Source organism: Macaca mulatta, chromosome 4 (assembly GCF_049350105.2).
Source record: "Macaca mulatta isolate MMU2019108-1 chromosome 4, T2T-MMU8v2.0, whole genome shotgun sequence".
In the NCBI taxonomy this organism is placed as follows: domain Eukaryota; kingdom Metazoa; phylum Chordata; class Mammalia; order Primates; family Cercopithecidae; genus Macaca; species Macaca mulatta.
Genome location: NC_133409.1, coordinates 42,883,467 through 43,027,645, shown reverse-complemented (window position 1 = coordinate 43,027,645; position 144,179 = coordinate 42,883,467). Strand labels below are relative to the sequence as shown.

At 41.0% G+C, this 144,179-nt stretch overlaps 1 protein-coding gene and 2 long non-coding RNA genes across 7 annotated transcripts; 1 reads left to right on the top strand and 2 right to left on the bottom strand.

The window, feature by feature from the left end:
• Window positions 1–50,601: 50,601 nt before the first annotated feature.
• Window positions 50,602–66,642, bottom strand: TNFAIP3 (TNF alpha induced protein 3). 5 transcript variants are annotated; one of them, XM_077998604.1, is made up of 9 exons: window positions 65,620–66,642; window positions 62,395–62,704; window positions 58,904–59,094; window positions 58,093–58,240; window positions 57,762–57,932; window positions 56,687–56,867; window positions 54,572–55,491; window positions 53,671–53,852; window positions 50,602–52,890 (listed from the first exon to the last, which is right to left on the bottom strand). In XM_077998604.1, exons 2-9 carry the CDS (start codon window positions 62,687–62,689, stop codon window positions 52,606–52,608), a joined length of 2,373 nt encoding a protein of 790 aa, XP_077854730.1. In that variant the 5' UTR covers window positions 62,690–62,704; window positions 65,620–66,642; the 3' UTR covers window positions 50,602–52,605.
• LOC114677502 (uncharacterized) lies at window positions 65,625–109,209 on the top strand. Its single transcript, XR_003728821.2, has 2 exons — window positions 65,625–66,223; window positions 106,747–109,209. It is a non-coding gene; the product is annotated as an uncharacterized LOC114677502 (long non-coding RNA).
• Window positions 109,210–114,312: 5,103 nt separating this feature from the next.
• LOC144340650 (uncharacterized) lies at window positions 114,313–117,130 on the bottom strand. The gene is made up of 3 exons (XR_013416894.1): window positions 116,595–117,130; window positions 115,500–115,710; window positions 114,313–115,424 (listed from the first exon to the last, which is right to left on the bottom strand). It is a non-coding gene; the product is annotated as an uncharacterized LOC144340650 (long non-coding RNA).
• Between the last annotated feature and the right edge of the window lie 27,049 nt (window positions 117,131–144,179).

The window sequence follows — 144,179 nt, the reverse complement described above, 5'->3', positions numbered from 1 at the left end:
GACCAATTGGGTTTTTTGTTTTACTAAAAACAAAGAAAAAGAAAAATAAACTTTGTTACTTATCATTGACTTATAAAGAATTCTGCTATAAGTCAAATTATTTAAACCTAGCCTAGCAATTATCTTTCTTTTTCCTTGTTCCTGAAAGGTAAGATTTTGTACACAACTTGCTACTAAGTACTGCTGCAATTTGATTAGGAGGCTTAACCCTTGAGCATCACAAAGAAACATCTTTTATGTCTTCTGAATAATAAAAGGGAAAATTCATATTCTTACATATCTTTGAACAGAAACATGTCTAAATGCTTCCAGTCAAATGTTTAAAAGACAGTGGAATAAAATATTTAGACTACATCTGATAGACAAAGTGTTGGCAGTTTATTAAAGAGCCCCTCAAGATAAACAAAAGACAATCCAAAATAAAAATGGCCAAATGACATAAACAGGCAATTCCTAGAAGTGAATGTGCAAATGATTAATAAACATATGAAATTTAAAAACCAATGAGGTATATTTGCACCCAACAAATAGTGTGCAATGAAAAAGACTGATAATATGTGATGCTAATGAGAATACGGGAAAATAAGCAGGCTTATATATTGGCAGTTGGTAGTACAAATTATTGCCATCTTTTTGGAAAGACTGTGTGGATCAAGTAATTCTAAATATTAGTGCCAGAAAGGATGGTTGACTACCATCTTCATTCACTTATTCATGAAACAAATATTTACTGCACGCCTACCTTGTGCCAGGGATACAGGCTTACGTCTGTAAAATAAATCTCTGCCCCTGTGGAGTTCACAGTTTACTGTGGGAGAGACAGACAATAGCCATAATAAGTAAGTACAGTGCATAGAGTGTAAGGAAGTGATATGTACAATGGAAAAAATACAGCAGGCCAGGGAACACCTGTAATATTGATATGAGAGTGTGGGCAGCAACTTCAGATGGGGAGTCTATATGGGTCTGGACTGAGAAAGTGAAATCTGAGCTAAGACTTGAAGGAAATAGGGAGTGCATCTGAGGATGTACAGGGGAATAAGGTTCCAGGTAGAGGAAACAGCCGGTATAAGCATAAATAAGTAAATATAACAAAGTGGTTGAATATAAATAGAAAGATGTCAATGAAAGAAGAGTGGATGGAGACTTCCCTTCCAAGGTTAACAGTTTTCTTTCTGCGTATTTTCTTCATTTATTTATTCAGTTAATGGGATCTGTGTCTGTAACATCTAGGAGGGTGTGTTGATCTGTCAGTTATCAAAGAGTCTTACTTTTGGTCAATCAGGCATGCTCATAGAGTCCAGAGCCTTTTGGCAAACTACTTCCTTATTTTTTTTCCATGAAATTGGTCATCAATCCATACAGAGTCCACCTGCAACAAGAGCAGCTTGAGTGGAATCACTGAATCTCCTTATCTGGTCCCCTCTCTTGTCTCCTTGGAGCCTTTTTTTTTTTTTTTTTTTTTTTTTTTTTTTACTTTTCTGCCTCAGAATCTGCTGGCAGCTTCAGAGCCTAAAGATTTTGCCAACTCCTTTAGGTCCTTCATATTGTTCAGTGAGGAACCCTTATGAGGGCAACAGACTTATCTCTTGTTAGTGTGAACTTCTGTTATTGCATTAATATTGTGACATTAATTTTGCTAACAAAAATGCTATTACATTACTCTGTCGAATCAGAGACCTCTATAATCATATAGTGGTAATCATTATACTTGACAACATTACGATAGATTTTCCTGTACTCCTTTATCATCTCTTCTGACGATTTCTCATACTTCACAAGTTTTCTAAATTTCTTTTGAGGTATAACGTACTTTTTAGTATAGAGTTTGGTGGATTTCAAAATAAACATGCCCTATATACCACCCAGATTAACACTGCCAGCACTCCAGAAGCCTCTCTCTCATGCCTCCTTTCAGTCAATAACCACCCCAAGGTAGCCAATATTCTAATTTGGATTACCATATGTTAATTTTTGACTGTTCTTTAGACTTTATATAAATAGAATCATTTTGTAGGTACTCTTTGTACAACATTATGTTTGTGAAATGTATCACTTTTGTAGATAGCAATAGTTTGGCTGGGCACAGTGGCTCACACCTGTAATCCCAGCACTTTGGGAGGCTGAGGCAGCTGAATCACAAGGTCAGGAGTTCGAGACCAGCCTGGCCAACATGGTGAAACCATGTCTCTACTAAAAATATAAAAAATTAGATGGGTGTAGTGGTGGGTGCCTGTAATCCCAGCTACTCAGGAGGCTGAGGCAGGAGAATCGCTTGAACCCAGGAGGCGGAGGTTGCAGTGAGCCAAGATTGTGCCACTGCATTCCAGCCTGGGTAACAGAGTGAGACTCCTTCTCAAAAAAAAAAAAAAAAAAAAAAAAGAAGCTGGGCACAGTGGCTCACACCTATAATCACAGCACTTTGGGATCACTGCTTTGTGAATATATGCATTTGTCCTCCCAGGCAGACAGAGTGGCACACTTCCGCTGTAAAAGGCCAAATAGTAAATCCTTTAGGATTTGCAGGTCATATGGTTTCTGTCTGTCGCAATTATGCCATTGTAGTGCCAAAGTAGCTCTAGAGAAAACATAAACAAATGGATATAGCTGTGTTTCAATAAAGTGCTATTTACAAAGACCAGATTTGACCTGTACACCATGGTTTGTTGAACCTTGCTCTGTTCTTAGGTCTATACCAAGGACTGGAAATATTGTGTGTTAGGTAATGCTGTGTGTTATACACCAAGGAATGGTAAATCTGTGTGTTAAGATGTTCATTATGCTTTACCAGTTTTCTAAAGTGGTTGTATCAATTTACACTCCCACCAGCAACGAATGGAAATTTCATATATTCACCAACATTTCCCAAATATTTTTAAATTCCTGAAAACATTGTATTTTCTCTCATTTGTAAATCAGTGCCATTATTGCTATAATAGTAAAATGTTATTTCTTTCTTCTCTAAGGAGCCACTATGTCAATGACCTGTCACTAATGCCTCTTATTCTTGCAAAGGAATATTGAGGACCCCTACATTGTGCTTTTCTGCCCCTTTAATTTGATGCAAAGAGCACTTTATTGGCAGTTGGGAGACTTAAGCTTAATCACACTATGACTTTAGTATAGGCACTTCTGTGTCTCATTTCCCTTTTCTTCCCTTTTTTTTTTTTTTTTTTTTTTTTGAGACGGAGTCATGGTCTGTCACCAGGCTGGAGTGCAGTGGCGCAACCTCGGGTCACTGCAACCTCTGCATCCTGGGTTCAAGCAATTCTCCTGTCACAGCCTCCCGAGTAGCTGGGACTATAGGCATGCGTCACCACGCCTAGCTGATTTTTGTATTTTTGGTAGAGATGGGGTTTCACCATGTTGGTCAGGATAATCTCCATCTCTTGACCTCGTGATCTGCCTGCCTTGGCCTCCCAAAGTGCTGAGATTACAGGTGTGATCATTTTCTTAATCTGTGAAATGGGGCTAAAAACATGTGCTCTGGCTATTACTCTGGGTTTTTATAATAACAAATGAAAAAAGATGGATAAAATTAAATGACAAAAAACTAATTACACTACACAAACTGAAAAAAGCCATGTTATAGAACAGTATGTCTAGCATGATCCCAAATGGAGGAGTCAGGCGGGGAGCTGGGGGGTGATGATGAATATTTAAAGGTATAGAAAAAAATGCTAGAAGAATATTTCCCAAAATATTGAAGTGCAATTTTGGGTAGATGATCTAAAGCAATAATTTTTTCTTCTTAATGTTCTGCAAATTTCCACAAAATTTCTGATGCAAACGTGAATTACCTATATAATCAGAAAAAAAAAATGAATGTTTAGAAGTACACTGTAGATTGAGAGACTGCGCCTTCTCCCCCTCGCTGGGTGGCCTCACTTGCACACTATTGCTTGATTCTTGGCTGAACAAATCAGCAACACAAACTAACAACAACAACAACAAAAATACACAGACTATGACAAAGTAAGGAATTATCATGATGGGCATTAATAAGCAGTGGGAGGCCTCTGTCTTTGGTTTTGTAAAACGTGATTTTGAGTATTCTCTCGGCACTTAGGGGCTTTTGAAATATTATATTGTGTCAGGACTTAGCAGTGGAAATAAGTCAAGGAAAGATGTCTCAAAATTGCCTGAAAGCAGATGACAGAAGCAGTTTGCTTTGCTGGGAATCCTCAGCCTCTGTCACTTTGGGGTTGCACAGTGGAGGGAGGTGGGAGGAGCTTTGCTGTGGGTGGCAGAGGCCTGTCCTGATGCCAGTTTCTGCTGTGAATGCTGCAAACATCAAGAATGCAGAAGTGGCCCAGGCAGGCTCATTGGCACTCTAAACACAGCCTGACCCAAATTCAATGTGGAAATGAACTTTGAGGAAGAGTGTAAGGATGTGGACAAGTCTGGCTTTCTTTATAAAGTGACCATTATCTTTCCTATATATAAAATTTACAGAAAGAAACGGCTACATTTTCCCTTCAGGCCATGGTAAAGGTTAGAGACATGTATGAAGTGTATTTTCCAAAATGCAAACCTTTTTTGTTTTTCAAAGCAAATACAAGTTGTTTTATCAAGAAGTGCTGGCAAAAGTCCAGAAACTAGCACAAAACTGAGATGAAGGTTGAAAAGGAACGATTCAAAGGAAAACATCTATTTAAGTGGGAACCACACCAGCACGTGGGATTTGGCTCCCACCGGAGGCAGCCCGCAGACACCAGGTGTCACGTTTAACTGATAGTGCTTGTTGCTGACCCTGTGGGTGGCAGGAAGGAAGAGGAGTGACTGTGGCATTCGGCAGAGGATGAGCTTTGTCCTATCGCTGGCACAGAAGTTGAATTCTTAGATGGCTCGACCACGGGGTTGTGTGGTGAAAAGGGGGATTTCCACTTTCAAAAATAGTATGACTTCAGTTAGGTTTGAGATTGCCTTTTTGGGAAGTTTATTATATTTAGAAACCCCCATTCCCCCCACCCCCCAATGACTTTTAAAGTCCATCTGCAGCATGGCACAAGTTTTCAAAAGTTTAGTGACTTAATTTACGCCGGGGTCCAATTTGGAGTCAATATGTTTTCTTAAAATGTCTGAAACAACCATTGCATTGACAAAAATACATTTTAATTAAAATGCTGAAAGTAGTAAAATGGCAAGGGACCCTTTTTCCTCTCCGGGTTTCTCTCTACTTTTCAAATTGCCTATTTTGTGGTCTTCACAAAGGGTATTGATATCCCAGCTCTGGGCAGTGTGCTCTGCTCGCTAGCTTCTGGGAGCCACTGCCTGGAGCCAGGCAGCCACAGGAATCTCCATATCACCTAGAGTATCAATTACACAAACTGCAAAAATAGAATCAACTAAAAGAATTCAATAATGAACATTTTTGTTTAAAAAGTAAAAATCAATGTATTGCATTTAGAAGAAAAAAATCCTTTTAAAAATGTAGTAGTCCCATAAGGAAAGATGAGTTTTCAAAGATGTGCTTTTCACGGAGGCTAAGATGGCGGCCCACTTCCACTTCAGCAGGACCCCCTTGGTATGTTTGGCCACCCAGCGCAGTGTAATGTGAGAAGGCAGGCAGATTATACATCGTGGATTTAATTTTGGATTTAGGGAGGCACATGGTCTGCCCAATTCGGTTTCCATTTTTTTCTATTCTCCTTGAAAACAACTTTTTCTGTGGAACGTCAATGAGCCGTTCCTCTCAGTAACTCCAGCCTGTAGCTAATTTGGACCAGGACAAGGAGAAAAGCTCTTTCTTGCTGTGAATTGCTAAAGGATTCCTAGAAGCTAATTCTTCGCCTCCATTTGAAAAGTGGAAGGAAGGTAAAGAATTCCTACTGATCTCCTGTTTGCTGCCTTGGAGCAGTGATGTCAAACTCTGTAATCAGCGGTAGCAGCTTTTTATCACATATTTCAAAATATCTCCTTTACCTGATTACCATTAACTTGAAATCACTGATTTTTTTGGGTGCAGTCTCTGCCCCAAGTTTCTACAGAATGTTTTATAACAAATCTTTTGGGGTTTTTTTTCTTCCCAACTTATTAATCATTTGCCAGAATAAGCAGTAACATGACCAGCAGACAGTCTTTTTGGGTAACCCTGTGACTACCTTTCTCTGTTGGTGGAATTTAGGAACCATGTGTAGCAATGCAACAACTGAGCCTGCCAATCTCTAATGAGAGCTTGGGCCATTTCAGGCTACTCTTTCGCCCTAAATTCCTCTCCTCTCATGGAAACTTTCCTTTCATCTATCCTATCCTTTTGCAAGACACATTCCAAGATGTTGACCAACTGATCTATTAATGAGCTTCTGGGAGTAAGTGAAAGGGAATTTAGGTGCCTATAAATGAAGTCTTACAAGTCCAACCCCTTTGTTTACTCAGAGGGCTGTAACTACAGCTGGCACGGGGGAGGGGAACCGGTCCTGACCGGTCAGGATAAAGAGGTGTTTGGAATATTACCGCTTCCCTTAAGAGGTGGGCTTGGTTTAGTGATGGTGATTGGCACCCAAAACTGTACTTGGAAGCCACCCAGCAGTCTAAAGTTTGGAGGTAATTTTCTCTCCGAAGCTGGACCCCATCCCCCTTTTCCCTCCAGCTTAACCACTTTATTCCGGGCCAGGGCCAGTTTTGTTGATGTTTTTCAGAGTGCGACCTACAGGTATCAGCAAAACCCCTAGCACAAAAGAAGAGATCAGTGCCAGTGTCTGGGGAGTAGGGAGGAAGTAGGCTCGAAGGGGTGGAAATTGGAGCAGTTTTGGGAACAAAGCACACAGCCGGAGGCCTGAGAGGAAGACTTCCAGTGGGCAGGACAGTTTGGAGGTCCCACTACCATAGGGAGAGGAACTGGAATCTGGTGGAAAGGGAAGGGAAAGGCAGAGTGGCAGAGCAGGTGCTCCTGCCATGTCACCAACAGGGAAGGCTGGCAAATCATATCGCCCTTCCAGGACTCCGTTTCCTACTTGGCAAAGTGAGGGAATTAATTTCTTTGGAGCAATGCTTTCTCTTTGAGGTTCCTTCATCTAGCTTTGCCTTTGAGCAAGATGAGTGTCAGTGGAGCTTCTAATCCAACAGAAAGCTCTTAAAGAGAAACGTCGACAGTTCCTGGAAAGGGAATACTGACGGGATTTGTGAATGGCGAGGAGAAAGAAAAGACTGAGAACTGAAATTGTGAGGAGCAATACAGAGGGATGGGTGAGGGTGGCTCTGCTGCGCACTAGCTGTGCCTCCCGTGGCTGTGATAGCATCGCTCTGAAGCTTTCTCAGCTATAAAACATAAAACCAGGATAATACCAGGACCTGTTGAATTGGTGCCTGTGCAAATTGTGAGGTTACCTGATGATGAATGCGAAGATCTCAGCTCAGAGCCTGGCATGTGGGCGAGAAATGTTGGTTGCTGCTGTTAGGCACATGAGGATGGAGTATGGAGTACAGGTAAAGGAAGGAGAAGAGCACATTGAAGACTTTCGAGGGTGCTGTGGCTTAGGGAAACTCCCACTGGAGGTACGTGATCCACACAGACAATGAAGCAGTCTGGGTAAATCAGAAAAGACCCTGATGAAGGAAACCTATCAGAAATAGATAGATATCCCAGGCCAGTGCTATGCCAGGTTACATTGCAGCCTGCAGCAAAAGGAAAACTCAATATTATTGACCTCAGGTTTATTTAAAATTATCATATTTTGCTCATCATGGATTTTTTTTTTTTTGCATTAGTGTCTATTTTTAAAAGACACATTAAAATACTATTTATCTTAGTTACTGAGTTTTTGGCCATCTCCTTAAATATTGTGCTCATGGCAAGTGCTTCACTAACCTCATCCTAGTCACAGCCTTGTCTAAAACAAGGTTGAAGACTTGATCAGTCATCAAAGTCGATTCTATAACAAAACTGTAGTAACTTGGTATAGAAGGCCCAGAGCCATCTAAATGATGACAGCAGCAAGGACAGAAGGAAATGTCTTTTTTTCTACTGACAATGGAAGGAAGTCTGAAAATACGAAATACCCCATCCTAGCACCCACTCCATAAAGAAAGAATCTGGGCCTCTTTAGACCCAGATTCTGGGAAAATTACTACAGCATCATTAACATAGCTTTGCTCCAGAATGCCAGGCATGAGAAAACTCTAAGGAAGCTTTCTAACTTAGGGAAGGAACATGAAATGCTTTACAGGATTTGAGTAGGAGGGGGTAGGTCAAAATTCAGCTAGCTCCAAAGCTAGGTGGTCCAGGAAAGGTTCTCTGAAGAAGGAAGAGCTGTTCTTACACGGTAGCAGCGATTGGGCAATTTGGATTTTATCATGATGAATGAAGAGAAACAGAGGCTACAGTCTTGTGCAAAAGTGGGTGTGGAGAAATAGTTGCAAAGGATAGGACAGGCAAAGGCCACTGTGGATGATGCACAACCCTTCAGGGCCCCTCTCAGATCTGTCCTGGGCATTCACAGGCGGGAGTATTCTAGCAGATGTCCAGCAGGAAAATCAACATTTTCAAGGAACCTCTGATTATTACCTTACAGCTGGTGGATGACAGTATCTTGGAAAGTTCTTGTTTCCCTTAGGCTCTTATCTGATTTCAAGAGAGACAAAAGCACCATTTACAGCTAAAATGACAGGCAGCATAAGCAGCAAACCCACTCAACAATGCTCACTTCCGCTCTATGCTAGACCTGGGGGCTGCTCACAAGGGCCCTGCCCAAAAAGCTGATGCAGCAAACTCCAGGACACCTAAGTGACCAGAACACGACGGGAACAGTGCTTTGCTATCTATATTACTTCACAGAGCATGGAAAGGGTTTTACTGTGAAGAGATTTTACATGTATTACCTGGTTTTTGATTTGCACTATGGCACTGTGATTAGAGCAACAACTTTTAGTCATTTCTTTTATGGACGAAAAGACTAAACCCTTGAGTGGTTAAGTGGCTTGCCCAGTGTCACTCAGCTGGTTAAGAAAAAGGCTGAGGACTGAGTTTTTAAATTCCCATACTGCAGTTATTTCTAGGAGGCCACATAGTGGAAAAGTTTGCAGCTATGTACCCCTCTGACCCGGTAAGACCTCTCCTTCTTTCAAAAGTCATCACGGTGCTTTTGTTCCCTGACCTCCCTGAAGCAGGTTGGGAAAAGGGCGATAACCTGAGCCCATCAGCCAGTCTTCATGGGCCAGAGTCCCCCAAGCTTCCTTTCGACCCTTCCTTCTTGCCTTCATCCCAGGGAAATATCAGTATCTAAGTGACCCCACCACCAGCCACCAAGGACATTTCTGATTGGACTCTGTGGTCTAATCCTGGTTCTTTCTCTATTGGAAGGGAAATACAGCAGAGGAAAATCCCCAGTGTGTCCCAGACAGTATTCAAATGTATTCATTAAGTGATAAAATATTGGTTCAAAGCCAGGGACTCATCATCATTATCACTGTCATTATCAATAAGTGCTGGAATTAGAAGGAACATAGAAGACTCTCTGTCTTCAGGGAATTTCTTGTAAACAGGGGCATCGTAGGGAGATTTTTAAACAGAAAATCTCCACACTCTGTGATTGCTGAGGGGCAAAACCGAGTCAAGGTGCAATGGGAACCGAGAGGAAAAGGGGCCATGATATCCCTGGGGGTCTAATGAATAAATTCCCTGAATGCAGACCCCTTGTGAGGTTGAGGCCACGTGTATGTACATGTGTGGAACATTCTGAAGGAGGTTCATTATATATAAATGGATCTTACTTAATCTTTTAGAATTATGCTTGGGGCTACAGGGTCACCCACATTTCTATGGCCAGGATTGACCAAAGAATTAAGTAGTTGAATAAGACATTCAGTGACAATTTTGACTTTATCATGTCCTTGGGGCATGGTGCTCTGATCTGCTTTATAATCAGAGTTGAATGCAAACACAATTTGTTGAATGCTTACGCTATGTCAGCTAGTCTGGGCACTCAGGTAATTTCTGTGAACAAAACAGAAAAACGAGGCTTATATTCCAGTGGTGTAAGTTGGAGATCATCTCAAATGACATATGCTTCCCTTGAGCAGTGGTTCCCAAGCTGCCCATCAGAATCACTGGGGACCTTTCAAAAAATTCCCAAACCTGGCCAACCCAGGCCAAATTCAGAATCTCATGGGTGGCTTATAATTTTTTAAGTTCCCCAGGTGATTCTCATGTGCAAGGTGGGTTGAAAACCACTGCCCTCAAAATTCTGGTGGACTTCCCTAAGGAGGCATGTCTTCCCCGCCCCACTTCCAACCACCCTTCGAAAATCATTTATATAATTCACAGATGAAGAAACCCAGACCTAAAGGCTCAGAGTGACATGTCCAAAAAAAAGGGGGCACATCGAGAAGGTCACCAGGCCAGAATTTGAACCTAGGTCTTCTGATTTTAAGCCTAGTGTGTTTTTTATCATGTTGAAAGAGTTAAGAAAACTGAATATTGTTATTGCCTATAGCAAAAATCTGAGGGGCTCCCCAGGGGAGAGAGGAGATTGTCTGCAAGCCTCCTTGTCTCTTCCTGTCACTCATTAAAAACTTTAGCACCTGGACCAGTCTTCATTCTTCTAAGAAATATGAATATCCAGGGGCACATTCAGCAAAGAGCCCACTGAATGGGCTCTTTCCTGGGACCCCCTCACTGCCAATATATGTTTTCTGCACTCCATCTCCGCCATCCACTCCCGCGGCCACCCGCTGGACATCACCGCTACTGCTACTTCAAATAAGAACTTCTCCATTGAGAAAGCCTCTCCTTCAGTGCACAGGCTTGAGGTCCCTCGCTGAAACCGTTCTCCAATCTCAGCAGCCTTGGTCAGATCACCAATATACTCACTTGCTTTTTTCTTTTTCAGTACCTCCCTCTTTCATTTCCCTTCATGCCTGGTTTGCATCCCTTGGGCCATCATTTTCATCATTATGGGGCAAGTACCATATTTGTAACTCCCATGCCCACTTCTCTAAACACTCTTTCCCTCGAACACTAGCTGACACTCTTGCTGTTATGAACGTCTGAAGCCCTCTTCCCCCACCATTTTGTCCAATTCCTAATCATCCTTTAAGTTTCAGTTTAATTACTTCAAGAGGTCCTCCCTGACCCTTCAGTCTAAAGGAGGGACCCCCGTGTTACACCATTCCTTCTCAATTCTTATCATAAGTTGTATTTGTACATGTATTTCGGTGCTTTGTTTAACATCTCTTTCCCTGCCAGGCATGGGCATGGGGCTGTATGTTTTGATTACTGCTATATCCCCAGTGATTGACACACTTCTGGCACATAACAGTTACTTTATAAGTACATGAATGAATGAATGAATGAATGAATTTATTCATTCAAAGTCACCCAGAGTTATTTAGTGGCAGAGCCACAACTTACCCATTTGACTACGGTTTGACCTTTGAGATGATTTTTGCGACTAATTTTTGCAATCGAGCCCCCTCAGATGCTCATTTGCATGGGCCCTATTGACTGGACTCTGCCAGAGGTAGAGTTTGCCCAGTAGTGAATCCTAGAACCCCATGTGTTCTACATGATAGTATCAACCAATTGTCCATGGGGATGAGTTATGAACCCAAGAGGCCAGAGTGCATTGCAGCAGGGTTGAGGGTTACACATTTTAAGAAGCTACGCCTCTGGCTCTGCTGTCAGCCCTAGAGATGGCACCTTTAATTCTTTCCTAGACTAGGCCAAGGGTGCCTTGCTTAATGTGTCATTTCTCTAATCCAGTAGTAAGTGGGTCTTTTACATGCAATTTTAAACCTTTCTTCACATAAAATGTTTTTTTACATAGAAGGACCTTATAATTCCTGAATGTCCTCAACTGCTCTTGAAAAGGTCACCTTCAGACTGGCCCCCAGCTTTCATATGAGTCATTATGCTAACATTTTTCCCTATAGGTTACTTGAGATCCCTCAGAAATCTCAAACATGTGTTACTACTTTGAATATTTATTTAGTTTCTGAAGGAGAAGGCTGAGCTAGAGACTTGGAGAATGAAATAAGGTATTAGTATCTACTGCCTTAATTGGTTAATTGATTGAGCACAAATGGGAGGCTGACTGTGCTCAGAGTTTTATAGAGAGTAACAAGATGAATGAGTTGGAAAGTTTGGGCAATTGGCCATCCGAAGAGAACTAGGGAAGAAAGGTCCCGTTTGTTGTCTGCGTGGTGTCCCACCAAGGACAGCACATGACAAGTACTTCTGTCACTCACAGGTGTCCAAATGGAACACACAGTTGGGTAGCCTTCTGTAACTACCACTTTCAAGTAGCCTGTGTAACAATGGCTTCCAATCTCACACTGATTTTGAGGCTTGAGCCCTTACCCTCTAGAGATCTAAAGAAGAGTAACTGGAGAAGTTGGATGTCTGTAGCATCAAAAGGCTCTCCAGGTGAATCTGAAGCTCTGCCGGCATTGGGCGTTTGCCACCTTCATAGACATCTCTGAGCAGCAGGCCTTTGGTGATTTAGGTAACTGATGGTATATATATTTTTTAGTGTCAGAATCATCTAGTCCCTGCACTTTAGAGTCCAGTGTTTCACAAACACACAAAGAATATAAATCTATTGACAAACACACGGTTGCCTTTGTTGCTTGGAATTTGCTGCCCAGTGCTGGCCTAATATATAACCCATAAACTTAGACATCCACTCAACAAGCAGTGCTCTTTAAGCCCCAGGGAAGCTCTGTAGTGTCAGGGGCGGGCCTGCATGACAGCACAGAAATCCAGGTCTTTTCTGAGGATAAGTCTCTAGGCCCCACATCACACATGTTCCTTTTTACCCTTAGCTTATCCTCTTTTTCTGCCTCACAAACCAGCTAGGCTATCTTTTAGCTCTGCTAAGATGTTTTGATAACAAAAGGAATGATCCACTGGAAGTTCATTTTCAGAAGATCTGTTGTCTTTTGATAAAGAACCCAGGGAGAAACCAACTAGTGAAAGCTGTAGCTTTGTTGGGGCTGTTAGTCTTTATTGAACCATGAATTCCCCTGGACGGAGGCCTAAGCAGAAATCCCTCATTCTTTACATAAATAAACAAATAAATAAAATATTTTGGCTGGTACCTAATAAAAACACACACAGGCAAATCAAGTTTAGCACATATTCTGGAAACTCCCAGCTTTCAAACTTCAATAGGATAGTCAGTTGTAGGGTATCCAGCCCAATTAAGGCATATACACAAAATCCCCTTTTAGCTTAAAAAATAACGAATAACAGGGTCTTTTTCTTTATTCTAGACCCTTTGATTGTGGTTTAGTGGCTAAGACTGAGATTAGTGAAGAGAAATATTACTAATCTGAAAACTTTTTTCTTGGGAGGAAAATGCCATGAAGTATCAAAATGTCCTAAGCAATTATTCAAACAACACAAAACAAAACAACCAGGCTAAAGATGATCTTCTAGCAAAGGATTTTGCCATGCTTGACTTCTGTGCTTATATTGAAAGGAATGAGGGAAAATAGATGGGCATCATACCCCCACTCTGGCCATATGGTTTTAGTTTTATTTGGATCAGTTTGAACAGAAACTTTGAAAAGCAGAGACGACAGACACAAAGAAAGAGAAAGAAAAAGGAAGAAAGAAAGAGAAAAGAAAAGAAAACAAAGAAAAGAAAAGGGAAGAAAAGCAGCGATTGTTCAGATTTCCGGCTTTCAAATAATGCCAAACCAGGATATATGCCCAGGCTATTTTGGTCTCAAGGCCCAAGGACAAAATCACATAATGAAGAATCCCCAGCAGACATAACTTACTTTTAGTGGCATGCATTTCCCATTTTGAGTTTAGAAACTCTGGTCTAATGTGACAGAGGTACAGATTTTAAGATCTTTGGGGCCCTTTTGCTTTTCTTCAAAAGCACATCATGCTGTGATTCTCATGGGGGGTAGTTTTGCTCCTCCTAGGTGCATTCGACAATGTCTGGAGACGTTTTTGGTTGTCACAGATTGGAGATGGGAGTGGGTGGGGATGTGGAGTGGGCATTTTCTAGTCTGGAGAAATCAGAGATACAGCTAAACATCCTACAATGCTCAGAACAACCAAAAAATATCTGGCCCAAAATGTCAATAATGCCAAGAATGAGAAACCCTGATGTAATGGGCCCCCTTAGCTGACTACAGAAGTTACTGTGTGATGGACACACTCCCCGGGAAGACAGAGATTAAATAATTACAGCTATTATTCATTGATGGTTACTTGTGTACCAGATGCTTCATGCACATTAACATTTTAAATTAATAGACTTTAATTTTCAGTGCAGTTTTAGGTTTACAGAAAAATTGCATAGCAAGTTCTCATATGACACCACATCCACCCCTCAGTTTTTCTATCACTGACATCTTGCATTACTGCGGTATATATACTACAATTGATGAACCAATACTGATATATTATTATTAACTGAAGTCCATAGTTTACATTAGGGTTCACTGTTTGTGTCGTAGATTCTATGGGTTGTGACAAATGTATAATGTCACGTGTCCACCATTATAGTATCAAAAAAAGTAGTTTCTTATCCCTAAAATCCTTTGAGCTTCTCACATTCTTGCCTCCCTTCCTCCCCTCAAATCCTTGGCAACTACTAATCTTTTTACTGTCTCCATAGTTCTGCCTTTTCTAGAATGTCATTTAATTGGAATCACATAGCATGTAGTCTTTTCAAATTGGCTTCTTTCACTTAGTAATATGCACTTGAGCTTCTTCCAAGTCTTTGTGAGTTGGTAGTTCATTTAGTCTTAGCATTAATAATATTCCATTATATGGATATACCACATTTTGTTTATCCATTCACTATTAAAGGGCATCTTGGTTGCCTCAAAATTTTGGCAGTTATGATGAATACAACTTCTATAAACATTTGTGTGCAGGTTTTGTGTGGAAATAAAATTTCAGCTTATTTGGGTAAGTATCAAGAAGTGCAATTGCTAGACTGTATGATAAGACTATGTTTAGTTTTCTGAGAAACTGCATACTCTCTTCCAAAGGAGCTTTGCCATTCTGCATTCTCATTAGCAATGAATGAGGGTTCTGTTGCTCCACATCATTGCCAGCATTTGATATTGTCAGTGTTCTGGATTTTGGCCATTCTAATAGGTGTGTAGTAGTATCTCAGTGTGGTTTTAATTTGCAATTCCTTGATGACATAAGATATTGAGCATCTTTTTATATGTTTCTTTTTTGTCTTCTGTATATCTTCTTTGGTGACGTGTCCAGACATTTTGCCCATTTAGAAATTTGGATTGTTTATTTTCTTATTGTAGTTTTAAGAATTCTTTGTATATTTTGGACACTGATCTTTTATCAGATATGTGTTTTACAAAGATTTTCTCTCAATCTGTGGATTTTGTTTTCCTTTTCTTAATAGTATCTTTCACAGAGCAGGAGTTTTTAATTTTTATAACATCTAACTTATCAATGTTTTCTTTTAAAGGTCATGCTGTTGGTGTTGTGTCTGAAAAGTAATTGCCCACTTGAAGGTCACTTAGATTTCCTCTTATGTTTTCTTCTAGGAGTTTTATAGTTTTGTGTTTCGCATTTAGGTTGATGATCCATTTTGAGTTAATTTTTGTGAAAAATGTAAGATCTGTGTCTACATTGATTTATTGAATGTTCCTTGTGTACCAGAACATTTCATGTCTCTATATATTATTTATTTATTTATTTATTTATTTTAGATGGAGTCTTGCTCTGTTGCCAAGACTGGAGTGCAGTGGTATGACCTCGGCTCACTGCAACCTCCACCTCCCAGGTTCAAGGGATTCTCCTGCCTCAGCCTCCTAAGTAGCTGGGATTATAGGTGTATGCCACCATGCCTGGCTAATTTTTGTATTTTTAGTAGAGACAGGGTTTCGTTATGTTGGCCAGCCTGGTCTTGAACTCCTGACCTCAAGTAATTCATCTGGCTTGGCCTCCCAAAGTGCTGGGATTATAGCGTAAGCCATTGCGCCCAGCCAATGTACATTATTTTTAATCCTCATACTTCTTTTCAAGATTGGTACTTTCATCATTTTAAACTTGAGGAAGTAGAGGCTTAGAGGATTAAATATCATACCTAATTTAATTATGTACTAAGTGACAGAGGTGAGATTGCAGTTAGGTGTGTCTTGAGTCTGACTCCCAAAACCATAATCTTTCTACAACACTATGCTCTCTTTCAAACTGAAACAAAGATCCTTTTTGGAATGGGTTTGTAAAGTCTAATCTTTCACTCTAAAAATCCATATCCATTTCCGGGCAAAATTAATTTTGAAATTAAATAGCTATTTTAAGCTATACTAGAATACTGAGACCCACACTGTATAACAGAAATTCAGGGCTTGACTTATCCAATAAGCTACAATGTATGCAATTAAGTAATTCAAGAAGAGACCACAAAACACTAGTGTGGACCCTCAAAATGTTGTGAATGAGACGTTTCAATAACAAAGATGCATTAAAGTACGTTACCTAACAAGTACCTGGAGGTAGGGAATCCAGTCCAACAACATCATCAGAGACACTTGCTTTCTCTCACGTTGAGTTCTATAATTCTTAGTGGGCTACACTTCTGTCCTCGTGCTTGTTGGTTCATGATGGAAAAAATGGTTGGTCCATTCATCACAGCTATACTCTACACGGAAAGAAGGGGAAGAGAATGGCACCTGCCTCCTTCTATTTATTTTATCTGGAAAGAGAGACCCACTGATATGGTTTGGCTGTGTCTCCACCCAAATCTCATCTTGAATTGTAGTTCCCATAATCCCCACATGTCATGGGAGGGACCCAGTGGGAGGTGATTGAATCATGGGGGCAATTACCCTCATGCTGTTCTTGTGATAGTGAGTGAGTTCTCACAAGATTTGATGATTTTATAAGCGATTTTTCCCCCTTTTGCTCAGCACTTCTTCCTGCCACCATGTGAAGAGGGACATGTTTGCCTTCTACCATGATTATAAGTTTTCTGAGGCCCCTCCAGCCATGTTGAACTGTGAGTCAATTAAACCTCTTTCCTTTATAAATTACCCAGTCTTGGATATGTGTTTATTAGCAGTGTGAAAATGGACTAATACACCCTCTCACAAACTTTCCTTTACATCTCACTGTGTTACACGGCTGCTTTTAGGTATTCTAGACTCTATAATAGAGGCTGGCAAGAAACTAGGGGGCTGAAAAAAGGTGTTGAATGTATCCACTTAAAAATATCTGTGGCTGGGCATGATGGCTCATGCCTGTAATCCAGTCACTTTGGGAGGCCGAGGTGTGTGGATCACTTTAGGCCAGGAGTTCGAGACCAGCCTGGTCAACATGGTGAAACCCTGTGTCTACTAAAAAACACCAAAATTTCCTGGACATGATGGCACATACCTGCAATCCCAGCTACAGAGGAGGCTGAGGCATGAGAATTCCTTGAACCTTGGAGGCGGAGGTTGTAGTGAGCCGAGATCATGACACTGCACTCCAGCCTGTGTGACAGAGTTAAACTCTGTCTCAAAAAAAAAAAAAAAAAATTGCCTTGGGAACCTCTTATCATAAAAGAGTCCTTCTCTTTCATCCTATCTCTTGCCCAACCTGTTCCTGTGTATAAAACCCCCAGCACAATGACTGCTTAAACTTCCCGTCCAATTCTGGCTTCTCTAATCATTAAGTACAGTTTTCTCGGACTATATATATTTACTTAGAGAACCACTGGAACTGCCCACAGAACCTCAGTAAAGAAGCTAGATTGGTGAAATGGGAACTGCTACTTTAGAGAAAGAGGACCACCATTGGCTGTCGCATCGTCACGTAGAAGTCATTCAGTTCAATGAATTCATAAGCACCACGTTAGTGCCAGGGAACACATCAAGAACAAAGAAGAGAAATATATACCAAGGGAAAAGGGATCAAATTGTTACACTAAATCTCAAAAAAGCTTTCCTTTTCTCTATGGTCATCTCCAATACCCAGTAGAGTACACACTCAGATGCATTTTGGAAGTCCTACCCAGAGTAAGCAGAGAAGAGAAAGAAAAGAAAAGGCATCCAAATAAAAAAAGAGGAAGTTAAATTATCTCTCTTCACTGACAATAAGTTTCCATACCTTGAAAACCCTGAATATTCTGCCAAAGGACTTTTAGACATGATAAATGACTTCAGCAAAGTCTCAGGATACAAAATCAACATACAAAAATCAGTAGCATTTCTCTATGCCAATAATGTTCAAACTGAGAATCGAATCAAGAATGCAGTCCCATTTACAATAGACACACACACACACACACACACACACACACACACACACACACACAGAGCTAAGAATACATGTAACCAAGGAGGTGAAACATCTCTACAAGGAGAACGCTGAAAGATTCCATCACTGCTGAAAGAAATCATAGATGACACAAACAAATAAAAAAGCATTCCATGCTCATGGTTTGTAAGAGTCAATATTGTTAAGATAAAGTAATCTACATATTCAATGTTATTTCCATCAAATTACCAACATCATTTTTCACAGAATCAGAAAAACTTATTCCTAAATTCATATGTAACCAAAAAAGAGCCCAAATAGCCAGGGTAATCCTAAGCAAAAAGAATGAAGCTGGAGGCATCACATTACCCAACTTTAAACTATGCTACGAGGCCACAGTAACCAAAACATTATGGTACTGGTACAAAAATAGACCTATAGACCAATGGAATAGAACAGAGACTCTTGAAATAAAGCTGCACAGCTAAAGAATACCCTATCCAATAAATGGTGGTTGGATAATTGGCTAACCATATGCAGAAGAATGAAACTGGACCCCTACCTCACACTATATACAAAAATTAACTCAAGATGGATTAAAGACTTAAATGCAAGACCTTACACTATAAAAATCCTAGAAGAAAACTTAGGTAATACTCTTCCAGACACTGGCCTAGGCAAAGGATTTGTGATGAAGACCCCAATACAACACAACAAAAAAATAGACAAATGGGACTTAATTAAACTAAAGAATTTCTGCACAGCAAAAGAAACTATGAACAGAGTAAACAGACAAACTACAGAATGAGATAAAATATTTGCACACTATGCATCTGATAAAGGGCTAATATCCAGAATCTAAGGAACATAAATAAATCAACAAGAAAAAAACAAAAAACCCCATTAAAAAGTGGGCAAAGGACATGAACAGACAATTCTTGAGTGAAGAAATACAAGTGACCAAGAAACATGAAAAAATGCTCAACATCACTAATAATCAGAAAGATGCAAATCAAAATCACATGAGATGCCATCTCATACCAGTCAGAATGGCTATTACTAAGAAGTCAAAAAATGACAGATGTTGATGAGGTTGCAGAGAAAAGGGAATGCTTATACAATGTTGTTGGGAAGGCAAATTAGTTCAGCCCCCATGGAAGGCAGTTTGGAGATTTCTCAGAGAACCAAAAATAGAATTACCATTTGACCCAACAATCCCATTACTGGCTATATACCCAAAGGAAAATAAACTGTTCTACCAAAGAGACAACTGCACTTGTATGTTTATCACAGCACTATTCACAACATCAAAGACATGGAATTAACACATGTGTTTATAAACAGTGGATTGGATGAAGAAAATGTGGTACATATACATCATGGAATGCTACACAGCCACAAAAAAAAGAATGAAATGTCCTTTGCAGCAACATGGATGCAGCTAGAGGCCATTATCCCAGGCAAATTAATGCAGAAACAGAAAATCAAATACCACATGTTCTCACCTAAAAGTGAGAGTTAAACATTGGGTACACATGGGTGCAAAGATGGGAACAACAGACACGGAGGACTCCAAAAGCAGGGAGAGTGGGAGGGGGCAAAGGTTTAAAAATTACCCATTGGGTACTATTTTGGCTACTTGGGTGACAGGATCATTAAAAGCCCAAATCTCAGCATCACACAATATATCCAATAACAAACCTCCACATGTACCTGCTGAATCTAAAATTTAAAAACAAGAAACTAATGTATTTCATCATCCAACCTGATATATACACATATCTTTTTATATTCTCACAGGCAGTTAGTACTTACAGCATGCGGACCATTATATGAGTTCAGCACTAAGACTACAAGCGACCTGATACTGAACCAAGAATGTCTTACTAGGTCTATGCCAGAGACATTTAAAATCCAGTGCAAGACCACTGCTTGGATATATCAGTGTAAGTGTGAGCACGTTAGTGGGGGCACAATATTGTGAAGCAGAATGATTTTTTATAAGTACAGAACACAGTACATTCCTTTTCTCAAGAAGCCTACCTTTTAATTGGGGAGGTCACTCACTCACACTGAAAAGTTGAAGGGGGGCAGTGGGAATATAAATGCTAAAGAGATACACAGAGGGGCGATCATAAACTTGGATGGGATTAATCAAGTCTTTTAGCAAGAGGTAAAATTTTCAATTATACTGATAAACGCAAGACTGCTTTTGTAGTTCAATTTGATTTCAAAGAGCTTAATTAAGAGAGTTAAACATGATGGAGGATATGGTAGACAGACAAAAAAGGAAGCAATCGTGCCTGTTGGATAAATTCATCAGTACACCCTCAGGGCCTGCCCAGGAAGAATCTCTAAACAGGAAATGAATTAAAATGAAAAGCATGGCCACCAGAGAAGAAGAGCTCAAGGGGCAGGATGAAGACAATTTGGCCCCGGGATCCTGTTGTTTCCCTAACACATTCCCTGACTGTCCTCCTGCCAATGGACCTGCTTTGTAGCATGAAGGTGTTTCCCCAGCACTAACAAATGGTGAAGATGCCAAAAAGGAATGAAGCTTTAGCCGTCAATCTTCACTATCATTCATTTCCTAAATCTGCTTGTTTTTCTGCTTGGCTTGAAGGGAGGAGGGTTTTGTTTTGTTTTGTTTTGTTTTTTTTCTGCAGAACAGCCTGGTGAGAGACTGTGGCTGTCTGAAGCGTAGAGGGGGGACTCGCACTGCAGATGGCACCTGGTCTGAGTGTTTCAGCTGCAGCCAGCTGAAAGTCATATGGCCAGACAGGGCATTTCACATCCTTTAACTTCATTTTGGTTCAATCAGCATTGTCCAGTGCCTACACAGAGGTTGCCCTCTAATGTGGAGGCTGTGCTGGGCATTGGGGATTAAGAGGTGAGTGCAGCATGCTTGCCCTGTGGGGTTCACAGTGGAGTCTCTAATATAAGTGTTTGAACAATGGAGGTAGGAAACCAGGAGAACACAGTGAGGGGCCCACAGCCCCCCATGAGGGTCATGGGAGACTTGTGAGTGGGCAATAAGCATTGAGTGCCTGTAAACAGCACTTTTTAAGAATGAAAACAACTAAGCCTTTGTTTACTTATAGGAAAATAAAATGGGAATAGAAAATATCCTGTTACTAAAAAGACGATTGGCCGGGTGTGGTAGCTCACATGTGTAATCCTAGCACTTTCCAAGGCTGAGATGGGAGGATTGCTTAAGGCCGGCAGTTCAAGAGCAGCCTGGGCAACACAGATCCTGTCTACAAAATAAGTAGGTAAAAATTAGCTGGGTGTGGTGATGCATGCCTATAGTCCCAGCTACTCAAGAGTGTGAGACAGGAGGATCCCCTGAGCCCAGAAGTTTGAGGCTGTAGTGAGCGATGATAGCTCTACTGCACTCCAGCCTAGGTGACAGAGCAAGACTTTGTCTCCAACAAAACAAAAGAATAAGATGACTGGGTTGGGGAGGAGACTTTGAAAAAGTTATGAATTTGAAGCTACATAGTTCAACTGGTGAAAGCAATGAATAATCCCCAAACAATTCATTTATAGGTGCCACAACAGCAGATATGGCTACATTATACTTGAAACTAGAAGTTTTAAAGTGATAGATGGTAAGGCAGAGACAAGGAACCTAGAAACCCTATTAGCTAAGTAATACCTCTGGAAAAACATAGTATGGTATTGTAAGAAAGAATAATATAAATATGTATGGATGTGTTGGCTTTATTTTAGATGATAGAAATTCCCTGGGTTTGTGTTTCTATAAATGGATTATACTTTGGAAATTGTGCTTGAAGTCATAAAGTGGAGAGGAGCACAGACGAGCACAGAAAGGGACCTCAGCCAAAACTGGGATGAGGGTTTGCAAGTCACTGTGGTTTGACTTCCCCCAAGCCATCCTCAGGCCCTTCCTCCTCTCCCTCCTCCCAGGAGGCAAGCAGAACAGTCATGCAGTCTCTTTCCCACCCTCCCTTGGAGCTGAGGATGGCCATTTCACCCATTTCTGCTAATTGAGGCATTAAGTAGATTTGCAGGAGGACTTTTGGGAAAGTTATTTTGCTTTCTGATTAAAAGGACAGAACCTTTCCCTTGCCTTTGATTCCAGCTTGAGATGCTGAATTGAGGACAAAATCTTACAACCATGAAGCAAAATCACAAGGACAAAAAACAACACTTAGAGGTTATGCAGCCCTCTAAAGGACCCGGGAAGGGACTACCTCAAGACTTCTTGTGAACATTACCACTGAAAACATGAATTTTTTGGTATATGCCAATAAAAACATTCTTAATTTCTATAGAAGGATTAAGAAAGATGCCAACTGGTAGAAGCAAGATTTTCTGATCTCAACCCCGCCCCTAATCATACGCCTTCCCCTTCACCATTTCAGTTAAGGTAGATGGATGTTCTACGACAGATACATAAAATATACGTGAATGTTGTCTGAAAGGAGATAAATAACTGATGTTTATTTTCTATTTAGGTATGCACAGCTTTTATTGACAAAGAAAAGAACCGAGGAAGGAACCGAATAGTAGATAAATAGATCACTGAGGAGAGTTATAGCATGTCCGCCTATGATGTCTTCAGTAGTTGCCGTCTTGTTGAGAGTTGGGATTGAATTACCCCATCTTTCAAGACCCACTTGCGCCGTCAGAGTAGGAGCATCTGAGCAAATGGGAAGGTTGTATTCTTGATTTCCTACACTTTGCTTCATTTTTCTGTTGGAGGTGAGCCCCGGATATTGGTGTTCTGTGTACCTCTTCTTCCTCTTCTGTCTGCCTTCCTCTGCTTTGACCTCTTTCTATCTCATCAATTCCTCACTCAACAAGTGTCCAACTGGCATCCCTACCTGCCCCTCACAGGGCACCTCTCTGCAATGGCACTGCTCTTCCTCCTTGTGTGCTTGCCTGTTCCCTCGCCTGGCTTCTCTCGCACTTTCTCTCCTTTCCCTCCTTTTTGTCCTTCTCATTTTGTTGTGTTGTCCCGCCCTCTCCTCTCCCCCTCTACTCCTTCCCTCTTTCTTTAAAGGAAAAGGACAGGTAATAAACCATGAAATTACACCTTCTATTGAAAATACTCATGATTGGTTAAGCAGATTACTGAGCAGAATTGGAAGTACCAAAGATGGTGATGAAATGATGAAATTCTCACACCCTCTACTTTTCATAAACTGACACGATTTAACCTTCTTCTACTTTAAAACCACAAAAGGAGAGAGACTTTCACTCCTGCTTCATGAGTCTCCTCTCTTCCACTCAGTTCCTGTCTTTATCCAGCCTCCTTCTTTGGAGGGTCATTTTGATCATCTGGAGTGGTAGACCGTGGAATCCACATTAAGACACCCATCAACGATCAGAGGTGATGACTTAGGCAAATTAAATCAGAGGTGATGACTTAGGCAAATTAAATCTCAGGGGCAAGGGCTCAGACATGGATTTTTTTTTTTTTTTAAATTCCCTAAGTAAATAAATTTGTAGCCAGATGTGAGAACCAATATTCTACCACATGCATTCTCAATATAACGCTGCCCATTACAATTGTGTAAGTTCAAGTTGGGCCAAGGATATAAGGAAACCCCACGTTGGTTTGAGAATGAAGCAGAAAAAAAACCTCCTCATGAGGGTATCAGGACTTCCCAAAAGGGTAAGAGGGGGCTGAGATGACAATGTGTAGGCGCTGCCCACGTTCAGGGGTATGCCCGAAGCTAAAATTATTTCCAAAAACCCCTACGTGACCACGGACAGCTCTGAACCTGTCATGCTTATATTTAGAAACAAAGCAGTACATACATGAAGGGATTCGATCAGACATAGTACAATTAAAAGAAATAGCTTATCTCTACCCTATAAAGAAAGGAAAATAAAGTATTATACACTAGTCATCTTGTTGAGAAGTACCCAGAAAATAAATAAACTTAAAAAAAAAAAAAAAAAAACCTCAGTGGGAGCTAGCACAGCCATTTCTAGGGTGGGTAATTTTGCAAAGTTTTCCTAGGTAGTTTTAGTGAAACTTTTAGGAAGTTTTTGGTTCCATTTAATGATTCAAGTTTAGAGTCCTGGGGTGTGTGTGTGTGTGTTTGTGTGAGAGAGAGACAGAGAGAAAAAGAGAAAATGACTACAGAATGGATCTGATACACAGTTGGTGAGAGTCTATATGGGAACAACATCTCTGGAAGAGAATTTGGCAATGCTATTTAAAAAATGTAAAATTTTGCATTTGACTTCCAGAAACTTATTCTGAGGGAATCATCATAGGATGATAGAAAGTCATTAACTATTTATAATAACAAAATATTGAATACTGTACATATGCAATAAAACTGATTAATTATAATACATACAATGAAATATACAATGCATTCATCAAAAATAATGTGGCAGAAGAATTTTCAGTAATGTCAAAAAATGGTTACATACATAGTTTGTGAAAAATATTAGGTTGCATAACTGCATGTACAATATGACCTGTTTGTGTTAAAAATATGTATTCACTTCTAGAAAAAAGCCCAAATGAGTATAATATCAAAATATTTATGGTAGTTATTCACCAGAAAGCAAAATCTTTGAAAATAGGAAATAAGTAGTGCATTTAGAGCACATGGTAAGTCATTTAAAACTATATTGTTGAATTCTAATTAATTGTGTGATAGGATTATGGGCATTGTGATTTTCTTCTTATGTCTATTCTCTAAGTTTTCTGAATGAATAAATATTACTTAACTGAGAAAACAGACTGAAATTTATATATATTGACAGAGAAATGAAATAAATATATAAAATAAAATTGATTTTTTTTAAAGTGGCAAAACAGCAGAATAATGAATACCTTTTGAGTCTTTAATGTATTTTTAAACACACACACACACACACACACACACACACATCTTCAAAGTCACCCTTCAGATGACACAATTGTGTTTATGAAGAACCCAAAAGAATCCGTAGATATTAAAATGCAAATATTTATGTAAAAGTCAATTGCATTTTTATATAACAGCAAACAAGTTGAAAAAAGAAACCAGCCTATAATCTCAGCTACTTGGGAGACTGAGGCAAAAGGATGGCTGGAGGTCAGAGATTTGACCTGATCAACATGGCGAGACTACCTCTTTAAAAAGAAAAGGAAAGGAAAAGAACCCCCTCCCCCATTTTTTTTTAAAGGCAGCAGTCACAAAAGCAAAAAAGTTAGAAAAGGAAACCAAATTGAAAAAAAAAAGACAATAGTCACAAAAGCAATTAGAAACATAAGATACATATATAAACCTTTTTCAAGAGAGGAGCAAGAATGTTATGGAGAAGATTGTAATATTTTAATTATAGAGCCCACATGGTGTGGTTTCAGACTGTGGCTCCCCTGAATTCATGGAAAAAATAAAATCAAATTCCTGCCTATTCTTACCATATCCCCAAATCAATTTCAGAGATATTAAACATTTAAATATGCAAACCACAAAAAACCATTTTAGATGAATAACACCTTTGGAAATGAAAAGATTTCGTAAATAAGGTTTTTACTCATAAAGGAAAGAAATTAAAATTTGACAATGTTAAACTTAAGACTTTCTCTGAAAAGTCAGCTGATAATTTGGAGAAGATATTTGCAACTGTATGTCTAACAAAAAAAGTAATAAAAGTATATAAAGGCAGCCTACAAATTAACAAGAAAATGAGTGGCAAACAGAACAGTAGAAAAACGATGGGAAATTTTTTTTTTCAAAATATAAAAAAGTAATTGACATGGTTATGTAAGACTGAACTGCACACACCCTTCAATCTGCCAATTTTACTCCTGGATATATATCCAAAATAAATTTTAGCATGTGTTTACCGGGAGACTTGGACAAGAATATCTATTTGATTTGTAACAGCAAAAACCTGAAGCAACACAGATTCAGGCAAATGGGATAATGGGTAAATGGAATTGAACAATGAGAACACTCGGACATAGGTAAATGACAAGTTAATGGGTACAGCACACCAACATGGCACATGTATACATATGTAACAAACCTGCACATTGTGCACATGTACCCTAGAACTTAAAGTATAATAAAAAAAAAGTGTGGTATATTCATACAGTTGAATACTGTATAGCAGTGAAGATTAAGAACTATACACTATACTCATCAACATAGGTGGTACTGAATGAAAAGAGCAAGTTACAAAAGAATAATCATATAAAGTTCAAAACCAAGCAAAATCAAATAGTACAGTGTTCAGGGATAAATGCCTATGTGGTAAAGCTAAAAAGAAAAATGAAGGCATGATAAACCCAGTTTTTTCCTCAAGAAGCCTACTTTCTAATTGGGGAGGTGGCTCACTCACACGCACTAAATCATGTCTCTGGATTGGGGAAGATGAATAGATTGGGGGAAAGGTACATGAGGCTTCAAAGGTGTTGCTAATGTCTGATTTCTTAAGCTCAAGGGTGGGTATGCAAGTATCCATTTTATTATTATTCTTAGACCTTATACTTAGGTTATAAATATGCTTTTTGTATTATTTATTTACAGTTTTTTGTTACAGAATAGAAACATTGAAAATGAGGGAAAACTTTATTAGAACCAGTTTGAGCAGTCTACACATTTCTCTTAGAGACAGCATACGATGGGTTTTTGAGATAGAGAATTAGGATTTTTAAACATGATTGTGCACATTTCTGAGACCCAGTTTCCTTGTTTGTCAAATGGGGGTAATACTTAACTCATAATGTATTGTTAGGATGAAATTTGATCATATATATTTTTTATAAACCCTAGCTTATGTACTGTCATATATTAAGTATGTAATGTATGTGGGTCATTATTATTATTAAAATATTATTACAATAGTGAAGAGTTCTTTAAAAATAAACAGAAATAGAAATTACAATTGGTCTTTTGAAATGAAATATACTGACATTATATTAAATGAATGCTGCATTATTTATAATATTGCTCTCAAATGTGAGGAGTATGCATGTGAGGAGTATGTTTTATTCTAAGGACTAAAAATAACTGCTGTACATCATCTAAACTTTCTTACATTTTGCATGGGACATTTACACATAGTGTGTATTTTGTCCATCACATCAGGTTTGATTACTAAGAATTACTGTGGGTCTTCAGAGAATCGGCATTGAAGATCATTCCTATGAATGTTCACCTCCCTTCTAAAGGAGATAAAGGAGGAAAGTAAGATAAAGTTTAAAGAGGAGATTTAAGGTGACAGGTCTGAGCAGACATGGCCAAGAAGTGACACTTCAAATTACCCAAGGACCTAGAGACAGGCAGAGACCTTTGAAGGTCAGGGTTTTGTATGGGCGCACCATCTGGATGACTTCATTTAATGAAATTATATAAAAGCGAGTGGGTTTTACAACCCCACAGAGGTGGGCTTGGGGTAGCTTCCACTGAAAAGTCAAATTGCTTCACAGAAAAACAAAACAAAACAAAAAAAGGTTATGTTGCTGAAACTTTTGAACCAAAAGGAGAAGACAGAATTTCCTCCAATCACAAGGAACCAAGAAAAATATCACATTTCCTGGCTGCCCACTCAATTTACCACCCCCCACCCAGTCCCCTTTAGTAACAGAGAAAGAAATCACAGTAGTGAATTAATAAAGCAGTGAGCCAGACTTTCCTTCCTCGTGTGATTCAGCCCCGCAGTTGGGGTGGCGGGGTGGCGGGGGGGCGGGTAGGGAGCGAGTTCTTTAACACTGAGCGCTCTGGACTGGCTTTCAATATTAGACATCCGGAGTTTTTGAAAATTAACACTGGAACAAAAGTGACTGTCATACTCCATGTCCCCTTCACCCGCCCTCAGTCAAAACTTTATTTTAAGGTTTCTTTGAGGCTGATTTAAAAAAAAAAAAAGAAAAAAAAACTTAATGGGAAACACTATCTAGAAATGGAGAAATCAAACCAGTACTAAAGCATGCTGTAGCAATTACCACCACCCATGATTGATTTTACTATAGGAAAAATGTGTTTTACCATAAATGACACTCCTTAAACTCCGTAACCAGCCTCCTTCCTCTCTCTTTCCAGCATATCTAGTTAATCATACATGACTGCAGCAAGGTGATGCAATAGTTTCAATGTAACTGCCTTATCTAGGCATGGGATGAGAAGACCTGTGTGATTGAGGAGCTGGAGACACTCACAGCGTGGCCCCTTGGGCATAAGAATAGTGGTGAGAGTTTTTCCACTGAGTCTTGCAGGGGTATCTGTGGTACCTGCACCTTCTGGGAGGTGCCACCCAGAAACCCGGAGACCAGACAGGACTCCAGAGCACTGTGCTGATTTTCTTGCTCTGGGCTTACATTTCTGAGATAAAGATCTAAGAATTAATTCAATTTCCAGTCCCCTCACTTGCTTTGTGCATTTTCAAAACCTGAAAAGACCTACCTAAAACAGCATGCACATCCAGAGGTACTCCTGTTAACCGCTAGTGGCACTGATGACTATGAGATCCCCACTGACAAGGAGATGCCCCTTCATTTTTGAGTCCCCCGCTGACATTCTCAGGATGATGTCTGCTGGAGACACGCTTCTAGTAGGTGAAATTCACACTACCAGGCAGGATGAACTCTTCTAGACCACCAGAGAAAAAGCAACACTTCATGCTAAAACTTGGACAATACAAGTGTAAAAAGTACTACCTGGGGCCAGGTGTGGTGCCTCATGCCAACACCTTGGGAGACTGAGGCGGGCCAATTTCTTGAACTCATGAGTTCAAGACCAGCCTGGGCTACATGGTGAAAATATCTATAGATAGATAGATAGATAGATAGATAGATAGATAGATGATTGATAGATAGATAGATAGATAGATAGATAGATAGATAGATAGATAGATAGACAGACAGATAAAAACAAATTTTAAAGCCAACTACTGGGGGGTGGTTGTCTCTCCCGGCAGAGAATGAGGGAATCCTCCAAGCACAAATCTCTGAGAAATTCACCATTATCATTCTCTAGCACATGATAAAGCATTCTAGAAAGTGCCCAAAAGCTGCTCTGTCACCCAGGAATAAGAAGCCTCAGATGTGAGCTGGGACTAAAGGTACCTGGACAGCTGCCCTCTGAGGAGGAGAGGTTGGGCCTTGGTGCCCAGAGCAGTGGTGAGAAGTCATCTTATCTCTTTCTACTTCCTCTGTGAAACCTCTGCACTGGATTTTGACATTATAAATCAATATGATCCTATCCACTATATGCAATTCACAGAAGCACTATGTAAAATACTTGAATAGAGATTCTGTCTTCTAGTTACAAGTTGTTCTTACTGTTAAAAAAGAAAATTGGCCTCAGTTGTTTCTTAAAAATGCTAACATTTACTTCAAGAAGAAAATTGTGGGCTTTAACTTTTGTGCATTTGATTCTTCCACATGGTCATTCAAGGAACTAGGGTAAATAGAAAAATAGTTCTTATAATTTAATGCTGCTTTTTAAAAATAGATACTGTACTGAATTTTTTGCTAATTAACAACTTCAAAGCCTTTTATGGAGGATGTTTGCTGGAAACAGAAAGTATTTTTATTTCACTGAAAAACGTGATGAGATTTGGGTTTAGGATTTTGGAGGGAGGACCTGGAGTATAGTGTAGTTGTTTAACAAATTTGTCAATATGTTCTTTTAGGATACCATATTTGGTCTTGTTAAAGGAATTCTTTTCTATCCTCAAGTCAGAAAAATATTCACCCATATATATTCCTCTCATAAAGTTTTGTTTTTGACATATAAATTCCTTACTCTGTCTATAATTGATTTTTAAGCATACTAGGAGCTAGAAATCCAAATTCAATTTTGTCTATATTTATAATCAGTTTTCCAACTGTACTTTTTAAAGATTCCTTCCTTTCTCTACTGTTCAGCTATGTCACCCCCATCATGTGACAAATTTCCATGTATTAGTGTGTCATATGAAGTGATAGTCTCACTGGTGAGCAAGGAAATCCAAGTCAAGACTGTTGAGATGTCATCTACACCCTGTTAACTGGCCTCTCCATTCTATTCCACTGAAAATTTGTCAGTTCTTTTGCCAGTACGAAACTATTATTTGTGATAAATTGTTCTTGTAGGATGAAGACAGCTAGCTCTTAGTGTATTATCTTTCTAAATACAGTTAGATTTGGTTTTCCAAGAGTCTGTTTCTTTTATGTTGGAAAAAAAAAAAAAAAACTGATGGCTGATTTGGGCCTGTATATATACATTGATGGCTGAGTTTGGCTTGTAATTTTCCTTTCTCATTCCATTCTTGTCTAATTTTGGTAGCGAGGTCATATTGAATTCATAGACTGAGCTGTGGAGTATTCATTCTTTCTCTATGAATTGTAGAGATACTGTAAGAGATAGGTTTTCAAAAAATCTTTTTAAAAAGATTACAAAAGTAATGTAAACTCATTGTCAGGAATTATAAAAACACCCAATATTACAAAGAACAAAACAGAAGTAATTTATAGGCATTACCATCCAGAAAGTATTGTTAAATATATTTTGATATATTTCCTTCTAGAACTTTTTGTTAGTCTCTGCAAGATATGTCCAATTTCCTCTTTATCTATATCTGTATACACGTAATATGCACACACAGAATTCTGACCATAATAGCATATACTATTTACCAACTCTTTGATTACTTCATTAGAACTTTCCATGCCTTAAATATTCTTTAAATACAGAAATTTTAGTACCTATTAAGCTGATTAATAAAACAAATTCAAATTAAGCTCCCTTTGCACCCCAAATAAAAAATTTAATTTTTTAGGTGAGTAGTTAATGTTTAAAAACTCAGTAAATAATATGTCAATACATATTTTCACTTCCTGTTAAGCTTTGGGCACCTGCCACCTTCACTCTTAGCTCCATCCTGGTCCTGACGCAACTAGCCTGACCAAGCCTTGAAGTACATCAGGTGCTGTAACCCTACTCATAGGTACAATCTTGAATTTGTGCTGGATCCAAGGCCATTGCGTCTGGGGTGAGCTCCAACATCTTTGAGCCCCTTGAGCTATATCCTTTCTCTTCCTCCTGGCCTTCACTGAGCTTGCTCTGTCCATGTCACTAGGCAGCTTGCCCTGATTAACACTGAAATCCCTATCTGGGCCTGGAGCCAGGTCACGAACTGCACTCAGCTTCTCTGGGTCTTGACAACATGATATCTTATTGCCAGATATGTGTTCATTTATTCTGTTTATCAGTAGGTCAAGTCAATAAAAATATATTGATTGCCTATGCCATGCCAAGCTACTATGTGGGGGATATTACTGTCTGGACTTTGATCTACTGTTGAGATGTCAATCCAAACAGCTAGATCTCAGTAAACCCTGCCAAATGCCTGATTCCGAAATTCACCATTGGCGGGACAGTCTGTTTTGCTCCAGATTGGACCTCTTAGATACTGATACCATGTCAAGCTTACTATATCCCTTTTGACACCATAACTTGAAAATCTAGCTATCCATCTCAGGTCCCAGTTCTACAGACAGGTTAGTCCCCAGTAATTCTGGCTTCTTTTCCTATCCTCATGTCTCCCTCACCAATATCCTGCAAACTTTCCAGGTAAGCCTTCTTGGGTTCTGACCTTTACTACATTTATGATTTATGAAAATATCTTTATATATATTTTCCCATTCTAGTTTTGAATCTTAAAATAACTCTTTGAGATAGGGGGGAGGCTTGTTAAATTTCTGTTTCACTAAAGAGGAAACTGTCTTTAAGAAGCCTAATGATGTATTTATGTTTAATAAATGGCCTCTTTAGGATGTGAACTCAGACCTTATCTCTCATTTTAGTGTTCTTCACCCTGGGGGGTGGGGTGGCTAACCTTCACTTTGAACAGACCTTATAATTCATTTCAGGAAGCAGCCAAGTCTTTGGTATGAAGGATTAATGTGTTAGGCCTCCTAGGATGACACTTTAACCCCCAAATAATTACTCCAAACACATAAATATTACATACTATGTAGTCAGAAGGATAAAAATCAGTAGATGTAGGGCCAAGCATGGTGGCTCATGCCTATAATCCCAGCACTTCGGGAGGCCAAGGCAGACAGATCACTTGAGGTCAGGAGTTCGAGACCACACTGGCCAACATGGTGAAACCCTGTCTGTACCCAAAATACAAAAAAAAAAAAAAATGAGCCAGCCAAGTGGCACATGCCTGTAATCTCAGCTACTTGGGAGGCTGAGGCAGAATTGCTTGAACCCAGGAGGCAGAGGTTGCAGTGAGCTGAGATCACGCCACCACACTCCAGCCTGGGCAACAGAGTGGGACTCTGTCTCAAAAAAAAAAAAAAAAAAAAAAAATCAGTAGATGTAAAGGACCTTTGAGCAATGTGAGAATATGTTTCTTAGCTAGGCATAGACCTATCAAAGGGAAAGCTTTGTGTGGGATCTCTTTTTTAAAAGAATTTAATTTTTATATTGAAACATAATTGTACATATATCTGTGCTACATGTGATATTTTGATACATGCATACAATGTGTAGTGATCCAGTCAGAATAATTAAGATATCTGTGACCTCATGTAGTTATCATTTATTTGTGCTAGGAGCATTTCAAATCTCTTCTAGCTATTTTGGAATACACATCCTATAGCCTTTCTGCAGACTGAAAGTCAGCTTGGCTACTTCAGAGTAGAGAAGTCACCCACCCCAATATACATAGTACATAGCAGTGTTAGGTGCCACCACCTTCAAGAGCACTTCTCAGCTTCCCTTTCTCTGTTGGGGCTGAAAACTTGGAAACAGCATTGCCTGACCTGTGTTTCTAGCAGAGTTCTTGTTTAGAGCTCACCCCCAAGAAAACATCACCTCCAAGAAAAAATCACCAGAGATTTGGAAAGCAAAGGAGAAGGAGAAACCATTATCTTCTGGTGACAGCTGTAGGTAGTGGATGTAGGCAGGAAGAAAATGTCGTCAAATGTAATTCCTGAATTTTCATACTTTTGAAAATCATCAGCAATTTATCCTGAGCTTCTCTTGCCCAGCAAGAGTCTATCAGTTATCTTAGCATCTCATTTCCTATGAAAAATCCTTTCCCGCTTAGAATTTCTAACATGCTATAGTTTTCCCCCAGTCTAGTTTCAACTGATTATCATATTTTCCCCATGATTTTGTCATTTTTACATTTATTTTATTATTTTTTTTTGAGACAGAGTCTGGCTGTGTTGCCCAGGCTGGAGTGCAGTGTCAACAATCTCAGCTCACCACAGCCTCCGCCTCTTGAGTTCAAGAGATTCTGGTGCCTCAGCTTCCTGAGTAGCTGGGATTACAGGCCTGCACCACCACACCTGGGTAATTTTTGTATTTTTAGTAGAGACTGGGTTTTATCATGTTGGTCAGGCTGGTCTCAAACTCCTAATTTCACGTGATCCTCCTGCCTTGGCCTCCCAAACTGTTAATATTACAGGCATGAGCCACTGCGCCCGGCTACATTTACTTTTGTTTCTCTGGATGGGAGCTCTTCAAGGCATGGATGTGTCCTATTTACTTTTGCATATTCAATGCTTGCAATATAAGAGGCACTCAGTAAATGTTGTTAAAAGGGAACATAAAAAATAAATTTGGGTGGGAGGAGGATGAGATATTTTGGAGCAAATGAAGAACCGAATATCCTGAGCGAGGGAAAAAAGGAAATCTTCAAAATGTCACTCTCTAATTCTAGAGTTGTTTTGTATGGATCAACTAGCTATTAGCAATTAAGGCACTACCTTGATGAAAAAATCCTATGCGAACACCTCCTCTTTATAACAAAGTTGGACTTCTAAAAAAATCACAAAAATATTTGTACATCATGCAAATTCAGACTGACATGCTTCATTAATGTTTTATTCAATGGTGACATGCCTTCTAATGAGGTATATTAGTGGTGATGACCACAAGAGAAACTACTCATATTTAAACTTTTTTTGATCCCATGGTTGGAGGTACAGAGGGCAGACACTGGGCAAAAGATGAAATTCTGATCCCTAAAAAACATCTTACATCTCAAACATTGTCTCAACATTCACTTTTAGAGAAAGTCCATACTGTGTCAGACGTATGGTTAAGCATTTGAGACACAGAAAAATCAAGTTCCTCTACTTTAAGAAATTCACATGTATGATAAACATTAACCAATAATTATAAAATCATGACAGAAAGTACACAGGTTTCAAGGAAGTACCTAGGAAAAGCAGTTAAATCAGATTGGAGAGTGTGAGACCACCTGCTTCTTGGATTAAAGGACTCTAGAGTTGAGTCATGAAGGATGCATAGGGCTTGGCTAAGGAATAAAGGTGGTGCAGTGGTGGGAATGGCAGAATCAGGCTCTGGATGGAGGACTCAGGGCATTCCTGGATTCTCTGTGGGTATGAATAGAGGCAGAGAGCCATTGGCTCACATATCACCAAAAGGCCTTGTGAGCCACATTAAGGAACTTGGACTTTGGAAATCTACTGAGGGCCATTAAAAATAAGTCTTACGGTCAGTGGAATTCTGCTCAGCGTTTAGAGACCTGGACTTCATTCAAGTCTTTGTCCCTGAAATCCTTCAGATCTAGGGTGTTCCATGGCCCCAGGAGGAGAACATGATTAGACGGATATTTAGAAAGATCCCACTGGCTGCATTTTGGCGGGTGGTTTGGAGGGCCTATGACTGAAAGTAAGAGGACTAGTTATGGAGCTTTTGGGGTGCACCAGGTGAGGAGTAATCTGGTGCATGGGCAATGGTGTACTAGACAGGTTCAAAAGGTTCCAAATGAATACTCTCTACCCTTCTCTTTTTTTGGTTAATTAAAATTTTTTCATTAAAATTTTCTCTGCACATTTCATTTCATTTTCATTTATATTAAATAATTAATCTAACTTTTACTGATGGCTTGGAATATATGCATGCTATATTATTATAACATCTGTTAACAAATTCTCTGACAATCAGGTATTTTCTTTCGTATACTTTTAGATTGGAAGAGACATTCGTGTGTTTTGTTCAGACGTGAAATATCAAGCTGTTCTTTTCTTAAAAATACAAAATCCTACATAGATAACAAAAGAAGCTTAAAGTTGGTTTAAGCAATATGTTTCTAAACTCGGTGGTTAAATAATTATAGTACAGTTTTCACAGACCCACAAATGATTTTGCTGCCTCTGAGGACATGTATAGCTTGTGCTGGGTCAATGGGGTTGAGCCTCTTGTGGAGTCAGAGGCCTCTGTGTCAACAATTTCCTCTCTATTCTTTGAAACTACTCCTGTTTTGTTTTTTTTGTTATTTTTTTTCACTGCCAAAAAAAAAAAAAAGACTGTTCCTTTTTAATACCTGTGTTAACTGTTCTTAAAGTATCTACTTTAAGAGTCACAAACTTGTTGATGTCTTTAAACCCCCAAGAATGGATAAAACTACCAGCAGACTTTTCAGTTTTCTAAACTTAAATTTAAGTCACTTAAAAGTTTATGTTTTCTAAAGATGATCATGAAAAGTGTTGAGTACTAGCTACTTCCTATTTTCTGACTCATTATTCTACTGGAAAATCTATAAAACTGGAATTCCCAGAGAAGCATATTCAGTAAGCTAGTTCAGTATTCAACCAATATGTTAATTAATCTCACCTTCATGAAACTGTTGGTGTGAAGAGGCATGGAACAGCCAGGGTCTGAAGGATTTCACCGGCAAGTCTTTGAATGAAGTCCAGGTCCCTAAAATCAGAGCAGAAGTTCACTGAATCATAGGACTGGGAAGATAATAGAACATTCATAAGATAAGTGTGTTTTTGTTGGGGTCCACGTGTTTCCTAAACAAAGGAATGAACACACAAGACAACACAAGACAAGACAAACATGGCGGCCGCCTCGAATGGCGCACTCTGCTTTATTTTATACAGTCGTTTGGGGAATGTTGCCAAGTCACAAGACACATTGTTGTTTTTCTGACCTTTCCCTGACTTTCTGGATTTTCAAGATGTTTACACATAAACAAGCCCCCAACGCCTTGCTTCGTTTGCAAGAGCAGGACTTATTGGGAACGCCCTGCTTCGTTTGCAAGAGCAGGACTTATCGGGAACGCCTCGTTTGCGAGCACGTAGTCCTCTACATCCTAATATTAAGAAACATGATGGCTGGGCACGGTGGCTCATTCCTGTAATCCCAGCACCAAGGCCAAGGTGGGCCGATCATTTGAGGTCAGGAGTTGGAGACCAACCTGGCCAACGTGGTGAAACCTCACCTCTACTAAAAATACAAAAATTAGCTTGGCATGGTGGCAGGTGCCTGTAATCTCAGCTACTAGGGAGGCTAAGGCAGGCAAAAAGCTTGAACCCAGGAGGTGGAGGTTGCAGTGAGTCATGATCAAGCGCCTGTACTCCAGCCTGGGCAACAAGAACAAGACCCTATCTCAAAAAATAAAAAAGCTTGTATTCCTAATATGAAACGACTAAAGAAAGAAGTAGAATAAATCTCTCTTGCACTGTCCCATCCACTCACCCTCTGCCTTTAAAACATGTTGGGGTCCACGTGTTTCCTAAACAAAGGAAGAGGGCGGCCGCCATGTTTGTCTTGTCTTGTGTTGTCTTGTGTGTTCATTCCTTTGTTTAGGAAACACGCGGACCCCAACATAGGAAATTCCTGCTTGTTTGCTGTGCTTCTTCAGGCTGTAAATCGTATCTCCTCTTGTTTTGATTCTTGTGTAGTCTGACAACAGCTGGATGTCCTTCTTACTATAATAAAGTATTCCAATAATAATTGAAACTCTACATGCCAAATCTTACTCCAACAAACTCTAAGGATTTCCCAGATTGCTGACTTCTAACTCAAGGTTTTGGATAGTAACTGGAAGTAATACCTTGGAAATAGATTTTTCTCTGGGAGTTAAATAATAAACCAGTTCAGATAGGTATGGAGTCGCCAGAAGAGACAGACTATGGCTTAAAATTGAAAGTGTTGACCAGGATTAGAAGAAAGTGGGCCAATCAGAAGGTGGGGGTGGTGACACAGAGAACAGGCAGAGTTTCAAAGGCAGAGACACTGGCGGGACTCATCAAGCCATGTATGTGGAGACAGTATCCTGAAGGACTGTTGCTGAGTAAGGAGAGAAGACTCACTCTATGGGGACATGGAGATGGATATAGCCCAATATGCAGAAGGATGCTTCAATCGCACAGACAGTCCCTAGCTCCCCTCAGTCTGACTCCAGGCTTATCAGGCACCCTGATAATAAGCATTGCTATGGAGTGTGCCTCTAAGGAGGGGTGTCACTGACTGGAGAATACAGTGTTTGTACCTTTTTGATAATCAGTGGATCTTATGAAAATAATCAGTATCGGGAGCAGCATATCTCTGATCTTGGCTAATATGATATTTTCTCTGGGACACTAAGTTTTTATGGCACTTCTATACTAAAATGGATTCACAATGGTAATAAATGCTGCCTAGTGCATGTGCACATGACAAGCTGGTCACCTGCAGAAGAAGGTGCCTGCCCTCTTGTAATGCCCCACGTACACACTGTAATTTTATTCGCTTTCCCTCAATTGCTCTTTGAAAACAGTACTCTTTTGGCTACTAGCAATTCCAAACCCTGGCTGCATGTTAGATTCACTGGAATTTTAAAAAAGGAAATATCCAAGACAGCCATCACAGGCCAATTAAAGCTGGGAATCTCTGTGCATTGGCATCACTTAAAAGCCTTCCTGGGTGATCCCCAGGATTGAGAACCCTTAGCTGGGTTATCGATAAAAAGAGCATTATCTGGTGGGGTAAGGGGGAAAATTCCCTGATATATGTTTGAAAGCGTTTAATGAGCATTTTACAGATGAGGAAACTGCGACTGAGAGACATGAGGCAACTTGCTCAAGGCTGAATAACTCATGGGTAACGGAGCTGGCATTTGAACCGAAATATTTCTTATACAAAATGTCATGTTCTTTCCATGATATCTGGGAGAATGCAGGGCAGAAGGCACAAACTTTACCAGGTTCTGATGAAGGGAGAGAAGAGAGGATGGCAAAAAGGGGATGGGGAGTATACAGTGGAGTTTTCCAGAGGCTCCATGTCATGTCGTGATGTCAACATTCTGGAAGCTAAGAGTGCTTGCTTGTGAATTCTGGCTGTGACATTTTTGTCAGTTTTAATTTCTAAAATGGTAAATATAAACAAATAAAAACACATATAAACAAAAGCTCTCTAGAGTCTTGAATAATTTTTAAGACTGTAAAGGAGTCCTAAGACCAGAAAGGTGTCCCATTCTAGAGAGACTAGGAAGCCATAATATGTATATGTGTGTGTGTGAAGGCGAGAATGAATACTTAACTCGGGTTATTCTAAAAAGCATTGCATATCGTATTGGGAATTGGACTCCAAATCCTTTTTTTGTTTGTTGTTTTGAGGTGGAGTCTTTGTCACCCAGAGTGCAGCAGTGGCATTTTGGCTCACTGCAGCCTCTGCCTTCTCCTGCCTCAGCCTCCTGAGTAGCTGGAATTACAGGTGCCCATCACCAAACCTGGCTAATTTTTGTATTTTTAGTAGAGACAGGGTTTCTTCATGATGGCCAGGCTGGTTTTTAACTCTTGGCCTCAAGTGATCTGCCCACCTCCGCCTCCCAAAGTGCTGGGATTATAGGCATGAACCACCACGCCCAGTCCCAAATCCTTTTGATCTCATACCATCTTTAAAAACATTTTTGAGCATAATTTTACAAAATATGAGTTATTTCAAATCAATTATAATGTACTATTATTTAAAACTTTAAAAATCACCAAATAGAGGAATTTTAAAACAATGAGATACAGATGAAGTAGGTAATATTTTAAAATAATTATTTTTATTAATGGTAAAAGTATATTTTAACCTCAATAAGAAATAGTAAAAGATTAGTTAATATGCTTTATCAAAAAAAAAATGTCTATCACTTTGTGAGAAAGCTATTCCAAGTTCTTTTTATTGTAATCCTTGATGATAATGACTGTCAGGGCTGAAAAAGACACCTCAAGAAAATATAAAAAATAGAAAAAAAATAGAAGATATGTAGAAAAAAAATCACTGGGTGTATCTGCTATTTCATGGTGAATCACATTTCATTGTCAGTTATCAAGTATGAAGAAGTTTTTGTTGAAACTCAGCTAGTAAATTCCTATCTTCTTTGATGTCGGTTAGTTGGGAAGTTATAAAGATAAGTTGAAATTCTCAACAAATGGGTTCAAAATCTCTTGAAACCCTTCATTTGGGTAATTTTTAAGCTGACTAGAAACTTTGGTTTGCAAGTTTAAGTGTGCAGATAATAGAGTTTGTAGGTGGCACATCTGCATCATTTGTGAATGAATGAATGAATGAATGAATGAATGAGTGAAGGTGCCTCTGGGACCCTTCTCTGAGCTAAGTAAAGCATACAGTGACAGTGACCCATAGACGCTGTCAACTTATATACCAAATATTAGCAACATGTGGTTTATATCATAATTTTTAAGATGAAAAAATAAACTCAGAGGTGTTCTATTTTGTTCCTGCACCTCCTGGCGGCATGCACCCTGCTTTGGGCTTTGGGAGCAATACAAAGCCAAGAAGTCTTAATTAGAGGAAAAGCATGTCCAGGCCCATGATTTACAGGCGTAGGTCACTAATAAAGATACAGCAAAAAGTGGGTTGGAAAAAGGGATGAAGGAGTTTCCAGCCCAAGATAGAGCAGCAGAATGGGAGGGAGAGGGATGGATTTGAGAGAGACATTTTGGTGATACACTTAAAAGTTTGGATGTGAGGCCGGGTACGGTGGCTAACGCCTGTAATCCCAGAACTTTGGGAGGCTGAGGAGGGTGGATCACTTGAGGTCAGGAGTTCAGACTAGCCTGACCAACATGGTGAAACCATTTCTCTATTAAAAATACAAAATTAGCTGGATGTGGTGGCACACGCCTGTAATCCCAGCTACATGGGAGGCAGAGGCAGGAGAATCACTTGAACCTGGGAGGCAGAGGTTGTAGTCAGCCAATATCGCACCATTGCACCCCAACCTGGGAAAATGATAATGCCCCTTCCTCCCTGAGCATGGGAAGAAGAGGGTGGGGCATGAAATGTAATGAGTTCAGTTTCGGATGATATGAGGTCCCCTTCCCTCCCCCCATGTGGTATATGGGAGGCTTCCTGCAGCATTGGGAGTGAATATCTGGGCAAGCTGAAGCAAAGCCAGTTCCTTCCAAGCTTTATTTTTCAGGCTTCTAATCCCTAGGCTCTTTGTCTTTTCGGAAAGTTATTTATTTCTTTGAGACTCTGAAGAAAGCCATGGGTTCCAGTTCAGAAGAAAGTGAATGTACACACCACAGCATAAATTTGTACTTGTGCTTTATAGGACACTCAGCCCCAGAGATCTGTCCATGTCCAGATGGGAGCCCTGCTCTAACTGGCTCCTTCAATGACCTCAAAACCTGCTCTGTTTCCCTCTGTGCCAATCTTCTGAGTCAGAGATAATTTGCTAATTATAAGTCACTTCCTATTTTAGAAATCCTCATGACTTATGGTCAAATGCTAATGTTCATCACGCTGATTGATGAATTGTAATTTCTAATGCCGGGTGTGAGATGGCAGATAAAATGGAGACAAGAGGAGGTTCACTCTGAGACTTTGATTCCTCTGGGCCAGCATTCATATGGCTCATCCAGGATGGAATGCAGTAGGAAACACACAGCACCACCTGCGAATAATTCTTGCCTCAAGGAACCAGAATCTAGTAAGAAGTACAAAAGAACAAGTTAAATGACACCACAAGAAAGCAACCAGCCAATCCAGAATGTGGGATACTGTATGAAACAGATGACCCCATTGCTCTAACAAATGAATGGCATGAAAAATTAAAAGAGAATATTCCAGAAAAAAAAAAAGAGCCTTGGCTGGGTATGTGGCTCATGCCTGTAATCCCAGCACTTTGGGAGGCTGAGGCAGGCAGATTACCTGAGGTCAGAAGTTCGAGACCAGCCTGGCCAACATGGTGAAACCCCATCTCTACTAAAAATACAAAAATTAGCCAGGCATGCTGGCACATGCCTGTAGTCCCAGCTACTTGGGAGGTTGAGGCATGAGAATTGCTTGAATCCAGGTGGCAGAGACCTCAGAGAGCCAAGATCGTGCTACTACACTCCAGTTTGGGTGATGGAGCAAGACTCTGTCTCAGTGGCTGGCAAGAAGCCAAATAGGAACAGCTCTGGTCTGCAGCTCCCAGCGAGATCAGCACAGAAGGTGGGTGATTTCTGCATTTCCAACTGAGGTAACCAACTCATCTCACTGGGACTGGTTAGACAGTGGGTGCAGCCCCATGGAGGGTGGGGTGTCACCTCACCCAGGAAGTGCAAGGGGTTGGGGAACTTCCTAGCCAAAGGAAGCCGTGAAGGACTGTGCCATGAGGAAGGGTGCACTCTGGCCCAGATACTACACTTTTCCATGGTCTTCGCAACCCACAGACCAGGAGATTCCCTTGGGTGCCTATACCACCGGGCCCTGGGCACAAAACTGGGCGGCCATTTGGGCAGACACTGAGCTGCTGCAGGAGTTTTTTTTTTTGTTTTTTTTAAATACTCCAGTGGTGCCTGGAATGCCAGTGAGACAGAACCATTTGCTCCCCTGGAAAGGGGGAAGAAGCCAAGGAATCAAGTGATCTAGCTCAGCGGATCCCAATACCATGGAGCTCAGCAAGCTAAGATCCACTGGCTTGAAATTTTCATTGCTAGCCCAGCAGTCTGAAGTCAACCTGGGATGCTCGAGCTTGGTGGGGGGAGAGATGTCTGCCATTACTGAGGCTTGAGTAGGCAGTTTTCCCCTCACGGTGTAAACAAAGCCACCAGGAAGTTCAAACTGGGTGGAACCCACTACAGCTCAGCAAAGCCACTATAGCCGGACTGCCTCTCTAGATTCCTCCTCTCTGGGCAAGGCATCTCTGAAAGAAAGGCAGCAGCCCCAGTCAGGGGCTTATAGATAAAACTCCCATTTCCCTGGGATAGAACACCTAGGGGAAGGGGCGGCTATGGGCACAGCTTCAGCAGACTTAAACATTCCTGCCTGCAGGCTCTGAAGACAGCAGCAGATCTCACAGCACAGCATTTGAGCTCTGCTAAGAGACAGACTGCCTCCTCAAGTGGGTCCCTGATCCCCATGCCTCCTGACTGGGAGACACCTCCCAGCAGGGGTTGACAGACACCCAATACAGAAGAACTTTGGCTGGCATCTGGTGGGTGCCTCTCTGGGATGAAGCTTCCAGAGGAAGGAACAGGTAGCAATCTTTGCTGTTCCACAGCCTTTGCTGGTGATGCCCAGGCAAACAGAGTTGGCAGTGGACCTCCAGCAACTCTACTCCAGCAGACCTGCAGCAGAGGGTCCTGACTGTTAGAAGGAAAACTAGCAAACTGAAGGAATAGCATCAATATCAACTAAAAGGACATCCAAACAAAAACCCCATCCAAAGGTCACCAACATCAAAGGGGAAAGATAGATAAATCCACAAAGATGAGGAAAAATCGCACAAAAAGTTTGAAAATTCCAAAAACCAGAACACCTCTTCTCCTCCAAAGGATCACAAGTCCTTGTCAGCAAGAGAACAAAACTGGATGGAGAATGAGTTTGATGAATTGACATAAGTAGGCTTCAGAAGGTGGGTAATAAACTGCTCCGAGCTAAAGGAACATGTTCTAACCCAAAGCAAGGAAGCTAAGATGCTTGAAACAAGGCTAGAGAAATTGCTAACTAGAATAACCAGTTTAGAAAGGAACCTAAATGATCTGATGGAGCTGAAAAACACAGCATGAGAACTTTGTGAAGCATACACAAGTATCAATAGCTGAATCAATCAAACAGAAGAAAGGATATCAGAGATTGAAGATTAACTTAAGGAAATAAAGCATGAAGATAAGATTAGAGAAAAAAGAATGAAATGGAGTGAACAAAGCCTCCAAGAAATATGGGACTATGTGAATAGACCAAACCAACGTTTGAATGGTGTACCTGAAAGTGATGGGGAGAATGGAACCAAGTTGGAAAACACCCTTCAGGATGTTATCCAGGAGAATTTCCCCAAGCTAGCAAGACAGGCCAACACTGAAATTTAGGAAATTCAGAGAACACCACAAAGATACTCCTCGAGAAGAGCAGCCACAAGACACGTAATCTTCAGATTCACCAAGTTGAAATGAAGGAAAAAATGTTAAGGGCAGCCAGAGAGAAAGGTCAGGTTACCTACAAAAAGAAGCCCATCAGACTAACAGTGGATCTCTCTGAAGAAACCCTACAAGCCAGAAGAGAGTGGGGGCCAATATTCAACATTCTTAAAGAAAAGTATTTTCAACCCAGAATTTCATATGCAGCCAAACTAAGCTTCATAAGCAAAGGAGAAATAAAACCCTTTACAGACAAGCAAATGCTGAGAGATTTTGTCACCACCAGGCCTGCCTTACAAGAGCTCCTGAAGGAAGCACTAAATATAGAAAGCAAAAACCAGGACCAGCCAATGCAAAAACATACCAAATTGTAAAGTCCATCAACACTATCAAGAAACTGCATCAACTAACAGGCACAATAACCAGCTAGGATCATAACGACAGGATCAAATTCACACATAACAATATTAACATTAAATGTAAATGGGCTAAATGCTCCAATTAAAAGACACAGACTGGCAAATTGGATAAAGGGTCAAGACCCATTGGTGTGCTGGATTCAGGAGACCCATCTCACATGCAAAGGCACACGTAGGCTCAAAATAAAGGGATGGAGGAAGATTTACCAAGCAAATGAAAGCAAAACAAAACACAAAACAAAACAAAACAAAAACAAAGAAGGGCATTACACGATGGTAAGGGGATTAATGAAACAAGAGCTTGCTACCCTAAATATATATGTACCCAATACAGGAGCACCCAGATTCATAAAGCAAGTTCTTAGAGACCTACAAAGAGACTTAGACTCCTCCACAATAATAGTGGGAGACTTTAACAGCCCACTGTCAATATTAGACAGATCAATGAGACAGAAAATTAACAAGGATATTCAAAACTTGAACTCAGCTCTACACCAAGCAGACCTAATAGACATCTACAGAACTCTCCACCCCAAATCAACAGAATATACATTCTTCTCAGAACCACATTGCACTTATTCTAAAATTGATCACATAATTTGAAGTAAAACACTCCTCAGCAAATGCAAAAGAACAGAAATCATAGCAAACAGTCTCTCAGACAACAGTGCAATCAAATTAGAACTTAGGATTAAGAAACTCACTCACAACCACACAACTATATGGAAATTGAACAACCTGCTACTGAGTGACTACTTGGTAAATAACAAAATTAAGGTAGAAACAAATAAGTTCTTTGAAACCCATGATAACAAAGACACAATGTACCAGAATCTCTAGGACACAGCTAAAGCAGTATTTAGAGGGAAATTTGCAGCACTAAATGCTCACAGGAGAAAGCAGGAAAGACCTAAAATTGACACCCTAACATCACAATTAAAAGAGCTAGAGAAGCAAGAGCAAACAAATTCAAAAGCTAGCAGAAGACAAGAAATAACTAAGATTAGAAGAGAACTGAAGGAAATAGAGACACGAGAAACCCTTCAAAAAATGGATAAATCCAGGAGCTAATTTTTGAAAAGATTAACAAAATAGATAGACTGCTAGCCAGACTGATAAAGAAGAAAAGAGAGAAGAATCAAATAGACACAATAAAACATGATAAAGGGGATATCACCACAGATCCCACAGAAATACAAACTACCATCAGAGAATACTATAAACACCTCTACCCAAATAAACTTGGAAATCTAGAATAAATGGGTAAATTCTTGGACACATACACCCACCCAAGACTAAACCAGGAAGAATTGGAATCCCTGAATAGACCAATAATAAGTTCTGAAATTGAGGCAGTAATTAATAGCCTACCAACCAAAAAAAGCCCAGGACCAGGCAGATGCACCGCCGAATTCTACCGAAGGTACAATGAGGAGCAGGTACCATTCCTTCTGAAACTATTCCAAACAATAGAAAAACAGGGACTTCTTCCTAGCTTATTTTAAGGCCAGCATCATCCTGATACCAAAACCTGGCAGAGACACAACGAAAAAAGAAAATTTCAGGCCAATATCCCTGATGAACATCGATGTGAAAACCCTCCAGAAAATACTGGCAAACTGAATCCAGCAGCACATCAAAAAGCTTATCCACCACGATCAAGTTGGCTTCATCCCTGGAATGCAAGGCTGGTTCAACATATGCAAATCAATAAATGTAATCCACCACATAAACAGAACCAAAGACAAAAACAACATGATTATCTCAATAGATGCAGAAAAGTCCTTCAACAAAATTCAAACATCCCTTCATGCTAAAAACTCTCAATAAACTAGGTATTGATGGAACATGTCTCAAAATAATAAGAGCTATTTATAACAAATCCACAGCCAATATCATACTGAATAGGCAAAAGCTGGAAGCATTTCCTTTGAAAACAGGAAGAAGACAAGGATGCCCTCTGTCACCACTCCTATTCACCATAGTATTGGAAGTTCTGGCCAGGGCAAACAAGCAAGAGAAAGAAATAAAGGGTATTCAAATGGGAAGAGAAGAAGTCAAATTGTCTCTGTTTGCAGATGACATGATTATATATTTAGAAAACCCCATCTTCTTAGCCCAAAATCTCCTTAAGCTGATAAGCAACTTCAGCAAAGTCTCAGGATACAAAATCAATGTGTAAAAATCACAAGCATTCCTATACACTAATAATAGACAAACAGAGAGCCAAATCATAAGTGAACTCCTATTCACAGTTGCTATAAAGAGAATAAAATACCTAGGAATACAACTTACAAGGGATGTGAAGGACCTCTTCAAGGAGAACTACAAACCACTGCTCAAGGAAATCAGAGAGGACACAAACAAATGGAAAAACATTTCATGCTCATGGATAGAAAGAATCAATATTGTGAAAATGGCCATACTGCCCAAAGTAATTTATAGATTCAGTGCTATCCCCATTAAACTACCATTGACTTTCTTCACAGAATTAGAAAAAACTACTTTAAATTTCACATGGAACCAAAAACTAGCCCATATAGCCAAGATAATCCTAAGCAAAAACAGAAAAGCTGGAGTCATCATGCTACCTGACTTCAAACTGTACTACAAGGCTGCAGTAACCAAAACAGCATGGTACTGGTACCAAAACAGATATATAGACCAATGGAGCAGAACAGAGGTCTCAGAAATAACACCGCACATCTACAACCATCTGATCTTTGACAAACCTGACAAAAACAAGCAATGGGGAAAGGATTCCCTATTTAATAAATGGTGCTGGTAAAACTGGCATCCATATGCTGAAGCTGAACCCCTTCCTTACACCTTATACAAAAATTAACTCAAGATGGATTAAAGACTTAACTGTAAGACCTAAAACCATAAAAACCCTAGAAGAAAACCTAGGCAATACCATTGAGGACATAGGCATGGGCAAAGACTTTGTGACTAAAACACCAAAAGCAATGGCAACAAAAGCCAAAATTCACAAGTGGGATCTAACTAAATTAAAGTTTCTGCACAGCAAAAGAAACTACCATCAGAGTGAACAGGCAACCTACAGAATGGGAGAAAATTTTTGCAATCTACTCATCTGACAAGGGGCTAATATCCAGAATCTACAAGGAACTTAAATTTACAAGAAAAAAACAACCCCATCAAAAAGTGGGCAAAGGATATGAACAGACATTTCTCCAAAGAAGACATTTATGCGGCCAACAAACATATGAGAAAGAGCTCATCATCACTGGTCACTAGAGAAATGCAAATCAAAACCACAATGAGATACCATCTCATGCCAGTTACAATGGCGATCATTAAAATGTCAGGAAACGCCGGGCATGGTGGTTCACGCTTGTATTCCCAGCACTTTGGGAGGCCCAGGCTGGTGGATCACAAGCTCAAGAGTTCAAGATCAGCCGGCCAATATGGTGAAACCCCGTCTCTACTAAAAATACAAAAGTTAGCCAGGCGTGGTGGCGGGTGCCTGTAGTGCCAGCTACTCGGGAGGCTGAAGCAGGAGAATTGCCTGAACCCTGGAAGGTGGAAGTTGCAGTGAGCTGAGATCACACCACTGCATTCCAGCCTGGGTGACAGAGTGAGACTCCGTCTCAAAAAAACCAAAAAACAAACAAAAAAACCAGGAAACAACACATGCTGGAGAGGATGTGGAGAAATAGGAACACTTTTACACTGTTGGTAGGAGTGTAAATTAGTTCAATCATTGTGGAAGACAGTGTGGTGATTCCTCAAGGATCTAGAACCAGAAATATGACTTGACCCAGTAATCCCATTACTGGGTATATACACAAAGGATTATAAATCATTCTACTATAAAGACACATGCACACGTATGATGTATGTTTATTGCAGCACTATTCACAATAGCAAAGGCTTGGAACCAACCCAAATGCCCATCAATGATAGACTGGATAAAGAAAATGTGGCACATACATACCATGGAATACTATGTAGCCATAAAAAAGATGAGTTCATGTCCTTTCCAAAGACATGGACGAAGCTGGAAACCATCATTCTCAGCAAACTAACACAGGAACAGAAAACCAAACACTGCATGTTCTTACTTATAAGTGGGAGTTGAACAATGAGAATACATGGACACAGGGAGGGGAACATCACACACTGGGGCCTATTGGGGCTTGAGAGGTAGAAGAGGGATAGCATTAGGAGAAATACCTAATGTAGATGACAGGCTGATGGATGCAGCAAACCACCATGGCACGTGTATACTTATGTAACAAACCTGCACGTTCTACACATGTATCCCAGAACTTAAAGTATAATAAAAAAAAATTTAAAAAAGACTCTGCCTCAAAAATAAATACATAAATAAATAAATAAAAAAGAGCCATATAACTCATTGCAGCCTTAAGCAGTCCTCCCACCTCAGCCTCCTGAGTAACTGGAACTAAGGTGCCTGTTCACTCTTACTGCTATCTAATAATCCATTGTATGAATATACATCACAATGTATTTCTCTTTTCTCCTGTTAATGAACATTTGGATCATTTGAAGTTTGGAGCTGTTATGAATATTGCTGAGATGAACATTTTACTACCATTTTTTGGTGAACATATGTATGTATTTCTGTTTTATGGGTGTATAGCTAGGAGTAGAGTGTATACCACTGAATGTATACCTAGGATTGGAATTTTTGGATCATAAGGTAGGTATATGTCCTAATAAATATTGCCAAACATTAAAAAAAGAAAAACAAAAAGAACCTTAATAAACGAAAGCAATAAGACTTTGTCTTGTATGGTAGATAAACTGAGAAATTAGAATACATACTTGGAATTTGGATATTAAAGAAGAAAATAATTTAGCTGGCTCTGATAATGGTGGTTATGTTAAAAGGACATATTCTGATGAATTGGAGATGCACACTGAAATATTTATGGGTATGAAGACACAATATCTGGGATTTGCTTTCAAGGAGTTCAGGAAAAACAAAAAAGAGGATGTGATAGATGAAACAAATTGGGCAGAATGTTGGTAATTATTGAAACTGGAGGATGGCTATAGAGTGGCTCTTTTTTTTAAATTTATTTTTTATTATTATTATACTTTAAGTTCTAGGGTACATGTGCATAATGTGCAGGTTTGTTACATATGTATACTTGTGCCATGTTGCTGTGCTGCACCCATCAACTCGTCAGCACCCATCAACTCGTCATTTACATCAGGTATAACTCCCAATGCAATCCCTCCCCCCTCCCCCCTCCCCATGATAGGCCCTGGTGTGTGATGTTCCCCTTCCCGAGTCCAAGTGATCTCATTGTTCAGTTCCCACCTATGAGTGAGAACATGCGGTGTTTGGTTTTCTGTTTTTGTGATAGTTTGCTAAGAATGATGGTTTCCAGCTGCATCCATGTCCCTACAAAGGACACAAACTCATCCTTTTTTATGGCTGCATAGTATTCCATGGTGTATATGTGCCACATTTTCTTAATCCAGTCTGTCACTGATGGACATTTGGGTTGATTCCAAGTCTTTGCTATTGTGAATAGTGCCGCAATAAACATACGTGTGCATGTGTCTTTATAGCAGCATGGTTTATAACCCTTCCTCTTTGCAGATGACATGATTGTATATTTAGAAAACCCCATTGTCTCAGCCCAAAATCTCCTTAAGCTGATAAGCAACTTCAGCAAAGTCTCAGGATACAAAATTAATGTGCAAAAATCACAAGCATTCTTATACACCAGTAACAGACAAACAGAGAGCCAAATCAGGAATGAACTTCCATTCACAATTGCTTCAAAGAGAATAAAATACCTAGGAATCCAACTTACAAGGGATGTAAAGGACCTCTTCAAGGAGAACTACAAACCACTGCTCAGTGAAATAAAAGAGGACACAAACAAATGGAAGAACATACCATGCTCATGGATAGGAAGAATCAATATCGTGAAAATGGCCATACTGGCCAAGGTAATTTATAGATTCAATGCCATCCCCATCAAGCTACCAATGAGTTTCTTCACAGAATTGGAAAAAACTGCTTTAAAGTTCATATGGAACCAAAAAAGAGCCCGCATCTCCAAGACAATCCTAAGTCAAAAGAACAAAGCTGGAGGCATCACGCTACCTGACTTCAAACTATACTACAAGGCTACAGTAACCAAAACAGCATGGTACTGGTACCAAAACAGAGATACAGACCAATGGAACAGAACCACGTCCTCAGAAATAATACCACACATCTAGAGTGGCTCTTTATAGTACTTGTCACTTTTTCATTAAAGTTTTCTACTTTAAAAGTTAAAATTTTAAAAAATGATTATAAATATATTTTTAAAGTGTGATTCTAAAATCTGACTGATCATCCGAATCACCTGAGGAGCTTAAAAAAATCTGGGAGCTGCACAGTCCTGCGGAATCAGTCGTCTGTGAGTCCATTTGTACTGGATGGGAGGTGGGGATGAAGGCTTGCACATGGAGGAATGTGTTATTTTTTAATTTCCTAGTTCTGGCAGCCAGCACAGCCATGCTGCCTCCTCTGCTTTGTCTGACCCAGGAGATCTTACATCAGTCTTCCTTCCTCCCTGCCTTCTTCTCTCTTTCCTGTCTTTCCTCCTCCTCCCTGTTGTTTTCTCTTTCTTCACTTTATGAAAGTTTAGGGCAGGAAATTTAGAAGGGCCACAGGGTCCTAGCATCCCTTTCCTCTTCCCATCAGAGGAAAAGTGTCCTCATTGTCAAGCGGGGCCTTGTGCTTGAGGACCGGGCCTGGACCTCATACAGTTATTATTTATGAAAAGCTGCCTTGCTACCATGGATGAGAGATGTGTGCATTGCTCAGGTGTGCCTCAAAAGAAAGCTGCTTAGGAAGCACAGTCTTAATATCCGAGCCTTTCTTTTTCTTTCAGCATTCATCAATGGAAAACATCACAATCTGTTCTTAAATAATTTATTTTTTAATGTTGACTCTTGTGAAAAGTTACATTTATTTAGAAATACTTGAAGAAATCCAACAAAGAATAGGTGGCTTTCTATTAGGGACAATTAAATGTGCAAATTTCAAATACTTTTTATAATAAGTATAAATAATTCAATTTTTTCACATTAAGAATGGAGATAATGATCAACACAAAATATTAAGGTATCAACTTTAAGAGAATTAGATGAAAACACTGAAGTTTATTTGATATCTTTGGAAAGAAATTATAAAGATTTGTCTGGGAAAAAACTTAGGGAGCTCTAAGGGGAAAGCATGTCTAATAATATGAGTAAAGGCTGTGTAGAGTTATAGAGCACATATATTTTCAGGTCATAAGCACAGACCTCCAAAATGACAGCCTTTATCTCAGGGGAAAATACATTTCCCCTCCTTTTTTTTTTTTTTTTTTTTTTTTCTAGAGCAAATATGACAGCAACCACAAAGCACACAGAGAAACTGTAAGCTAGCAACAGAAAGAGATTTCCTCATACTCATGGTTACTGGCTTTTGCTGTCCCAATACCAGGGTACCATGGGATGCAAGGGACTTCCCAGCCCCCCAGGACACAGTGTTAACACAGAAAATAAAACCATCACAAAAGGCCGTATCTTTCCCTGTGACCATCCCCAATCTCATCCCTGCTCCTTCCCTATCTCTATCTCATCTCCAAGGAGGTAGGACACTCAGAGGCATTAACAGAATACAGAGGATGGTTTTTTACTACGTAGCTGGAGTTTCATAAGGAGAAGCACGAAACTTTGATGAATATATATACCTTGGATGCAATTCCTTCTTTCCCGGGGAGGCAAGCAAAGTGTACCCAAGAGGCCAATTTACCCGCTGTGGTCAGGAACTTGCCCACAACCTGACTCAAAGCAAATATGTTCTCTCAAGAGGACACTGCAGCGTTTTCCCCAGAGCTGAAGAAATATCTTCACTTAAATAATCTCGAAGTTTGTAATAAAATAAATAAAGTGAATGACACAAACAGGACTAGAGCTCCCTTTAAAAAGGCAGCTGGTTGAGTTTATGCAAGCAGTGTATATACAAGCTCATGCCCCAACAACAACCAGAAAACAGGTTATTATTATTTAGCCTTCCTATTATACTTCTAGGGCAGCATTTCAATATAATTTAAAAAAAAAAAAATCCCTCATACATAATGTAAGGGTATACTATAAATGTACACACTTTTACTCCTCAGTTCAAGCTTACTTCTTTAGAAGTAAAGACAGTAATAACCCAAAGAGTTACACGTCTTCCCACTAAAATATTCTTTTAAAAGGTGCATATTGTAAAGAGCAGCTTGTTTTTCTGTCAACGTGAACATGTTCAGTCTCAGCAGCCTCAGAATCACAGTCCATGGATGGTTCTGCATTTCTGCCGGGTCCTCAGGAAAGCACCCGGGCAGGTAGGGAAAAAACCATGAACTACAAACAATCTCTGAATACGTCCATTTTCCCTGAGCTTCCTTGAGCTTCTTGCAGAGGGCCTCGCTGCCATGAGGATCTGGCTTCACATCTCTGAGAGATGCTAGGGGAGGGGAGGTAGACTGGCTCTGGCTTCTCCAACCCACCCAACTGCGTGTCTTTTCCCTTCTCAGCCAAGATGATGAAGCAGTCCTGACGGGCAGGGTGCAGGCGCCTCGGCCAGTCCCCGCACACCTTCCAGGTCCAAAGAAGTTCCTGGCCTCTTGCTTGGTAGGAGAGGAGGAACCTTGGGCTGAATCTGAGATCATCCCTTGCCAGTTACAAGCTTTGCTTTCTAAGGCCACCTGGGAACACTCCCTGGTTACCAAACCTGAGCATCGTGGGCACCACAAAGAGCTTATCTTTCCTCTCCTGCTCAGACACCCTTGAGCCCGCTGTTGCAGTGGCAGCTGAGGGTTCAGAGGATAGCACCATGATGACTGACAGCTCGAGGCCCCACTTCTTGCAGGAGGTGACCCGCCTGTTTCCGGTTAGCCATACATCTGCTTGAACTGAAAGCACTCGTTGCAGTAGCCGTTGCACTTGGCATTGCCAAAGTGATCACAGGCGGGGGCCCGGCAGCGCTGCTTGGGGGGATCTTCGGGGGCAGGCTCACCCCGGTGGGCCCCGGGGCCCATCCTCGGGTTGGGATGCTGGCACTCCATGCAGAGCTCCTCGCTGCGGCAGGCCAGGATGTTCTTGCAGGAGGCCCGGGCGCACTTGGGCCTTGAGGTGCTCTGTGTGGTTCGAGGCACATCTCTGCGCTGGCTCGATCTCTGAGTGGAAAGAACAGACGGATCATTAAAAAGTCAGGAAACTATTGCTCACATTTCTTAGGGACAGCACAGTGAAATCTCATTGGATAGTGTGGAGTCTACAAAGAGCTTTACCTGCCTGAGCAAGGGAACAGGAGAGCACCGCAGTCTATGAGCCAGAGCTCTTGAAGGATGTTTCCTTCCAATCTCAAGGAAAGCTGACTTGGCCCCCAGGGAGGCTGAGGAAAACCGTCAAGCCTAAGTTGGCCTGCAAACTTTCCCTGGCTCTCTTCTGTTGGGACCAATAACCACTGTTCTTAGATAGCTTCTCTACCATTATGTGAACAACAGGCGACACACCTGTATCTGTCAAAGCTGGCTTTTCTGATGTACCATTAAGCGCAGGCCCCCGGCAAGCTCTGTCTGTTCGCTCCTTGTGATAAACGATTATTTAAGAAGGGCTGCTTTTTAGATGTCTGTGCTTCTCTTACAAATCAAAGAAGCCTCTGATCACGGTCTGGCTTTCTGGGGGCTGGAAGAAGTTTTATGCAATGGCTGTGTTTCTTTGTTTTTAAAATGAATTCAAAAGTATTCTTGGAGCATGAAAATCGGTGGCAGCATTTCGGACCTGGGGAGCCACAGTGACATGGACATTCCCCTTCAGGTTCTGAACTAATCCTTTATCATGAGGGGACAGAACCTGGCAGAGACGAAAGCCTGCTTGTCACTGTTGGAAGCCAACGCTCCAGTAAAAAGCACCGGACACACGGGAGGGAGGGAAAACTCCTCAAAATGTCTCACCAGTTGCTCTTCTGTCCTTTTGGCCTCATGAAATCTCTGATTCTGAGCTTCAATGAAACACTTCTGGCAGTATCCTTCAAACATGGTGCTTCCAAGGGTGCCGCACTCCCTCCCCAGGCACGGAATGGTGTTCTGGAACCTGGAGGCTGTGGGACTGGCTTTCCCTGAGGCAGCGACCAAATCTACACGAGAGTGGATGCTAGTTAGTACCACATAGGGGTCACCCCACAGATACAGAGATGCTGACATTAGAGAAATAAATGGGTTCCAAATACAGATTAGGCCAGCCTTAAATATATAGAAATATATATATGTACATATTTAAGTATATAAATTCAGCAAAAGAAATAATAACAACACTATTATGGAAACATCTTTGGCTTTACCGATCTCTCATTTTGAACTTGAAGCACTGATTGGTCACAGGAACAGGGCAAAGAGCAGGCATTACCTGGTCACCCTTCTTTCAAACGAGAGATTTCCAAAACCACATCTGTTTCCTTACAGTGTCAAGAGAGACTTCCTTCTCTCCAGTTACTACTCTTCAGATTTTAAGATTGTTCTATTATATCTAAGTTGCAAAAGAAGTCTAGTTTAAGACTGTCTTAGATACGCCAGACCTGAACGGTCTAGTAAAAGCAAATCCCATGAGCTCTGTCTACAGGGCACTCTGGTTTTTGGAATGTGATATTAGGAGCTGCTATAACCACGCAGTGCCTTTTGCCTCCATGGGCAGCTGGCAGGGCCACCGTGGCTGTCCCATGCACAAGCCAGTAGAAAAGCACGGTAGGTCCTGACCACTCTGCCTGACTGCCCACACGGGATTTTTTCCTTAAAGGTCAGGAACAAAACCTCTTCTGGACAGTAGCTGCTATGTTAGGAAGTCAACCATTTCACTCACGTTTGTTTTCTCTGTACTCGATGAAACACAGTGTGCAAAAGCCCTTGTTTTCTGGAGTCCCAAAATACATGCAGCCAGCTTTTCTGCACTTGCTGGTCCCCGTCCTGTCCCCCGGAGTCCGTGCAGCTTGAGACAGGCAGCCAGCGGGGGCGTCATTTCCAGCTCTGTGGCAAGAATGCGGGGAGGGGCTCCGGACGAGCTGTGAGGGATCTGACTTGGAACGCTGGTGACAGGAGGGAGGGAGGCTGGTGCTGAGGCTGGAGGAGGCCTCTGCTGTAGTCCTTTTGAAGCAAGTACTGCAGATCCCATTAAATGTCCTGGTGACATCCTGGAGGCAGGCTTGGCACTTCCCGGGATCCAAGTGCCTTGTGTGGTCTGCGGCGTGGCTGGCGTGAAGTTGCCGGGCGTTGTGGCAACGTTCACAAAATCCGTTGTGCTGCACATTCAGTGTGAAGGGGCAGCCGGGGCTCCTGCACTTCATGGCAGTGGTCTCACTGAACAGAAAAGGGCTGGGTGCTGTCGGTGGAGCAGAATGAGGCCCCCCAGTGGGCTCCTCGGGGTTCCACGCCAAGGGCTCATAGGCTTCTCCCCGAGAGGCCCCGAGCGCCATGCCAGGGAGCCCCTCGGGGCCCGGCTTGGAGTTCAGCTTTGGGAGTTTGTTTTGATTCTTTTGCCGCCTCTCTGAGCACTCATGGCATAAAGGCTGGGTGTTCACAGACATGAAGAAGGGGCAGTTGGGCGTTTCACATTTTACATCCATGAGAGAAAGCTGGGGCAGGGAAGATTCCATGGGATTCTGGGCATGCATCTCGCTCCTCCCCTGCTCGCTGTTTTCCTGCCATTTCTTGTATTCATGCTGAACAAGCTCAAAGTAATCATCTACCAGATTGATTTCTTTTGGTAAGTTAGCTTCATCCAACCTGAAGACCAAAAAGAAAAAATATGTATGAGACTACACAAAATCACACACAAGATTTTACATCATTAGCCTACAGAACAAAGTTTTAGAATATGGATTATGGCAAGAATTGCAGAACCATTAACTGAAACGCAGGCCTGTGATGAAGAGCTCACACTTTTCACGTAACATGATCTGACACATTTCCCAACACGTTCTAGAGTCAAGAATGATGTCAGTTAGTTTGCTAAGACTTCCTTATTTTTAAAATCACAGTTTCATTTAATCAATCTTGGTCCATCCAAAAATTATAGATAGTTTTAAAACAAGGGCTAAAAAAAAAAAAAAAAAAAAAAATCAGCTGACTCTTTAATTTCTCAGAGATCAAGTTTTGAGTAAAACATCACTCAGGCCATTCGTTTGGGACTAGTCTACTTTATAGCACAAACTACTTTGGAACCTCAGGTTGGGTATTTTGCTATTACTAACTTTAAACTTGTGTCTGGTCTCCACCAGCATTAGCAGCCATGAGTAACTAAGATGCAGACACACTCAAAGGCACTTGCCTATTTACTGTTGACTCTGTAATTTGCTAATCTCCACGTTGAGAGACAGATTCTCTTACGGCCTCCTTGTCATCTCTTGTGCATCTCAAGTGCTCAGAAACAGGCATCTCTTTAACATAAAGCCAACGTTTAAAGACCAGATACCTGCACAATGGGCATTCTGGGGCTTTCCTCCCATTCCATGTGGCAGAATCATGAGCTGCAACAGGAACAATTCTACAGCCCCAGCTATGTCTGATGTGCCTGTTCTTACCAAGAAGCCAAGAGAGAAAGCTTTTTGTTTCCAAGTGTTTTCACTTGCTAGTCTTTTTAATACGTACCAGAGTAATTAAAATACAAAAACAAAAAACAACAACTATCCTTGATGTAAATGCACTTTGAAAACCCATAATTCTGCAATTCTGGCTTTTGGGATCCAGATATCTAGGAAACTCAATATGGATAAATGACTTATTTCGATTTGAAACCCAAGTTAGTACGGCCTTACAGAATCCTCTCTAACCATGCACAAGGCTCTGAATTTGTTTCCCACTGGCAGAAACTGGCCACAAATCACTCTACTGTTGAGCTTCAGGGTGGCAGCAACTCAGGTGGCTGAGGTTAAAGACAGTTACAGATGACACAGGAGAGAGCTGAACATAAACTGCTTACTTTGCGGCATTGATGAGATGAGTTGTGCCATGGTCCCAGCCTTGGACAGGGATTTCTATCACCATTAAGTACTCTTTTAAGAGCTTCTCCTTCATCTCATTTTCAGGATCTGTCAAAAAGTGAACTTTCAAGTCTTCAAATCTTCCTCGGTCTCTGTTAACAAGTGGAACAGCTCGGATTTCTGAGGGAAAAAAAATAACACATAAGTAAAATCGTATTCTACTAAACAAGGCCATAGGTAAGTAGATCGCATTTTGAAAGTGTGTAAAATATATAATTTACAGAATAGAAAACTATTCTCAGCCACAGTTAAACCCAAAAGGGAAAACAGAATGTGCTACAATCTAATATAAAAATGCACTGTTTCCAGGAAACTCACAGAATATTAACCAGCCTGGAGGGGGTGGATCTTATTGGTTGAAGTCCCAGGCTTTAGAATCAGACTGACCTGAGTTTGAATCCTGGCTTTTGTCAAGTTGTGTGGCATTAGGCAGGTCAGTTGACCTCTCTAAGCTTTAACTGTCTAATCTGTAAAATAAGGCTACCAAGCCCTACATCTGACAAGAATGCTAAGAGGATAAAAATGCAATAAAATAATATATCCAAAGCACAGTGCTTTTTCCACATGAAGCTATCAAAATAACAGCCAACAGGCCAGGCACGGTGGCTCATGCCTGTAACTTTGAGAGGCCAAAGCGGGAGACTGCTTGTCCCCAAGGGGTTGAGGCTGCAATGAGCCATGATTGTGCCACTGCACTCCAGCCTGAACAACAGAGGGAAACCCTGTTTCAAAAAGAAATAAAAAAGCTAACCTGACAGGCATTTACTTGTTCCATAACAGGCACTATGTGCCTTAATTTATCATGTATGAAAGTACTTTCCAAGTCATATTCAAAAAGATATGAGGGTATTATGAGTTATTGCTATTGCATTACTCTTACTAACCAAGCAAGTCACAGAACAATGCATTTAAATAAAAATAAGATACTTAAATAAGATTATTTCAATAAGAAGCAAAAAAACCCCTGATGTTTCAGTGTCTAGTTACAAATCTGAATTAATGCAGTTTTCTCACCAGGCCCACTGTCCTTCAGGGTCACCAAGGGTACAAAATGATGGCTGTCATAGCCGAGAACAATGGGGTATCTGTAGCATTCCTGGGCAGGCCAATGTAGAGGCAAGTAAATTCCACCCACTTTCAAAGGGGCGAAATTGGAACCTGATTCCAAACTTCTTAGCATTTTGTCTGTTCAAAGAAAGAGAAAGAAAAATGAGACCCTTAGGTGACTTTCATCAAATTCCATTTCACTCTGTTACCTGAACTTTGGCAGTGTGGTTTTCTCGACGAGCCAAGCCATAAAGCTGAAAGCATTTAAGTACAGATATGTGATCTATAGGCATCTCACCTGAAATGACAATGATTGGCCTTCTGAGGATGTTGCAAAGGACAAATATGTGTATTTCTTCCAGTGAGTTGTACTGAAGTCCACTTCGGGCCATGGGTGTGTCTGTGGAAGCCATTTTGATAAGGTTGTCCCATTCATCATTCCAGTTCTAAGGGGAGGGGGGTGAAAGAAAGGAAAAAAAAAGCTTGAATGTACCCTGTACTCCCTGTACTAAAAAGTCATTCTGACATCACTCTACAATTATTCATTTATATAACTCAGCTTATTTTTCCCCTTTCATGAAACTATCATTCAAATGATCACCCTTTTTTCCCCATTTCCATTTTCTTCCTTTACTTTTTTCCACTACAAGGCAAACTCAAAAGTTGGGGAGGACGGGACAGCACCTGCTTTAAAAAAAAAAATCCCTGATGAGGTATCACATTGCAGCCCCTTATCCAAATGTTCACAAAAATTCCAAACTTGTGACTGAGGATGGTGAGGCACGTGTCTTAATCTTATTGGCTGGCTCAGCAAAGCTAAGGGCAATCAAACCGAAAAACAACAAAACACCAGTGGAAAAGGCCATGATCAAAAGACTTGCTGCTACAGGGAACAGATGCACAGCTGGGAATCTGCTAACCAAAAACAGGGCAAGAGCCTTGGGTGAGTCCCACTGGAGGTTTCTGGTGTTTTCCATTGAGTATGCTTCGCTTAGACAAATTCATGTGACCTAGTCCATCAGATGCTACCAGAGGGCAGGGACTCGTCCAGGGGTACCCTATGCCCACCATGGAGCTCTGTCAGTAGATAATTACGGGGAAAAACATACCCGAGTATCATAGCAAAGCCCCGTTTCAACAAATTCCTGAGATTTGAGAGACTCCAGTTGCCAGCGGAATTTAAAGTTGCGTGTGTCTGTTTCCTTGAGCGTGCTGAACAGCGCCTTCCTCAGTACCAGGTCTGTGTCCTGAACGCCCCACATGTACTGAGAAGTGGCATGCATGAGGCAATTGCCATCACCTGAGGACAGAAAGGAAAAGAGAAGGAGTCAAGTTATCTGCATGGAAGGCCCAGCAAAGGTTTCAGAATAAACCAGCCCTACTGCTATTCTAGTGGACTGAATGGTTTAATTTGGTTTAATTTCCTAGTCAAGGGCAAACTGATATTTCATAAGATGATGACAGCTTTAAGGAAAAAACAGTTCTTTTTATTCTTCTTTTTAATGAATGACACCAACTGCAGAGGAGCCAGGGGACCTTGGTTCTAGCTTAACTCTGCTCCTACCTAGTTCAGGTGACCTGGGGGAAATTCCTTGAGCTCTCTGGGCATTTTTCCTGTTTGTGAAATGAGGGCAGTGAGTGACGGTCTCTAAAGCCCCATTCCTTCCTACCATCCCCTGATCTGCCGGTGAAGGCACTGGCATGGCTGCTCTCTAATTCTAAGGAAGCACACACAAGGCTGCACGCACAAACCAGGAAGCAGGCATGGCTTGCTAGACAGGGATGGTCTGGCTGTGACTCAATGGCAAATGACTTGACCATTCCACTTTAGCCTTTGGGCCCTGGGAGTTTCCTCTCCTGGTGTGTAAAGTGGCGTTGACAACACTGAATTACCTATGGCCTGCTAGTCCGGCTCTCAAAAATGCCTTATGCAAACCTGCTTGTTAGTAACTGTAAAGTACAAAAGTTAAAAAGCACCTGGGTGTCTAAATTTGAAAATAATTCAGTGTTTAAGGCTGACATTTTGAGAAAAAAAAAACAAAAAACAAGTTTAATTGTATGCCATTAATTTGTGACATTTCCAGTTTAAAACTCACAATTCAATGGGCTGCATTTTTTTTCAACCCCCAAACAATAAATCTTTTGGGGGAATGTTTAAAACAAAAAACGTTAACTCCTTAATCTCCTTTGGCAAGTGCAAAATAATTTTTATAAAGAAAAGTTAAACTGTTTCTTATATTACTCTATAAGTAGGGCAATAAAGTTATTTGAAATTTTATCAAATTGTAATTATAGTCAAACTGTAAAGAAACCAAAAAACCTCAAATATATATCCACAGCCAGTATTCCTTCAATTTATACATTTAGAAAAACTAGCTAAGTATTCAAACAAATGAACAAAAAAGATCACCCAAGCCTTGTGTCTTGGCAGACGTGTAGCAATGATTGCATTCTGTTGAAATTTCCCCTTTGCAAAATCTAGAGCAAAGATAAGGCTTTTTTTCTTCTTGTGCTTACTTTCAGTTCTTTATTGAGATGCACCAGTATAAAATTCCCTAAGTAACATCTGGAATTCCCCAGTGCTAAGTTATTTGACTAGCAATTGAGCAACAGCTATTGTACTTTTTGTTCTGGTGTGTAGACATTTAAACTGCGAAGTGCACCCTGGACTTTCCAAGTGGGTGTGGTCAGGGTGAGCTGGAATAGGGCTACTCATTATACAAGTGAAATCGCTGCAGCCAATAGACGCTGGAATTTTTCACATGAAGTTTCAATTTTATGCCACCTACTCCCTTCCTCATTCACCACAGTCTCATATCCTCAAATGCAAACTTGTGAATCACCCCCTCCCCAAACAGATATTGCCTTTGAAGAACCCTCCTATCAAGGGAAGGATTAATTTTTTTTAAAAGGTGCTAATCAAAATCAAATTTAAAAAGTCATTTGTTTTCCTCCCCTCCCTAAATATCTTTTCTTCGTTTTTTAGAATCTTAAGGAGTTTTCTTGAAAGTGAAGAAACAAAAGGATTCTGAGTCCAAAAATGATTTCCCAGAAAATGTTACACAAATACACCTGCTTTTGTAGTTTTATTTCTAGTGTGGCTCCTTGTTGATTTAAATGACATGTTTGCAAAATAAGTGTTTCCTATTTATATTCCTTTTTTTTTTCTAGTGGAAATAGAGCATTTCCTTTCTTAAGGAAATAAAGCAAAAAGTCAGTTAATTCTCTTAATAAGGTTTTCCCCTTTCTACCACATTTTTAATTCAGCAGAATCTTTGTTTCTAACTCCCCCAGAGTTGACTCCATCTCTTTTTGGTAACAAATGGGAGAGGATTAAAACCACAAATTGTCAGGCACATAAACCCCGTGATGATGACTTCACATAATTACCTACCTCTATGTATCACTTAATTTAATGCCAAGAACAATGCAGACAGTAGCTATCCCCAGTTTTCTTTCTATGTATGTTTCTAAGAATCAGTATTTCATAAGTCTAGGCAAGATGTTGGGGTAATGTACAAGAGTCCCCAGAATCAAAATTTAAAAACCCATGTCCACTAATCACTCTAAGTTACCCAAGTCAAAAAAAGCCAAAGTTAATGTACCAATGAAGTTAATTAAGTTAGTGTTCTTATCGTAATCATTGTCAACAAGGATTTTCTTCCCTTGGACATATTATTTCTATTAGGATGGCTTGGGACTGTCACAGATATAAGGACCTGAGATTCCTGCTCTTATGTAGACTATGAGCATTTAATTGATCTTGTACAGTCTACTTGCTTATTGTCATAATTATCCACATCCATAGAGTAGAATTTTGTGCCTGCATGGAGCAGTATGCTCTGACATTCCTGTTAATGCACATATTCTTACCCAAGGGAAATGATTAAAAAACAAAACAGTAAAGCTTGGAATAGGAAATAGCTACTAGTGGTAAAGGCCATTGGCAGAACAGCACAGACAGGAAGGAATTCAGTGACTAAGAACCCCTAAAAATAATGAAGGTGAAGTCTAAAATTCATGCTAAAAATTTCAGCTATCTATTTCACCTTGCAGGGCATAGGCAATAGAACCTAGGTCAGAGAGGAGGAGGAGACAAACGAAGTTCTTCATGTCTTCAACAGCCATTCACTGGTTAACCCATAAAATGCTACCAATTCAAGAAGTGTAAGAACATCACAAGCATTTTCTAATGACAGTGGGAAACAAATGTACTACCAGTTTTCACACCATGCTTTCCTTTTGAACTTAAAGGCTTGTAACATTTCCATTACGGGCCAGTGAAGGGTATTTTACAGATGATTAAACATTTGCAAGAATGAGAAACAAATTGCCTAATCGGGGTATGGTGTTTACAAATGCATTCTCCAAGCCTCAATGTGCTCTGCAATATACGCAATCAGAAAATATCCTTAATAAATAGATTCACAAAACAAGTCTGCTATTATCACATGCCCCGAATAGAGATTCTATACTAAGGTCTCAATACTAAATCTCAAGACTGATTTGAGCTTGGGCTTGTGCTAGTAAAGCTTGAATGGGGACCCAGCAGGCGGGAGCTATCACCCAGGCAAAAGAAGCACAACAGATCAAGTTTTACCGTTCGTTTTCAGCGCCACAAGCTTCCTGACTTCTCGACACCAGTTGAGTTTCTTCTGGCTTTCCAGGGAAGCCTGGATGTTTTTGTCGATGAGGGCTTTGTGGATGATCTCCCGAAACTGAGGACAAAACTGGCAAGTTCTGAACATTTCCAGTGTGTATCGGTGCATGGTTTTAAAATGATGAATGATCCCATTAGTAGGTTTAAAAATATCTTCTGGAGTTCTCTCCCGTATCTTCACAGCTTTCCGCATATTGCTCAAATACAAAGCCTGAGGAAGGACTTGTTCAGCCATTGTGCTCTCCAACACCTGAAAAGGAAAGGAAAAAAAGCCATTCCATTAGCCTAACTTTAATACGACTCCTATATAGCTGCCTGCAGGAAACCCCAGTGTTTGATCTTGTCATTACCCTGATCTGTAGGCAAAAGATCTTAGCACCTCTACTCCCGGGATACTAGCTGGCCCCAGAGATTAACTCACACTGGACTGTTTTAAGTTACATCACTTGAAAAGATTAGCCTAAACAGGAGAAGGAAGGCAGAGAGTGGGTACTGAGGAGGAGGGGAATAACCCGTGTTTTCAGTAACTTTTGTCAGGGAGCCAACCCTGTCTGTCAGCAACAGGTACTGCTCCTCAAAACCAACGTAAGCTCCTGTTTCATTCTGAGGCCACGCTGAACAGCGCTGGATTTGGGGAGTACCGGATGCCAGTTAAGGGCTCAACATAGCCCTGACAAGTCTGTAGCTCCTCCCCTCAGACCACCACCAGGCAATCCTACTCTTGGGCCAAATCTTGAGTTATCACTCCCTCCCTATGCTGGAAGGACAGTAAAATACTTTATGAAAAATCTTGCAATTTTATGCTGTCACTTAGGCTGCTGGCTGGTGTTTCCTCTTTATTCCCAAAGAGAAGTATTTATAAAGTGTGGATTCATAAAGTTTATTCTAATGTTTATAAAGAGTTAAAACCGAATGTTTTCTAATCAATAAAAAAGCCCATTTCCACCAAGATACTTTGTAATTTTAAGAGCAGTCAGCATTCCTTCAGAACCTCCCAATAGGACTTCATATCAGAATAAGAAACAGACTAACAATAGGCTAGGCATGGTGGCTCACGCCTTTAATCCTGGCACTTTGGGAGGTCTAGGTGGGAGGATCACTTGAGCTCATGAATTTGAGATTAGGCTGGGCAACATAGTGAGACCCAGGTCTCTACGAAAACAAAAAATGAAAAACCACAAAATAATAATAGAACAATAAATTCTATACTTCTAAGAACAGATATTGGAGCTCAATCATTTTAACTCAACTGCCAATGAAATTTTATCATCACCCTCCAGGTACCAACACAGGGGCATGTCTGCCTGGCTTTTCACCCTGAAATCTTTAAGCATAATCAACTAGTAGAAGGAATGAAAGTCTAGAAGCAGACAAGGAAAGAAGTTTCCACCAGGAAGCCACTCTGGCAAATGAAGGAGGAAAGGCGGCAAAGACCAGCATCTACAACCCATGCCAACAGTGCAGGATGATGCAAATTTACATGATGTGGGATCTCTCCAGTATGGAACAGTGTAAAAAGCCAGCTCGGATTCACTAGCCCTTAGTAGGGTGTCTGGTCACAATTCCTAATTTCCAAGAAGATGAAGAAGTTTTCAGAGCACAAAGACATTCCCTAGGAAATTTCGCAGTGATTGTTAATTCCATTCCTGCCGCATCCTATTTGCCAGGGCAACTCTCCAGTTAATAAAAATGTTAAACCTATGGAAGAGGGAGGAGAAGAAATCTAGATTTTAGGGTAGCTACTCCTGCGTGGGTCTAGACTCTCTTAACACCATTAATAAGGTGGTCTAAATTCTTGTGGCCCACTCACAGGGGAGAGGTTGGACTAGATGACCCATGGTTTCTCCTGAGGAGTTTTCTGGTGATAGTTTTAGATTAGGATTCTTAATCTGATTGCTGGGAAAGGCATAGTGGGAGTCATTCTCTGGATCAGATGGTGCTCTCTTTTGATGTCAGACGTCCTCTACAGGTGGAATTGGGCAAAACCATAACAGGACAAAAATAACACATACACCTTTCCTTTGTGGCACAGCAAAAGTCTCTCTCACGATATCATCCATCCATCCATCCATCCACCCACCCACCCACCCATCCACCCAACAAGCACTACCTGACCACTACTGAAGGCCAATCACCATGCTTGATGATGGGATTAAAAGTCAAAGATGACCTTATTCCCTTCCTTGAAATCACACTACCAACTTAGTCTGCAGCTAAGGCAACGGAGTTACAGGTACTGCTCAGATCCCACAGCCATTCAGGGGCGAAGTTTTGCCTAGGAGCCAGGTCTTTCAATACCTGCCCCTTGCAATCCCACAACACCAAACCTGTGGCTACAGTGCCTGCCACAATCAGATGGAAAGAGATGGGCAATAGGAAGATTTTAAACAAATGAGGTGTTATCTCTTTTTGCTTGTCTGACCCTTTTTTCTCTTCTGAATCTAAAGATTTTTCACCAAAGATCTAAAATAGTGAGAGCTGTAAACCATATGCAAGACATGCAAATGTCAATATTGGATACCCCAGTGTGATCTCATTGGTAGGTTTAGCCTTGCACAGCCTGTAAAACTGCCTCCTTAGAAATCAAAACCCACTGTCCAAGTTTCCAGTTCTTGGATCTCTCTACACTTAAGATTAAAGAATAAATGTTTCAGATACATTATAAAGTGGCAAACAATGCAATATTACCCTTAACTTTTTTTTTTTCTTAACATTTGTTACCTCTCTGTCTTATTTAAAGGTAATTTCTCAACTTTTGTCACTAGGATTCTACAGAACTTCTCCATTGCTCAAACTCTTCTCCCCCTTGTTTTATTTTTCCACTCTGGGCAGATATTTTTGTCTGCGTTGTGGAAATTGATGAATTATTTATCAACAAATACCTCATCCAAATTTGGGGATGTGCCTATCAAAAATAGTACTAAGAATTGAAAAAAAAAAAAAAATCAAAGCAGCACCTTAAACAATGAGAATGAAGCATTCATTGGCTGCTCAATAATCCAGTACATTAAGGTTGCGGGTCCAGAAGCCCCTTTAATTAACAATGGTTCCACCAAAATGCTGCCCTGAGACACTTGACCAGACTGGCTTTCCAAGGCAAGAAGATCTGAGGCGAGGAGAACTGAAAACAAAGCGGGTTCAAAAAGAGTTAAGCTCCTTCCTTACTTAATGCCACTGCTTTCCTGAGAGGCCAGGTGGCAGGATGTGGGACGACTCCGGCTGACAAAGACAGTCTAACCGTGGGGTAGGGGCTGGAGCAGGCGCCAGCGACCCATGTCTACATGCATACTTCTCTTACACTGCTGCAGCTGGAAAAGCTAGACCCTGCGCCAGGACCCCAGCCCTGTGCACGGACCCCTGAGCGTCTGGGAAGCTGTCTCTGGGACTGAAGCCCCCCACCTCCGCCGGGCTGGCGGCCACTGCGGTACCCTACTCCCCGTCGGGCTGGCCCTGCACAATTTGGGAAAAAGCCGCAGCGCTTCTGCAAGGTCTACGTGGCCAGGAGCATGCAACGCTTGGCTCCCAAAAAGACACGAAAGGAGCAAAGCATCAACGACCACCCGATCAGAGGGCCCGAGGGGCGCCTCTTCACCAGTCAGCTGCAGCTTAAGTTCCGTGCATTATCCGAAAGGAACAGCTGGCTGGAGGTATCCAGGGCTGTCACTCCAACCTCTGAAGCGGTGACCTCAACTCCCAGCACTTCAAAACCCAGACAGAAACAAACGTCCAACAAACTCCCACTCCAGGAGCGCTGCAAAACCAACGCCAGGTAGACGGAGCCAGCCCGGGGGTCGCTGCCCAACATGCATCCGCAGCCCTAGGCTGCGGTGAGCCCGAGGCAGACGGCACTGGGAGGCGCAGTGGTTACCTCTCCGGGCCCCGCGATCCTTTCGCAAAGTCCCAAGTCCGGGTCAAAGCAGGAGCGCCCAGCAGGCGGAGGTCGGGGCCGGGACCGGGCGGAGGCGACGCTCCATGGACGCCCGGGGTCGGGCTCGCTCGCTGGCAGGGTCGGCCGGGGGTGTGATCTCTCTTGGCGGCCGCTATCGCCGCTCCGCCCCCGCGGGCTCCAAGTTCGCTTGGCCCGCCACGAAGACTGCAGACTGCGCAGTCTGCTTTTCCCCGTTTCAGTTGTATGCGGGTCTAGGCCCGGGGATTTCCACGGTACTTTCCAAAGTCACGTGACTCTCTGGGTAGGGCTGCGAATTGCGTCCCGCCGGCCGCCAGAGGGCGCAGGGGGCGAGGGGCTTTCGCGGCCTCCGCGCCCCGACCCGCCCCCTTTCCCTGCCCCGCCCCGCTGCCTCGCCCCGCCCAGTCCCCGCGGGCCCAGGGAGAAACTCCCTCGCCCCGCCCCGGGGTGTCCCCGCGTGAGTCACCTGGGCATTTCGGAAGCTGGGGTCACGTCACATCCATGTGGAAATCGCGGTGATGGGAACTGGAAATGAAATAGGTTCTTTTTCGCAGTTGTTTTTCTGCAGAAAATCATCAACTGTGGAGAAGAAGAAGGGAAATAAGAAAAAAAGAAAACCCTAAAAACCACCCTGGCGTCCGGGCCCGCAGGCCTCGGGCTGGCTCTGAAAAGTTTGGGCTGTGCACGTGATAAGCGCGTAGGCGGGAGCCCCAGACAGGACCCGGGCGGGAATTTCGAGAAAAAGCAGCAGTGACAGCCTTTGGTCCCCATCTCCATTGTTCCTGCCAGCTCTGGACCCCAGGCTGCATGAGACGTAGGTCCCAGGGAACACCCGACCCCGTGGCCCCAATCTTAGGTAAACTTAGGAATCAGAACAACATTCACCCCTATGCCACCCTTGCTCCATTTCCCCTTCTCTATTTCTGCTCACCAAGCATCCAGCTGACATTGCATTCAAGCAGCATTTCAGCTTAGAAATCGCTTCTAGTCCATCACCGTGCTTGCCATGTGTCTCCAAGGCTTTATTAGGTGTGTTTTTAGTTGTCCTGATTATCAGTTCACCCCAGGGTGCTGATGGCTGATAATACTGGCGCTCCCTTCCCCACCCCCATGCGTTGCATAGGGAGAGTGAGTCATGTGGAGATGGGTGCAGTCCCTTGGGCAGTGGGGGTGCAGGTCCTGTGCAGGGAGGAGGCTTAGGGTGCTTTTACTGTCTTACTGCCCTCTAAGCACGGGACCCTTTGGATCATTTACTAGATTGGCTAAACTAGAACCAGTTGGAAATATTCTGTACTGTGGTCCCTTTAATTACATTTAAGAATACTCGTCAGGCCATATATCACAGGTTTTTAATTAGAAAAGTATCCTCCTCTCGCCCGTAAGTACCTGCAGAGATGGGGATGCGAGCTGGGTGGAGGATGGCACTGTTTTGGCAAAAAGAAGTTTAGAGCAGGCCGGGCGCGGTGGCTCACGCCTGTAATCCCAACACTTTGGGAGGCCGAGGCGAGCAGATGACGAAGTCGGGAGATCGAGACTATCCTGGCTAACACGGTGAAACCACGTCTCTACTAAAAAATAGAAAAAAAATAGCCGGACGTGTTGACAGGCGCCTGTAGTCCCAACTACTCGGGAGGCTGAGGCAGGAGAATGGCGTAAACCCGGGAGGCGGAGCCTGCAGTAAGCCAAGATCGTGCCACTGCACTCCAGCCTGGGCGACCGAGCGAGAATCCGTCTAAAAAAAAAAAAAAATAGAAGTTTAGAGCAGGGTGTCACTAGTGGCCTCTCCGAAGACTGGTTCTGGTCTTAAAACCGATGGCTGGAATTTCTTCCAGTTCCAAACCTCTCGTTACTTGTCCTCTCTTCTTGTCCACAAATGTGTTATCAACATTCAAACAATGGATAGTCAGCTATCCATTGTAGATGGACCTTGCTGGAATTCAGGGCTAGCAGAAATGACAGGGTCTAAAATGACATTGATCAACTAGTTGCTATATGCTTATATATGCTTTTTATATGAAGCTTAAAAAACTTGAGACATTTGCACAGTTTCCACAACCAAAAGGGGCAGAGTCACCTGTGGCATTAAGCCTGTGTTACTCCAAAGACCCTAGTGACCAGTCTTACTAGACCATTCCTCTCAGGAAAGATCCTGTGAGACAGGGACTCTTTTGGTGCCCTGTCTCCCAGCCTCCCAAAACAGAATGCAGCTTCAGAGGTAGAAGGGTCTTGGTTCCACCTTCAGGAAACCTCCTGGGCTTCATTTGAGCTGACAGAAGAAGATCGTGTATCTGAAAGACCCTGCCTGGAATGTTAGTCCTCACACCACTGTCCCGCTGGTGCTCCTTTGTAAACAGAGTTGGCCTGCTCCCTCTCATCTCTGTCTGGCTCCATGGCTTCAATTCCTCCTGCAGCTTCCACTGCCCCTGTCTGGCTCACGTCTTGCTCTCTGGTGTGATGAGCTGGGAGTGCAGTCAGGAGGAGTGGCAAGCCCGAGGGGCCATGTCCATACCTGCCACTGCCAACTGTCCTGATGTAAATGCTTTGTCATCTTGCCTGCCAGGATTTGTGACAAGGTGATAGCAGTCAGAGGCAGGAGTGGTCTGTAGCCCTCGATTTTGTTCAAACTCCACTTTCCATGATTCTACTACTGGGCTTGTGAATTGCCACTCCCACCACCAGGCAGTCTTTACTGTCCTTTCCACCTTCTAAATCAGCACTGTGTTGGGCTGTACCCTTGGCTTTTCCCCTTCTATTATGTAACGCATTGATAAGACCAATGACAATTTTCTTGGCGAAACAAAAGGAAAGAATAGAAGAGAAGGAGAGAGTATAGATGGAATGACTTCTTATGGAAAAAAGGGGAAATACAATTTGGGGAGATTTGTTGAATAAGTTGAAACCAAAGAGATATAGAATGCCGAAAAGCCTTGAAGGAGACTTTAATTTGAGCTATAGGCCTTGTCAAGATGGACAGAACTCTTTAAAGAAGAGAATAATTATTAAAATCTAGTAGACAGGAGAAAAAATATGTCTCCTTATTAGATGAAAAATGAATTCTGATTATGTGAAATATTTTTGGAGAGTTCCTAAGTTACGTGCCATTTTGACACCAATGCGGGGTTTATGGGTCATGAACTGTGTAAAATGAGCACACATGACCTCTTGGAATTAAACGGTTTCTGTGAGACTGGGCTTGCAGCCTGTATCCCTGTACCATGCAGTAAAAGAGATGTGCTTGCCAAGATGGGGGGAGCAGGAAGAACCTGATGAAAGAGAGCACTACCTGTGACAAGTGAGAGGCGACCCTGCTGAGCTCAAACATAGTTCATAAGCCTTTCTTAATCAAGAATCAGCAACAGTTTATTGGTTGTTGATTCTTTTTTTTTTTTTTTTTTTGAGATGGAGTGTTGCTCTGTCGCCCAGGCTGGAGTGCAGTGGCGCGATCTCGGCTCACTGCAAGCTCCGCCTCCCGGGTTCACGCCATTCTCCTGCCTCAGTCTCCCTCGTAGCTGGGGTTACAGGCGCCCGCCACCACGCCCGGCTAATTTTTTGTATTTTTAGTAGAGACGTGGTTTCACCTTGTTAGCCAGGATGGTCTCGATCTCCTGACCTCGTGATCTGCCCGCCTCAGCCTCCCAAAGTGCTGGGATTACACACGTGAGCCCCTGGTTGTTGATTCTTAATTAGCATGCACCTGCAGTCCCAGCTACTCGGGAGGCTGAGAGGAAAGGGTCCTTTGAGTCCAGGAGTTTGAGTCTATCCTGGGCAACACAGTAAGACCCATGTCTCTAAAAATTAAAAAAAATTAAAAAGAAGAAATTATATATTTTTAATAATCAGTGACACTCTCTTTCTGAGAGTGTACAGAATTCCAGGGCATGGCAGTCATGGGCCAAACTAAAATTGGACCTTTTGTGTCTTTTATACAATTGCCTCCACCCCTTTTCCCTGCACTATACTCTATTGGAAAGGCAGATCATACAAAACATATTGGGAAGCACCCTTAGATAACTATGGCAGCTTAGTTATTACAGGATAGTTTTGAATCATGGTTCAGATTTTCAAATGCTGCTTCAAACATTACTAAAGAGTGATGTTTGCACATTCAAGATCACTACAAAGGCTAGTTCTGAGAATAAAGAGCAGCTCTCTGTGGATTATAAGCGTGAGAACTGGGATAATGATGTCATAGATTTCATCATCTTACGAATGCCAAATTCTACTGAATGTTGCTTCTTATCTAGGGACCTCAGATCCTTTACAGGTGTTATCTGGACCGAATGGAGAAACCCAAGACCCACCATGGCGGAGGAACAACTGATGTCCTTAGTGACCCCAATGAGTCATAGTGCCAGGAACAAAGACCCTCCGCTGGGAGGGAGGCAGTTGGTGTAATGACAAGTACAGTTCCTTCTGTTCCACTTTGCCTGAAAGCATGGGATGCTGACATCTCAAACTTGTCCGAAAATCCACTATCCCTGTGAATTCTGTTTTATTTCCTGTCAACACTTGGCTGAAACACTTGGCAAAGTAATTTTTATTTTACATCATAAATATAAATATTCAATTCTTAGTTTCATTTCTGTTTCTGCGAATGCTGCTATTAATGACCAAATAGGATGACAGAAAGCCCAGAAATGAGTGTTACTAGGAACTAGCTAGAATGCAGTGTTGGTTTTAGCAATAAGCCATGTGTTTCTGAGATAAATTAGTTCTTGTTACTTGGAATAGTGCAAGCCATTGTGAAAATTTGCCTTGACATTCCCCTTTCTCTTCATTTGTCCCTCAATCCCTTCAATCTAGTTTGGGGTCTCTATAATCCTGCTCCTTTGGCTGTGAGCCATCTCCATAAAAAAGAAATTTTAAAGGCTTCCATTCTTTCGGAGACCTGTTTTCCGGGACTGGCTGGTAAGATAAATCATGCTCGTTTTTCAAACAGATTGCGATGTGTTACTGTGTTATATTTCTTGAAAAAAATGTTCTTACAGAACTTCCTAGAGCTTAACGGTGGAAATTCCAAGCACTTTAGCAGGCTGGAGAAAGAGCTGTGGTATTTCTATGATTCTTAGAGTCCATGTTTGTAAGACACACTATGGATTTAATAACAAGATTGGGAGGGGGACAACCTCATTGTATGAAATGTACACATGTTTCTTCCTTTACTCACTTAGCCTACGTTTGTTGATGCGATGACATTTCTTTTTCTTCTTCACTGTCACCATTCATGTTTGATTTGAAGGCTTCTTGGAGTTTTGTGATTCCTCTGAGCTGATTTTGATCTTTGACAATTGTGTACTGCAGTGCTCAGATAGGCTGTTTGCAGTAATCTGCCTCTTCTGGCCTTTTTCGTAATTTAGAATTGACCATAACATTACATATTCCTTTAAACTTCTCTTAAAGGTCTGCTGGAAACAGAGATAGTCCTTGAAGATGCTCTGTTCAATAACAGCTTTGGAAAGGAATTTGGCTCCCTTTAAGCCTTTCATCGTGCGATTGGGTCTATTCTTCCGTGACACATTTAAACAGCTTTATCTCTATATAGGGACCAAACGGGCCATTGCTTTACTAGAAACAATGGACTTTAGTTCTGCGTTTTTCTCTTGTAGCTTTAGTCCAGCATCATAATGTATCTTTTGAAAGATATTTTGTTCAAGAGATAGAAATCCAAATTTAAGTTAAATGGAACTTCTCGTTCAGCTAGCCATGTAAATGAGTCAACAGGGTGAGTCTCCATGTTCCCTGATTTTGCTGAGCTCAGGCCAGCTCGCCTCAGGGTCCTGCACTTACTGTTTTCTCTACAGGGACTGCCCTCTCAACTGCTCAGCACTCAGCTTTCTGCTTACATGTTATTTAATCAGAGAAACCTCCCTGACTTACCCCACTTCCTGATCTTTCTGTCTTGTTTTCTTTGAAGCGTTTATCACAATGGAAAATTCTTTATTTATTGGTTTAATTGTTTATCATCTACCTTTCCCTACTAGAATGAGACTCTTTGAGAGTCTGTCACTGATGTTTGCCTGTCATTGTACTCTGTACTCCCTGTGCCCAGAAATGTACGTGGTACAAAACAGGCACTCAGTGAATAACAGTTTGTTAGATGAATGAAACGATTGGGTGGATGAATGAAAAGATACCTTTCCTTTGGACATTTTTAAGCTTGCAAATGCACAGGCAATGAGAACCACCTCTCTTCACTCTCTGGCATTTGAGGCTTTTTATGTAAAAATTTAAACTAATCACTATATTAGAAATACTAAAATGTTAAAAAAATAGTATGTTGTAAAATTGAGGAAATATAGTATTTTGAGAGTCCAAGCACGTTAATGCAGTTTACTGAGCCTAAGTGTTGGGTTAATCCTAGTGATTTATCTTTTTAGGTAGGTAAGGGAATAAACAGAAGATCAGAAAAGAAGAGGTACTGCTATTACATTTTAAGTTTCCAAATATACTACTAAGTGTCTCTAATAAAACTTAACTCATTGAAGAAGAAAACAGTCGGACTCTAAAAAGAGTGTGTGTTCCTGAGAAAGACTAGACCAGTTATTTTCCCCTTTCATGTTTGAATGAATAACCATCAGCAAGGGAGAGATGCACTGACCCTCTGCCAGGTATGTTTAGTATGGATGTTTATATGCTGTTGACAAAAAAAAAAAAGCCAATCTCTGTAAAATATTTAAAGAGATTTATTCTGAGCCAAATGTGAGGACCATGACCCATGACATAGCCTCAGGAGGTCCTGAGAACATGTATACAAACAAGGCGTTTGGGTTACAACTTGATTTTACACAGTTTAGGGGGCGGAATTTATAGGCAGACATCAATCAATGTATATAACGTATACATTGGTTTGGTCCAGAAAGGTGGGACAACTTCAAGGAGGGTGTTGGGCTTATAGGTGATAGTTGAATTCAAAGGTTTTCTGGTTGGCAGTTGGTTGAAAAAGTTAAGTTTCTTTCTAAAGAATTGAGACAGAAATGCCTAGGGTTAAGATAAGAGTGGGGGTTGTAGAGGCCAAGGTTATTGTTATGAAGATGAAGTCTTCAGGTAGTAGGCTTCAGAAAGAGTAATAGGTGGTAAATATCTCCTATCAGACCTTAAAAGGTGCCAGACTCTTAGTTCAATCTCTCCTGGATCAGGAAAAGACTTGGAAAGGAGAGATAATTATCTACTGAATGGAGAGTTTCCTCACAAGAGACAGCTTTGCCAGGTCATTTCAAAATGTATCAAATAAATAAATTTGGAAGTAAAATACTTCGATTTCTTTCAGGGCCTCCTGTCATATTGCTATCTTATTGCTACAAAAAGTCTGTTTTGTCAGTCTTAAGATCTCTGTTTTAATGTTAATGCTGGTCAGTTGTGCCTGAATTCCAAAGAGAGGAGAGTATAAGGAGGCATGTCCGACCCTCCCTTCCCATCATGGCCTGAACTAGTTTTTTAGGTTTCTTTGAAATCCCCTTGGCTGAGAGTAGGGGTCCGTTCAGTGGTTTGGGGGTTTAGAATTTTATTTTTGTTTAGAATATTTATTATTCTTTTGATTACAGTAAGTTGGCTGTTTTCCCATATTAATGTCTAGACGTTTTAAAATGTTTTTTCATGCACTTTAATTTTTTAAAATTTATTTGTAAATGAACTTACATGCAAAAGTGTTAATCTTTTGTTTTATGTTAATGGGAATGTTCTTATTTTTCTTAATTGGTTCTGCTCTCATAAAATCCCTAGAATTTAGCCTTGTTGATTTCTAGTTTTTATTAGAGAGCGTTTAGAAAATTAGGAGAAAATGTTGCAGTTGCCATATTTTTAGTATATGCTTTGCAGGGAGGAGGAGAGGGTTGGGAAAGGGTTGCTGAATTTTTCATACTTGAAATAAATCTACCAAATCTATCTTGAGATATGTTCAGCTCTCTACAGAAAACAACTAGAGAAGCGTTATGCTTCATCTCTACAATGAAATGTGATTTTCTCTTGAAATAAGTTACTTTTATGGTATCTTAAGAAGTACCCCTGGGAACACTCAACTTGTTACAATTCAGGTGTGAAATAAACCTGTAAGAAATGCCTTGATTCTTGAGGCTTTCATGGTTGGTTCTTAGGTTCTCTGGTTGACCCAAACAGTCATTGTTTGGTTGGTTCTTAGTGGTGTCAAACATCCTAACTTGAGCAAGTATGGGATTTGAGATTTTTGAAAAAGATTTTTTTTTATGAAATAACTTCATTCATACATACATCCCCGGCTTTGAACTTCGAGAAAATTATTGTACTTCTTGGGTGGCTGAAAAATTCTTGGCCTTAGGCATTTTAACTATAATTGTTCAGAATTGCACAGCCTGCTACGTCTTATTCCCTTGCTACAGCTGTTTACTTTGTGATAACTGAGCGAACAATGCAAAACTCTGGATGCTGCTGTTTTCAAAGTGCCTTTCTAGTGCTAAATTGGATAATTTAAATAAAAAATTCACCACAACAAAACATTAATCACTTTCTAAACTAATGATCATTGACTCTAAGCCTTAAAGCTTCTGTTTGTCTGAGTTGATACCTGTTTTTTTTTTTTTTTATTTTCAAATTCTTAAAATTTTTATTATTTATTTTTAGAGACAAGGTCTCACTCTGTCACCCAGGCTGGAGTATGGTGGTGTGATCATGGCTCACTGTAGCCTTCACCGACCCTTCTGCTTCAGCCTCCCAAGTAGCTGGAACTGCAGGCTTGCGCCACCATACTCAGCGAATTTGTAATTTATTATAGAGTTGGGGTCTTGCTTTGTTGCTCAAGCTGGTCTTGAGCTCCTGGCCTCAAGAAATCCTCTTTCCTCGGCCTCCTGAAGTGCTGGAATTATAGGCATGAGCCAATGTGCCTGGCCAATAACTGTTTTTTTGTTTGTCTGTTTGTTTGTTTTTATGTCTTTAAGGTACAAAGTCTTATAGAAATCATTTTGAGAAACTTTAGGAAAAACGGTGGAACTTTCTGCTGAGCCAAGAGATTAAGAGATTATTTTTTTCCCGTCTTAAATTGGCCTCATTTTCTTCATTTATAAAATGAAGGATCTGGATTCATTGGTCCCTAAGTCATTCCAATTCCGCTATTTTATCTTTCTATGATTCCATCAAGAAAATTGTATATGATTTGATATTACAGTGAATAACATTTAATATAGGAATCTGAGTATAGGTTCTGAATCACACTGCTGGGTTCAAAGCTTCTTCTGCCACTTACTACTTAAACAACCTTGGGCAAATTACTTGCTTCTCTGCTTTGGTTTTGAATTTGAAAAATTGGAGATAATAATAGGACTTAGGGTTATTAGGAGGATTAAATAAGTTAATACATGTGATGTGCTTAGAACAGTGACTGGCACATAGTAAGCACTCAATAAATGTTAGTTGTTATTTGCTCACTTTATTGACAGGAGAAGTCTTTTTATTCTAAGGTTTGCTTGGAATTAATAAAACTAAAAGCTACAACAAGGCATTTTATGCTTGTTTTCCATATCTTGGGGGTAAAGGGTTTTTTTTGCAAGGGAGTTCAAGAATTCCTTTACACATTTACTTATTTTTACAGGTATAGAACTATTGAATGGTAGAGTTTGAGATCTTAGAAACCATCAAGACTGATGATTTTCAAGCTACTTTCTACATAGGAATCCTAGAGTTCCTTGGAGAGGATATGAAGGTTATTCTCAAGCCATGCAGATGGATGGGCAAGAAAGGATGTGCCTCCATGGTTCCTCTTCAAATTCAACCAAAACAGTCTTGCTTCCACTGGCTTTATATAATACTGTAATTCTTGATAATTAATCTGATTTAACACAAATTTCCTCATTGAGTTTCTCCTCATGAAGAAACTGGGCCCCAGTGAGGTAAATCGGAATGACAGGAACACATAGCCGGTTAGTGCAGACCAGAAATCAAACCCAGGCTTTCTGACTGCTCAATAGACCACATTCTACCATGCTACCATGGAAACTTTAAAATAGATGAAAGTAAAAACAAACAAACAACAACTTAAAAAAAAAAACAAAACCCAGAGCCTCTCTAGGAAATGCCAATGTGCTTTTGCCAAGTGGGGTTTCTCTCACTTCATAACAGCAGTAAACACTAAACCAAGGGAAGGCAAATTTAAAGGTTAGAAAAGATAACCAGAGATTTGGCCAGGCACGGGGCTCATTCCTGTAATCCCAGCTCTTTAGAAGGCTGAGGTGAGTGGATTGCCTGAGGTCAGCCTGGCCAACATAGTGAAACCCTATGTCTAAAAATACAAAAATTAGCTGGGCATGGTGGCGTGCACCTGTAATCCCAGCTACTAGGGAGGCTGAGGCAGGAGAATCACTTGAACCAGAGAGGTGGAGGTTGCAGTGAGCTGAGATGGCACCATTGCACTCCAGCCCGGGCAACAAGATTGAAATTTCATCTCCAAAAAAAAAAAAAAAAAAAAAAAGAAAAGACAAGATGACAGAGATTTACTGGGGCGCTGGACTCCTGCCTGTAATCTCAGTACTTTGGGAGGCTAAGTGGACGAATCACTTAAAGTCAGGAGTTCCAGAAAAGATGCCAGAGGTTGGGCCTTTACATTGTTTTGTAAATTCTTCAAACCTTAATCTTATTTAACTTCCCCACCTATACAAAAATTAATGCAGTAATTGCTTTTTAAGGAAGCATTCCAAGGGCCAAATAATTCATATATGTCAAGTACCCTGGGATTCAGGAAAGAAAAATTCCCTATAACTCTAAAGCAAGGATTATAATTTGAGGTTTCCTGACAGTTTTTGTAAGAAAAGAAATGCCAACCTTTCTTTTCTGGGCCCAATGCCAAGTTAGGTAATAACCCTTGCCCATTTTCTTTCCCCAAGCTGTTTTAACTAGATAAGAACTCTGCCTTCATTTCCTTTTGTGAACTTACTTGGGATGTTGCCACATGCCCTTCAACTACTGTCAATGCTCAGTTTGCTGAGTGCTTTTCCCTTCAGAATGGAAAAGGTTTTGCCATAAATATCTAGCTTTCTTCAAGGTACAAAATGTTTTCCAAGGAGCAGAGACAGAGGGAACAAACTTTCATGTTTCCCAATTGCATTAGTCTGTTCTCATGCTGCTAATAAAGACATACCCAAGACTGGGTAATTTATAAAGGAAAAAGGTTTTACTAACTCACAGTTCCACATGACTGGGGAGGTCTCACAATCATGGTGGAAGATGAAGGAAGAGCAAAGGGATGTCTTACATCGCAGCCAGCAAAAAGAGAATGAAAGCCAAGGGAAAGAGGAAACCCCTTATAAAATCATCAGATCTCATGAGACTTATTCACTACCACGACAACAGTACAGGGGAACAGCCCCCATGATTCAGTTATCTCCCACTGGGTCCCTCCTGCAAATGTGAGAATTATGGGAGCTACAATTCAAGTTGAGATTTGGGTGGGGACAGAGCCAAACCATATCACCAATGCTAGATCCCTCAGCTTCAAGTTGGCTCCAGTGATCCTAAGAGGATCAAGGACACTCTACCTCCCTGCTTGTCCTGGATGTCTCTGACACATGTTAAGGGAAAAGCATTAATAAAGTGCTCAAGAAACAATTGTTCAATAGGTCAGTCTTATAGTCAATACTTCATCCCATGCTCTGTCCCCTACTCCTTGAAAAACTGCCCAAAGAAACAATGGATCCACGGAGTCACAAAAACAGGGCATCCAGTGGCCCTCCCCATCTTACCAGCAATGTGACTTTCCCACAGTATAACGACAGCAGTGCCCAGATCCCGATATAAGCAGGGGTCTGCACTGAGACAGAGCTGAGTTCTAGTACCAACTACCCTCCTTATAGCAGTGTTATTTTAGGCAAGTTTCTCAACTTCTGGAAGGTTCTTTTCTCAGGCTTACATAGTTTTTAACTTAAAAGATCTTGGAGATGTCCATATCAACACGGGCAATCTACATTTTTTTTTTTTAATGGCTGCACAGCATTCCATGATATGACTGTACCATTATTTAACTATTGATGGACATTTAGGCAGTTTCCAGTCTCTTTCTACAGGAGCCAATGCTGCAATGTGGTGGGTCATAACTTTTTCTTTTTTTCCAATGTGGTCTCACTATTTCATGCAGGCTGGAGTGCAGTGGCATGATCACAGCTCACTGCAGCCTTGAACTCCTGGACTCAAACAATTCTCCTGCCTCAGCCTCCAGAGCAACTGAGAGTACAGGTGTGTGCCACCATGCCCGACTAACTTTTTAAATTTTTTTTTGTAGAGAGGGGGTCTTGCTATGTTGACCAAGCTGGTCTTGAACTTCTGGCTTCAAGAAATCCTCCCACCTGGGCCTCCCAAAGTGCTGGGATTACAGGAATGCACCACTATGCCCAGCCTTAAATAACTATTTTTATTTCTCTTTCTGTAACTGCTCAAGTCTTTTATGCATTTTTCCTTGGGTATTGGCCTTCTTACCAAAGTTTAAGAACTGTTTATGTATAGGGATTAATCCTTATTCTGTTGTACGAATTGCAAATATACATGTATTTTTATTTGTATATGCAAAGTTTGTCTTTTAACTTTGTATATGGGATAGTTTTCCAAGCAGAGTTTTATTTTATTTTATTTTTCATCTTGCATGTCTTTCCAAAGGACCAAGCAGAGTTTTTTAAGAGTTGTTTTATGGCTTCTGGGTTTTTAAAGTCATATTTAGAAAGATCTTTTCCACTCTGAAATTAAAAAAATAAAGTCTCCCAATTAAAAAAAATTATGGCTTTGTTTTTCATATTTAAATATTTGTTCCATCTGGAATTTATTTTATTTTAAGCTGTAAGTAGAGACCTAATTTTATTTTATTTCTCCAGATGGCCACCCAGTTGTTACAATACCATTTACTAAATAATACATTCATTGCCAACTGAATTTAGCATATACTAAATTTCTCTGTGTGTTTTGTTTGTTTGTTTGTTTGTTTTTGAGACAGAGTCTCACTCTGTCACCTAGGCTGGCGTGCAGTGGTGCGATCTGGGCTGACTGCAACCTCTCTGCCTCTCGCGTTCAAGTGATTCTTTTGCCTTGGCCTCCCAGGTAGCTGGTACTACAGGTGCCTGCCACCACAGCTTGCTAAGTTTTGTATGTTTAGTAGAGACAGGGTTTTGCCATGTTGTCAGGTTGGTCTTGAACTCCTGACCTCAAGTGATCCTCCTGCCTCAGCCTCCCAAAGTGCTGGGATTACAGGTGTGAGCCACTGCGCCCAACCCTTCTGTGTATATTTTGATGTATTGACTTTCTAGTCTGTTCCATTAATTTTTTGTCTGTTCTTAGGCAAAGAAAGCATTGTTTAAATTGGAATTTTGTAACATGCTTTACTATCTAATAGAGTATCTTCTAACTTTTTTCTAGAATTTTCCTGGCTAATGTTACTTATTTTTTCATATGAACTTTAGTATCCATTAATCTAGTCTTCCCCCAACTCCCAACAAAATTAATTACTATTTTGTGAGGGTTGTGCATTAAACTTATGAATTAATTTAGGATGACTTTACATATTTATGATATTGGACCTTTTTACTGAAGATTATGATATGCCTTTCTATTTAACTTTTTGTGTCCCTCAGTAGTATTTTGAAGTTTCTATGTATGGATGTCATAGAGTGTTTAAATATGAAGAGAGGATAATAATGGTACTTCCTGCAAAGAGTTATTATAAAGATTAAGTGAAGATAATAGTCAGTGCCTGGTCATAACACACACTTAAAAAACTAAAGCATGACAAATGCACACTTATCGCCATATCCTGGACTATGTGTGACTAATCTAATAAGATAAATCGGTCTTTCAATAATCTCAAATTTCCATGGTTGTGACTCACACTTGGCTCTACCCTTGAAATAGGAACTCTTTTTCTACTTATGTCGCACTCACTGTGTCCAGCTCACCTCTGTGAAAGGTGAATTGAGACAACCAGAAGTCCCACCAGGGGTAACTGTGGCCATCCTTGGACGGGAGACATTCAGGATATGGCTGCCCTGCTGGTCAAGGGAAGTATCAGGATCCAGAAAGAGGTGACTGTATAAGAGTCACATTTCACATCTCTCTTGACAACTCTGGAGAGGATGAAGAAAATATTAAAGATACATTATAGCTTTCAAAGCTACTTTATTTTTGTTTTGAAGGTAGAGGATCTCCCTCCATATGATAGCGGGGGGGGGTTGATAAGATTGCTCAGTTGTCAATCACACGGAGTCTGGATTTATTGTCTCCTGACACTCAGCACCCCATATCCGTATATGTAATACACCTTATGGCACACTCACTGTATAGTGGGTATTGAGCTAACTGTTTTATTTGCTTTATCATATTTAATTTTCTGAAGTAGGTATCATTATCCCATGGTACAGACAAAATAACTGAGGGTTAATGTCACAGCTCTAGAAACTGGTAAAACTGCAGCTGGAAATTTGCTTGTCTTCAAAGTCTCTGCTATTAACCACAATGCTTAATTTAGCTGATTTTGAAGAAGCTAAATAAAACCAACTGTAAAATAAATTGAAATATGATTTGACTGCATGTTAGAGCATGCTCCTTCATCTGGAACAGAAGCATTGTCATGCTAGGTATTATTAGTGTATACCTTGTTTTTGTTAATAAAATTGCACCACGACTGAGGGCTATAGTTCCTGGTCTATCTTGAAAATCAGTCTGAATATCCTAGGAAATTCAACTATCTTTTCAGCTGCATTTGCAGGAGGATAAAGTTTTCATTTTTATGTGAACAGAAAATGCCATCCTATCAATATCCAAGGAGTAATCTGTTTAATGGTCTTAATTTTTTAATGCCTTCATTTGGCAGAAAACTTATTTATGTCACACTTCCATTTGGCTTTTCCCAGGTAACTTATTCAACCTCTGAGAAACACATCAGCAAGTAGGAAAAATGGCCAGCAAATTACTTATTCCCCAAGGGAAAAGCATGTGGCCAATGAATCAGGGGAAACTGATTGCCCAGGGAAGAGAACACTCAAGGCGTTTCAATATGAGTCACCAAACATAAGGACTACCCCATGATCAAAAAAGGTGAATGAACAAAGCCAGGATTCCTTTTATAGTTTCCATCGATGCAATCAGCATGGGATTGTTCCCACACAGGCTGGTGAGGTCTGTCTTGTAAAGAGTGAGGCTTTGTCACTAAAGTACCCAAAGGGATGCTCTGTCAGAGAGCATGCTACAAGTAGGAATGGTGGGCCTAGGGCATGGGAAGCAGAACTGGGTGGGTGGGAAAGGTATTTGGAAGGTCAGAATCACATCAATGGTTGAATGGGGGAAAAGGCCTGGAGGCCGGGAACAGAAGTATGTGGAGACACGCATAGTTACAGAGCTGGCAGGAGATGGTGGCTGGACTAGATGTCAAAGGACCTCATTTCTACAAGAACTGGGAGAGCAAACCTGGAACTTATTCTTGGAGGAAGTGGAATATTTAGGGTTTTAGGAAGGCAGACACTTGGACAAAAAAACTGACTACTGGGGTGTAAGGGGAAGACTTGTTTCTAGGAACTGTGTCTGTTTTGCTTCTGTTTTGCTTATTGCTATATTGTTTCCAAGAGGAGGCCCTCTGCTTGGCACATGGGAGGCAATTAAGTGTTTGTTGAGTGAATAAATGAGGCATAGGGCAGACACCCAGTTTCAGAATGTAGGGCATGTGGTGAAAGCAGGTCTCTGAGTGGGGTTGACTTGATGCCAACTCACCTGAGCAATGACTAAGGACGTGGTTATTGCAGAGCCTCGGGTGGGGCTGAAGCTGCAGGTGGCATGTGCAGTGGCTGGGTTGGGGGAAATTAGGAGGATGAGGAGTAGGCAGGAAGCTCCTTACTTATTCGATGACAGCTTTACACATTATTGGTCTTCACTTTTGATCAAATATAATGAAAATGTTTCTCCAGTTTCCTCACTTTCCATGGAACTTCTTACTAAGGAAGTCACGCGTCCCAAATGTCCAGGGTTCACAATTTTATGAGCTACCATTTAGTTTCCATTTATTTCCTTGCTCTGTGGCTGGTACTGTGATGAGTTCAGTATAGTCAATATCTCTATTCCTCCCAGTAATCTTTAGAGGTACTACTTTGCTTGTAAAGTCTCAGCTGCTGCTGCTGGTGGTGGTATCTGCACCACATGTGGGGTAGCAAGAATCTACAGCAGGGTTGGCCAGATAGTAAATATTTCCAGCTTTGTGGGCCATATGATCTCTGTCACATTTCTTCACCTCTGCCATTGAAGTTTGAAGGCAGTCATAGATAATACATGGATAAATGAGTGTGGCTGTGTTCCAACAGAACTTTATTTGTGGACACTGAAAATTGAGTTTCACATAATTTTCATATGGCACAAAGTATTTTTTAAGTTTTTTCAACCATTGAAAATGTAAAAAAGTTAATTCATGGGCTATAGTTCCCTGACCCCAGTCTAGAAAATTCAGTGGCCTTGATCCCAAAGGGTTGAAGAGCTTCCCAAAGAGGATAGCCCAGGTTCTGAGATTTTGTGAAGTCACCACCAACTATAACAGGTGGCAGGCAGGTGACTACGATGAGGGAACACCTCATCTAGAATGTGGGGTCAGATTTGCCTGTGACAGCCTTTGTCACTTCCAGCAGGATGACACGGCAAAGTTTTTAATGTCTTAGTACCTTAATTTCCTCATGTCCAAAGTGAGGCTAAAAACAGGGTGATTGTGACAAGAAAAAGAAATTAGTTAATGCAGGGAAAGTGTTTGTGATGCCTGACAGAGATGAATTGCAAGGTTAGACCTACAATCTTAGCATCACTGACGGAAACAGGCTGTGAGGACAAGAGTCCCTCAGAACCTGGCTGGACCTCAGAGTCAACCCACTCAAAGATGACCTGAGAGAGAATTTGCTGATCGCTACACTGCAGTTGTCAACAATCATACAATTTTAAGGAAAATTCTTTGAGGAATTCAGAACTGAGTTCAGTTCTGTAAAGTGCAGGTGAGGTCAGCACAGAGTTCTTATGAAGATGCCTTTATAGGGCAGGCAGCAGAAACCCTCAGGACTGTTGGCAAGACACAAGGACACGGTTGGCATTAAAGTAATCAGAACAATGAATATAGCTGACAGTTATATAACATTTATTAATATCCTCTGCTTGGCAATGGTCTAGTGTTTTCTAAGCAGAAAATATGTAGGTCTAGTTTACTCCCATGATCACTTTGTAAAGTAAGCACTATTATTAAACCCATTTAATAGATGAGGCAACTGAGACCAAGAGAGGGTAAGTAACACGCCCAAAGTCATGCTTTCTTTAAGTGGCAGCACAATCTGGCTGCTGCATCCTTGTTCTTAGTCTCCAGGCTGAGAGTCTTTACCCCAGGCTCTCTAGTCCTCTGGATAAAATTAGCTTGGCCAGACTTGGGGATGGGGGGATCAGGGGTTTCCTTCCAGGGAGCAAATGGGGCTCTGGGGATTTGCAATACTTTTATGTCACTAGGTTATGACAGATAGCAAATATGATTCATGTGCAAATGGAAATAACAGATTTTGCCTTCGTATTTCACATTTACTAACCTCTCAAGCTGGAGCTCTGGTCTAGTCACACAGCATACTGTACAAGTTCAGACTGTATCCTGCATTTTTGATGTGGATTCATTTTCAGAAGCGGGTCGGGGTGGCACACATATTTTTGTCTTTTTTTCTGTGTGGGTGATGACCCTGGCCTCATATGTGAACTATGCACAGACAATATGAAACAGAAAGGTGCCCGTTATGGATCAGAAGGAAATGTCACTTGAACCAGGGCTCCTGAAATTAGTGCCTCTGATTACTTGGATCCTATGAGTCTATAGAAAACTTTGGGTGATTCCCCACATCATGACTGTTGTTTTTTCCCATCAGTAATCTAAAAGAGTTTTATAATTTTTTTTCTGTTTTATCTAGTAATTAAACAGATCTTCTAAAACTGGATTTGGAAAAGGAATTTTCAATAAGGGTATTCCCAACTACATATGCCTCAGAGGATTTGCACTGGAAAATTGGTCTCACTCTATGCCCATATTTGGGAGCTTCCTCATTTGTGAGATCAGATTTCCTGGATATTCCAGAATTGCCTCCACCACGTTTTTTTTTTGTTGTTGTTGTTGTTTTACTTGCAAAAGGGACACTGAACCTAGAAATGTTATGTTACCTTTTCTCAAAGGATAAAGAATGATATATGAACTGCCGATCTTCATATACAAACTGTGTTCATAAGCTTTGACCACCATCCAGTGTCATGTCTCTTGGTTAAGCAAAATAATCTTACATTCTCTAAATTTTCCAAGGACTTTTTTTCAGCTGATTAGTGACTATGAACCTCTACATTAATTCCTAAGGAGTTATAGATATGTCTTGGATTCTAGCCCTGCACATAATTAATAATTTTATGAATATAATGATAGTGAGCCCTTAACCACACATACATAACTAACTGGCATTTGTTATGTAGATTTTCTTTCTGTTTTCGTTTTTACGGATTTAGTACGTAGAGGTGAGTTTTTTTTTAATGAAAACTGTTTTCGTTTTATAAGAAATGTGCCTTCAGCGATTCAAAGACTGAGCTTGCTTAATTTCTGTGGGATACACAGCCAAGAAAATCACTGGAAATAGTTATTTAAATAAGAGTCACACAAAAAAAGTCCTGAATTGCCTTAAACATACTTTGTAATAATGTCTTCATATGTTATGAGAGTCACTGCAGTCAATTATAAAAATACACAGAATACCAGGAATTCCTATCCCCAGTCCAGCCTCACTTGTAAATATCATACGACCTTAAATAACTGACTTGGGACAGATCCTTATGGCAGTAAATGTTGATTTTGTATTCTAGAAAGGGATTGTTTGTAATTCATCCAAACACATCCCGTTAACTATATACTCACAGGAGACTAGGGGAAAAACAAGAAAAGCAATGCTAAAATATATTTTCCAAAATACGTTAAATTTCAGCCGGGCCTGGTGGTTCACATCTGTAATCCCAGCATTTGGGGAGGCCGAGGCGGGTGGCTCACTTGGGGTCAGGAGTTCGAGACCAGCCTGTCCAACGTGGCAAAACCCCATCTCTACTAAAAATATAAAAATTAGCCAGGCATGGTGGTGGGTGCCTGTAATCCTAGCTACTGGGGAAGCTGAGGCAGGAGAATTGCTTGAACCTGGGAGGCAGAGGTTGCAGTGAGCCGAGATCGTGCCACTGCACTGCAGCCTGGGAGAAAGAGCGAGACTCTGTCTCAAAAAAAGTAAATTAATTAAAATAAAATAAATAAATAGAGATAAAATCTATTGAATTTGAAAAGAAATCCTTAAGGCAAAATGATTTCTCAAGGTGTTTGGATATTCAGTAAACAGATAACCTGACCAGCATCATAGTCTGGGGGAAGACAAGTGTGATCTATGTTATTTAGGTTCCCCTTGGTTTGATGAGGAATTTATTATCTACTATGAGACATGTATAACTCCCAAGAATCTATACTGAACAACCCAGGACAGTATACATTGAGAGCTATGTTGTGGTTCTCTGGGGCTATAGGAATTCAAAGGAGCCTAAAACAATAGACAAGAAAGGGCCAGAGGCTGAAGCTCCATGGAGAAACTGATAGTTGAGGCCGGTCTTAAATGACAGGGACAATGCCCAATGTGTTCTGGAGAAAGGTGAGGGCCTTCCAAGAAAGGGAGGCAATGTGGGCCAAGTCATGGAGGTGGGAAAATGAGGCCGACAGATTAATGGAAGCATGAAAGAACTAGGCTTCCATGAGCAGAAGCGAGCTGGGGCCCAGACACATTCTAGAGGCCACTGCAAGTCTGTGGAAGGACTTCAGTTGTGGTAGGGAAGGGAAATGGAGCCTCTGAAAATTTTAAGCATGAGTCCTGTGATAAAAATGGTGTTTAAAGAAGATTGATCTGGCAGCGAGGTACTCTGGGAGAGACTATGTCTCCCACTGAACTTCTGTTTGACCTCAGAAACACCTTCTGTTTCCCTCACTGTCCTGGAACTCTTTACTAGGCTTTCCTCCAGCTCCTCATCTATCCTGGCACAGAGCTCAAGCTCAGTCACATTGAGCTGCACCGTCATTGGTGCCTGATAGTTCTTTTTCTGAGTTCACCCACACAGAAAAATATATAGCAGCAGCCTATAAATTTATATGCTGTAGAGTCTTAATTTGGGAGATTAACTGTTTCACCATCCAGCGAACCATTTACTTTCACATTTACTTACACATTTAATCTAATATTTTAAATTTATTTTAAATATCAAAATAAATTTAATATTTTAAATGTATTTCTGGAATATTAGTTCAATATTTTATATCAAAATACTGCATACATTGCATTGTGCCACTTGTAATCCTCACAGACCAAGGGTAGGTAAAAATGCGTCAGTGGGTCCTCTATTAGGTACTGAGTTGTATTGATAGACAAGGCAGGCAGGGTGTCTGCCCTCAAAAAGCTTATCCACTGAGATTGGCCATAAGCAAATCATTACAAAATACTGAGTTACAATTGTGGCAAATGCTAAGAAGTACTAGGTAATAGGGGGAAGTTTGACAGAGGGTTCTAACACAGACTTAAGGCCCGAGGATTTGGGGAAAGTCTTCTTGGGGAAGTGATATTCAAAATGAGATCTGATTGGAGTGGAAGAAGGTAGAGCAGAAGCCGAAGGGTGTTAGAAATTCTGAGAAGAGGAAATTGCATTTGTGAGGGCCCTGGGGTGAAACAAAGTCCAGGGCATTCAAGGAACTGAAAGAAGGCCCGCTGGGCTGGAGTGGGGAGGCTGGGCCAGGGCCGCAGGAAGAGAGGCTGGCAGGAGGCAGATGGCACCCATCCTCATAGACCGCAGGAAGGGCTTTCAGGATGCATCTCCATCTTCCTCAGAGGGTGCCCTCTACCCTCCCCTGCATGAGTCACAGTGACTTCCTCATCCATGCTTACCGTCCTCTCTGATCAAATTCTCAAATCTAACTTCAGACACTACCCGAGCCATATCAGTGCAAGTAGCCCCCTTGGAGCACAGCCACATCTTAGAACTCAAAGTCAACTGAAAGTGCTCTCCCTCTGGCATCCTACCTGTTGAAATTCTCTACCCTGACCATAGCCACTTATCCCTATGTCTCCCACTGAGCTTCTGTCTGACCTCAGAAACACCTGTTTCCTTCACTGTCCCGGAACTCTTTACTACGCTTTCCTCCAGCCCCTCATCTATCCTTGCACAGGGCTCAAGATTAGTCACATTGAACTGCACCGTCATTGGTGCCTGATAGTTCTCTTTCTGCTTGACCTTCTACCACTCTCACATTCCCACACTTGGCTCTAGAGGAAAGATGAACCTTTTTTCTCAGCTTCACTCCTAAGCTCTTCTGGGAAGCTTAGGTCACCGCCTGGTGATGTTACTACTGATTCATGTGGCTGACTTCAACTTGACCCTCCTACCATTTGATAACCACTTATGATTGATTGTTTATTTCATTCCTCTTAACCACTTTTAGATTTCAAACTTTTTTATCCTAACTCCCCACCCGGTTCCCCCTCTACGTTTGTTTTCTATCTCAGGGATGGGCACTCCATCCTTGATTTCCCCATGCCAGGAACCTGGTAGTTCTCTGGACTCCTCCTTCCTCATCCTTATATTCAGATGGAAGCCGAATCTCATTAATTGTATCTATTAAGGCCCTCTCTTTTCAGTTTCCTTTTCTCTATCCAATAGTTGTTTCCCAAACTCAAACTGTCATTGCTTTTCTTGCTTCTCATCAGGAATTCTTCCAGTTCTTCCTCCACATGGCCTCAGATGTGAAATCTTTGTTTTAAACTCATCAATGACTTCCATTCCTGTAGGAGGAAAATCCAGCCTCCTTATACAGAAAACAGTAGCCTGGCCCTCACTCACCTCTCCATTTTTTTTTTTTTTTTTTTTTTTTTTGCCCAGGCATGCCACCTCCTTCTCCTACCCCATTCTCTCCTTGAACCTTACACACTAGCGGTTTAAACTTGCCCTTCCTCTAACTCACTGTGCTACTGGCTGCCTCTGGACATGGTGCTCCCTCTGGCCAGAGTGTTCCCACCCAGGTTACTCTTTACATACTTGAAATCTTTGCAATCCAGTACACAAGTTACAAGAAACCTCTTCTGAGCCACCTTCTCTCCCTCCTCCTTAGGTAGTCCTGATCACTCCTTCCTCTGTACTCCAGTCCACCCAGTGGATATTTCTATTAGAGCACTTATTGTACTTAGTTGTAAGAATTTGTTTTCAAGTCTCTCTTCTTTAAAGCCATTATGTACTCTTTGAAAATGGGTTTCTGTGTTACTTGACTTTGCACGCTTGGTGCCTAGCACAGCTCCTGGCCTGCAGCAGTCACTCAAAGATGTCACCAGACCAAAGGACAATCTCTGGCTTGGTGAATGATCTCATGGTCTACCTTACTGAGATGAACTCCTCCTCATGTGGGACCCTTCTATCTCTTTCCTCCACTTCTTTTCCAGAGGAAGGTCTGTATGCCTCCTCTCTCTCTTCAATCTTGTTTCAAGGAAGAAATGTCCATGAACCTCTCCAAGGTCCACTGCAACCCCTGTGGCCAGGATCCAGCAGGCTCCCATTTCTCCTGTGCTTCACTCTGTAAGTATTGCACCTGTCTTCCAGCTTTTGTTTCTTCTTCTACTTTGTCTTTTCTTTCTTGCCTACAAATAGGCTCTTTCTTTCCTATTAAGGTAAAATAAATCTCCTTTCCTAACTTTTCCTTGATCATCCTGTCTACAGAAATTTCCCCCTCCACCTCTATCCCTGTGCCTGCTTGCTCATTTACATAATTACTTTCTTAATTGTAGTTATCACAACATAATTCCTTAATTTTCTGTTAACTCATTTTTTGTCCCCACTGGAATGTAAGTTCCATGAGGGCTGGCACCTATCCCCAATGTCTAGCAAATTGCCTTATGCAGAGACTTTATTTATTCAATTTACCTGTTGGATAAATAAATGTATGAGTGAATAAGTGAATGAATAAATAAATCTATCTATCTTCTATTCAAACCCCCTTGAAATCTGCACTTGTAATGCTCTTTCCAGCCCATCTGGCTTCTAGCTCACTGCTCCACTGAAATTGTTCAGTGTTTCCCAGTGACTCCTTTGTTACCAAACCCGGTGGCCTTGCCATCTCTGTGCTGTTTGATAAACCTTCCTTGAAATTTTCTGTTACTGGTTTCTGAGACAATACAATGACATGGTTCTTCTCTCACACTTCTGATCATTCCTGTCACTTTCACTGACTCCTCTTCTTCCACTCAATTTCTTAATTGTTTTCTGGGAACTTGTCTATTCTAACACTATGCAACTCAAGTTATCTCACCTATCCCAGATACTTCAACTGTGATCTCCAAGTGAATGAACTGCAAACCTGCACCTCTATCATTAGCCTCTTTCTGAGCTCCATGTTGGCCTTGTGTATATTTCCAAATGCCAGTAACCCCAAACTCACCACAACTCCAAAACAAATCTACAAACTTCCCTCTTCCTGGGTTCCATATTTCAGCCAATGACAGCATCCTCCTCCCACTCACGTAGACTTTCATCCTGACTCTGATCATCTCTCTGGCACTTCCCACTTATCAGTCACCAAGTCCTGTCAATGATTGTACTGCCAGATCTCTGACTTTAATTGCCATCCTTTCTTTTCCATTGGAATTCAGCCTTCATATAATCTCTAAAGCAACCTTCCTGAGATACCAATTCTGAACACCCCAAGCCTCTGTTCAAAAAACCATGATTGCATAGAAAACTTTTGGAAGGATTGATAAGAATGTACAATTTGAATTTTGTACCATAATCGTGACTTAGTATTATAATTTTATAAGAGTCTAATTTGAAAATACCTTCTCTTGCCTGCCAAATTTATAAACTTCTCCACTAAATCATTTTTCCATCCACAATATGATGATCCCAACCTAACTTTCCAGTTAGTTAGTTTTCACTTACTCCATGCTCTAGCCAAATACATTATTTATTATATATGCTCCCTTTTTTTTTTTTGATTCATGGTTAAACTAGTATAGGAGGAAACAGGTAGAATAAAAAGATGCCTTTTAATGTAATTATCATAAAGCATTGGTCTTCAATGAAGTTTATTTGCACATGTATAGCTCAGAAAATTGAGTTCATAAGGACCCTTATGGAGTCCATTGCACCTTTCACCACCTCCACCAGAACAGGCATGGATATGGCTGAGAGACCCACATACAGTTCACATCACAGGACTCTGTGCAGACAACCCTCAGTACCAGCTCAGAGCTGGGTAGACTCCCTGAGTGGTTAGACCCAGAAGACAGACAACAATCATTGCAGTTCAGTTCACAGGAAGCCACATCCACAGAAAAAGTGGGAGAGTACTACATCAAGGGAGCACCCTGTGGGACAAAAAAATCTGAACAACAGCCTTCAGCCCTAGACCTTCCCTCTGACAGAGCCTACCCAAACAAGAAGGAACCAGAAAACCAACCCTGGTAATATGATAAAACAAGGCTTGTCAACACCCCCCAGAAATCACACTAATTCACCAACAATGGATCCAAACAAAGAAGAAATCCCTGATTTACCTGAAAAAGAACCCAGGAGGCTAGTTATTAAGCTATTCAGGAAGAGACCAGAGAAAGGCAAAGTCCAGTGCAAGGAAATCCAAAAAATGATACAAGAAGTGAAGGGAGAAATATTCAAGGAAATAGACAGCTTAAATAAAAAAACAATGAAAACTTCAGGAAACTTTGGATACACTTTTAGAAATGCAAAATGCTCTGGAAAGTCTCAGCAGTAGAGTTGAACAAGTAGAAAGAAAGAATTTCAAAGCTTGAAGACAAGGTCTTCAAATTAACCCAACCCAACAAAGAGAAAGAAAAAAGAATAAGAAAATATGAACAAAGCCTCTAAGAAGTCTGGCATTATGTTAAATGACCAAACATAAGAATAATCAGTGTTCCTGAGGAAGAACACAGTGCTAAAAGCTTGGAAAACATATTTGGGGGAATAATCGAGGAGGAGACCTAGACCTGTAAATACAGGAAGCACAACGAACACCTGGGAAATTCATCACAAAAAGATCTTCACCTAGGCACATTTTCTTCAGGTTATCCAAAGTTAAGACGAAGGAAAGAATCTTAGGAGCTATGAAACAGAAGCACTAGGTAACCTATAAAGGAAAATCTATCAGATTAACAGCGTATTTCTCAGCAGAAACTCTACAAGCTAGAAGGGATTGGGACCCTATCTTCAGCCTCCTCAAACAAAACAATTATCAGCCAAGAATTTTGTATCTAGTGAAACTAAGCATTATATATGAAGGAAAGATACAGTCTTTTTCAGACAAACAAATTCTTAGAGAATTCACCATTACCAAGCCACCACTACAAGAGCTGCTAAACGGAGCTCTAAATATTGAAACAAATCCTGGAAACACATCAAAACAGAACCACTTTAAAGTATAAATTGCACAGAACCTATAAAACAAAAACACAAGTTAAAAAGCAAAACTAAAAAACAACAAAGTACACAGGCAACAAAGAGCATGATGAATGTAATGGTATCTCACATTTCAATACTAATATTGAATGCAAGTGGCTTAAATGCTCCACTTAAAAGATACAGAACCGCAGAATGAATGAGAACTCACCAACCAACTATCTGCTTCCTTCAGGAGACTCACCTAACACATAAGTACTCACATAAACTTAAAGTAAAGGGGTGGGAAAAGGCATTTCATGCAAAAGCGAGCAGGGGTATCTATTCTTATATCAGACAATAAAAACTTTAAGGCAACAATGGTTAAAAGAGAAAAAGAGGGGCATTATAAAGTGGTAAAAGTCATTGTCCAACAGGAAACAATCACAATCCTGAACATATATGCACCTAACACTGGAGATCCCGAATTCATAAAACAATTACTAATAGACTTAAGAAATGAGATAGACAGCAACAAAGTAACACTGGGGACTTCAATACTCCACTGACAGCACTAGACAACTCATTAAGACAGAAAATCAACAAAGAAACACTGGATTTCAACTATACCTCGGAACAAATGGACTTAGCAGATGTATACAGAACATTTCATCCAACAACCACAGAATACACATTGTATTCAACAGTGCATGGAATTTTCTCCAAGATAGACCATATGACAGGCCATAAAATGAGCCTCAATAAATTTTAAAAAATTGAAATTATATCAAACACTCTCTCAGACCACAGTGGAATAAGACTAGAAGTCAACTCCAAAAGGAACTTTCAAAACCATGCAAATACATGGAAATTGAATAACCTGCTCCTGAATGAACATTGGGTCAAAAATGAAATCAAGATGGAAATTAAAAAATTCTTTTAACTGAATGACAATAATGACACAACCTATCAAAACTCTGGGATACAGCTACGGTGGTGCTAAGAGGAACATTCATAGCCATAAACACCTACATCAAAGAGTAAGAAAGAGCACAAACAGACAATCTAAGGTCACACCTCAAGGAACTACAGAAACAAGAACAAACCAAATCCAAACCCAGTACAAAAAAGGAAGTAACCAAGATCAGAGCAAAACTAAATGAAATAGAAACAAACAAACAAAAATATATAAAAGATAAATGAAACAAATACTGGCTCTTTGAAAAGATATGTAATATTGATAGACCATGAGCAAGATTAACCAAGAAAAGAAGAGAGAAAATCCAAATAACCTCACTAAGAAATGAAACAGGAGATATTACAACTGACACCACTGAAATACAAAAGATCATTCAAGGCTACTATGAACACCTTTATGCACGTAAGCTAGAAAACCTAAAAGAGATGCATACATTCCTGGGAAAATACAATCCCTTAGCTTAAGTCAGGAAGCATTAGATATCCTGAACAGGCCAATAATAAGCAGTGAGATTGAAATGGTAATTAAAAAATCACCAACAATAAAAAGTCCACGACCAGAAAAATTCATTGCAGAATTCTACCAGACATTCCAGACATTCAAATAACGAGTACCAATCCTTTTGAAATGATTCCACAAGACAGAGAAAGAAGGAACTCCCCTCAATTAATTCTATGAACCCATATCACCCTAATACCAAAACCAGGAAAGGACACAACCAAAAAAGAAAACTACAGACTGATATCCTTGATGAACATAGATGCTAATAGATGTTAAAATAGATGCTAAAATAGAAATAGATGTGAAAATCCTTAACAAAATACTAGCTAACAGAATCCAACAACGTATCAAAAAGATAATCCACCATGATCAAGTGGGTTTCATACGAAGGATTCAGGGATGGTTTAACACACACAGGTCAATAAATGTGATACACCACATAAACAGAATTCAAAACAAAAATCACATGATCATCTCAGTAGGTGCAGAGAAAGCATTCAACAAAATCCAGCCTCCCTTTATGATTAAAACCCTCAACAAAATCGGCATACATGGGACATATCTTAATGTAATAAAAGCCATCTATGACAAACCCACAGCCAACATAATACTGAATGGGGAAAAGTTGAAAGCATCTTCTCTGAGATCTGGAAGAAGAAAAGGATGCTCACTCTCACTACTCTTCTTCAACATAGTACTGGAAGTCCCAGCCAGAACAATCAGACAAGAGAAAGAAATAAAGGGCATCCAAATGGTAAAAAGAAAGTCAAACTGTCTTTGTTTGCTGATGATATGATCGTTTACCTTGAAAACCCTAAGGACTCCTCCAGAGAGCTCCTAGAACTGATAAAATAATTCATCAAAGTTTCCAGATAAAAGATTAATGTACACAAATCAGTAGCTCTTCTATACACCAATAGCTACTAACTGGGGAATCAAATAAAAAACTCAACCCCTTTTACAATAACTGCCAAAAATAAATACTCATGAATATACCTAACAAAGGAGTTGAAAGACCTCTACAAGGAATACTACAAAACACTGCTGAAAGAAATCATAGACAACATCAGCAAATGGAAACACATCCCACGCTCATGGATGAGTAGAATCAATGTTGTGAAAATGACCATAGTGCCAAAATCAATCTACAAATTCAATGCAATCCCCATCAAAATACCACCATTATTCTTCACAGTTAGAAAAAAAGAGTTTTAAAATTCATATGGAACCAAAAAAAAAAAAAAAAAAAAAAAAAAAAAAAAAAGTCCGCATAGCCAAAGCAAGACTAAGCAAAAAGAACAAACCTGAAGGCATCACACTACCTAATCTCAAACTATACTATAAAGCCATAGTCACCAAAATAGTGTGGCACTGGTATAAAAATAGGCACATAGACCAATGGAACAGAATAGAGAACCCAGAAATAAACCCAAATACTTACAGCCAACTGATCTATGACAAAGCAAACAAAAACATAAAGTGGGGAAAGGACACCCTTTTCAACAAATGGTGCTGGGATAATTGGCTACCCACATGTAGAAGAATGAAACTGGATCCTCATCTCTCACCTTATACAAAAATCAACTTGAGATGGATTAAGAGCTTAAACCTAAGACCTAAAACTGTAAAAATTCTAGAATATAACATTGGAAAAACCCTTCTAGACATTGGCTTAGGCACAGATTTCATGACCAAGAACGTAAAAGCAAATACAATAAAAGCAAAGATAAATAGCTGGGACCTAATTAAAGTAAAGAGCTTTTGTACTGCAAAAGGAGCAATCAGCAGATTAAACAGATAACCCACAGAGTGGAAGAAAATCATCACAATCTATACCTCTGACAAAGGACTAATATCCAGAAATTACAACAGTCAAACAAATCAGCAAGAAAAAACAAACAAACAACCCTATCAAAAAATGGGCTAAGGACATGAACAGACAATTCTCCAAAGAAGAAATACAAATGGCCCAGAAACATATGAAAACATGCTCAACATCACTAATGATCAGGGAAATGCAAATCAAAACCACAATGCGATAGCACCTTACTCCTGCAAGAATGGCCATAATCAAAAAATAAAAAAAACAGTAGATGTTGGTGTGGATGCAGTGATCAGGGAACACTTCTACACTGCTGGTGGGAATGTAAACTAGTACAACCATTACAGAAAACAGTGTGGAAATTCCTCATGAATAATTTAAGTTCTTAAATAAAATTTAAGAACTAAAAGTAGAACTACCATTTGATCCAGCAATCCCACTACTGGGTCTCTACCCAGAGGAAAATAAGTCATTATTCAAAAAAAAATACTTGCACACACATGTTTATGGCAGTACAATTCACAATTGCAAAATCGTGGAACCAACCCAAATGCCCATCAGTCCATGAGTGGAAAAACAAACTGTGGTATATATGTATAATAGAATACTACTCAACTATAAAAAGGAATGAATTAACAGCATTTGCAGTGACCTGGGTGAGATTAGAGACTGTTATTCTAAGTGAAGTAACTCAAGAATGGAAAACCAAATATTATATGTTCTCACTGATATGTGGGAGCTAAGCTATGAGGATGCAAAGACATAAGAATGATACAATGGACTTTGGGGACTTGAGGGGAAGAGTGGGAGGCAGGCGAGGGATAAAATATGGTGCAGTGTTTACTGCTCGGGTAACGGGTGCACCAAAATCTCACAAATCACCACTAAAGAACTTACTCATGTAACTAAATATCCACTGTACCCCAATAACTTATGGAAAAGTAAAAAAAATAAATAAATAAAAAATAAAAAATAAAGTGTACCAGAGGTCATCTGCTTCTAGTTTTAAAAACATTGAGCTCAAAGTACATATCTATAGATGCACCCTGAATTGGAAACATTAATTTGCAACTATTCCATAGCACGACTCAAGTTTCTTAAGATATGCTTAATTCACTGAAATGAGGCCTCGATGCAAGATGTTCTTCAGATGTCTGGAAGGAACCACAGTAATGATGATTTGCATTTAGCTAATTTGCTATTAGGGTTCCTGTTTCCCAACATCCATAGATTCCAGGGTCCAGGGCCCAGTTCCAGTGTATGGAGGACTTCTGGCAGTCAGTCACTTTACTTTTTCCTGTTCTGGGTGTTGAATTCCCAGGCAAACAGCCAACCATCTGGACTGTGAACCTGATCACTTGCTTTTCTTTTTCTCTTCCCACTCTGCTGTATACATGCTGTACATTTTCAGGATGATGATTTCCCAGTCAACCAGAGGATGACCTAGATCCATATATGCTCATCTCTCCCCCATTCCAGAGACAACCTTCCTCTCCAAATTAGAAAATGAGCTGTGCATGCCACTGTCTGCCACTAGCTCTAAAGTTTGGAGGTCCACATCCCCTAACTAGAATTCTATCAAAGGGAAAGAGAACTACCCATCCACCAGCATCTGGTTGACATCCTTCCTTTACCGAGCTATGGCTACTAATTCATACCTCAAGGAAGAACATCTGGAATACATAAAAAAAATCTTTTCAAATCATTTTATTGTTTTCCTTCTTATTAGAGAAATTTATTAGAAACCCAATATATTTTTCTAATTACAATACAATTACTCTCTCACTGTACAACTACAATAGTATGGCAATAGAGTGTTGTGTATGAAATAGGCTGTTTGGGGAAAGCTAACAACCTTTAATAGTTTTATTTTTACAGGAAACCATATTTCGGTTTTCAAATAGCCAAATGTATGCAAGCTTTTGAAACATAATTACAGATGTTATGATTTAAGCTTTCTAACACACGTGTATATATGCACATACTTATGGACAAAGGCTGAATGGAAACATGGAAAAAGGAAAACTGTCAATGTGCAAAGTGTTGACAAAATGTTCTCCTTAATAATGTTATTATATTCATTTATGCAATTAAAAATTACCTTAGCAATAGATAACTGCAAAAAAATTGTCATCTCCTCCCTAAAGGTCACCCTTCTGCATAACCATGATACGCTTTTCTGTGTTCTCATAACATCTTATATACAAATCTTAATGTAATAGTCACATTGGAGCATAACGTATAGTTATTTGCTTATGTGTCTATTTTTCCAATTAACTATAATTTATTTAAGGACAGAGATTATCTCTTGTTAGTGTCTGTACACTATACTAGTTCAATAGCACACTGCCATGGAGTAGGTATTTAGCAAATTGTTGAATGAATGAAAAATGAATGAGTAGGTAAATTTCTTCATGTGGTATAGTGGAATTAACACATTCACATACTCAGCCAGTTAGGATAAAAATACATAAATATCATCTACGAAACTTGAAAACTTTGGTCAAAGCAGAAAATAATGTTTTTTGAAGTAGAAATTACAAATAATTTCTAAGTGCATCTGGAGGAAGAGTAAACAAGAGATTTAGGGTTTTGTTCCTTTGGCGTATTCCCTGATTTCAGGCCTCAGATGTTTTCACTTCCTCAAATTTTTGTTTTTGTTTTTGTTTTTGTTTTCTCAGCTTTTCCTGATAAAACTATTTCCTTTCTCCAAGGTTTCAAAGGTTTTGACCTGATCATGTATTACCCGAACCATGAGGACTCTGATGGAAGAGTTATCAATGATGACAACTTTGGTGGAAATGGTCTATAGATTCAGGCAGATATGGCTGCATCACCATCGTATAAGGGAGGAGATAAGACTCCTAGAGGGAAAAAATGTAGGGTAATAGGGTTTGGGACTGAAGAAAGGACCACTGGAAATGTCTATGGTAAAAAGATCTTAATTAAGCAAATGAAATATTATGAACAGAACAATGTGAATCAGTTAGTTCAGTATTTCCTAAACCTGCTTGATAACAAGTGATCACCAGGAGGTGATCCTCACACCCATATACCCACATCTACCTCTGTGCCTATAGAGCCTTCCTTCCTTCCTTCCTTCCTTCCTTCCTTCCTTCCTTCCTTCCTTCCTTCCTTCCTTCCTTCCTTCCCTCCCTCCCTCCCTCCCTCCCTCCCTCCCTCCTTCCCTCCCTCCCTCCCTCCTTCCTTCCTTCCTTCCTTCCTTCCTTCCTTCCTTCCTTCCTTCCTTCCTTCCTTCCTTCCTTCCTTCTTTCCTTCCTTCCTTCCTTCCTTCCTTCCTTCCTTCCTTCCTTCCTTCCCTCCCTCCCTCCCTGCCTCCCTCCCTGCCTCCCTCCTTCCTTCCCTCCCTCCCTCCCTCCCTTCTAGCATATTCACTAAATGTGAATGTCTATGATGGGAATAAGATTGCTCATCATTGTGTAGGGAGTTAAAGGAAATACAAAATGTAGTCCCAGACTCTACAGGCTACTACTTGATGCAATTTACAAATTTGTAAACTTTCATTGCTAATTTGAGTATTTTACCTAGCTGCATAATCAGGCATGGGGTGTGTGTGTGTGTGTGTGTGTGTGTGTGTGTGTGTGTGTTTCTGTTGTTTTGTTTGCTTGCTTTTTAAACCCTGCTGTAGTTTGGATATGGTTTGTTTGTCCCTATCAAATCTCATGTTGAAATTTGATTCCCAAAGTGGTGGTGTTGAGAGGTGGGGCCTCGTGGGAGGAGCTTATGTCATGGGGTAGACCCCTTGTGAATGGCTTGGTTCTTGTATTAGTCCATTCTTATGCTGCGAATAAAGATATACCCAAAGCCAGGTGCGGTGGCTTATGCCTATAATCCCAACACTTTGGGAGGCCGAGGCAGGCAGATCACCTGAGGTCAGGAGTTTGAGACCAGCCTGACTAACAGGGAGAAACCCCATCTCTACTAAAAATAGGAAAAATTAGCCGAGTGTTGTGGCACATGCCTGTAATCCTAGCTACTTGGGAGGCCAAGGCAGGAGAATTGCTTGAACCTGGGAGGCAGAGGTTGCGGTGAACTGAGATTATGCCATTGCACTCCAGCCTGGACAACAAGAGTGAGACTCTATCTCAAAAAAAAAAAAAAAAAAAAAAAAAAAAGACATACTTGAGACTGGGTAATTTATAAAGGAAAGAGGTTTAATTCGCTCACAGTCCCACATAGCTAGAGAGGCCTCACAATCCTGGCAGAAGGTAAATGAGGAACAAAGTCAGGTCTTACATGTGGCAGGCAAGAGGGCATGTGCAGGGGAACTTCTCTTTATAAAGCTATCAGATCTCATGAGACTTATTCACTATCACAAGAACAGCACAGGAAAGACCCACTCCCATGATTCAGTTGCCTCCCACCGGGTCCCTCCTACGACATGTGAGAATTATGGGAGCTACAATTCAAGACGAGATTTGGGTGGGGACACAGTCAAACCATATCAGTTCTGTTTTCAAGGAATTGAGTGAACTCTTGCTCTCCTGAGACTGGATTGGTTCTGTGGGGAATGGATTAGTTCCTGAGGGGCAGGACTATTATAAAGTCAGGACACCCCTTCGGTTTTGACCCTCTTTGCATGTATCTACTTGCCCTTTAATCTTTTCCACCATATTTTGACACAGCACACAAGCCCTCACCAGAAGCTGAGCAGATGCTGGCACCTTGCTTCTTGTACAGCCTGCAGAACGTGAGCTAAATAAATCTCTTTTAAAAATAAATTACTGAGTCTCAGGTATGCCTTTATAATAACACAAAACATACTAAGTCAAATAGCAATTGAATAATGTTGGATAATCAAGCCGAATCATTACATCTCTTTAAAAAGTCCCCAATTCTTTTCCGCTTGGGAATTTTGAAGGAAAATTTGAGTATTTTATATATGATAATGCCTTTTCTTAAAAAACTGTTTCTGCAAACTCCAACACTATTTTCACTCTGTGCATTCAGTGTGCTAAGGCAGCATCTTGGAAATCTTTGGTTTGAATGAGCTGTAACTTTAGCCTCTGCCGATATTCTGACCAGCACCCTTTTCATTTTTAGGCCCTTTTTTGATCCAATCAGTCGCTTACTTTTTGAAATTTAAGTTTCTGGGTTGCAAATAAGTAATTTGTATTTGTAACATCATTAATAAATGAATACATGCCTCTACTCACAACGGATTAAGAGAAAATAAATATAACACTACAAATGGAAGCCTGTGGTAAGGAAGTCTATTGAACTTGAATTGTGGGAGGCCTTCATGTGCCCCTGGATCCTCTCTCATTTATTTATTTTGAGGACAGAGCTAAGCACTAGCAGGTAGTAATACATAACAACTCTGATTAGTGCTAAAAGGTTTGTGAATTTAGTAGGAACTCCTCCACCGAATAGTAAACTTCTTGAAGGGAAAGACCTGGCTTTACTCCCCAGTACTTGTCAACATAGAGTGTCACACAGTAGATACACATAGATGTTTGTTGGACTTAAATTTGATTAAGGGATTCCTAGGAATAATTGTTTTCTCTAGGTATGAGTCACAAAAGTGAGGTAATTGGTTCTTAGGTGAGTTATAATTTATTCTCTTTCCACTCCTCCAATACATTGGTGAAAAGCAATAATAACAAGTGTTTGGCTAGCAAGTTTTTCACAGAATTAATCCAGTTTACTGCTTGTAAAACTTTTGTCTCTCTTCATGCATCTTTTCCTAATATGGTAAATAACGCATTTCAGAGAGTGTTTTCTTGACTTGGTTTTACTATTAGTTAATTCTTTTAAAATGTCCCATTTTCACTATCAGAAGTTGCTCACTTCTTGTTGGGAGCTGTGGTTTATTGAGGAGGGGGAGTTCCTTTAAGGCTAGTAATACTTTGGAATCCCCAGGGATGGTCCATGACAAAAGAGATTAGAATTCTGAAGCAACACCCTTCAAACCACAAGTAGTCCGTCTATCATCTGAGTCATAGTCATCAACCAGGTCTGACTGAACATAAAAAGGGGGGAGAAAAGGAAGAAATCCTCATAAAAGTACATTGTACCCAGTAAAAAATTATTGTCATGCTTTAGAATTTTGACAATCAACCCACTGAAACATTTTATACTTAAAATTCCAAAGAGATTGCCATATCAAGTCCCTACCATAAACTTTCCTGTATTATGTTAAGTATTTTTAGTTTTATTAATTTTGTTGAACACCTATTCTTTAAGTTGGTTTATAACTTCCTTGGTGGGTATTTTTTTTTTTTTTTCTGAAGAAATGTTTCTAACATCTCAAGATTCAGATTATTTAAGGTACTTTTTATAGGTATCTACATTCCAATGAAATACAAAAAATTGAATTTATCTGAAAAAACATAAGCCATCAAATCATTTGTCAGAGCTGATCTATGTGGATGATAGGTCTGCATAGGCTTATAGATCACAGCTATGCACCTTAATCATTGAAGGGGTCCTGGAAGGGAAATTTATGTTATCTTAGAGAGCAACAAAAGCCAGGGGACAATCAAATGAAAATCCTTTTCCTTTCATAAATAACTTAATAATTAGCATTTATGAGAATAGCTGAGTAATTTTGGCTATTAACCAAACCTTTTTTATCCTGTTTTATGGCCCAGGCTTGGCTGACAAGTTGCCGAACCGTGAGTGTATATATAAATATATATATATATATATATATTTTTTTTTTCCTGCTGTCACAACCACCTGTTTTAGACTTAGCTTTCATTTTGTGTGTGTGTGTGTGTGTGTGTTATCTTTTGCTCTCACAGGCAAAAAAAAAAAAAAAAAAAAAAAAAAATCCTTATTTTGTAAGAAATACAATTTCTTACAAATAATAAATAAAATTCAGGTTCATGAGCCCTGAATTTATATGCCAACTTTAGAGCTTTTTAGCAGTAGGATTTGGGCTACTTACTTAACAGACTCCCTCCTTCCACTCCCCCTCCTCACAAAGTCATCCTTACCTCTAAAATGCAGGTAATTAGACTGACCGCCTAGAGTTGTAATGGGCAGATGTAAAAACATAATGCTAAGTTTCCAGCATCATGGTAGATGAACAAATGGTGATGTCCTCCAGCAGAAAGTCAATATGGCCTACAAGAAAGGGCAGGGGAGAGGGGCTCCCAAGACCCACATTGAAGTCCTGGCTCTACAACTTACTAGCTGCCCACATTGGGAATTCTCCTAAACCTTCTCTGCATCTCAGTTTCTTCATTTGTAAAATGGGCAGAATATTCCTTAATCTACCTCTCTAAGTGGTTTAAATGAAATAATTTTGTGAAACTGCCTTATAAAAATGATGAGATGTTAAAATGTTATTAATATGATGACAAAATTTTTGGAGTTAACTTTTTTTCCCTCTGGGGAATAGTATTGTTTCAACTGGAGTTCAATGGTTCCCTTTTGCTGAAGGTAGTGGCATTTCTCTCTTTTTTTTTCTTTTTTCTGAGTGACTCAGTTGGCACTTGTTATGAGCTATCTTGTAGGTTTTCTTTTTTTTTCTTTTCTTTTTTTTTTTTTTTTTTTTGGCACCTCGACTCTGTTTTCATTTTTTCAAGAGTAAGGACCCAATTTTAAACTTTGTGGGCTGCATGCTGAGAGCTCGTAGGTGGAGCTGAAGGGGAAATCCTCCCTGGGGCACCATAGTTAGTGTGGGAAGGGCCAGGGTTGTGGAGTAGAGCAGAGATGGTTTTCAGAGAGAATAGGAAAGAAAAACAGGAACTTTGATGACATGGAGAAATTCTGAGATGCAGGGGAACATTGAGGGGCTTCCATGGACTTGCCTTGATCTTAGCAAGAAAGAAGGCCAACAAGATGAGGGAAAGAGAGTGGAAGGGAGTTGGGATCTTAGGGGCTGTATGTCAAAGTGTCATGTTAACAGAATAACCAGCATATAGCTGACACTAAAAAAGTTTCTTAACTTTGAGATGAGTAGAAAATATTATTTCATTATTTCATTATTCATGTCATATAATATTAGCATAGATAATAAGATATAATAATAGTAACAGCATGTATTAGGTACTGAGAACAGCCTTACTAAGTAGATGCTATGATTATCCTTATTTTAAAGATGAGAAAACTGAAATTTTGGAAGGAAGTTCTGAAACACTATTGTGGGGCATAGAGTATCAAGTTTAGTAAGGAAAAGCAAAATGATTATAAGAGAGAATCGAGGGTCCAACTGAAGATGGATGGCATGAGTTTAAGACAAAACTCTCAGCACAATTCCATGTTTACCTCAGCAATGTACTGCAACTTGGTGCAGTTGGTTGAGTTGACTGAGACTTAGAATACAATGGTTAGGAAAACATCAATCTCTTTGCGCTCCACATTGGACTTAATGACTATGAGTCATGTCATATAGAGGAGGCAAGTTTTTCAGTGGAGATAGGAACAACTGAAATATGTTCTTCAGCCTAGTGGAGACAAGTAATTGTCATTGGCCGGTGAGTGTTTGAGATACTTCAAAGCATGGATTGTGCTTCACCCCGCCCTCTCTAGCTAAACTCCTTGGCTAATGGCCTGCATGATCTTAACTTCATTCTGGAAATACTGGTTAAGAGGATTCGGGACAGGCCATTTGGAGGCTGGTGAACCTGACAACCTACGCAACCTACATTTGCACAGCCCAGTTATTTTCTGACTAATGGGTCAGAAAGAGGGGGCAGAAGAGGAGAGAGAAATCTTCACCAAACAAACAGCTGGGCCGTCTGGGTGGAGTTGCTTAAGGCAGTCGCAAAAAACCGATCACATCATTTATCTCTCATTTAATAAGGGCAAGGCAGGGATACTAGCTGTGAGACGCTTCTGCTCCGGGAAAGGTAGGAGCATTTGAACAATCTCTCCAGTATAGGGGAAGGGGGACATTGGAGTAGAAGTTGGATTGTTGAGTCACAAAGCAAATAGGTATCTTTTTATTCTAATTAACTTGAGAAAGAAAGAATTTGGTGTTATATCAACCCAGTGCTTAAACTTTTTGCCTTCATTCTATAAAAACTATTTGTGAAAATCGTGCCATTATGACTTATTTTTTGATCCGGATAATGGAGCATTCTCTAAAGGGAGCAGATGGATTGATGAGGAGATTCAGAATAGTGTCAATTGTTAGGAAAGAGGGTGTCCCTGTTGGCCTGGGGGTGAGGGGAGAGGCTCTGACAAAGGTGCTTGGTCCCCAGCCACGCTGTATGTGGTTCTTGTCTGCCTGGGTCCATGTGAAGAGACACTGCCAGATTGATTTGGGATGTGTCCTGGGCAGTGAGACTTTTGAAAGTGCGTTGGTTGATTCTAGTGCACAATCCAGTTGAGAACCACTGTTTAGGGAGCAGGGTGCCTAAATTATGATATAAAAAGAAGCTTTTTATGGGAAAGACTCTCTATCTCTCTTCTTTAGCACCAGGAAAGGAACTAGTATTAGTGATAGGAAGTGATAATCAATGGGAAGCCAATTGGGGCTCAAAGGAAAGAAAGCTTTGATGCTTGGTACTGAAATGGAAGTGGCGTGGTAAGTGGAGAAGCCCCTGATGCGGGAGATGATCAAGGAGAAGGTGGACAACCATTGACTGGGAAGGCTGAACTAGCCCAATGACGGCTAGATAGTGACAGGAGGACCGGAAGCAACCTCAAGTCCCTTCCCCTTCACTCAGAGCCACTCAGTTTTCTCTCTTTTTCTGTATTGGGTTGGGTTTCCCCATAAAGATTTTCTTTGAAGAAAGCGTCTGCTGAAAAAAAAACTTTTAAAACCACATAACTAGTTGACCTTTATGGCTATTACCAACCTGAAGTTCTATAGCATTAAATCTTCTCTGATGTTTTCTAAGAAACCAGGCTACTGATTGATCCATTCTTCCAAAGGCCAAGGGGGAAAGGAAGGAGAGCTTAGAAGGGTGGAAAGCATGAGTAGAAGAGGGAGACTTCTGTTAGCTGAGGGCCCTTAACCCTGTCTAGGCTTGGAACCACCTGGGAACTTTTCAGTAAGACACCCTCCCAAACCAGTGATATCAGTCTCTGGGGATATATGCCCGGGTATGGGTATTCATGAAATGCAGCAGAGTTGAGAACCACTGGCTTAATAGATGGGCACTGAGGAGAATTCTTTTTATACATCGAAGCCAAACATGTTAGACAACCAACACGGCAGTTCTTAAACTCCAGGTGCATCAGAATCACCTAGACTTGTTCAGACAGATCGCTGGGCTCCACCCCCAGAGTTTCTGATTTAGTAGGCCTGTGACAAAGCCAAGAATTTGCATTTTTAACAAGTTCCAGGTGGTGCTGACACTGCTGATCTGGGGAACCACACTTTGAGAACCACTGCTTTAACAAAAGGAATTTACTTTTGACCTTAAAAACAACTCCCTAACATTGGCAAGTAATTGATAGTGTGCACCCTTGTTATGATATGATGAGAATGGCACTTGGCCTCTGTGGTCTCCCTCCCATCAAATGCATTAACCCAGTCTAATCATGAGAAAAACATCAGACAAATCCCAACAGAAGGACATTCTACAACATATCTGACCAGTAATCCTCAGAACTATCAAGGTCAGCAAAGCCAAGGAAAGTCCAAGAAACTGCCACAGTTAAGAGGGCCCTAAGGAGACATGACTACTAAATGCAATGTGGTATCCTGGATGGGATCCTGGAGTAGAAAAAGCACATTAGGGGCTGGGCGTGGTGACTCACCCCTGTAATCCCAGCACTTTAGGAAGCTGAGGCAAGCAGATCACTTGAGGTAAGGAGTTCGAAGCCAACCTGGCCAAGATGGTGAAACTCTATCTCTGCTAAAAATACAAAAATTAGCTGAGTGTGTTGGTGGGCACCTGTAATCCCAGCTACTTGGGAGACTGAGGCAGAAGAATCACTTAAACCCAGGAGGTGGAGGCTGCAGTGAGCCAAGATCATGCCACTGCACTCCAGTCTGGGCAACAGAGTGAGATTCCATCTCAAAAAAGAAAAGAGAAAAAAGACATTAGGAAAAAACTGAGGAAATAATGTATCAATACTGATTCATTGGTCGTGACAAAGGTACCATATTAATGTAATATGTTAACAATAGGGGAAACTCAGTATTAGGTAGGGAGCTCTCTGTACCATTACTGTACTAATTACATTAATTCTATAATTTTAAAACTATTCTAAGATAAGCAGTTTATTTGGAAAAAAAAAAAAAAAAAAGAACTTCCTGACTGCTACAATACAGACCATTCCCGATCATGGTTATGGAGGAGGTATCTTCAAAAGCATCAAGGTAAAAATATCAAATAATTGTATTTGTTTGAATGAAAACTTATCTGGATATAGGAGGTGAGTTACATAACATACCTTTATCTGTTTTTCTACGTGCTTATGTGACTCAGATGATTGTGTGACTTTGAAATAATTTTTAAGGTCGATACTTTATATATACATATAGCATATAGATATTATACATAATACAAATATAGTATACATATGTGTATCAGCATACTTACAGCTGGTATGAAAGATAAGGTAGCTGATGCCTCTCAGTTTATTAGGATGCAGCTGCAGTGGGAATACAATTTTAATTAGAAAAGGTACCTGTCATAATGACTTAATATTCTTGGTAGACATTTTCAACCTTTTGATTATGCCTATCTGGAAACCATCACAATGGTGGTCTTTCTTTCTCTCTCTTCTTTTGTTTTGCAGTTGCAAGAGAACCTGCTTCAGGTGGTCTAAATGAAAGCGAGTCCGAGTCCTGTGCTTAGGTAATATTTAGCTGCTGGTTTATGGTTATGGATGACATTATTCCATTGGCTTCAAGAGGGCACTTCATAAAATTCCTCACTTACTGATTCAAATTTTAATATATCCGTGGAGCACTGTGTGCTCACGGCAGGTGAGGATAGAGGTGAGAAGACCCAGCAACTCCCTGGACATCCATATGTGTTAATCAGCCAGGCATTTACATTGTTTCCCTAACTTGGCTTTAGTTCCCCTCAGCCTTTTGGGTGTTGGTCAGAGATCGTGGTTATGGAGGAGGTGTCTTCAAAAGCATCAAGGAAAAACTATGAAATATTTTGATATTTGATACCAAATATCCAAATTTGCCATGGTGCCCAGCATGGCTCAAGATCAGAAGTGTCAAGCACATCTGGTAAGGGAGATAATAATAATTCAAGGGCAAATGAATTGCCCCATGAACAGTGGATTACAGTATGGATTTGTTTGGACCACTTATCTTTTCTTTTGAATTGACTTAACTCCTACATTCGTAGGAGATAAGCAGGAAATCAGAAGCACTCCTAGGGATTGGCACTGGTCTAAAGGACAGCTCTAAGGAGAAGCTTAGATACCAGATTCATCTTCCATCCAACAGAAGCTCCCCAGGGATAAAACTGCAAGGTTAAATGTGAAACTCAAAATTTGAAGCAAAAGGCTCTCCTCATCTGCACGTTTTTTCTTCCTAAATTGAGCAGTAATACTAGAAACAGAGTCAATTGAACCTTAATAGTTCCTCTGGGGTACCAGGCATCATTCTAATGAACTTGTTTCATCCTCACAGAGGCACAGATAAGGTAAGTAACTTGCCAAAGTTCACACTGCTTGGAGTAGAGTCGGGATTCTAATCTGGCTTGTCTGGCTCCAGAGCCCATGTTCGAAACCATTAGGCTCATTCTGCCTCTCTTGAAGAAGACACCAAACGTCCCAATCTTGGCTAGCCTGGCTAATCCCAGAGACCTCCACAGTTAAACAAGGTGTAGAAATAGAATGTCCCATCACTTAGCTATACTTCTATCCCTCCCCACTTCTATACAACTACCACTACCATTGCCACCAGCAACTGGTAAATATTGATGGAGCTTCTTTTCTTTGCCAGGCACTATAGATACAAATTTTTTTTAAAAAGAGACTGCAATCCTGACCTCAGGAACTACAGAGGAGATAGACACCCAAGCAAATATGCCAACAAAATCCCAAATGGGGTCTAGTAAGGGGGAAAAAAAAAAGCTGGCATAGCCAGATGGGCAGGGACTCGCCTTGCTTCAGGGACAAACTTGCAGTAGTGATGAATTCCTTTCATTCTTAGCTTTCCTCCTATTACTTCCCTGATTTCTTTTACTTACAAATGACATGTCTAAATAGCAGAGACTTGAAGTTCTCTTGTTGAGGTGCTGAGATGTTCAGAAGGGAGGTATCCTGTTTAACCAACAGATCATTTATAGATAAAGAGAGGCTCTAACTTAGCCTTCTTCCAGGGCAGGAAATCTTCTGTTCCATATGCAATATCTTCTGGCAGCCTTGTTCTCTTTTTGTCCTTGTCGACTACAATAACAAAAAGCTGTTGGCGAGGCATTGCTTTGCTATTGACGTGTTACCTTTGAAACCTCCCTCCTGTTATGGAATAAGCCTCTTCCAGATCATGGATCATTATCATCTGGTCTGACAGGCAGCCTTGTTGCCACGGAGACCCGAAGGGATCAGGCGTGGCGTTTGCTTGCATCATCATCCCCTCCGGGGGAACAACAAGGACTCTTCTGCACGTCACGCGTGGCTGTCCTGGGGCTGGCTGCCACCAGACTTTCCCTGCGGGTAAAACCTAAACAAATGACCAGCTGCAGATAATATCAAGACTTCTGTTTGATATGTTAATAGTGACAACCATATTTCCACAATTAACAACGGTGGGAAGAAAACACTGTAGTCACCAGACTTGGGAGGAGAGGGTTTGTATTCACACAAACACAACCTTACGTCACTGCTTGCCACCACAAAGGTCTCTGTTCACTGTTTTGTTCTTGAAGATCATCCTTGTGCTCATCCTCTGATCTTGAATTTCTACAAAACGTTCTCAGTTTATATGCCCTGTGGCAAGTGCAGCAAGCACTGTTTCCTGTTTCTAAACTTGTAGAAAATCATCCATACATCTTACAGTTGTCAGTTTTAACCAGATAACAGCGGCACTTTGTTGCTGCTTTTTTATCTTTAGCTTCGGTTAACAGGACCTTGGAAGTAAAGTTGTAGATTTATTCAATAGAGTATTCTCAATTAATTTGCCTAGATTTCTACATTATTCAAAATCTAAAAAAGTAGAAATGCATGCTTATATGTCTAAGACCTGAAAAATCCGTGGTGACATCCCAAAATAAATGAAGATTTTAAAACAATAAATGACTTTTTTTTTTTTTTTTTTTTTTGCTCTGTGCTTGGGGAGAAGAAATGAAGGAAACATCAATGTTGCTTTAAGGAATGAGGACCCCAAAAATAAGAATATATAATTATGGCAGATAGGGCATTATTCAGAATTGATGGGGCTGGTGTGCACACAAACATTTTAATAGTTCTAATACTTTATGTACACTCTTGCGATGAAGTGATGACTTCATTAATTGATTGAAGAATATTTATGCAATGCTACTATATGCTAGCTGTAGAACTAAGCTTAGTCTCTTAAGATCTTAACATTCTGAAACTATTAAAATGTGTAATCACCATTTGTAAAAGTAAAATATACTAATCTAATAATCTGGAATGTACATTACAGTAAAAAAAAGCGGGGGAACATCCTATAAAATATCACTCAGAGATAACCACCACTTACAGAGTGAGGTATATTCCTGCTTTTTGTGGATTGTGTGTGCGTATATATATGTTTAAGCAAAGCTAACAATATACTATTTTTATAATTTGGCATTTACTTTTTTCTTTTGCTTAACTTTATATCATAACCACTTTCCCACATTATTACAAACTCTTCATAAATAATCTTACTAATGATCATGCAATATCTTATTTGTAACAAAGACTATCTTTTTTTTTTTTTCATCAACACACTGCATGGACAACAGATTTATTTTTTAAGTAAAAAATCTTTCTTGGCTACACTAACCAATGTTTTTTGTTTTTGTTTTGTTTTGAGACAGAGTCTCATTCTGTCGCCCAGGCTGGAGTGCAGTGGCATGATCTCGGCTCACTGCAACCTCCGCCTCCTGGGTTGAAGCGATTCTTCTGCCTCAGCCTCACAAGTAGCTGGGATTACAGGCATGTGCCACCACGCCCGGCTAATTTTCATATTTTTAGTAGAGATAGGATTTCACCGTGTTGATCAGGCTGGTCTCAAACTCCTGACCTCAAGTGATCCACCCGCCGCGGCCTCCCAGAGTGCTGGGATTATAGGTGTGAGCCACTGTGCCTGGCCACTAACCAATGTTCTTTAGAAAAGTTAACCTCATTCGTGTTTGGGGATGACACTCCCGTTCTCTTGGAGATATAAGTGCATACACAGACACTCACCACAACCCTTGGAGCCTGACAGGCCGAGACCATAGATGCGTGTCCAACATGACGACCATTTCTCATTCCCTTGTGGTGGGAGCTGTCCTCCTGACGGGCCAGGCCTTCATGTCTTCACTGACGAATTCAAGACACAGCACCTCGGATTCAGCGTCCCTCAGCACCGCCACATAGCCATCCTCCCACGTGGGAAACCTCTGCTTCCTGGTGGGAGGTCTCTCGCTAATTCCATGAGGAGCACCGAATATGTGTCAAGCACTGATCTAGAACAGAGGAGTCTCACTCTGTCACCCAGGCTGGAGTGCAGGGGTGCAATCTTGGCTCACTATGACAACGTCCGCCTGCCGGGCTCAAGAAATCCTCTCATGTCAGCCTCCCAAGTAGCTAGGACCACAGATGTGCACCACCACGCCCAACTAAGTTTTTGTATTTTTGGTAGAGATGGGATTTCACCATATTGGCCAGGCTGGTCGCGAACTCCTGGCCTCAGGTGATCCTCGGCCTCCCAAAGTGCTGGGATTACAGGTGTGAGCCACCACGCCCATCCCCAAGGCAGATATAATTCTTACCCTTGCAGAAGTTACAGTCTTAGAGGAGATAAGCATTTAATCAAGTAATTATGACATTTGCTACAGGAGTGCATAGCAGAGGGGACTTAACCAGAGGAGGTGACATTTAAACTAAAAATGTGAAAAACCTGTGAAATTAATCAGAAGAGGAGGAAAGCAACTCCACTATGTTTCCTGCTAGGTCTAATCTTCCCAAGAGATGCTTGGACTCTCTTCATCACCACTAAGAAATACGAGCACACTCTTAATTTAGGTCAAATTTTTTCCCTCCTGGACTTGCAATATGTTGTTCCCTTTTTCTGGAACACATTATGATACTTTTTCAAAACAGCAAGATTCTTTTACTCCCATTGTTCCTGCTTCTTGAAGTATTAATCAGAATATTGTGTCTGCCATCCCCTTCTTCTGGTCATTTTCACACAGTTTTCACGAGTTAGTTTAAATGTCACCCCCTCTGGTTAGGTCCCTCTGCTGTGCATTCCTGTAGCAAGTGTAATAATTACTTAATTAAATGTATATCGCCTCCCAGCCTGCAGTTCCTCCCAGTATTGGAAGGATAAGAATCATATCTGTTTTGTGTTTGGCTTCTGTTCTAGCTCATTGTTTGACAGATACTAGGTACTCAAAAAATATTGAAATGAATAGTGGGCATTTAGGGTGCCTCCACTTTTTTTTTTAAATAAGCGGTGATGAAATGAACATCTTTTATGCATGATGTCCATATTTTGGAATTTTTAAATTACTTTCTGACGATAAGTTCTTGGAAGTAGAATTACTAGGTCAAAGGATATAAACACTTGGAGTCCTCTTAGGAAACAGCACATCGCTTTCCAGAAAGTTTTATACTCCTACGAGCAGTGTATGAGATTTCCTGTTGCATTGTGCTCTTATGAACATGATTAGGCAAAGAAATCATTTTTGCTAACTTGATAGTAAGAAAAATTCTCTACTGCTGTTTCACTTCTGCCTTTGTTAAGTAACAAGATGAACATTTTCTATCTGTTTTTTATTTATATTTGCTCTATTGTGAGTTGTCTCGTGTCCTTTGCCCATTTCTATTCTGAAATCTTCATGTTTTTCTAATCAATGTTTATAAGCTCTATGTTTCAGAGATATTAGACGATTGTTTCTTATTGTTTACCATAGATTTTTCTATGTAGATGTTTGTATTTTAGTCTGTGCCCTTCTTAATGTTCAGAAGTTTACCATTTCTCGGTGGTCAGGTCTATTATCATTTGCCATGGGATTTCTTACATGACAAACTCACAGTGCTCTTCACCAGCAGTGATCAAATAAATATTCAGCTATTTTTTTTGGCATGTATACAGTTTGATTTCTTTGCCTCTGTGTGTGTGTGTGTGTGGTATGTGTGTGTGCGTGTGTATGTACTTGTGTATGTGCATTTATGTGCACATGTACTTGGGTCCCATCCACTGATAATTTAATTTGTCATCTGTCAGGAAGGGAGGGCTTTCTTTTGCAAAAAGGACCGACCAGTTGTCTCACCATGACTTGTAGATTTTTTGTTTCCCAATGATCTCAGGTGTCTCTTTTCACTAACTTAAAAATCAATATTATTGGAGCATATATATGTCTTCCTGGAGTGGGTCTGGTCCTTTTTAACCATCTAGGTTTTAGGGAGAGTCTTTGAGAAGGCACAGTACCTTCTTCTGCTTCCATTCTTCTCCCCACTCATCCCCCTGGCTCTGGGTGCCTCTGTTCAGCAGCAATTTCACTGAAGTTGAACTCTGAGCATCTAAGGAAAGCTGGAAATCTGAAACAGTAAAGGCACAGGGCATTTGCATGAAAGCCCATCAGGCTAATTTGGCCATGTTTGTAAATGTGTCTTTCAGGCATTATCAGAGCAAAGCTTTAGTTTGTCTGGCATTGGACCATTTTTAAAAACGTATAGCCTATGAATAGATGACTGCTAAAAAGTAAGTGCTATGGCAAAAGACAGATTATCTAGTGTTCCTGGATAATCATTTGAATGTTCAGGAGACCCAAGTCTCTATGGTGATAGTTTCTTCTTTTACACAACATCGCAGAGCTGTGCAAAAGGGGGAATGCCAGTCTTAACTAAGACAAGAGCCGACCAAGTGTTTCCTTCACAGGAAGCCACTAGCCACGTACTCAGAACAGTGGGGGGAAGACATATCTTTATATTAAGTTAATTTGCTCTTGCTTTCTTCTTCACCTTCTTGCTCACCAGCTTTTGACTCAGTTACAATATTATAACTGTTGGTCCCTGAGAAAATCAGAGTCACAGAATTTAACTTCTCAAGTTGTAAAGCATTCTCAATACTAATTTGATGCATTTTCCATAAATCAATATTGGAAACAAAAATGGGTGATTATTTGTATATTTCAAGAAGCAGAAACAATGGGAGTAAAAGAACCTTGCTGCTTCAGGAAAGCAGAATAATTTATGTCAGAGTGCTACAGGATTGAAATGGAAACATTTTAATTCCTGTGCCCTGCCCCCAAAATGTGGATGAGGATTTTCCAAAACTGATGAATTCAGCCTTTATCCAGAACTTAAATATAATGTCCCTCCCCAAGCCAAATCTTAGACGAATGTAATTAATATTCTTTTTTATTATTTATTTATTTATTTATTATTTATTTATTTCGAGACAGAGTCTCCCTCTGTCGCCCAGGCTGGGGTGCAGTGGTGTGATCTCGGCTCACTGCAAGCTCCGCCTCCCGGGTTCATGCCATTCTCCTGCCTCAGCCTCCTGAGCAGCTGGGACTACAGGCACCTGCAACCACGCCCGGCTAATTTTTTTGTATTTTTTAGTAGAGACGGGGTATCACCGTGTTAGCCAGGATGGTCTCGATCTTCTGACCTCGTGATCTCCCTGCCTCGGCCTCCCAAACTGCTGGGATTACAGGCATGAGCCACTGTGCCCCCCCCAATATTCTTTTTAAAAAAAATCTATAGAAATTTTTGCCCCTGGGTGGCTGTTAGGGCAAGGGGTTACAGGTATTTAGAATGTCCTAAGGTGTTGTAGGTTTATTAGCAAGTAATAGATAACAAGTAGCAGAGAGAGCTCCACCTTAAAGAATACAGAGCCTCATCCCCAGCTCTACTCAACCAGTGCCCATCTCCCTTACCTGCTCTTCTTTTCCTTTTCCCCACTGTACTTATCCTCCTCTAACATACTATTATTTCTCTTGTTCTGCTTATTGTCTGTTTTCTGTCTCCTTCTCTCTGAGGACAGGGATTCTTACCTGTTTTATGCACTAACGTATTGTGAGTGCCCAATGCCATGTCTGGCACATGACGAGGCACTCTGTCAATATTTGTTGAGCTCAATTTAATCAACTCTCATCCCTGAAAAGAGCAGGGTTCTGATGAGGTGGGAGTCCTTCTGCTTAATGATGTCATGCAGGACCTAGCTCTTTATAACTCTACTTCTTTTTATTTTTATTTTTATGTTGGCTCTATCCTAAATCAGGCACCTTCTGTGATTCCTAGATGACTCTTGCTCCTTTTTCAAACACACCAAGAGGGACAGAGGGACTTTGTCTTGTATTCCAAAGCAGAGATCCTGAGACTCACGCTGAACAAATGGGCTTAGGTCACAGTCACTCTGGCTGGGGGGGATAGAATGTGCTGATGGCTTAGCCCAGGCCACGTGTTCCCTTCTTGCCACTCAGATGGAATTAGCCTCTCAGGTATCGTGTGGATCCCCAAACAAAAATCGAGGGGCTGCTGGACAGGGAAACATGGAGAATGGATGCCCACACTACTCGACAAGCAAGAACAGGTTAATCAGTTAAAAGTTTACCATTACAGGCTGGGCGCAGTGGCTCACGCCTGTAATCCCAGCACTTTGGGACGCTGAGGCAGATGGATCACCTGAGGTCTGGAGTTCGAGACCAGCTGACTAACATGGTGAAACCCCATCTCTACTAAAAATAAAAATATTAGCTGAGTGTGGTGGTGGGCGCCTGTAATCCCAGCTACTTGGGAGGCTGAGGTAGGAGAATCGCTTGAACCCAGGAGGCAGAGGTTGCAGTGAGCCAAGATCACACCATTGCACTCCAGCCTGGGCAAAAAAGAGCAAAACTCCTTCTCAAAAAAAAAAAAAAAAAAAAAAAAGGAAAAATTTACCATTACAAGTAAACAGAATTTGAAAACTCCTTTCCCCATTCTACCTAGTTTATGTGACTAGAGATGAGGTTAGACTCAGTTTAGGAGGCTAGACTGAGTTAATATTCTTCATGGGATGAATTTGAGATTTCCCAAGAGTGGGAGGAATCTCCTAAGAGAATTCAGGAAAGAGCAACCAAACAAGATGCTGACCTTAAGAATCAAGAGATTGTTGCCTCTTCACTCTTCCTGTGGATATAACTTACCAGAGTTTACTTGCTGGGTACACCAGACACTGCTCCTCTTCATTTCCAGGGATTTATTGTCCCAGTTAAGCGGCTGTGTAGAGAGGCTGTGAGTTGCAGTCAGTGGCCAGGAACGCAGGCGCTTCCCCAAGCTGCTCCTGCCGAAGTGGAGATCGTCCCCTAGAGAGGCCCATTGTGATAACTGGCTCCTCTCCATGCCCTTCCCCATCCCTGTATTACTAACCCAGTGCTCACCCCCAAGTGGAATACTGTTTAATTTGGCCATCCATCATTCTATAACGCAGGGAGTGGATTGCTCCAGGTAGGTCCTGGGATGTGGTGCGGTTTCCTGGGTTATGCATGAAGTTGACCTTTCTGCCAGAGAGGGTAATTCCATCCCCAGGATCTTAGGCTCCTTTCTTCTTCTCAGCGTAAAGGAAGCACTCTCGTTTTCTAATACCTCAGCCTAAGAAAGTAACAGAAGTGATCATTATTTTCATGACCACAGCTGGCTCCCCAGAACAGTGTTGTTCCTTTGGAGCAGTATTAATTAATCAGCCATGACACCCTCTGAGGATGAAATCTGACCGCCTATCCATGCATGATCTAGGAAGGCCCTGCTTGCTTTGCCAACTCCATTTCTCTCCCATTCCCCCCCCCCTTTTTTCTTTCCATTTCAGTCACACTGGTCTTTAAGTTGCTAAAATAATCCAAAGTCTTTTCTTCCTTAGGGTCTGAGACTGCCCGGATTCAAATTCCACCTTCACCACTTAGTAGCTGTGTGACAAGGGCAAGTTACTTAACCCTTCTGTGCTTCATCTTATACCTCTGTTACATCTTATACCTCTGTTAAGCAGGGTTAACAGTAGTTCCTACATAGGGTTGTGTTAGGATTAAAGAATAGAACATATGTAAAGTTCTTAGAATGTTACTGGTTCATAGTAATGTCTGAAAATATTAACTCCTCCTCCTCTTTGTACCATCCCTATCCTCCCCAACAAATCTCTTCTAAAAATCCCTCCCCTCCCTTTTTCCAAGTCTGGATTTCTAATATGTCCTATTAATAGTTATTATATAAACTGTCATAACCTTGGAGACCTTTTCTGACCCTCTGATCGAAAGTAGCTCCTTTGTAATTTTCTCTCACACCTCTGCCTGTTTCCTTCATAGCACTTATCTCAATTTGTGGTTGTATATTTATTTGCTTTTATTTCTTGGTCATCATCTTTCTCCATGACTAGGCTAAAAATGTCATGGTCAGAGTCCTTGGCGGTTTCACTCATCCCTGTGCACGTTGTATGCATCTACACAGAGCAGGCAAACAATACATATTTAGGAATGAAAGCCTACCTCCTCTGAGCAGTCAGCAGCCTACAAAGGGAATCTGAAATTCTTAATTCAAACTCTGTAATATGCTGGAGCAGAAGTCACATTGCTGGGCATCAGTGCTGGGTGTCCTCATTTTGGTTGACATGACGGGGTGGGGAAGGAAGCACTCCTCCTACTTAAAAGAAAATGCCAAGTCAGTTGGACATCTCAGCTTTCCTGAGCCTCAGCTGTGGAAGTTCATGGAAGGGGCAAACAGGAGACTCTGCTGGCCAGCCAGTGGACAGATGAAGCCATGGGCCAGCTTAGAGGAGGGATGTCATTCAGCAGTACCTGTGAGACAACTTGTAGGGACCTCAAGAAATATTTGAAAGATACCTTACAGGGTACAAAAGGTCCACCATCCCCAGGCTATGGAAAAAACCAGGGAAATTTGAGTTGGGGTTGTTCCTGTTATCTGTACAGTCTGGTAAGGCCAGGGGAAACTTGAATGACAGTATTCATTCTATCATGGCCAGGACTCAACCCTGTGCACAGAGTTGACAGAGAGAAATATTCCAGTGAAGGCCCCTACCAGTCACTGGGGGAGAAAGAGCAGTTATCAGTACTCCCATATCATTACCTGTGCGGCCTCCACCAGAGGCTTTGACCTTAACAGGCTGCAGGTTGTATTGGTGGGGAAAATTAATCATTTTCTTCTTCTTCTTTTTTTTTTTTTTTGAGATGGAGTCTCGCTCTGTTGCCCAGGCTGGAGTCTAGTGGCGTGATCTCGGCTCACTGCAAGCTCTGCCTCCTGGGTTCACGCCATTTTCCTGCCTCAGCCTCCCGAGTAGCTGGGACTACAGGTGCCCGCCACCTCACCCAGCTAATTTTTTGTATTTTTATTAGAGATGGGGTTTTACCATGTTAGCCAGGATGATCTCGATCTCCTGACCTCGTGATCCGCCCACCTTGGCCTCCCAAAGTGCTGGGATTACAGGCGTGAGCCACTGCACCCAGCCTAAATGAATCATTTTCTATCATACTGAACCTTTAAATAAGTCACACTTCCAGCACTAGCCAATAGTAAAGGATATTAAATATGTTTCTATTATCTGAACAGGGAGGAAAGGGGTCTTTTGAGAAGCATATTTAGTGCACCGGGAAATTGTTCATACCAATACTTTTAATGCAGAGGGCATCAACCTGAGAGTCAGGAAGTCACACCTGCATCTTTCTTATCCCTAAATTTGTTCCATTTTAAAAATGAATAGCAGAAGTTTATAAAACAAAATGTAAACAACCTTCTCTTTCTCCCACTGCTCTTCTAGTCCGATTCCTTACAGGTAGTCACTATTAAAACAGGCCTGCAGCTGGGCGTGGTGGCTCACGCCTATAATCCTAGCACTTTGGGAGGCCAAGGTGAGTGGATCACCTGAGGTCAGGAATTCAAGACCAGCCTGGGCAATATGGTGAAACCCCTAAAAATATAAAAATTAGCCGAGTTTGGTGGCACACGCCTCTGGTCCCAGCTACTTGAGGCGGGGCGGGTAGGGGGAGGGAGCCAAGGCACAAGAATTCTTTGAACCCCGGAGGTGGAGGTTGCAGTGAACCGAGACTGCGCCATTGCACTCCAGCCTGGGTGACAGAGCGAGACTCTGTGTCAAAACAAAAACAAAAACAAAAACAAAAACAGGCCTGCAGGCATTCTTTCCCACTGTCTATGTACATTCATGTATACGTACCTCCAGCCCCTACCCATGCATGCATAAAAATTCTTTTAAAGAGATTATATTATGAACACCTTTTGCTGATACAGGGATTGCCTTACCTCCTTCTCAGGTCTGCAGTGTCTCCACGTTCAGAGATTGCGCTTTATTTGATCATCTTTTTATTGAAAGCCATTCTCTTATTGGTAGGTAAGCTGCTTCCATTATTTCTTGTCTACAAACTGCTACCTTGAGTGTCCTTGTACATACATCTGTAGACTACATTCCTCCATGTGTATTTACTGGGTCAAAGTCATATGCATTGAGAATTCCAGCAGCTGGATTTAGATTGCACTTCTGCTTGGAAGTGTTAACATGGGCATCCTAACTCGTTTGAATTAAGTTTAGACCAGCTAATCTTCAAAGTCCCTTCTTGCTCTAACGTGGGTTTCTGTTTGTTTGTTTGTTTTTTATTTGTTTGTTTGTTTGTTTTGATGGAGTCTTGCTCTGTCACCAGACTGGAGTGCAGTGGCACGATCTCGGCTCACTGCAACCTCTGTCTCCAGGTTCAAGCGATTCCCCTGCCTCGGCCTCCCAACTAGCTGGGACTACAGGCACGTACCACCATGCCCTGCTAATTTTTTTTTTTTTTTTTTTTGTATTTTAGTAGAGATGGGGTTTCACCATGTTGGCCAGGATGGTCTTGATCTTCTGACCTCGTGATCTGCCCATCTCGGCCTCCCAAAGTGCTGGGATTATGGGCATGAGCTACCACACCCGGCCTGCTCCAACGAGTTTTAAGATTTCCAGCCTCCTCTAGGTGCTGGCTGCTTGAGGCTGATTTTTATACTGGGTTTTAGAAATGATTCTCTACCTAGAAGAGAGACAGAGAGAAGAAGTATTAAAAGCAAATGAGCAAATGCAGCTGAAAATTGACATGTAATTCATGGGAATTGGATGGAATTAAGCCAAGGTGCATGAAATACACTTCATATTGTGAAAGGATAGATCTAAAAGTGATGTGTTTGCCAAGAGCAGTCCACATTGATATTTCATCTCAAACAGTGTCTTGATATTTAGAGATGAGCGTTCTCAGTACTTAATGGAGGGCAGTATACCAGGGTTGGCGCTAACCCAACCCATAACCTTTGAGCCATAGTCCCTGTAACTGTGTCATCAGCTGGTTTCATAAGAGAACATGCCTAAACCTGCCCAATCCTTGGCTGGGGATGCTTTCAGGAAAATCCAGGGTGCTGTTGAAGTTTTGTAGGTGACTCAGGTAGTGGAATTCTGCTTTTGAGTCAAGACAGAATTTTAGCTTTGCCTGGTTGGGGGTTTAGTCACTGGAGCTAGCCCTCTAAGGTCATATTGAAGTAGGCAGAAAAATTGTCTATGGAATATGTTACCTTGAAAGATGATTTCATTTAATTGAAAGATTCACGAGATTTTTCCTTATGATTCCACATTGATTTTAGTTGATGATGTTATTATTCCCCTCCTTTCTAGGAATAATAGGTTCAGCCTTAGAGAATGACCATCATATTTCCATCGTAATCCAGAAACAACTACGATGTCCAAACCCTATGACATTGGCTTCCTAAATGAAAGCCAATGGAGAATCTTGGAGCAATTCATTCTAAATAATTGGTGAAGCTTTTTCTTAATAAAAATACAGAGCTTTCCAACTTAATTCAATAGTACTAGGTACCCACTCCACATTACTGAGATTTTTAAACTGTTATAAAATGAACATTTGGAGAGCACCCATATATCACTAGGCCTTAGGAGAAGAAAAAAAAACCCTGAAATCTTCTATTTAAAGAAGACATGTAAACATACCTACGAGTGCCGCTGCATGCCAGCCTGGGCAACAGAGCAAGACCCTGTCTCTAAATAATAATAATAATAATCATAACGATAAAAACAAAAACCCAGAAATATCAGACGAGACAGGCTAGTGTTACTGTTCCTTTATCCTCTTTTAATGAGGATTAATTTAAGCCCCCACGTAGCAAAATAATATACAAGATATTTGCAGAAGGCAAACATTGACCTCCAGACTCCTCTAACTTTCTAGACGTTGTTTATTCTTGAGCCTCCAACTTCCCCATTATTTTGCTCCAATGACTTCCCCAATCCACGAAGTTTCCTTATTTGTATTTTAAACTCATCCTCTCTACCCTCATAGCTCCTTTCCTGTAATTCTGAAATTCTTTTTAAACTCTACTTGCATCATTTTGATTCCAGAATACGTACGCACTCGTTCACAACCATTTGCCTTACAAAAGACATCCCTGAAATGTGGCCCAAAGGAAGAAGCCCCTTGACGAAGGGGGTTGCCCAGATAAATGATTCATTGCCTAAAGTGATGGACTTTTTACAATGTCATTTTTATTTTGGAATGTAGGAAACTGGTTTCGCTGTCTTTTGAAGCATCATCACAGAGGCATAAACTGAGGAGCAAAGCTTGTAACTGAGAGGTTTTAAATGAAAAGGGTAAGGGAAACAAACAATATCCCACCAGGAGAGAGGTCTGATAGCTCAAGTGTCTCCTTTCCTCTCCTGGTCGCCTCACACGCAGAGGCAGTCTTACTAAACGTGCTGTGCAGCAGCGACGTGACTCACAGTCAGCTAACAGAGCAGGAAGTCACCTGACGACAGATGGGAAAGTCCAGAGTAGATTGAACGTACTTTTTAAGAAAAGGAAATAAAGAAGGCAATTTGTAGGGCTGTCACAAGGTTAGAAACCCCGATTATATTTGATAGTTCGGTGCAAGGCAGTAGCCTGGGAATGCATTAATCTGTATATCAAGTAATTACTACCATATTTGCAAGCTGAGTAAGTAGGTTTCAGTCATTAAATAAAGAACAGCATTCTTGATTGGAAGGATGAAATTATGCAATCTTCACTGGATTGGGTTAAATAACAAATTAATATCTGGGGTCTTGGCAGGGACGGTCATATGCCAAACTGTGAAGCAGAACATTGTCTTTGTCAGTGTGGTTGTCTGTTTGGGGAGTTCTTCTCTTGTCCCAGGGGTTTAGGGAGAGAAATTGAAGTGTTTTAGTTAATCAATAAAACCAGAAATGTATGAGGACTTGTTGTCTGCCAAGTCTTCTGCAAGGGAGTGTGGGGCAAATGGACAGGAAAAGATCCTTGAGGAGCTCTATCTAGTTGGGGGCAATAAGATGTAAGCATCTGGAAAGGTAAGTAACAGTGTAAGAGTTGTTTCAAAGAAGAACATGATGGATTACAAAATAGCAATGTCAATAAGATGTGTTGTGGGCATTCAGAGAAAGGCGAGGTTAGTGTGGGCAAGGTGGATAAGGGAAGTTTTTGGGCAAACAGTGGATCTAGAGCTATGCTACAGTTTTAAATCAGAAAGAATCTATAGGTAAGTAGCAAAGTCCAAATCAGTTATCCTAGGAATGGCAGCAGCCAAGCAGATATTTGAATGGGCTGGTGGTGCAAGTCCACAAGTCTAAAGATCTGGGTTAATCTTTATTGAGAAAGACTGTTGAACAAAGGTGCCTCAATTTCCTCATCTGTAAAATGGGTGCAAAAAATGTCCAACCTGCCATCCAGGTTAAAGAATTCTGTAAATCTCAGTGTAAACTATAACTCATGTAATAACCTTAAGCTATTATTAATGGTAATGTATGATGATATTAGGAATATAGTTTTGCATATAGAGATACTGCTCGACTTTAAGGACTAAAATGGTAATTTGAACAACCATACATAGGTTATGAGGAAGAGTTTGAGGTAGGGGTGCTAACTATAAATATCAAATTGCAACATGTAGGTGACCAATGAGCACTTTCATCAGCTTGCTCTGGGGTCTTGCTAGAAGCAGGATGAGGACATTTGTTTTTCAATATTATAACTAATAAAGGTATTTTCTTTCTTTCTTTCTTTCTTTCTTTCTTTCTTTCTTTCTTTCTTTCTTTCTTTCCTTCTTTCTTTCTTTCTTTCTTTCTTTCTTTCTTTCTTTCTTTCTTTCTTTCTTTCTTTCTTTCTTTCTTTCTCTTTTTCTTTCTTTCTTTCCCACTATCTCTCTCCTTCCTTCCTTCCTTCCCTCCCCCCTTCCTTCCTTCCTTCCTTCCTTCCTTCCTTCCTTCCTTCCTTCCTTCCTTCCTTCCTTCCTTTCTCCCTTTCTCTCTCTCTCTTTCTCTCTTCCTCTCTCTCTCTTTCTTTCTCTTTCCTTCTTTCTATCTTTTTTTTTTTTTCCAGAGTCTCACCCTATCTCCCAGGCTGGAGCACAATGGCGCGATCTCAGCTCACTGCAACCTCTGTCTTCTGGGTTCAAGAGATTCTCCTGCCTCAGCCTCCCGAGTAGCTGGGATTACAGGCGCATGCCACCATACCCAGCTAATTTTTTGGCATCTTTAGTAGAGATGGGGTTTAGCATGTTGGCCAGGTTGCAGGTATAATCTTTCTAAGGATCATTTTGTTTTCTCTGGCTGTGAAGATCGTTTGCTTTCAGTGTCCTACATGAACATTACATGTTTAATCTGAACTTACAGAGCCTGCCCATTGCATGGTATATGGTAAGAGCCTAGCATTGAATGGGGAGCCCATAATAAAGAGCCCATATATTGAATGGGAACTTTTTCTAGATTTAAGACACAATCTGGTAATCATTGCTTTTAATTTATGAAGTGGGAAGCATTTTTTCCTCTTAACATATTGATAGGAAAATAATTCATGTATTTGTAGTGGGGTCAAAATTCACACATATGAATCACATGTGCACAAATAAAAAATAAGGAAATGCATCTTTATTTTCCTTCACTGAGCTCATCTTGTGCAGTGCCCCTGTTTGCATTGACAACAGGGTTTTGACAGTTTCCATTCTTGACTTTTTTTTTTTGACAATTTCCATTCTTTCCAGGCTAAAATGGTTCTTTGGGGGTAAATATTCAGTCCATTGAAAGTTGAAACCCTCTTCCAGGGCGATTTCTCCCCTCCCAAGAGTTCCTCTCTCTCTCCTTCTATTCCTAGATGAGAGAATTGTGGGCTGGCAGAGGGAGGAGGGCCTCTGACCCTGTGTTGCCCTCTGCAGAGTCATGGCTTCTACTGAGGAGCCTGCTCTCTCAGCTCTGCTGTTCACAAAGGAGTGATTAACCCCATGCACCTCAGGTGCCAAGCTGGGGTTCCTGGCTGATGTCAGGGGCCTGCTTACACTGTACGTGTAGGCCTGGACTCTGACCCCATCTAGTCAGATGGCCCTACTTGCACCTACATCCTCCCTCCTGCCCCCACCCCATCCTCCTGTTGCTGTCTTATTTCTATATTATACCACGTGAGACTGTGGGAGCTGCCCCAGGCTGGTTCTCCAGTTCTAGATGACTGGAAATCTGTGAAAGACTGGCTGTTTTCCTGGCTTACACTGTGCTCACAGATTATCCCCCAACCTCTCTGACTGCCCTATGAGGTCTGGCCCTGGCCTGTCTTCCTCCCTCTAATTTGGCTCCTTTCTACAGCCCAGGAAGGCTGCCATGGGGCTGTGGTGGGGGAACCCTTCTGTGGCCAGTGCTGCCCATCCCTACCCTTTGATGGGGCCCCAGCATTCAGCTCCTCAGACCACATAAGTGTCTTTTTAAATCATTTTTTTTTCTGAGTAAAGCATGGCCTCTGCAGAACAGAGGTGTTTGCTTGCAGACTTTTGTCTACCTGCAATTTTCTAAGATCCACTTTCACACAAAGAACAGTAATGGCTCTCATTTTCACTGGATTCTGCCCATTAGTTCAATAGGTAGCGACATATAAGACAATTAGGGAAAAGGAATCACCAGAAACAAATAAATATTGACCTAATGTCTCAAAAATGTTATTCTTGTTACAAATGTTTAAAGCATTTTGGTAGCTGTGACACATTTGTGAAGTGGGCGATGGTGACATCAATTCTTTGGTTGAGAGGGGCTTGATCATTCATTCTACAACTCCCATGTTCCCAGGTTATGAGTCATTCACAAAATATTTATTGAGCAGCTATTTCATTCCAAACATGGGAGAAATAAAACCACGTTTCAATATCCTTGCATGTCTTTACATGTTACTAAACATGCTTCAGGTAAACCTCCCTGTATAAAGATTAATGGGACAGGGGTACGGGTAGACTTTTAGGAGCCCCAAGCAGTGCAAGAGCCTGGGAAGAAAGTGAAGTAGAACCTTGGAAGAGCAGTGCACCACAGTTTGAAGCAAGTGATGAACAGTCTAGAAACAAGAGAAAAAGGGCTTTTCACCTGCAGGGACCAAAACCGAACCCAGGAGGCTCTGGGGGAGCAACTGGATGGAAAGGGCAAGTCCCAGAGGTCCATCCTGGAAGGAAGGGTCAAACCAGGGCAAGGAGGGAACTCCCATACCTTGATGAAGTGCCAACCTTACCTACCTTGAATCAGATGATTTTGTTGGTAACCAGTCCAATTTACAAAAGTATGTTTTTCTGCTGACTTCTTAGACTCTTACTGCTTTGCTTCTCACCCTGCCCCTTGCTTTTATTTTTTACTTCCTTTGTTTTCTAGAACTGGTGAATATTCAGGGAGATTTGAATGGAGACTTAGAAAGTCTGAGCAATTTAGAGTTGGGATTCAACGTCTTTGTACACTGTTATCCTTTCTACTTGGATAGCCCATTGCAAGCAGTTCTAACAAAAACCATGCACATGTGATATGAAGTCTATACATTTTCCTGCTTAGATACAGCAATGCTTCACCAGCCCGTTGAGAACTACTCACTGATTTTCTAGCAGCACTGCATTAGTAAACAGGACTAATAATTTCATTCTGGCAATGTGAACCAGGTGCTAAACTTCAGTTGTTTCACTCACAATGGACTAACATGGGGGAAGATATTTTTAAAATTTGTGGTTTGAAAGTCTTTGTCACTTAATTGCAAGGAATTAATCATAGGCCTATTAGTCTGTTCTTGCATTGCTATAAAGAAATAACTGAGACTGGGTAACTTACAAGGAAAAGAGATTTAGTTGTTTCACAGTTCTGCAGGTTGTACAGGAAGCATAGCAGCCTCTGCTTCTGGGGAGGCCTCAGGAAGCTTCCAATCATGGTGGAAGGCAAAGGGGGAGTAAGACATCTCACACGGCCAGAGCAGAAGGAAGAGAGAGAGAGGCAGCTGCTACACACTTTTAAACAACCAGATCTCATGATAACACATGATCACAAGAATAACGCTGAGGAGATGGTGCTAAACCATTTATGAAGGATCCATCCCCATGTTGCAATCACCTCCCACGAGGCCTCACCTCCAACATTGGGGATTACAGTTTGACATGAGATTTGGGCAGGGATACAGATCTAAACCTTATGACCTGCCTTGTCCACTACAGTAGCTGCTGGCCTTGTATGGCTATTTAAATTTAATTTAATTAAAATTAAATTAAGTTAAAAATTTAGTTCTTCAGTCACCTAGTCACATTTTAAGTGCTCAATAATCACTTGTGGCCAGTGACACTTTATTATGTTGGGCACACAGTATCGGGCGGTAGGGGTATAGAGAATTTATATCATCATGGAAAATTGTATTGAATAATACTAGTGCAGATATTTGTGCAAAAGTACAGCTAGAGGAAGCAGTGGTTCGGGATACTTTTGTTGTTTTTGCACAGGTGCCTTGGTTCCTAGTTCACTCCTCTTTCCCTTACACTGCACTATCTCCTAACAGTTGAGGAGAAGATAAATGATGAATGATAGGTTAACTGCCTCCGAGTAAACACCAAAGAAGCTCTTTCCACTAAATAATTTTCAAACCTAAATAGACCAAAATTATTCCAGAAAGGCACTTTAACTGTGCTTGCACCAAATGATGGTATCAATAGTTTTGCACAGTCGGTTTATGCCACTGAGTGTTTTCTCCAAGATGAGGTTTGGTTACAAAGATGCTTTAGGATCATTCTTTTAGAAGAAGTGTGTCATTGTGACAAAAATGTAGGTACAAATAATACAATGAAAATGATGAGAAAATGGCAAAGGTTGCAGGACAAACTGGATACATTGTTGGACAGTGGGAAATATTCTGAAGCACAAAGAATGAATTATGCAACCAGTGAAAAGTAATACATTCATACACTGCTCAACAATCAATAATAGAAGGAATAAAAAACTGATGAAATCGGGAAAAATATATCATATATCTTGTGTGTGTGTGTGTGTGTGTATCAAATGTATATATATAGAGTTGGGTCAATTGTAACAAATGTGGGTGTCAGCCCTACTCTCGAGTACATGCTTGAGGTCCAGACCATTTCCCCCACTAAGATATAGCAGATCAGGCAATAAATGAAAGATTTTACAGCGACTTCCTGGAGGACCATATCACGATAACCATCCAGACCCTTGCTAGACTGGCCTTCTGCCAAGGGAAAGGAAAGCAGGAGATTCCTGAAGGCCAAAGAACACCCTCCAGGAACTGGACTTTTGAGAAGCAGAGAGGTCAGGTCAGCCTATCCTCATATTATTCAGTGATGTCAGCATCAATTCACCAGGGATTTTTCCAAGGTTACAAGCTTCCTATGATCCCCGTCTTGGAGACCTTGAAGGCAGCCTTTGACCTTGGCAGCCACGTAGTGGTGGAAAGTATTGGAGGGATCAGTGTCAAGGCTTTGCGTTTGGCTTGTGGTAGCAAAAATAAAATAGGACCCGCCAGGTCTCCCAGTCAACGCAGGTAGCCTACAGTTAATTTAGGAGAAGTCTAGAGTGCAGGTTTAAAAGTCTAAAGTTAAGCACGGAAAAATGTGGCTAAGGTTTCCATAAATGTAATGCCTGTTGGGATTTACATAACATCAAAAGGTACTTGCTAAGGGACTTCATAGAACATTGGAAAAACCATCAATGACAGGTGGTTTTCCTCAGCAGGTTTTTATTGTAATTGAAGTTGCTTTATTTCAGAAAGAAGATGCCTGATGCAACTGCAACATATCCAAGTAAAGAGAAAACGTATGTCAATTTTCAAAGCATGAAAGAAATCATTCCTGCTTCTGTCTGGTAGGAATACATCAAGGAGTAATACAACATTTAACACTTTTGGTCTCCTTTTACTTATAAACAAAAGGATTGATGAATAAACTTTGAAAACCAAATCTGTTTTTGAGTAAAAGAGCTCCTAGATTAGAAAATTTTGCAAATGCTTTTTCACTTCAAATATAAAGCTGGTCTCTCACAGAGGTGACCTAACTTGAGAGAAGAGAGACTGGATCTTACCATTCTTTGTTTTCTTAAAGTGTTAGCGAGATAACACGTCTTTGATATGTGCTTATTATTTGCTGACTGTGTGAAAGGAATAGTCCTTTATACAACTTGGAAGGAAAGAGCCCAGAACAAAAACAGTACGGTTCTGACATATTTGAAGTACAGGATGTTCAGGCAAGGGAGTGAAAGTACATTAGGTTTGTTTTCAATTCATAAATCTTCTAGTTCCACAAGATAATTCTGTATGTTTTGGTTAGTTTAAGAAAGATACAAATGCTTGAATATGGGCAGCATATAATCTTTTGGGGGGGAAAAAAAACCAAACCTTTTATTTGATTGTTCCCAGGCTTTCAGTTGAGAATTTTCCAGAGTGAAGTCACCTTCTTGCTGTGGTCTGCAGCTGTAGAAAGTCTGAAGTTAGAGTCTTTGACCAAACTCATTATTTTTTCCCCCAATGATCCTTTAGAGGATTTAACAAAACTTGAAATTTCACTAAAGAATAAAGGGAAATACAGTACAAGCTAGAGTAGCCCAAATCTTTGTTAAAGAGAAATTATTTTTATTGTGATTAACTCTTCTCAGACACTTAACTTTTCCAATCCAACCAGAAAGAAAGGATGGGAAGAAAGAGTCATGAGGCCACTGCTAACCCAACATTTTTCTTCTTGTTTCTGAAAAAGCAAGATTTAGGAGGCTGCGGCCTCAGTTACCAGGCCATTGGCTTCTACCCACTGTGTGAAAGTCAAAGCCTTTCTCCCATTTATAGGTCCTCTTCTCTTTCTTCCTGTCTCTCTGCCAAGCAAGTGGTGTGTGTGTGTGTGTGTGTGTCCACTAAAGGACTGGTTCTCAGCTTGTGGTGATTTTGTCCCTTTTCCCTCAAAATCTATGACAATGTTTGGACACATGTTTGATTGTCACATCTTGGTACCTTACTGGTTTCTCATGGGTAAAGGCCAAGGATGCTGCTAAACATCCTACAAATGCACAAGTTAACCCACACCACAACAAATTACATGGCTCCAAATCCTGATCTAAAAGATTAGGTATGGAGGCCTCACTGGTCATTGATAGGTGTATGGGGAAGCTTCAGGTAAAGAATAGGTGATACTCCAAACTGTTTCTGGTAAAACTGTAAGATTTACGAGGTGAGTAGGCACATGGACTTTAGAACTGGAACCAGAGGCCTGGGTTCACAGTGTAAATTCTGCCACTCAGTAGCAAGGTGTCATTGACAAGTTACTTAACTTCTCTGCACTTATTAGGGAAATATAATTTTAAAAAAATCTCCTCCTGTATTAGTCCATTTTCATGCTGTTATTAAAGACATACCTGAGACTGGGAAATTTACAAAGATAAGAGGTTTAATGGACAACTCACAGCTTCACGTGGCTGGGGAGGCCTCACAATCATGGTGGAAAGGAAGGAGGAGCAAGTCACATGTTGTGTGAATGGCAGCAGGCAAAGAGAGCTTGTGCAGATAAACTCCCGTTTTTAAAACCATTGGATCTTGTGATTCATTCACTATCACGAGAACAGCACGGGAAAGACCCGCACCCATGATTCAATCATCTCCTACCAGGTCCCTCCCACAACACATGGGAATTATTGGAGCTACAAGACGAGATTTGGGTGGGCACACAGAGCCAAACCATATCACCTCCAAATCCACAAAACCTCTTTACAAAGGTAGGAAAGTAGAAAACAACTTCTCTACTGAGTCAGCATTAAACCAGAATGCAGCAGGGACAGTGGCTCATACCTGTAATCCTAGCACTTTGGGAGGCCAAGGCGAGTGGATCTTCTGAGGTCAGGAGTTCGAGATCAGCCTGGCCAACATTGTGAAACCTCGTTTCTACTAAAAATGCAAAAATTAGCCAGGCATTGGGATGGCCACCTGTAATCCCAGCTACTCAGGAGGCTGCAACAGGAGAATCGCTTGACCCCAGGAGGCAGAGGTTGCAATGAGCCGAGATCGTGCCACTGCACTCCAGCCTAGGTGACATAGTAAGACTGTCTCAAAGAAAACCCAAAAAACAAAAAACTAGAATGTGATGTATATCACAGACAGGCAACCTGCTAAAGGCATTATAAAGAAAGAAATTTCATTCTTTTATATAGCTAAGTGGATCCAACCCATTACCTTGGATAGGTTTTGCAATTAAGGGTTAGGTCACAGGTAGGCCTATCTCTTCCCAGGACACAGGGAGACTGGCTGTTATCTTCCTTGATTATAGTTCAAAGAGAAGGCTCTCAGACACTTCAGGAAACATTCCTGAGTATTGACACTGGCCAGAGGTTTAGTTAGCCATTAACAAGGTTTATATACATTTGACAAGGACAGAGAAAGAAACTCTGAAGAAAAGGAAAGGGTGGGATGCTCCTTACCTTATTTTTAACAGGGGGAATTAAGCCTTATTTCTAATTTTGCATATGTCCTTATATCCCTCAAGTGATTTGCCTATAAAAACAGGGTAATGGCTGGGTGCGGTGGCTCACGTCTGTAATCCCAGCACTTTGGGAGGCCAAGGCAGGTGGATCACCTGAGGTCAGGAATTCAAGACCAGCCTAGCCAACATGGCGAAACCCCATCTCTACCAAAAATACAAAAAATATTAGCCACTCTTGGTGGCGGGTGCCTGTAATCCCAGTTGCTTGGGAGTCTGAGGCCGGTGAATCGCTTGAACCAGGGAGGCAGAGGTTGCAGTGAGCCGAGATTGTGCCATTGCACTCCAGCCTGGGTAACAAGAGCGAAACTCCATCTCCAAAACAAACAAACCAACAAACCAACAAAAACAAAGAACAACAACAACAAAAAAAAAAAAACAGGATGATAATAGTCCCTATTTCTTAGAGCTGTTGTAAAGATTAAAGATTATATGAGTTAACCTGTGTATAGGGCTTAGACCAGTGTTTGGCACTCAATAAATATTTGCTATTAATATGCTGCTTTAAGGCAAGCCCTGGTGATAGCCAGGGTTTTAAGATGTCCCCATGATTCCTGTCCTTGGCATATAAGCCTTGTATAATTCCTTCCCCTCTAGTGTAGGCAGAAGCTGTGAAGATGAAGGGATATTATTTTATGATGAGGTTACTCATCAGTTGACTTCGAGCTCATAAAAGGGAGATTATCCATAAAGCCCGAGTGAGACAGGGCTCATGGAGGAGGCCACATGCCCAGGAACTGCCGGACAGCCTCTAAGACCTGAAACCACCCCAGGTGCACGGTCAGTGAAAGAACTGGAGCCTCAGTTTTACAATCACAAGGAACTGAATTCTGCTGATCTCCAGAAAGGAATGCAGCCTGGCCAACACCTTTATTTCAGTTTAGTGAGACCCTGAGCAGAAGCTCCAGCACATCTGGGCCTAGACTTTGACCTCCAGAAACCTCGGAGTGAGCCTCTGGGCAGCCTTTTGCCCAGTTTCCCTTCTGTAAAGTTAATAAATGGAAGTCAAGAATAACTAGGCGGCCGTTTCCTGTAATTCTGAATTCTGTAAGGATCCCAAAGAGTGAGTGCTGGAAGAGTAGGGGTGGCTTTCTAAGAGACCATTTCAAGCCTGAGCACACTGGCCTGAATGTTCAACTCCCCTTTGATATTCACGCTTTTGGTGTTCCCAAGAAGGCAGACTGAGATTCGTGTTCAGCAGGGCTCCAAACGCTTGGTGGGTTTGGCTCAAAAATATCTTATTTATAGATACCTTTTTCTCTTAGAAGTTTAAATCACTTGAAATGCATGTAATTAATCTTAATGAACAAAGAGGGGCTTTGTCAGAGATCAGAGGGTTCTGGAAGGCTACTGACATGCCCAAGAACACGCTCTCAGGCACTAGCTGACTCCCAGCAGTGGTGAGCCTCATATCAGGTCCTTCAGCTTCAGGAGTGGGTTAAAATGGAGATGCATTCATCACCACTGGGCTCTCTTAGAGATTCTGATTAGAAAGATGGGTCCCAGGAGATTGCAATTTTAGCAAGCGCTTATGACAGTTCTGAAAGTAAGTTGTTTGTGGGCTAAACTATGAAAAACTCAAGGCTTAAAGGAAGCATCACCAACAGCAAGTTAGAGATTAACTTAAAGGATCAGGAAGGGTTCCAGCAGGAAGCAGACTCCAACTCCTGTGATTGAAGAAAGAATTTCAGTGAAGAAATTTATGAGCATTGGGGTAGGTTTAAGGGAAACAATAGGGGTTGTTAAAGTATTCAGAGACTGGCAATAGCTGGAAATCGTCTCCACCCATAGGGCTGAAGGAACAAGGGGAATGTAACAGTGTCACTAAATCCCATTAAGTAATGGGGCTGATGCGGACAGGCCCTCAATAAAGGCTGTAGCCAAAAAGGGATGCAGCAGGTGCCAGAGATAGGGAGGGTGCATAAAAACAGGGAGGGTCAAACAGGGCGGGCACCTTCCGTGGCAGAACCCAACTGGAAGCCAGCCAGCAAGGGAGCCTGAATGCACAATCCCAAGGGGCAGCTTCTCAGTGCACTAAACAGGGCAGAGAAGGGCAGACAGGGGTGGCAGTGAAAAATCATTAGCACATTTCAAATCTTAAGAACAACATCACCAACATGAAGAATTGCTGGACAATTAAGGGAGTGGACTAAAAGAGAAGTCATCTCTACTACCACTACTGCCGAGAGCATCAGTTATAGGAGAGGGCCCAGGCCAGGCATCTTGGAATCAGGAGGGGATGTGGAGGTATAAAGTCTTGGGGAAGGAGAAATGAAGATGGCAGGGCAGGGCTATGGTGCTGACAGATTAGCCTTTTGCAGTTAGCCCTGAAAACCATAAGAAATACATCTGAAAGTACTGTAACACCCTTTCCAAGACATTCAGAGTAGCACTCACTGTCTGAGCACCAATTCAGTGTCTTTCTTTGCTGAGAGCATTGCCAAAGCTCACTGCTGCCCCCTGGATAAAACAAACCAATTTAATGAACACTTGAAGCTCTCATCAGAAATTGTCTTATTATTGTAATTAATTACGAAGCATCTAAATTCCTCCCCAGATTATGACCACCATTAAGAGGCTAGCCAATTAAAAACATTATGTAACCGGATCAGATATGTCAGTTCATAGTACAGCTGAGATGTAGAGAAAAGGGAATTTCTTTATATTTTGTTTAATTGGCCCTCCCAAGTTTCTACCCATTGGTAAATGGGGGAAAGGCTAAATGTTCAATCTGTTGTTAAAGGCTAAATGTTCAATCTAAATGTTAAAGTTTAGTGTTCCAGTAATTTAAATAGTCCCTTAAGTCATCTTAAGTCACTATTGGATAAAGTTACTAAGTGGCTCACTTAGTTTGACCTTACCCCCTGTATTTCTACCTAGTTGAGATATTGAGGTCTAGGTGAAAGCATGGAAAAGAATGTGACTTAATGGTTCCATGTTGTGCTGATGGGCTATGGATAGGCGCCGGGCTCATGACAGTTCATGGGTTGCGCTGATAGGAATCCATGTATCTGTAGTGGCCAGCCCCTTGTCCAACGCTGTTGCCCTGTTGCTCTTCAGGGCTGAAACCTGCAGCTGGTGGTCTCCAGCTCCAGAAATGTTCTTAAAAAGAACTCGACATTCATTTCCTGATCTCTGCTTCTCTTCAACTCTAATGAGCTCTAGCCCTTTGGGTTTCTGCTGCCTCCATCCCTTGGCTTGGCTATCTATCCTGTGCTGTGGGGTCACCTTGCTTTGTCATAGCAGGCCCTGTGGCAAGTCCTCTGGCTTTCATCTCAGCATCCTGTGGGGCAAGAGAATGAAGGGAGACCCCAGATTGCCAGCTAGTCCTTTGTGTCTGCTCATGTCCTTCTACCCTCTTAAGCACCTGGATGATCACATTTGGGTGTGGGACCATCTTCACTGTAATCCTCTCACTACCATCCAAATGGGCATGTGTGGCAGCCCCTCTCCTGGGTGATCCTCTCAATGTATCCAAAATATATACAGTTGATCCTCATTATTTGTAGATTTGCCTATTTGCTAAAATTTATTTTTAACCCCCAAATCAACACTTGTGCTTTTGTATCATTCATAGACACGCATGACATGGTAAAAAATTTGAATCACTCATCATGCACTTTTCCAGTTGAGGTTGCACCAGGTGAAGCTCTGCCTTTTTGCTTCAGCTCTCATCCTGCAATCAAAGGTCCTTCTGCCTCCTTAGTTGCACATCTTTTCATTTCTGTGGTTTTTCTTGGTGACTTTACTGTTTCAAATGGCTCCCCACCATAGTGCAGAAGTGATGTTTGGTGTTCCTAAGCTGAAGAATGCTGTGATGTACCTTACAGAGAAAAGATGTGTTATGGACTGAAGGTTTGTGTCCCTGCAAATTCATATGTTGAAGGCTTACCCAAAGTTTGGCTGTATATGGAAATGGGGTCTTTAAGGAGGTTTTAAGGTTAAAGGAATGGGCCTTATAACGTTATGGGGGGGGGGTCATAAAGTGGGCCCTGATCTGATAAAATTAATTCTTTATAAAAAGAGCTTTCTCTCTCTTCTGCCCACCCTGCCCATCTCCCCCTTCAGTGGAAAAGCCACTCAGAGGAAAAGCCATATTTGGACAAGGCAACTGTCTGAAAGCCAGGAAGAAAGCCGTTGCCAGAAACCAAACCTGTGGGTACATTGATCTTGGAGTTTCTAGCCACCAGAACTTTGAGAAAATAGATTTCTGCTCTTTAAGCCACAGAGTCTGTGGAATTTTATTAGATCAGCCTGGGCAGATTGAGAAAACATGTCTTAGATAAGCTTCAATCAGACATGAGTTATAGTGTTACTGGTCATGAGTTCAGTGCTACTGAGTCAATAATACCTATTAAGTAAGGTGTTTAAAAATAGACACACACATAAAACAAGATTATATACTGATTGATTAATGAATTAAAAATATTTATTCCCTGTTAAGAGAAGGAAAAAGCTGCAGACTGGGAGGAAATATTTGCAAGAAGACATGTCTGGTAAAGAACTGTTATTCAAAATATACTGACATGGCTTGCATCTGTGTCTCCACTCAGGTCTCATGTTGAATTGTAATCCCTGGTGTTGGAAGTGGGTCCTGGTGGGAGGTGATTTGACCATGGGGGCGGATTCTAATGGTTTAGCACCATCCCCCTAGTGCTGTCTCATGACAGAGTTCTCAGGAGATCTGGTTGTTTAAAAGTGTGTGGCACCTCCCCCTTCTCTCTCTTCCCCCTGCTCTAGCCCTATAAGATGTGCCAGCTTCCTCTTTGCCTTCTACCATGATTGTAAGTTTCCTGAGGACTCCCCAGAAGCAGAAGCCTATACAGCCTGCAGAACCATGGTCCAGTTAAACCTCTTTTCTTTATAAATTACCCAATCTCAGGTATTTCTTTATAGCAGTGCGAGAATGAACTAATACATATATAAAGAGCTCTTAAAATTCAACAAAAAGAAAACGAATAACCTGCTGACAAAGAAGGGCAAAAGACATGAATATACACCTCATAAAAGAAGATATACAAATAGCAAGTCAACACATAAAAAAAGCTCCACATCATATGTCATCAGGGAATCGCAATTTAAAACAACAATGTGGGCCAGGTATGGTGGCTCATGCTTGTAATTCCAGCACTTAGGGAGGCTGAGGCAGGTGGATCACCTGGGGTCAGGAGTTTGAGACCAGTCTGGCCAACATGGTGAAACCCCATCTCTACTAAAAACACACAATTAGCCGGGTGTGGGTGGTGCATGCCTGTAATCCCAGCTACTTGGGAGGCTGAGGCAGGAGAATAGCTCGAACCCGGGAGGCGGAGGTTACAGTGAGCCGAGACCACGCCATTGCACTCCAGCCTGTGTGACAGAGCAAGACTCTGTCTCAAAACAAAAACAAAAACAGTCTTGCAGGCATTCTTTCCCTCTGTCTATGTGCATGCATGTATACATACCTCCAGCCTCTACCCACGCATGCATAAGAATTCTTTTAAAGGGATCATACTTAAAAGGATTGTGCCACTGCACTCCAGCCTGGGCAAAAAGAGCGAAATTCCATCTCAAACAAAACAAACACAAAATGCAATAGCACTACATGCCTATTAGAATGGCCAAAATCTGGAACGCTGAAAACATCAAATGCTTGTAAGGATATAGGGCAACAGGAACTCTCATTCATTGCTGGTGGGAATGCAAAATGGTATAGTCAGTTTGGCAGTTTTTTTTACAAAACTAAATACTCTTACCATATGACCTAGCAGTCTCACTTCTTTGTACTTACCTACATGAGTTGAAAACTTATGTCCACACAAAAATCCTGTACATGAATGTTTATAACAGTATTATTCATAATTGCCATAACTTAAAAGCACTCAAGATATCCTTCAGTAAGTGAATAGATAAAACGTGTGTATTTGCTCAGGCCAATATAACAAAATAAAAGAGACTGAGTGGCTTAAACAACAAAAATTTATTTTCTAACAGTTCTGGCAGTTAGAAGTCCAAGATCAAGGCCTCAGACGATCTCAGTTCTGGTGAAGTCTCTCTTCCTGGATTGCAGATGGCTGCCTTCCTGTTAAGTCCTCACATGGCCTTTTCTTGAGACAGCAAGCTCTGTGGTATCTCTACTTATAAGAACACCAGTCTCAGCTGGGTGCAGTGGCTCACACCTGTAATCCCAACACTCTGAAAGGCCAAGGCGGGTGGATCACCTGAGGTCAGGAGTTCATGACCAGCCTGGCCAACATAGTGAAACCCCGTCTCTAATAAAAAAAATACAAAAAATTAGCTGGGCACAGTGGCAGGCACCTGTAATCCCAGCTACTTGGGAGGCTGAGGCAGGAGAATGGCTTGAACCCACTAGACGGAGGATGCAGTGAGCTGAGACTGTGCCACTGCACTCCAGCCTGGGTAACAGAGCGAGACTCCATCTCAAAAAAAAAAAAAAAAAAAGAACACCAGTCCCATCCAACGAATTCCCTATCATAAGACCTCATTTAACTTTAATTACTCCCTTAAAGGGCCTTATCACCAAATATAGTCCCATTGAGGGTTAGGGCTTCAACGTATGAATTCTGGGAGGACACAACTTGATCTAAAACCCTGTGGCACATACAGACATTAGAATATTTGTCAGCACTAAAAAGAAAGCAGCTGTGAAGCCATGAAAAGACATGGTGGGATCTTAAACGCATAGTACTAAGATAAAGAAACCAATCGGAAAAGCTCCATACTGTATGACTCCGACTATATGACATTCTGGAAAAGGCAAAACATAAACTATGGAGACAGTAAAAAGATCAGTGGTTGCCAGGGATTAGGGAGAAGTGAGGGATGAATAGGCAAAGCACAGAGAATTTTTAGGGTGATGAAAATACCCTGTATAATACAATACTATAATGGTGGGTATATGTCATTATGCATTTGCCACAACTCATAGAATGTACAACACCAAGAGTGAACCCTAATGTAAACCATGGATGTTGGGTGATTATGTAGGCTTATCAACTGCAACAAATGTACCACTCTGTGAGGGATGTTGATAGTGGGGGAGGCTGTGCGGGGAGAGGGGCAGGAGCAGGTGGTAAATGGTAGCTCTCAGTATTTCCTGCTTTACTTTGCTGTGAATCTAAAATTGCTCTAAAAAATACTCTATTTAAAAAGAAAAAGTAAGTGCTGTGAACAGAGGCTCACAGGAACACAACTGTGTATTTCTTTTAAGAGCAATGGTTTAGTACTTGCTAATTCAGTGTTTGTGGTGGAGGGGAAGAATAATTTTTTTCTTTAATCCCCATAGGTTCTGGCCCCTGTAACAAAAGACAGATTAGCAAGAGAAAAACAAACAGAAGCTTATTAACAGATATATTTCATATATACGTGGGTGACACCCAGGTAATGAGAAGTTCTCAAAGAGGTGGTTTGGAATTCCAGCTCACATAGCATTTTCATCAAAGAACACTAAATTTTTAGAAAAGTGACAGGACAAAGGAAAAGGATTTTGAGTCCCTAGGGGTGGTAGTTTGGGAGAAGGCAAATTAATGACAGATAAAGGCCAGTTAGTAAAGCCCTTAATGTAGATTTCTCTGGTAACATTTTCAGGCCAATAAGGGTCCAAAATTGTGCTCAGTGTTTACCTTTGTTCTCCCCAGCGAGGGCAGGGAGGAAGGAAGATGCCTTTTATCTTTGCATAACTATGTCTTGCTTTTAGGCCAACAGAGAGAGGGTAGAGAGCTTTTCTGTATCCACTTCTTCTTAACTGTTCCAGCTCAACAATTCTTCATATCTGGGGATGACATGTTCTGGTCTCCCACAGCAGTGACCATAATAAGCATAACTATGGAAAATAACAACAATTAGCTGGATATACTCCTACTCTAGGTCAAAAGTCAGGAAAGGACAAATGGGACATTCGTGTGGCTCTCCTGCCTCCCCCACCTTCCTCCTTTTCTTCTTCCCACTTCTCTGGGATTCGAAAGGAACAGTCCCCTTTCCCCACCTCACACACTGGCCTTCACTAACCCACTTCCTGTTCTTGAATTACCTTATCAGAACTCTGTGATCTGGCTGGTCGGGCAGACTCATCTGTAAGCTAAAGAACAGATAAAGACATGGAAATATTCTTTTGTCAAGGTATTAGGCAAGTTTATAAAGCTAATGTCATGCTGCAAAGTCCTATTATGGAATGCCAGAAGGTGACTATTATCTTCTATTTCACTGGATTCCTTCTCTAACAATCCCCTTAATTCCCCTGTATCCCTCCTTCCTTCTAGATATTCCAGGCCAATGAGGGGAAATTGATGTACTGGCCAGGCAAGAAGAGCAAAGTTCATTAATCATTTGTAACAAGTTGTCCTCATTTTCCCTGAAAGCCTCATAGAGCAGAGCTCTGTACCCTGAACGTGATAGGGGCTCAGTAAAAACTTCACTAAGTTGGAAGCTATCAAGAACTGCTATGTGGTTGCCACACCTCCAACCTGCAGGTGTTGATTAGTATCTTTTTTCTTTCCTTCTTCCTCCATCGTCACACCTTAGTGATCCTGCAGCCAAATATTCCTTTAAGGAAAAAAACCCCTTAAATACACAATCATCATGGTAACTGACGCCTTCTCTCTCCTATTCTGAAGCTCTGCCCCTCCCAAGAGGCACCGACTATCACCAAACCACATGGTTGGCAGGTTTTCATCAAATATCTTTATATCCTCTCAGAATGTAGGTGGCACTTGGGGAAATGCTCTCTAACAACTTGAAATGAGACTGCATTTGATGAGTGAAATTCAGAAAGGAGCTTGCCAGACCAGCACAGCCATAGAGAGTAACTCTACTGAATGACTACCGGTAAACTTAACAGAATGTAGGAACACAGAGAAAAAAGAAATGTCAACCAGATAGGGAATTAATCAGCAGCAGGCACAGATGACAAAAAGACCCATAAAAGCATGTGGCTGAGAAGAAGGTACTCTGTCAGTGACTATGTATTTGGTTTGTCTGGCAAGTCTATCTCTAATTTAGAAATGGGCCAGGCGCGGTGGCTCACGCCTGTAATCCCAGCACTTTGGGAGGCCGTGGCGGGTGGATCATGAGGTCAGGAGTTCAAGACCAGCCTGACCAATATGGTGAAACCCCGTCTCAACTAAAATTACAAAAATTAGCCGGACATGGTGGCGTGCACCTGTAGTCCCAGCTACTCAGGAGGCAGAGGCAGGAGAATCGCTTGAACCCGCGAGGCAGAGGTTACAGTGAGCCATGATCGGGCCACTACATTCCAGCCTGGGCAACAGAGAAAAAAAAAAAAGGAAAAGAAAAGAAAGAAAGAAATGGAAATAACAGGCCATCAGGGTCTAATGCCATTGTGCCCTCATTACCTTTCTTGGCACTCCATGCCTAACAACCAGTCTAGCTGGGCGTGGTGGCTCACATCTATAATCCCAGCACTTTGGGAGGCTGAGGCAGGTGGATCACTTGAAGCTAGGAGTTTGAGACCAGCCTGGCCAACTTGGCAAAATCCCGTCTCTATTAAAAATACAAAAATTAGCTGGGCGTGGTGGTGGGCGCCTGAGTCCCAGCTACTTGAAAGGCTGAGGAATGAGAATCACTTGAATCCGGGAGGCAGAGGTTGCAGTGAGCCGAGATCATGCCACTGCACTCCACCCTGGGTGACGGAGCGAGACTTTGTCCCAATAAATAAATAAATAAAATAAAATAAAAATAAATAAAATTAAATAAATTAACAACCAACCTGATGTTAATGTAACTTGTTTAAAATAAGGGAATGGGCTGCTCAGGCCACCATGAGTGTAAAATTCTCGATTTGCATTCTAACTTTATACATCATTTTCTCGTGGGCTTTGAGTGAGTCAGCATCTCCAGTCTAGCCAACCCTGGGACACTTACAACATCATTTCTGCACCTACAAAATTATGGACCAGATTTTGGAGAGTAACGAGTTCACCAAGGTCATTGCCAATTTGTGGGGTCTGTCTGGGGGTCAGTGAGTGTTCACATTATTCTCTAACGCTTCTTTATTTTGATTGAACATGTCGGGGCTCAACAATTGTTAGGTAATGCACAAGAATGATGTTTCCTTTGTTAGGTGATTCTATTGCTTCTCGTTGCCAGTCTGGTTGGAAATACCCCGGGGGCCTTGTTATAGGCCACAATACTGGATACTTCTGCTTCTGGTGAGATGAGGCTCTCAAGAGTAATGTTTGTAAAATACAGAGTAAACTTATTTTAAAAATTACCAATACTTTTACAACTGTAGGAAAAAAGTTTCTGGGGAGTTTGAGCTTAAGAGGAACTTCTACCCCCCGTCCCAACCCTCCCACCCAGTTTCTCTATCTAGATCAGAGAGGCAGTACACATGCTATAAATGTGGGATTTATATTCTAAGTTTTTCCATCTTGCCTTGTATCAAGAGGTGGCAATAGGTCAAAGGAGTACGTTAAGTTGTTTCACTTTGACGGTTGGCTGAAACTACTATGTCTACCTTCAAATTAAACTTGAAAACACATTTAAAAATATGCCCAAGATCGCGGTTGATTGGCTTGGCCATTTTCTGGTAACCTTTCTTCATTTCTGGACAGGTACCAGTGCCATGTTTGTGTATTTTGCCCTGGTGCCATGAGGACACTTGAGCTGAGAGCAGCCTGTTTTTATTCCTGAACAGTGCGAAAGAGCACCCTAGCAGCGAGTGTTAACCACATACATCTTAAATAGGATTTGGCTTGCAATGTGATTCTGACCTGATAACAGGCATCAATCCTATAACGTTCTTCATCTGTCATATAACTCAGGTCAGCCTCATTCTTGATAATGTGACTCTGGTTGTGACATTCATCTATTCTCCCAAGAGATTTCACTTGGCTTTTCTTGGCCAGCTTTTTGTGGGAGCAGAAGAAACTCTGCTGCAGTGAAAGAAAATGCATTTATGTTTTAGATTAACATTAGAGTCTTGAGATTTCCAACCTAACATGTAAGTTGTTCATCTGCCTGTCTCTATCCAGTCCCAGGACATTAGAGAGGGAATTGGAAATGATTAAAGTGGACTTGGTTTGATTGGGGAGTCAGAGACCTTGGAAGTCAAGTTCAGATCCCCAACAGGAAGCTGTGGATGGGCAAGGAGAAGAAATCTCTCAGTATATATCTCTGCATTGCTTGTCTGTCTGTGCGGTGGGCATTGTCTACTCTAGATTCAGTCTCGGGCAAGGAGGCTAGTGTCTCTCATATGACACAATCACATTCTAAACCTTGAAGACTGGAAAAAACAATGCATAGCTTTTTTGGTTTGGAGTACTATTATTGAATGTTTAATATCTGACATCATCAACTTGAGTGCTAAAGCGTATGGATCAAAGGGCTGGATGTGGTTTATTCTAGTGTAGTACATAACCTCCTGTAAGTCGCAGGTTAAGAAAACAAGAAGTTCTGTGACTTCTACCAAGCTCAATCATTTGTAACATCCAGCAAAAGAGAATGCTATGTGAATGCAACTTTGGAATATCATGTGCAACTACTTAAAAGAAGTAACGTGTGAAGAAAGTGCTTAACAAGAGAAGAGAAGTTTAGGCAGCTTCTGGGCTTTACAAACAGTGCTCTATGGAAGAATAAACAGAAGCAACACTGAATGGACACTGGTGAAGCGGAGCCCCAGCAATTTCCACAGCCTGCACGTGCCTATAGCAGCAGAAAACACAGACTTCCAGTGGACTTCCAGTCCAGTCCTGGAAGAAGCCGAGCTCAGGCCACGTCTTCTGGAAGTGATGCTTCCGGGCAGATTGGCCCACTAGGCTTGGCATTGGTTTGCTAGCTGTAGAGGAACTGTCAGGCTTCCAAAAACTAGCTCACATTGGGTCTGAATTCCCCCAGGAAGTACTGCGCGCTGTGTGTGTGTGTGTATGTGTGTGTGTGTGTGTGTGTGTGAATGAGAGAGAGAGGGTGGGGGGGTGGAGGGGGGGAGGAGGCGACTATTACCCATCAGTTGCCTGAAAGACCTAGTTCCTGGAAAAAAACCCCGAGGAAGTAGGTGGCTTGTTGTTAGGGAACTTGGAGAGAGATAAACTCACTTTGTTGTGGAGCATTAGGTTGTAAATTACACATTGGCAGAGAACGTGCCTTTAGTTCTCAGTGCCGATGCATTTAAGGTAGACTATGCAGAAGGCTGCAGTTTTTCTTATTGTTGACTGAATTTTGTTGTTGAAAATAGTTATACAATGAAGGCTCTCTCACTACCACCATCACCACACACACACACACACACACATATACACACCCCTGAACTCAAACAGGCATGATTGTAAACATGTGCACTCCGCCTGCCCCCACCCCCATACCACCATCCGCACTCTTGATTCACAAGAATCCACGGTTACATAAACATATTCTTCAAATTCACATTTTGGGATTCCTAATAATTATTTTTTATTTTATTTTCAATTAAATGCACACATGTTAAATGTACAGTTTGGCAAGTTTTAACAAATATAGACACGAAGTAACCACCATAACAAACAAAATATAGAATATTTCCATCACTCTAAAACGTTTCCTCATGCCCTTTGATAGTCAATCCCCTCAGCTCCCGCCAGGTACCAGGCAGCCACTAATACACTTTCAATCAATACAGATTAGATTTTCCTGTTCCAGATTTTCATGGAAATAGAATTATACCATATGTACCTTTTGACATCTGGCTTTGTTTTTACACAGCATAATGCTTTCAAAATGTTAAGATTTATGTTGTTGCATAAACTTGTTGTTTATTTTATTTATTTATTTATTTATTTATTTATTTATTTTTGAGATGGAGTCTCGCTCTGTGGACCAGGCTGGAGTGCAGTGGTGCGATCTCGGCTCACTGCAAGCTCCGCCTCCCAGGTTCTCGGCATTCTCCTGCCTCAGCCTCCTGAGTAGCTGGGACTACAGGTGCCCGCCACCATGCCCGGCTAGTTTTTTGTATTTTTAGTAGAGACAGGGTTTCACCGTGTTAGCCAGGGTGGTCTCCATTTCCTGACCTCATGATCTGCCCGCCTCGGCCTCCCAAAGTGCTGGGATTACAGGCATGAGCCATTGAACCCTGCCGGTTTGTTCTTTTTTGTTGCAGAGTAGTGGCATGCCATTGAATGGATACTCCACAATTTATTTTTCCATTTACTTCTTGATGACTATTTGTCTTGTTTTTAGCTTGGGTTATAATGAATAGGTACCAATCTTTGCATGGGCATGTTTTCATTTCTTTTATTTACATCTTAGGAATACTATTGCTGGGTCATTTGATTTCATTTATTTTTCTCTGTTGTTTACGCATTTTTCTATACACTAATTTCTGCTCTTTATGATTTCCTTTCTTCGGGTTAAGTTTTCTCTTCTTTTTCTAGCTTTAAGGTGAAACCTTAGATGATTGACTTCAGGATTTTCTTTTCTTTCTTTTTTTTTTTTTGAGACGGAATCTCGCTCTGTTGCCCAGGCTGGAGTGCAGTGACAACATCTTGGCTCACTGCAAGCTCTGCCTCCCGGGTTCACGCCATTCTCCTACCTCAGCCTCCTGAGTAGCTGAGACTACAGGCGCCCGCCACCTCGCCCGGCTAATTTTTGGTATTTTTAGTAGAGACGAGGTTTCACCATGTTAGCCAGGATGGTCTCGATCTCCTGACCTCGCAATTTGCCCACCTCAGCCTTCCAAAGTGCTAGGAGGGATTTTCTTTTCTAATGTAAGTATGCAGGACTTTGAATTTTCCTTTAAAGAACTTTGATGCACCTCACGAATTTTTATATATACCTCACAAGGCAATCCTTGCTTTATCTAGTAGGAAAGAACTATAAAAACAATGATGCTAGCTGAAATCTTGCAAAGTGATCTTAATAATAATTGAAAAAAATTACAACTGTTCTGTGACCTTTTACATTTTTTATCATGACATTAAAAAATTTTATTGTCTTTTATAAATGTGTAGGAAAATGAAAAAATGGTGAAACTTTTTAATACTATAATTTAAAATATTAGAAACATTAAGAACAAAAGTATTTTGTGTCTTTGTAAAAACTTATCAGTCAGCTCTCGGTTCCTACTCTGCTTTGGGATAGTGTGAGCTTCGTTTTGTACACATGTGACTTCCTCCAGTTATAAACCCAATAAACTCTGTGGGGAAAAAAACCCACAAACAACTTATGAGAGAGTGAATGTAGAGTTTCAGTTTGGGAAAATGAAAAAGTTCTGGAGATGGATGGTGGTGATAGTTACACAGCAGTATGAATGTACGCAATACCACTGAACTGTATACTTAAAA

Coding starts and splice junctions, on each gene's coding strand:
- TNFAIP3 (XM_077998602.1), bottom strand. CDS start 65,462: ATGTACTGGATTATTGAGCAGCCAATGAATGCTTCATTCTCATTGTTT. Junction 58,241..58,903: donor GGCTTTGCTATGATACTCGG/GTATGTTTTTCC, acceptor CCCTCCCCTTAG/AACTGGAATGATGAATGGGA. Junction 52,891..53,670: donor AAAGGACAGAAGAGCAACTG/GTGAGACATTTT, acceptor CTTTCCACTCAG/AGATCGAGCCAGCGCAGAGA.